General features: G+C 56.3%; 5 protein-coding genes and 1 long non-coding RNA gene across 13 annotated transcripts; 3 read left to right on the forward strand and 3 right to left on the reverse strand.

Annotated features, from left to right (window-relative positions):
* Nucleotides 1–2,855: 2,855 nt before the first annotated feature.
* Nucleotides 2,856–23,194, reverse strand: ZNF341 (zinc finger protein 341). Of its 3 annotated transcripts, none has more exons than XM_027472953.3 (15): nt 23,082–23,194; nt 19,341–19,451; nt 17,849–18,036; nt 16,865–17,017; nt 15,983–16,216; nt 15,037–15,232; nt 13,765–13,849; nt 12,995–13,185; nt 11,775–11,968; nt 9,547–9,755; nt 8,228–8,324; nt 6,571–6,703; nt 6,018–6,129; nt 5,170–5,240; nt 2,856–3,954 (listed from the first exon to the last, which is right to left on the reverse strand). In XM_027472953.3, exons 1-15 carry the CDS (start codon nt 23,110–23,112, stop codon nt 3,440–3,442), a joined length of 2,520 nt encoding a protein of 839 aa, XP_027328754.3. In that variant the 5' UTR covers nt 23,113–23,194; the 3' UTR covers nt 2,856–3,439. The 3 variants fall into 3 exon arrangements, with proteins under 3 accessions (XP_027328754.3, XP_005019106.5, XP_038022036.2); XM_005019049.6 differs by lacking the exon at nt 23,082–23,194 and adding an exon at nt 19,572–19,625; XM_038166108.2 differs by lacking the exons at nt 17,849–18,036; nt 19,341–19,451; nt 23,082–23,194 and having other exon boundaries at nt 15,983–16,211; nt 16,865–17,001.
* On the forward strand, nt 23,189–30,237 carry PXMP4 (peroxisomal membrane protein 4). Its single transcript, XM_027472954.3, has 4 exons — nt 23,189–23,377; nt 23,561–23,623; nt 23,984–24,182; nt 25,166–30,237. The coding sequence occupies exons 1-4, from the start codon at nt 23,238–23,240 to the stop codon at nt 25,427–25,429; spliced, it is 666 nt and encodes a 221-aa protein (XP_027328755.1). The 5' UTR covers nt 23,189–23,237; the 3' UTR covers nt 25,430–30,237.
* Nucleotides 30,238–32,552: 2,315 nt separating this feature from the next.
* E2F1 (E2F transcription factor 1) lies at nt 32,553–36,536 on the forward strand. Its single transcript, XM_038166109.2, has 7 exons — nt 32,553–32,881; nt 33,149–33,239; nt 33,704–33,923; nt 34,052–34,204; nt 34,342–34,456; nt 34,572–34,776; nt 35,212–36,536. The coding sequence occupies exons 1-7, from the start codon at nt 32,690–32,692 to the stop codon at nt 35,460–35,462; spliced, it is 1,227 nt and encodes a 408-aa protein (XP_038022037.1). The 5' UTR covers nt 32,553–32,689; the 3' UTR covers nt 35,463–36,536.
* A 2,818-nt stretch (nt 36,537–39,354) lies between these two features.
* Nucleotides 39,355–62,885, forward strand: NECAB3 (N-terminal EF-hand calcium binding protein 3). Its single transcript, XM_027472913.3, has 13 exons — nt 39,355–39,575; nt 42,407–42,431; nt 43,420–43,528; nt 51,085–51,110; nt 51,455–51,552; nt 57,539–57,675; nt 57,784–57,905; nt 58,129–58,208; nt 58,335–58,388; nt 58,943–59,055; nt 59,973–60,050; nt 60,429–60,520; nt 61,180–62,885. The coding sequence occupies exons 1-13, from the start codon at nt 39,486–39,488 to the stop codon at nt 61,206–61,208; spliced, it is 1,053 nt and encodes a 350-aa protein (XP_027328714.2). The 5' UTR covers nt 39,355–39,485; the 3' UTR covers nt 61,209–62,885.
* On the reverse strand, nt 62,659–121,026 carry CBFA2T2 (CBFA2/RUNX1 partner transcriptional co-repressor 2). 6 transcript variants are annotated; one of them, XM_072026271.1, is made up of 11 exons: nt 120,783–121,026; nt 80,341–80,484; nt 76,845–77,086; nt 74,550–74,639; nt 73,873–74,054; nt 72,999–73,252; nt 72,207–72,292; nt 70,877–71,072; nt 68,198–68,266; nt 67,620–67,807; nt 62,659–65,204 (listed from the first exon to the last, which is right to left on the reverse strand). In XM_072026271.1, exons 1-11 carry the CDS (start codon nt 120,808–120,810, stop codon nt 64,920–64,922), a joined length of 1,764 nt encoding a protein of 587 aa, XP_071882372.1. In that variant the 5' UTR covers nt 120,811–121,026; the 3' UTR covers nt 62,659–64,919. The 6 variants fall into 6 exon arrangements, with proteins under 6 accessions (XP_071882372.1, XP_027328713.2, XP_038022056.2 ...); XM_027472912.3 differs by having other exon boundaries at nt 67,620–67,810; nt 120,783–121,023; XM_038166128.2 differs by lacking the exon at nt 120,783–121,026 and adding an exon at nt 115,777–115,952 and having other exon boundaries at nt 67,620–67,810.
* LOC139999188 (uncharacterized) lies at nt 84,297–93,268 on the reverse strand. Its single transcript, XR_011804378.1, has 2 exons — nt 92,833–93,268; nt 84,297–85,695 (listed from the first exon to the last, which is right to left on the reverse strand). It is a non-coding gene; the product is annotated as an uncharacterized lncRNA (long non-coding RNA).
* Nucleotides 121,027–123,905: the final 2,879 nt, after the last annotated feature.

Consider the following 123,905-nt stretch of genomic DNA (forward strand, 5'->3'; position numbering starts at 1 on the left):
TGAACAAGCCCAGCTCCCTCAGCCGCTCCTCGTAGGACTTGTTCTCCAGGCCCCTCACCAGCTTCGTCACCCTTCTCTGGACTCGTTCGAGCACCTCGATGTCCTTCTTAAAGTGAGGGGCCTAAAACTGAACACAGCACTCACCAGAGCCGAGTAGAGGGGGACAATCACTTCCCCAGCCCTGCTGGCCACACAGCCCCTGCCTCATTCTGGCTTGTTATGTTTGTAACGGCAGACACAGAACAAAGACAGGCGCACACAAAAAAAAAATACACAAGAAAAGTCCACCAAGGCTCAAAGAAAATGTGCCCAGGGTAGGAGAGCCCTCAGCAGGACACCTCAGGAGCTGGAACACCAGCAGCGCTCTGCCTGCCCTCGGTGACTCGCAGCCCCCTGCCCCAGCCCGGCAGCAGCCAGGCACCCACCACAGGAACGCGGCTCCTGGGTTCTCCCCATTTGGCCCACGGGAAACAGAACAATTTGTGCGTGTCTTAATTGGCCCTGGGTTTCATCGGAGCTTATTCAGCTGGGCAAAACAGCACGGCATGGGATTTCAGAGCTCTTGGCTTGCTGCGATGAGCCGCCTTCCCCACACAGCACAGCACCGAGCACTGCTCACAGCTCACCACGCCTCAGTGACAGCGCCTGCTTTTTCGTAATTAAATTCTCTTTCCCACAAGGTTTTCCATCATGACAAATTTTAATCTGCAGAAGAGAGGGTTTTGTTCTTCTTTTGAATACCTGCATTTTGTTCCTTTTCAAACAAAGGCACTGAGGCCCCAGGACCACCTACCTGGGGCAGCTGCAGAGCCGCCAGCCCCTGGGAAGCAGGGGGACAGCAGCTGCCACGCTCCCGGGCATCACCCAGCCCTTCCCCGGGGTGGCAGCTTTCATCAGACAGCCACAAGGTTTCCAGGCAGAGCTGCACAACCACCCGGCCCAGCTGCCCTTCAGCTCAGGGCCTTCTGTTGTTACCTCACACTAATCACTCGGAGATTTACTCTAAGATCATTACGGCCAAGGGAAAGCTGCGCTGAGCTAGCAGTGCCCGTGAGCACAGCCCCACCACGCAGGTATCGAGCATCAGTGCAGCATCTTTTGGCCCCAGCATCCCACGGCCACACATGAAGCTGTTTTACAGCTCCGCTCCCAACCCTTATTCCACTCAGTGCAGCCAGCGGACACCAGATTCCAGCACCTTGTTTCAACTGGCTGAGCTGGGGGAAGCAGAGGCCCTAAAGGAAGGGCCATGGAGGCCTCCAGCCCCCGCCTGTGAGCTGAAGGAGAGCCATGCCCACACGTTGGCCTCTCCGAACAGAGCCAGCTGCAGCAAGGGCCCAAAGCCACATAATGACACTGTGCAGTGTGGGCAGCGAGGGGAGGAAAAGTTTGCTAAATATACTCCTCCTAGTTCTTTCTCCTGTTCCCCTCCTGTGAGAACTGTTTTTAAAAGTTATTGTGGGCAAATAAATTCTGCCCTTCAGAGCAGACAAGGTTCCCAGAAGCACAGAGCCATTTCCTCCAAGCATGCTCCCTCAGAGCAGGAGGCTTGGGGTATTGCTGAGTTTTGAGTACGAGCAGGTACCGCGACCTCCCAGCCCCTCCACAACCTCATCATGGTGCCGGACGTGTTTTTGATCAATGTTTCTTTCCACTGAGTCAGCATTTGCCATGTTCTGGCACGTCCTTGTTGCCTCCCATCCTGTTCCTCTGCACCCCTGAAGAGTCCAGCCCCATCCTTTCTTCTCTATGCCCTCCTGCAAACTCCCGGTTTCAGAATTAAGCAAAACACACCGCAAGGACACAGCAGGAGTACCTGGAGGTCCAGCCGTGGGCTGGAGCTCAGGCAGGCAGCAGGGGCAGAGCAGTGGGAGCAGTAATGCTGGGCTGGCTGTGCCAGCAGCCAGGAACAGCCACAGGTTACCCCACGTGGCAGCAGAAGTGAGGTACCCAGGGCTGACTGACCCGGTGCGCTGCCCTGCACCACCCCCAGCTCAATCGGCAGCATCTTCACACCGCCAGCTGATCAGCTCATCACCCCAAATTCTCCACCTGCTCTGCTGACCTGTACAAGACAAATGCAGTGGGGAGAGCAGAACATGAGGACAGCACGTGCCAGGTGGACCCCGAGGCAGCAGGGGTGTTTCTCCAGGTCTGGGTCACGTTCCCTTTTCCAACAGGCAGGACCAGCTCACCAGCACTGAACTAAGGCTGAGTGTGGCATGGGAAGGAAGAGGGAGCCTAGCAGGCAAAACCACACTCGACTGCTCTCCTGCCTACTTTGGGCTCCACACCCGCCCACACAGCTCCTTTCCCAACACCACACAGCTTTCAGTTCCCTCCCATTAGGTGCCGTGGGTTTGGTGTTCCCACCTCGCTTTTGGGACTCCTACTTAGGCAATCAGATCAGAGAAGCCGTGTGGACAGCAAGAGCTGTTCCAGTCGCACAGGACTTTCCTGCTCCCTGACCACTGCCACCCCGCTGCCAGCGTCCCACTGAAATGATTAACCAGCCCATAAAACTGAGCTAAGGGAATGTAGGGCTGGGAATCAGCTAATGGAGGAGTGCAGCAGATGCTACAAATCTGGCTCGTGGGCACATCACAGGTTTCCTGTGTGACCCTGGACAGGTCGCCTCGCCCAGGCCTTCGTTTCTCCCACTGTACAGAAGTGTCAGGAAGGGAGGTGCCACATTTAACTGTTCCAAGGACTGGCTCGCTGATATCTAAGGCACTTGGAGATCCTTGGGTATGGAGAAAACCATGAGACCACCACTGTGGAAGCAACACCAAGCACACGTGTGCCCAGAGCCAGCAGCACAGAGCTGCTCCCACCCATCGACTCGACACAGCGTGCCAGCTCCATGGTGTTTATAACACGTAGTACAGACACGGTGATCTTTCTGCTGATAACAGACAGGGAAAAGAAAGATACCAGACAAGTCTGTCAGGGTATTTCTAAACAGTGTTCCCGAAGGATCTCAGGATGAACTTGCTTCCACTAGGAAGGATCATTTGTTTGCTCTTGGAAAGGCCACCCAAATACTGGGCAATATAGCTTTCAGGCCAGAAAAACCACAGATGGGACAGGCTGTGATTTGCAAAGCCACCTGATTTCAGCAGCTCTGTTGGTTGCACGTTTGTTTGCTCTTTCTTCTCACCCTGATTCAGGGATCTTAGTCTTTCCTGCCCTAGGCTGACCAGTGATGCAGAGGGACAAGAAGAGACAGAGCCATTCCCTTCAGTGCCTTGTGCCATCAGTAGCTTCCAAGCAGTCCTTTGCCCAAGGACGGGAAGAACAAGTGGAGATGAAAGCCCTTCTCTCCCATATCCATCTACCTCCCCACAAGAGCCTTGGTCTTTTTCACTGAGCCAAATTTCTGCACCACATCTGACGACCCCAGCAGCAGCCCTGAGCCACACGGTGGCTCTTTACACAGTCACTCCGTCGTCTGGATGTACACGGGGACAGCCAGCATGGTGCAGGGGCCGTCCGAGGCAGCCTGCAGCTCTGCCAAGGACAAATTGGACGTGATGCTGCTGGGCTGCCCAGGAACAACGAGGTCTGAGTCAGCAGCTCCTGACCCACCCACCACAATGGACAGGACTGCGTCCGACTCCTGAAAGGGTTCTTTGTTCGGGCTGTCGTCCTGGGGGCTTTCCCCAGCGGCACCGTCCTTCAGCTCCGCCAGAGCCAGCTGGTTGGGCATGGACAGGCCCACCTTGCGCCCCCGTGCCACCCGTTTCTTCTGGGGCTTCCTGAGCTGCAGGTCTTTGTCCTTGGGTGAGCCCAGGCGGCACTTGTGGTCCTTCATGTACTTGTGGCGCGTGAAGCCCTTGCTGCAGGTGGGGCAGCGGTATTTGTAGTTGCCGGTGTGCGAGCGCTGGTGCTCCATCATGTGGGCTCGTCGGCTGAAGGACTTGTTACAGTACTGGCACTTGTGGATCTTCATCCCTGCACACAGCACAGGAGGAGAGAGAGCTCAGTTAGAGACCCTGCTTCACAGCACAGACCTTCAGGAAAACCTGCACCAGAGGGAGAGCACGACAGCTTCGCCTCCTCTTCCAAGCAGATGTTCCCCGATAAAAGCTTGACACAGCCACCTCCTTCTCTCGAGAAGCCCCATTCTTTTCAGTTTAATAATTAAAACAACCAAAACCCCCCCAGTTTAAGGAGATGTTGTGTCACGCAAATCTGCAGCCCCTAAAGGATGCGCTGCTACACCTTGAATGGCCGTGGTTAGAAATAGCTACAAAATTCATTCCTGCCTCAAAGGAGAGGTTTAAAATATCACTACAAAAACAAAACCAAAATAAAAATAATAATAAAAAAAAAACACAGTCAGGTGACTGTGATGAAAATGCAGAACAGCTGCATCCTGACCTTTTTTCCCCGGGTGTATTTGGTGAGGAAAAAAAAAAAAACAACAACACTTTTTGTTCCCTCCCAAATGTAGTCTGAAACACATCATCCACTGCACTGCCAGCGCAGTCCCATCTGATCACACCTTGTAGGGCTTTGGATGTGCCAGGTACAAGAAAAGAAGTTCAGTTTTACTCTAACAGACAAAAATCAAAAAGTTCCCTAGGGCACAGGAATGATTTGTCTTTACTAGAAGTGGAAGCATTTTTTTGGACCACAGAAAGAAGGCAGTCAAATCCCAAGGCATCTCTTTTTGAATGTGAGATATTATCAGTGAGGAGTGGGCAGGGCACTCTGGATATTCATTTGATAGCAAACACACTTCAAGCCTCCCCAGCAGGCCCTGCTTACAGACTTGCATTGCTTTAGGAAACAGCCTAGAGCTTAGACACGGTTGTAAAATGCAAGCTCATTTAAACAGGCCTGCAGCAACAGAGATTAAAAAAAAAAAGTCTAAAGCTGATAAGATATTTTAAGAAGTTGGGTTTATATCTGGGGAACACTACCATATGCAGGGGAAAATTCTTCCATACAAAACTGCACAGTAGTTAGCCAAGCAAAGGGACACTGCAGGGAAAGCACCCAGCACATCTGGCACTTCTGGGGATATACAGCTGAAGTGCTTCCACAATTTTCCTTCTCGTTTCTCTGGCTTGCTCCTGTACCACACTCCCACACAGCCACAGGGGATCACAGCCACTTCGCTCCCAACCGCCAGTAGCATAGGCAGGGGCCAGCTGCACTCACCTGAATGGGACAGTATGTGAGCCTTCAGCTTGTCTGGCCTGTTGAACTCTTTATTGCAGCCCATGTGGCTTCTGTAAGAACAAAAAATGTTGGTTAGGAGCATGAATCAGCTGAGGATTGATGTATAAACAGAGCCCGGACCAGAGAGAGATCCACAGCCCTTCTCTATAGCAGCACCCAGATAGTGCCCTGCGTGCAGTCACAGTCAGTGTCCCAGTGTTTCTGCCCTTCTGGGGGGGAAGGAGAGATAATCAGGCTGCTACAGGGACACGGGGCTTCTGCTAGGCTACGCATCGCCTTTGCCTCGCCACAAATTCTCCTAAAAGCAGCAGGTTCAGGGTCCCAGTTGGAGGCAGAAAAATGCTGGAAGGAGGTGGTTGGAAGCAGTGAGAAGTCAGTCTTGGCTGCCTCAGAAGGCCCATGAACGTGCCGCAGATTTGGGGATGGACCTCCTACACCTAGATTTCTTCAGCTTGTACATCAGCTCCTCTGCTTCTAAGTGCAGTTGGGGAGATGCTGTCAGTCAGGCAATCCTGTGCTTGGTACCCAAATAACTCTCTCCTCCCCAGAGCTCTGCAGGTGCAATCCCCCAAGCCTCCCACATACATAGCCATTATTTTACAGGTCTTGAGGAATTGAGATGAATTGATGTGGTCCCACAGAAAGTCAGTGGCAACTGAGGCTGCTGGGTTCCCAGTGCAACAGCGTGCAGCACTCCTGCCTCCCCAAGAAGCAGAAGATGGGAAGATGCTACATGTACCCTAGGATACCTACAAGGGATGTTTTTTCCTTTCCAAACCCCACAACGAGCCATTAAGACATGCTGCCATGCTGGAGACGCTACGTACGAGAAGGGACATTTATATTTCTTGAAAGGCTCGTGGATCAGCATATGCCTCTTGAGTTTGTCTTTCCGATTGAAAGCTGCATCACACACCGAGCACTTAAAGGGCTTTTCACCTGAATTAAAGAGAGAGAGAGAAAGAGAGAGATGAGTCGGGGAAGGTGCAGTCACTCAGGGCTCTTTTAGTCACGTGCAGGATTCACGCTGGCAGCAGTGCCACTCTGCTTCTCTGGAAGCTGTCCCAAGTTTCCCTACCCCACCCTATGGGTAACCAGATGGATACTGTCCCCACTGCGGGCTGCTCCTGATCTCCAGGGCAGCTTCCCTAGCTTTTGCAACCCTGGACATCGGGGAAGCCAGTTCTGTGTCCTGCTTCCAGCTGCTGGGTACAAGACTGAATCAAAGCCATACACCTCCTAAAAGCCACGTTACTGGAGACGACTGAGACAGTCAGCTCTGTTACTCTGGTTATCAGGACAACAGCCAGAGCACCACGGAGCTCAGCGAGGACCACGACACGGAGACACCCAGCACTGCAGCACCGGCAGAGCCCGTACCCGAGTGGATGTGGGCGTGCAGCTTGAGGTAGTGCTCGCGGCGAAAGAACTTCTTGCAGATCTGGCACTTGAACTTGCTGCCCGCACCGTGCGTGGGGATGTGGCGGCGCAGGTACCTCTCGCAGGGAAACACCTGTCAGCACACAGAAACGAGGCTAAGAGCCAGCAGCACAGAAGGGACATCGCTGAGTTGAACGGGCAGAAGAGTTTTAGCCTGTACAAAAAGCACAAGCAGCTCACAGTGACCGCTCTCTTGGAAAGGAAGCGCTGAGGAAACCTTTAGTTTTGTATAAGGAAAATACAGACAGAGCTTTAAAAACAAACAACAAAACCATTTATCCTTAGGAAACACATGAGCTGAAACATTGCTACTAAATTTTCGAACACCACAGTGCTGAGGACCAGCTCCCCAGATGGATGCTAAGGCCAGCAGGGACCCGCTGCACCCGGACCCCCAGCAGTTCCTACCTCCACAGGGATGATTTCAGTCTGTGCTTCCTCACTATCCATTACCAAAAGCTCCCACTCGTGGTCTTTACAAAACCAGTACGAATGGTTCCTTTGGCTGACGGGGCTACTGGAAATACCCAAGCTAAGTGAATTCCTGATGAGGATGCTGTGAGCACGTATCTAGGGGGAGCACAGGATTTCTGGTACCCAGGACTTTCATCTCCAGAAAAGAGCACTATTATTAAGAACACAAACAGAAGTGAAAAATACTGCTGCAGACAGTGGGCTTCCAAACCCCCCTGCTGCATGCTGAAAGTCCCATCCTGGTGCAGAAGGGCATCTCCCTCCTGGTGGGGGGAAGTGAAGAGATGACAGGTAAAGACGGGTTCCTAATGGCAGGAGCGTGTTTCTCCTCCCTGAGTTACCTCAGTGCAGAGAGGACAGCCCTTTGAGACTGCTCCTGCCCCTATCACAGGGTTTTCATTTCCGTTGCTAAGAACAGAGGAGCAAGGGTCCAAATTTTAGTCTGGATTTCAAAAAGGAATTCATTGGAATTCAAACCCCACAAAATTCTGTCCCTCAAACCCTTTTCAGGGCAATGCTGAAGAGAGTATTTCCAGCCCAAACCCATCCATGCGCTGCTCCAGTCCCAGTCACATCACTCAAAAAGGTTTCCCTTTGCCAAGGACACAGAACATTCATCCAAAAGACAGGAACAAGGGGAAACCCAGAGACTTCTGTTGCAACAGGAGATGAGGTCAGAAACACAGGTGTCCAAGCTCCCCCAGAACCTAAGGATTTCTGCTCACAACCCTTCCAGGCACAGGTAGCCAGCCATGGGGGGTCAAAGGCACTGCCACCAGCCTAAGACTTCCCAAAACCAGCCTCACCACTGCTGCATCTGCTTTTAAGAAACAAGAGAGTGCAGTTCTGCGCTGTCATGGGAATAAGGAAGCTCTCCTTCCAAATTCTCTTTGTTTGGTCAGCAAATTGGACCTGGGAGAAAAGCCAGCACTACAAGCATGAACGTACTCTGCGTGAGGCCAGGGATGGCTGCAGTCACCTCTGCCTCTCTGCAAAGCACCTCATGAGCCCACCAGGCCACAGCGAGGTGGGAAGGGAGAGGAGAGTAAGTAGAGGGGTCTTGTGCCCCGCACAGCCCCGGCTACATGCCCAGGACCAGCTCAGGCAGCGGCTCCCCACCCACCTTCTGGCAGTGAGGGCAGGGGAAGTTGTGCGTTGCTGTCTGCAGATGATGCTCCAGGGCTTCTGGCGTGGAGTACTTATTTACACACTTCACACACCTGAACGTGGAGAGAAAGGACAGAGCCTGTGAACACGGCTACCGGCAGCAAACCCCCCCACGGCAGGCAGACCCACACAGCTCCTTCACCCACTGCCTTCCAGGCTGACTTCTGGCAGGGTCAGCTTGGCACAGGTGATACCACCACTGCCCAACTGCCCCAACACCTCAGCAACCCGCGTGGCCAGATCACACACACACACACAGCATCCTGCACCGGGGGAGAAACTGGAACACTGGGCAGACAAGCCTTGACATTTCCAGTGCTCATCCATGCAAACTCCCGTGGGAGCACCCACAGAGGAACATACACGTTCCGTGGGGACAGCTTCCACGGCTTCTCCTCGGCTCTCTCCACCTAACTCACCTGTTTTCACAAACCCTGGTGGTATTTCTGAGACCTCTGCCAGAGCTGGCTGGTAATAGGCAATGTGTATGTGCATCACCGACGAGGAACACGCACACAGGCACCCTTCTCACCACGTATCTGCAGTGAAGCCTCTTTTGCTTAGAGCAGACTAAAACCTCCTCGAACAGAAGGAAGGCTCTGACCCCACAGATCCCTGGTAGCAAGCTGTAGGATGAAGCTCCACAGCACAAGGCTGACTAGAAATTATGGTCTAAGAAGTAGCAGGCATTAACTTACTAGGCTCTGAGGTGACTTGCAGTATCCTCTGGGCTTCCTTCTCTTCCTGATGTCCCTACAGGCATTTCAACAGCTCCAGAGAGCTGTTCACAGAACTCCCTCACCCCTTCCCCCTACACTAGTAGAAGGGCTTTTTTCCAGGTAAGATAGAGCCCTTCACAGCATAAGAACAGGAGAAGTAACTCATTTCACCTGGGCACAGCTTCTACAGCCCACAATCCCTTTGCAGTTTAGAGAATCAGCCTGGGCAGGGGCTTCCCGGGGTCACTGTCCCGTTGGGGCAGACTCAGCTGTGCTCCCCTCCCTCCTGACTGGGTGCTAAGAGGGCTTTCAGTGGTGGGCTCTTCCCACATAGCTGCACCCAGCCCGTTCCTGTTGTTCTGAAAGGCCCTCTGCATTCACCACACGTGGCTCCCACAGCCCGGTGGGACCCCAGCTACTGCCTGCGTGCCCCAGAGAACCGTGGCTGCTGAGCAGGCAGCCCCCTCGTCCCCCTGGCGTCCCCACCACTCTCAGGCAGCCATGCTCTGCACACACTCACTCCTACAAGCCTTGTGAGCACCGATTGCTACTGTACTTGTACACGGCCACGTCCTTCTTGGGGCTGTGCTGGGGCAGCAGGTTGTGGGAGTACTGGTGGATGCCCAGCTCATACAGGGAGAGGAAGTCCTTGCTGCAGAGGTGGCAGCGGTAACTCAGCTCCTCCTGGTGGCTCTTGATGTGGTCGAGGAAAGACTCCAGCTTCTGGAAGGTCTGAGCGCAGCTCTTCACCACACACTTGTACACCTGGGTGAAGAAGGGAGAGCAGGGGCAGTGGCACAGCGTGGGAACAAACAGGGCAAATCCTCTGCCAGCAGACAGAGCAGCCTTCCTAGCTTGGAAATCATTGCAACTGGGCACTTTACAGAACACAACTGCTGCCCCTTAGTGCCCTGTGCTGGGGAGCAGCTGAGCTGATTTTATGGACAAAACAGCACCAGGGCTCCCAGAGCACCCCGCCACGCTCACACACTGGCTACAGGGCTCGGTCAGGGCAGAGCGATGAAACCCAGCTCTCAACTGCAGCAGGAGCACAATGTGACAGTAAAAAAAAAAAAATCCTCTTCCCATGAGCAAGAACGGTGCAGAAGAGCTCAGCACCAAAATGTGGTTGACAGCTTTAGGTGAAGGCAGCAGCAGAACCTGCTGGGAGCTGAACAGAAACCAGACCTGCACTCCTGCAGCACAGCACCCATCGGGCTGACACACAAGGACCTGGCAAGATCTTGGAAAAGATCCTCCTGGGAGCAATGTCAAGGCACATGCACACAAGGAGATGATCTGAGACAGCCAGCACGGCTTCACCAAGGGCAAATCGTGCCTGACCAACTGGTGGCTTTCTACAGTGGAGTGACTGCATCAGCTGACAGAGGGAAACCAACCAATGTCATCTACCTGGCCTGAGCACAGAGTGGGAGAAGAACTCACTGAGAGCAGCCCTGCAGAGGAGGACTTGGGGGTTCTGGTGGACAAAAAGCTCAACATGAGCCAGCAGTGCGTGCCTGCAGCCCAGAAGGGCAACTGCACCCTGGGCTGCATCAGCAGAGGGGTGGGCAGCAGGGGAGGAGGGGATCGTGCCCCTCTGCTCTGCCCTCCTGAGGCCCCACCTGGAGCCCTGCGTCCAGCTCTGGGCCCCCAGCACCAGGAGGATGTGGGGCTGCTGGAGCGGGGCCAGAGGAGGCCACGAAGATGCCCAGAGGGCTGGAGCACCTCTCCTGGGCAGGAAGGCTGAGAGAGCTGGGGCTGGTCAGCCTGGAGAGGAGAAGGCTCCGGGGGGACCTCAGTGCAGCTTGTCAGTACTTGAAGGAGGCTTCTAAAAAGATGGGGAGCAACTCTTTGACAGGAGGAGGGGGAATGGTTTTAAACTAAAAGGGGAGATTTAGGTCAGAGGTTAGGAGGAAATCCTTCCCTCAGAGGGTGGTGAGGCCCTGGCACAGGCTGCCCAGAGAGGCTGTGGGTGCCCCATCCCTGGGGGTGATCCAAGCCGGGTTGGACGAGGCCCTGGGCAACCTGGTGCAGTGGGTGGTGTCCCTGCCCATGGCAGGGGATTAGAACCAGGGGATTTTTAAGGTCCCTTCCAACCCAAACCATTCTATGATTCACCTGGCTCAGGGAAGGACCCCACGAGGCACAGCCAGCCCCACACACCCAGCCTCCTTCCCTGACACTCACAGCCATTCAGAGGACACCCAGGTTGCACAGAGCCCAAAGCAGGGCTCGCTCCCTTCCCATTTCTACCTCTGGGGTGGGACCAGGCCCAGGAGCAGATGTAGCTCCAGGAAGCGAACCCCTCCGGCCCTTGCCTCTTTCCACATCGTGAGAGCTGGGCCAAACCTACCCAACTGCCACACGATACTTGTTCTGCCTGCACAGACTGCCTGGGCACTTCCCTGAGAAAACAAGCAAGAAAGCAAGGCAGGAGAAAGGGGTGTCGGTGTGAGCGCCTGGAAACACCGGAGTGGTGAGACCACAACACTCCAGCAGTGACCAGCCTACAGCCTGAGAGCTGCTACCTACGCTGCAAACTTTGGCCTCTGTCTCTTTTCTTTTCCCTCTAGCCACCCAAACCTGCTTGACTGTTTTTTCCCCAGTGGCTCAGCAGGGCGGGGGAGCTTTTCAAAGCCACCCAGAGCTCACAGCTGAAACCCAGACCTGCAGGGAGCTGAGCTGCACAGCAAGCACTTACTGAGCAAGCAGCACGCTCAGGACAGAGCCTGAGATCCTGTCTTAATCCCACCAGCACCACAAGGTACTCCTGGTTCCTACCTGCTCGTTCTTGTGTTGCGTCATGTGTGATTTGAGCTGGAAATAGGTGTTGAATTTGCTGGGGCAGAACTGGCACTGGTAAGAGCTGTCGATCAAGACAACCTGCTTGGCTTCCAGTTTGCCTGCCTCGCTCTCCTCCATGGGGCTCATGTCTTGGGGCGGTTGTGCGGGGTTCCTCGAGGGCTGAGTCAAACCTGGAGAAAAGGGAGAGAGAAAGTCACAGGCTGCCACATGACAGCGCTGAAAGCTGTTCTGCAAGCTCTGCACTGCTGAGACACCCAGGCCTGGCTCTGGATCCATGGATCCAGGCTCCTCTTTCCTTTCTTTAGATCAAATCTCACTCTCTAACGACCGAGTTCTTTAGATCTAGAAAAAAAGAACCTTTAGATTCTTTAGTTTAGGCAGATCTTTAGATCAGAATCTCACTAACGGCCTAGTTCTAAGCTTGCCTACAGATGACCAAGGGCTCTGACCACTCCGTCTTCTTCTCCTTGACCAATTCTCTTCACCACAGCACTTCCAGGGACGTAATTGTTGTTCCCTGTCAGCAGGACGGACCCCATCCAGGGAACCAGTGCCAGGCTCACTCCCACCTCCAGTGGTCACCTCCAGCCAGCAGCAGCCCCGATGGCTGCAGAGAGCAGCTCCCAGGGACCTTACCCAAGGTGTGACATTGCCACAGTGCTGTTCCCTCCCCTCCTGCCTAGGGCTGGGGCTACCAGCAGAAAGGGCATGCAGACACCATCAAGCAGCTTTTCTCTGCTTCTAGAATGTTCGGTTGGCTGTTGGGGACAGACACAGCCCAGGCCTGATGTGCACATCCCCAGAGCACCAGGTGTGCTAAATCACCGGCTTCTCCAGCCACTGAACCAGGGCAGCCCAGGGTGGCTCCTGCAATACCAGTGCTGCAGCTGCCAGGGAGTGAAAAGGGGAAGGAAGGTTCTCCCTGCTCCTGGCATGTCCTGACACACAGTTTGGAGCCCCTCTCTTCACCAGCAACTGAACTGACAGCAGCTGGAGGCACCCAAGGACGCAGCTGCCAGCTAGAGTGGAGCAAATGTGACTTGGGCAGCATTTCCCTGGTGAGTGCTGTTAAATCCCACAGCAGGACTACAAACAGCCCACACGGCTCCTTCCCTGTATAGGACCAAGCGACACAGGGATGCGTGGAGACCTCACGTCACTGCTCTGCCCCTAACTCACGTTCCCAGGCAGCAAACCTGTGTTCTCCTCATCCTCCGTCTGGTTGGGGTTCAGGGCCATGACCTGCACCGTGATGGAGTTGCGGGAGATGGTGCAGCCCAGCCCCGGAGGCCAGACTTTGTGGGTTTGCATGTGTTTCTTCACGTTGGACTTCTGGGCAAAGGCTCGGCCACACACGATGCACTGGAAGGGCTTCTCCCCTGTGTGACTGAAGGCAGAAGGCACCATATCAGCAGCTGGCAGAGAGAGGAGGCAGCCCCCGGGCAGGGACCGTGGTGGGGCAGGCAGCCTGTCCTGAGCTCAGCAGTCTCCACTGGAGAAAATGCTGAAGAGTTCAACTGCCTCCTGCCAGAGCTCTGGCCCTTGTAAGAGCTCCCCATGTAGACGCTGGGCTTGGTTTATGGTTTGCTAATAGCAGCCCTCCTGCAAGCAGGAAGCAGCTTGCGATGGAGAAGGAAAGGGCAGAGAGAAGCAGTGGAGATGACACTGCTCCAGCAGTCAGGTAACAACAGCTGTGGCTTTCAAGGTCTCATCAGTGAGGAAAGCAGGCTCCAGTCTCAGCCCATAATCAGCAAGATCATGTCTACAATGCAGCCTTCAGCCCAGCTCCTGAACTGTGAGGGAGAGCCTGGAGGTAGGGGGATGAAGGATGACCTCCCAGTGCAGCATGGACTCTGGGAGACACGACAAATGCAAGGTCTGCTGGGCTGTGCAGAGTCCCTCAGCGTTCCTGTGCCCGGGATCCACCCCAGGCACTCTGCTGTGCCCGGCCTAGCATCACCCTTACCTTCTGATGTGCTGCTGCAGGTCAAAGTTTTTGGTAAAGGCCTTGTCGCAGTAAGTGCATTTCAGCTTGGGGGACTTTGGTTTCCCTGAAAGAGCAAGAGTGTGCAGAGGAATGAGACGGTGTGGCATAACCTTGCCTCCCCCTGCACTGCAGGGCCCTCACCCCAAGACATGACTGTGCAGGACCAATAATAAAGGGCTCATGGAAGGATAAGATCTGCCTGGCCAGACCAGGGAGAGGTTACGGGACAAGCGTGTCTTTAACGTAGCCTGAGCTAACTCTATAAGCACTGAGGAGAACAGAAGTGGGGGACAGGGAATCCCTTCTGGGCATTAACCACTCCAGGGACCCTTCGAGCTACGCTACAGAGTAAAGGCACGTTGGGTGTTAGGAAAAGACACAAGATCAGTGAGAGGAAGGGCCCCGGTTCTGTCTCTCTCCTATGAACTCACCAAGGTCAGCCATCAGCCAGAGCACATGCATATTTCTCCCCTCCAGAAGATCAGTCAGCCACATCTTCTGTCTACTACGATGGGGTATAAACCAATGGAAAACAGCAGAGCCGTGGGCTGCTCTAGGAAACTCTGCACTGAGAGCTGCAGCCTGCACGGTCGTTCACAGCTCTGCAAACAACGTTAAAGCCTGGTGTTGGTGTAACTCTACGGGCACAGCCTTCCTGGAGCAGCCTTCCTTCACCTCGTGCTTGGGACCTCCCTCGTCACTGGGCTACACTCACGGCCACCGCACCAGGAAAGGGCAGGCTCTGACCAGTAACGGGCAGCGGAGGATCTGGGGCTCCTCTGTGCTGGGACTGGGCATGCCCCTGTCCTTCCTCACCTGGGAGCGTGTTGTGTTCACAGTGATACACCCGAAGGGAGGGGATCTACTGAGCTCTTTGTAAGATGCCCTTCAGGATCGGTCTCATCGAGCCCACACACCCTGTGGCTGGGCATTATTGCTTTGGAGAACAAGGACCAAGCTTTAACACCCTATTTTGCAGAATCTCCCCGTTTTCAAGCGTGATCCAATCGGCGCGGAGCCCCGCAGGTTTAGCACAAGCACAGGGACAGCCCCTTCACGTGCGCTCAGAGGTGACGAAGAAGCACATCCACATTTTCACCTGCTCCTGCCAGCCTGGGGCAGGGCTTGGTGTCCTCCCAGGGAGCTGCAGGCACAGCCGGTGCCACCCCACTGCACCCAGAGAGCCCGTGGCACAGGACAGGCGCGGCATCCTGCAGCCTGGCACAGGGCAGCTGCCATGAGGACTCTTACCTTCCTGCAGCCCACTCTCGTTTTTGGATCGCCTACTTTTGACAGCGGAGGTGGAATCAAAACCAACCACACTGCCTCCTCCTGAGCCGCTCAGAGGCGCGGGAGCACCGGTGCTTTTGGACTTGAACCCCTGCTTCCCAGGGCTGTACACAGGGGGAGAGGGGTACACGGGGCTCTCCACACACTGGCTTGGTACCTGCAAGAGTTCAGTTCTCAGAGAAAAGAGGCTTGCTACGCAGCACAGCACTGTGACTAGCACAGCTCCTGCCACCCGCCATCTCCAGCAGCAGCTGCCCCACCAAGCTGGGAGTCTGGCTGAGTTTTCTCCCCCCACCAAACAACCACATTTCTGGTTCAGCAATCCAACGGTGTCTCTCTAAAACAACGCGCACAGTGCAAAACTCTTGCTGAACACCACAAAGTAGCCGGGAGTGATTACAGCAAGAACAGAACAGCAAAGAAACTCTGAAGGAGTCCTCCGGTACCCAGCTATGCCTAGTGCCTGCAAGAGTTTCTCATCCCTTCAGAGCAGGGGACCAGGACCACCACCGCTGAGCCTGGGGGCTCACAGCACCCTGAGGGGGCCTGCAGAGGGGAAGGAGGAGCACAAGAAAACACCAGGTGGCAAAGCAGAGCTGCTTGCATCAGTGCTGCTCCTAGAAACGGACGTTTGGAGTAAAAAAGTCCAGGGTGATTTGGGTTCGGGGCGTTTCTGTTTCCCACCCCGATAAATGCAGTGCCAGCTATCCAACACCCCCGCCCGTTTCTGAGCACTCATCTCGCTGACACCTTTCTGATCGGCACCTCTTCCCAGAGGAAATAAGCACGGGCAGATAACCGGCCATACCCTCCCCACCTCTAACTGAGTGTTTCGAGCCCAGGCGACCCCTGAGCAGCGCTGCAGCCTGACTGACCCAGGAGGACGGAGCCCCGGGCTCAGCCTTACCTCCATGGGCGGGTAGGGCTGCATGCCCAGCGCCTGGATCTCCACCGAGCTGTTTGCTGCCAGAGGAGCAGGAGCACTGTACACTTCGACCACGCCGCCGGCGCTGGGCTGACCCGGAGCCCCCAGGCTTGGCGGGGGAGGCGGCGGGGGCTGAGGAGGAGGCGGCGGAGGGGGAGGTGGTGGCGGAGGGGGCTGCGAGAGGTACCCAGCCCCAGCGTGCATACTCAGGCTGCTCTGAAACCAGAACAGGGAAAGACAGACAGACAGGACATTGAAAACACAGCCCAAGGGTAGCAGCAGGAAGCTGGAGGGGCTGTTCCCGCACACGCGCTCCCAGCCCTGACACAAAAGGGCACCTCCAGGAGCAGTGGGGGTGTCTCGACACAACACAGCGCGGTCCAGCCATCAGGTTGGATCAGACCACGCTGCTTTGGCCTGTCAGCAGGCACTGCCTCCTCCAGAACTCAAGCATCCAAGCCCCACTGCTTCTTTTTTTGCTTCGTTTCTAAAGCTTTTAATCCTCATGATTACAAAAGACCTTTTCAGAGCAAGGGGAGTGTGGCCAGCCTGGGCAGCCCTGCGGAGAGCCCAGCACAACCATCCCAGGAGGGAGATGCGTGAGGCAAACTGACAAGGACCCTGAAAGCCAACCACAGTCAGTGCAACAGAAAGCCAGGGACACAAAGACTTGTGCATCCAGCAACAGGGATGCCAGCAGAGAGCAGGCCCTGCAGTTACCCTGTCACCAACCCCATGCTCCTACCCGGGGCTGGCTGTCCCACTGCAGGAAGGTGCCCGGGACCCCACCTGGAAGCAGATCACCAGGCTCTGATCACCCAGCTGGGTTTTCCTGCTGCCCAACCACAGCCCCGAGCCCCTCACCTGCACCGGGGGCTGCACGGCGGGCATGGGCTGGTCCAAGGACGTGAACGCGGACATGGCCGACATCAGCACCTCGTCGCTAACCAGGATGTTCCCCTGCACCAGGGTCTGAATCAAAGGCGATGGGGGAACGGTGATGTACGTAGAAATTTGCTGGAAGAAAAAGAAACAGAACGATGCACTGCTGGCCAGCAACGGGACAGAATAATAAACGCAGAAAAATGATGGCACTACTTTCTGCTGTGCCTCTGAGTCTCTGCTATCCGCTGACCAGAGGCTGTGAAAAGCCACAGTAATGATCTATGGGTCCCTAATAGCTCCTAGCTGTAACAATAAGGCAGCTCCAGGAATGTTCTTCATTCAGAAAAGGAGGTATAAAAGATGACAGTGGCTTGAGAAGGTGCCCACTGGCTACAGCTAAAATCTGTGGTTATTAAAGAAGATCTGCGGGACAAACCGGTCACAGACAAGCTCAGGCTTTCACTGGACACCTCCCCCCAGCGAGGAAAGGTGGAGAACAGAGGGAGGCTGCTCCAGCTCCAGATGGCGAAGTTGTTTGCAGGAGACTGAGAGAGGGATGCAGGGAGGAGGCTGCACAGACGCTGCCCTCCTCTTCTGCCCATGAGCCAGTGAGACCTTCTCCCCCCTGAGCACTGCGCAGCGAGCACCCAAGCATGCTGCAGACCTGCCAGGTGGTGACGCTGGGGCTCCTGAGCAGAACCAAAGCCTGGCTGTAACACAGACACGCTGGGAAACCCTTCCCGGCCAGAAAAAAGGGCTATCAGCCAGAAAAAGGGCTATCAGACGCTGGGTGCTGAAGGCCACCTCACTGCAGAGGACCAGGCAGATTTAACCATGAGGTGCCAACAGCACCGCGACTGACAGAGGTCAATCGTGAGGCGTTGTTGGATCTAAAAGCCTCACATAGGGTACCCCGACTCCCAAAATCCGGGTGGCAGAGCCTGCTGGCCTGCAGCACGGTACCTGTCGGCTGGCGCTCGGAGCCTGCTGCACCGCTGTGATGGGGGGGCTGTACACGCTGCTGCTGGCCAGAGAGACTGTTGAGAGGGAAGGGGCGCTTCCCTGGCACTGCTCTCTCTTGTGGGTCATGAAGGCAGGCAAGGAATTGAACTGCTTCTTGCACTTCCCACACAGGAAGACATCTTCGTCATCTGCAAGTAAGAGAAACAGCTCCCTGCTGCCGGCCGCGCTCAGCATGCCCCAGAGCTGCACCCGACAACCACAGCAAGTAAAGGCGAGGCAGACGCCTGCTGTGTCTTGGCACCTCGCGGACATCATCGTCAGGAGACATCAGGTGCAACCATCGTTCTTCCCCGATGCCAAGCTCTCCCCACAGCCAGCTGATGTGGACGAGCCGGCCTTGGCTGCGCTCCCACACACAAACCCTGCTGTCACCCTCTGACAAGCTGAATCCCATCACCTGTCCTCTCATCCCAAAGACGTGATCAAGGAACCCAGCCTTGCTCCCCCAGCAACTTCTGCTGTTAAAATAGCTTCTCCCGAAGCATTTGCATTAGCCTGGCTGAGGCAGATTTTATTGCTCAGGTTGCACAAAGGATGAGAAATGCAGCAAGGCACACAGGGGAGGGCGGCTTCTGTCTGGGACCCACCCCCAACAAGACCTCTGGTCTTTGGTGCCTCTACTTGGTGTTAGAGGCAGGAGGAGACCACAGCCCAGTTATCATTAGCCTAGATGAAACTTGTAGCACGAGCAAATCACATAAGCTCACACCACTTTTCACTTGAGCCAGTCAGACTCAAACCTCTTGGAAAAAATAATATTCTGTGGCTCACAAGGTGGACCTCCTGTTTGGGGACACGGCCGTAACTTCTGCAGGAGCACAGCGCAGACTGGGCACTGCAAGAGGCTCTTTCTCCCATGGGATCCCTCAGGAACTCACTATCTAATCTGATCTGATCAGCAGTCACACAAGGGGAAAAAGGGGAAAAAGGGGAAAAAGGGGAAAAAGAAAAAACACACTCACGGGGAAAGGCGCAACGTATGAATCTACTGAACTGGCTGGTGCCAAACTGCCAGCCTGCAGCACACGGGGAGCCCAGGGATAAAGCACCCCCCGTCCTAGTCGAGCACTGGGAGTTTGTGAGTGGATGTGTGACTGCACTGATACATCCCCAGGGGATAAGGAATGGCTCATTAAATAAAAAAAATACGAACACGCAGTCATGGCAGAGAGTGGCTGCTCCCTTCTTCCGTGCCTTTAACGGAACCATGTAGCCCAGCCTAACGCCTGACCTGCCCCAAAGCATTTCTGCTTGCCCAGGTGCTTGCTCTGCTCCTTCCTCCTGCTCTGCCAGGCCCCACTGAGGGGTCACAACGCTTCCAGCAGCGCCCTACACAAGCAGGGTGCCTGGTCTGATAGTCACAGAGCACACCATGGGAGGAGACCCCCAGCCCACCACCCCTCGCCCGTCTCTCCCCCACTTCGGGACTCACCCATGGGCGGGATGGCGGTGGAGGAGCTGACGCTCTGAGCAGACGGGTCTGTTACTGCTCCCTGACCATCCAGCAAGGACTGCACGGCCAGCACCGTCTGGTTATCCATTCCTGGAAGGAGACAAAGCACGGGGGGTGAATCAGGCGTGGTGTGAACGCAGAGCACCTGGGGACCGGGAGCTTGCTCATGACGAGTCGTGCAGGGAGGTGTTCCCACAGAGCCCCTCTCACCTTCTCACCACCCTGCTCCATGGGCAGTCACGCTACAGCAACGCTCCCACCTGTCCTTTGGTACAAGGAAAGGGAAGGGAAGAAGGGCAAGAAAGCTGAGAGAGAGCTTCATTTCAGGCACGGGTTGCAGTGAGGAAGGATGCTTGCAGACAGCAGGTATGAAAAGAGCTCAGAGGCGGATATTTGGGATGTCACGGGCCATGCAGCCCATGTAGGGGCTCTCTGGGAACACGGTGGGACACAGCAGAAGCAAGCCACCAAGCTCGCTAACGATGAAATGCCTGGGGTGCAGCCACCTGGATTCAGCCCGCACCTGAGCTCCTGTGCGGTGCAGGAGAAACACCTCCCTGTGCTCAGGGTCAGCGCTCCTGGATCCCATCAGACACAGGGCTATGAGCTACAGGAGGATTCAGAGACAGCATTAAAAAGAACAGATCAAGCACGGGCTCCTTGGAGAGATGCTCTGAGCAGACCTGGCTCAGCCACTTACAGGCAGGCAGGACCACAGCTCCCGCTGCCCCCAGCGCGGAGCCTCCGCGGGTGCCTCTCCCTCAGAGCTGCCGGTGGCTCTGTCACTTCCAGCTCCCCCGGGACTCCCTGAGCGCACGCACACCCAGGCAGATTTGTTGTCAGGATGAGCTCACTTGCTTTGGCACCAATATTTGTCACCACAGCTAACATGTTGTAAAACACTCTAGATGAACACCGGAGTGGGGCCGGCTCGCCTCGGGACACAGCCGGCCAGCAGCACGTGGCCGGCGCATCACAGCCCGTGCACCCCTTCTCTCTTTAGAAATCACAGGGGAAGAATCAGAGAACAATCTGATCATGAAAAAAATAGCTAAAAGGGGTGATTTTTAATGCACCACTCCTCTCTACCAATTCCCTTACCACAAGAAACCCGTGAATACAATAAATGGCACGCCAAGGCCACACGTGGAGATTAAGGGGCAAAGCGGGAGGGGAGAGTTCATTGATTGCTTTTTACTTTTCATCAAGATCTTTGCAGATCTGGAGAAAAAAAAAAAGAAACCTGTAAAGCTCTGAGTAACTCTGACCTCAGGATTACACGCTGCAGTGAACAGCAAGTGTGTCCGTGTGCTCATTTTCAAACCGTGCCGGTGAGCGTGGTACCCAACGAGAGGTCCCCTGGCCAACAGCACCAGGAAGGGAAATAAAACACCCAACGGAGTCCCAAATAATGGCACGGCGCAGCAGAAGCATCAGCCTCATTTCACCATTACGGTTTCCTCTTGCTATTTTAGCATTGCTCCTGGACAGCAAGGATGTCACCTCCCCAGTGGGAAGCACATGCAGGACCCGCAGCATTTTAAGGACACTCTAAAAACTCGTTTCTCCTGCACCTCAGGCACGAAGCGATTAACAGCGGGACTCCACGAGTGCCTTCTCCATCCATCATCTTTCACCAAGGAGAGGTCACAAACACCTCCTTGGCAGGACAGCACCATTATGCCGGGGAGCAGAGGCACGAGCAGATGATGCCGCCTTACACCCTCCTGTAAAATTACCCCCACACCGACGGGAGCCCTTGGACATCGCTGACGGAGGCACAGCGCAGCTGCAGGGCCCGTTCTGCACCCCTTGCTGGCACGGAGAGCCATGTCCCTCCCGCAGGCCAGCTCCGCCAGCACCACGCCGCTGGATCCTGGCAGGCTGGCGTTAAAACCCACCTCCTGCTCTGCACAGCATCTCCTGGGCAACTGCAAAGGCGGCACTGCGGGCTGTGCTTGGCACATCCAAACCAGAGGGAAGCGGAGCGCGTCTGCGGGGGAAGCAAGCTAACGGGACACAGCACAAAAACGGGGATCAAACGCTCAGTGTCAGTGCATAAAGATAAGAGTGGAAATGGTGAACTACTCTCATCTGGCTTGCACCAAGACCACCACGCTCACTATGCCCAGCACTTCGCGCCTGGGTTTCTTTCTGGCTCTTCAGAGCGAAAAATCCGCGTGATGGCCTCGGTCCGGCTTGCAGGAAGGGGATTAAGGAGAAACCCAAACCTACAGACAGGCAGCGCTGGGGCAGCACCGCATGCGACCAGGACAACCCGAACAATTGCTCCTCGTCCGTCTCTCTTTTGCACAGACACGCAGGGAGTCCCCCCCGTTTCTCGAGTTAAACGCAGGCTGACACCCGTAACACGGGGCAGAAACCCTACATCCCAGGTTCAGGAACCAAGCAGGCTCCGGGCCGGACCGATGCCATCCCCGGGCTCCGTGAGGCAGCTGCGGAGCAGATCTGCACCGAGCACAGCCAGCAGCCGCCTGCGGGATGTCCTTTGGAGCCGTGAGACCTTTAAAAATCCACTTCTGCCTTCCCAGCAGCAGCAAGCCTTCCCTACAACCTGCCCAAAACACGAGGATCTGAGGGCTGCCAGGCTAAAAACCCAAGGCTGTGGGTTTGACGGGATCCAGGAGGACTGACACGAGCGCACAGATGCCGAGTCACCGACCTGGAGTCTGACAGCGCACAACAGACACCGAGAGCTCCAGTCACTGTGGGCTTGGAAAACAAAACAAAAACCACTCCACTGAGATGTTTTGCCCTCCTGAATTTGGCGATGAAACCCGGCCAGCAGAGAGGGACCGGGGCACACGCGGTGCTGTCACACACCCCAGGAGACCCAACGGGGCGAAGCATTGCTCCTTGCTCGTCTCCCCGCTGCTGCGATCGCAGGTGCTGCTCCTAAAGCGGGGCGGTGGTGCTGCTGCAAGGCCTGCCAGCCAGCGGGGTCCCCTCACGTATGGGAAAATCCACTCCGGGGATCCACGCTTTGGGACAGAGCTCGCCTCTAAACGGGCTGACCCCAGGCACAACCCCACACAGCCAGGCGCTGGCCGTGCCACGGAGCCCCCACACGCCCCACAGGGCCACGCACAAACACCCAGGGGTGAGAAGCAGCCCAGGGGCAGGCGGGGGGCACGGCTCAAGCCCTGCTGTGGGGTACAGGGGACACCCCAAAGCTGGGTCGGTGGCCGTGCCCGAGCGTTGCCTGGCACAGGGACAGGGAGCGAGGGGCACCCCGGGGGCTGGGAATGGGGTGACGGGGTGACGGGGTGACGGGGTGACGGGGTGCCCCCATGTGTGGGGGGCTGTGAGGTGATGGGGAGCCCCTAAAGGCAAGGTCACGGGGATGGGAAACGTCCCACGGGTGGGTGCAGCAGTGTGCAGGGATGGGGGTGACAGGGTGACAGGGGTGCCACAGCACCACCCCAGGGGGGCGATGGGGCCCTAAGGCTGAGGGACACGGGGACAGGGACCCCCAGGGACCCCCAGGGATCCCAGGCAGAGCCGGGTGGGGGCAGCAGGAGCGTGGAGGGGGGGACCCGGTGCAGCGGGGGGGACACGGGGCCGGCAGGAGGAGGGGGTCCCCGGGCGGGGAGGGCAGCGGGGAGCCGCGGGGGGGGTGGATGCGGGTTTGGGGCGGGCAGAACCGAGCCGGGGCTGGGCTGGGGGCGGCGGTGGGGGCGCAGCGGGGCCGCCCGTTACCTTCCAGCGCCTCGAAGATCGCCTGCGCCATCTTGGAGCCGGGGCGGGCACGGAGCGAGGGGAGGGGAGCGGGGAGGGGGCGGCCCCCACCCGCCCGCCCGCCGCCAGGGGGCGGCCCCGTCCCGCAGCCTGAGGGGCCGGGGAGCGGCGGGCGCCATGGCGGGCGGGGGGGCAGCGCCGGGCCCCGCGCCCCGCGTCCCGCTGCGGGCCCTGCTCCGCGCCCTCAACGCCCTCCTCAGGCAGCGCCGCCACCGCGCCGCGCTCGCCGCCATCAAGGGCTTCCGAAATGGAGCCGTGTGAGTGGGACGGGGACATGGGGACGCGATGGGGACGCGATGGGGACGGGGGGGGGGCGGCCGGTGGGGGCACCGCGCTCCCTGGGGGGGCGTCTGCTGGGTGCCGGGGGGGCTGGTCCGGCTCCTGGGGTGCTCCCCTGGCGGTGTCCCCCCAAACCTCACCGTATCTCTTCGTTTTCACAGCTACGGGGCAAAAATCCGCGCCCCCCACGCCCTGGTGATGACTTTCCTGTTCAGGAGCGGCAGGTACCGGCCCGCATCACTCCGGCCCTGTTCCCCTAAGGCCCGGGTTTAAGAGCAGGAGGATCCGTGAGCCCACTGCTGTAATAACCAGCAGGATAACGTGTATGGAGATACACAAGTGTATGCAGTGTGCAGGGCAGCCACTTGTCTGGGGGTTGGGCCTTGGCAGAATTCGGCAAAAGCACAGTGTGAGCAGAGCGTTGATGGACCCCCGATGGGTGCCCCACACCCCGGGGTGCCCCCCTCACAGAGCAGGAGGTGTCCGTGGGGTACCAGAGCTGAGGGTGGAGGTGGGTAAGGTCCGGGCTGGTTTTTGGTGGTGCTGCCTGTTCGCTCTCCTAATTGTCTGTTTCTTTTGTCCAGTTTAAGAGAGAAACTGAAGTCGATCGCTCAGGCTACGTACACCCATTCCCGGAACTTGGCGTATTTTGTGTTCACCTACAAGGGGCTGATGGCGTTGCAGTCCTGGCTACAGGGGAAAAAAATCCCATTTCATTCTTTCTTGGCAGCCTGCATTGGGGGTTGGTTAGTGTTTGGTGAGAACAATCCTGTCAACAGCCAGGTAAATGTCTTTGGTGGACGTTGGGTTGACAAAAAGACCAGCGGGTGGGTGGTTGTGTGCCGGGAACTGGCCGGAGTAGCGCGGCATCGTGCTGGTGGTTCTTGCTGTGCAGCAGGACCCGTTCACAGTATTGCTCTTTGCACAAGTTCTCTTTTTGACTGCTCCGCGCTCAAGCAGTAGGAGAGGTGGCTGTGTGCCTCCGGGACAGAGAGTGCAGTTTGAGAGCTAACAGCTCTGCTTGGCCTCCAGAGTTGCATCTAGGACAGCAGGTTCGCAGCCCAAAGCCACCTGGTTCCCCCACACGTTCTCTGAGCTGTGGTAACCGCCTGCCTCTGAGCTCCTGGCCTGCCTGCTTGTAGAGTTAAACCCACGAGCTTGAGCTTTGTCATTTGTAGAGAACGATTGATTACAGAGCTACGCTTAACTGAACTGCTTAAACTGACAAAAGGTGCTCAGGGGGAGTCTGATCCAGAGCTGGTTGTTACTGACTTCAGTTTGGGTCGGAAAAACACAGACACAGATTAATCAGAAGTGTTCTACTTGTGCAATCCCCTGCAAGACAGCACCTTCGGTCTGGTTTTAGGATGTGTCCACGCTACTGAGCCTGTCTGTATCTGCTTGGCAGGGTGACAGGGCTGCTCTGTGGCTATTGGCAGCAGCATCTGGGGTAGTGTTAACTTAGCAAAGATGAAGGTTGTGCAACTGAGCTGCAACTGTGCAAAGATCTGTTGCATCAGGTGTGATTTACTGCTTACTAAATGAGAGCACCTGCAGGGAAGCAAGGCTTTGAGGTCATAAGGAAGACACAAACATCTCCAATTTAAGATTTTTTGATATGTGAACCTACAGTCCGTTTGCCGTTAACGTTGGGTAAACTGTTCCTGCCCCTCTTGCACAGCTTATCCCTTCTAAATCACTTCCTCTGACCAGGTTTACTGGCTAGGTTCTCTTCCTGATGTTCTCTGGGTTTTATTTTTATGCAGATCGTTATGTACCTGCTGTCTCGTATCCTGTTTGGCTTGTCTCGGCTGGCGGTGGAGAAGGGCTATGTCCCGCAGCCCAAGCAGGATCCCTTTCCACTCGTTGCTGCTCTGGTGTGGGGAACAGTTCTCTGGCTCTTTGAGTACCACCGACAGACGCTGCAGCCCTCCCTGCAGGCCTCCATGACCTATCTGTATGACGACAGTAACGTATGGCATGACATTTCGGACTTCCTCATTTACAACAAAAAGCCTGCAAGCGAGTAGTTGGTTCCTTGGAAAACACCTGTGAACATGACGGTACCTAAGGGAAAAGGTTGTTCTGTCGCTCTCGACTGGTTATTATTATTTTTTTTTTAATTAACTTCTGTCAAGGAGAGTTGCCTCTTGTGTCCTGACCAAAATGTTCTGATCAGTCTTCTACTAGCTCTGTTTAGAGCGAGTTAATACCCCGCAGAAACTTGTTGCAATGCCTCAGGGAGAGTAAAATGCCTTGGGAACCTTCAGTTAAAATCAGTCTTCTTTTAAAGATGCCTTATTTTTCCTGTGAATGTTTTTTTTTTTGATTGGTTGGGTTTTTGTTTCCTTTTAAGAAAGGAAATATGCTCGTAAAATGGCAGCTTGACAGTAATTGGGGAATAGGTCTAATCATGGAAAAAATGCTCTAGGAGTTGTCTGGGTGCTCACGAGATGGAAGCATTTTTCTGCGCTGCTGTGCTCCCTGTCGTGGGAAGATGGGAGTGGGAGCCCTGCTCGGTTCTGGAAGCTGAGACATAATTTCTTGATTTCTAAAATATTGCAAGGAAGGTTGTGTGCTCCCTAAGAGAGTTCCTCTGCAATCTTTCTTCTCTCAGGGAGGCAATAAGATGTTTGAGAATAAAACTTCTGAGATTCTCTCTCATGAGTCTGGTAAATCAGGCTTGGAAGGAATATTTTTTTTCTCAGTTTCTTTCATCCACTTGGGCTGCATCTGTCTTTCTACCCAGTGCACTAACTTAATACCCTGTAATTATTTAAAACTTATTTGTAAAGCTTTTTGAAAGCTGCTTAAATTAAATACCAGAAACAGTTACGCAATTTAAACTCCTTTGAAAACCGGCTGAGGCACATTGCGTGCCCTCGGCTGTCACGCTGGGTACTTTATACGTAGCAGTGAGATGCACTTTCGCTTTGGTGGAAGCCCATGGGTCCAGAGTCCACCCCCTGCACCAGTGGGACGACCTCACTGTCATCAAGCTTGAATGTACGTGTAGCTGCTGCAGTCCTGTCACTGGGCCAGGCTGAGGTCACGCAGGAGTATTCAGGTGGCTCTTCCTTTGAATGCACTGCTGAGCCCCACAAACAGCACGTGCCAGGCCTTCACTGAGGGTTGACTGGCCAGCTGAGAAATGCTCCATTTCATCAAAACAAAAACTTTTCAAGTTGATGAAATCAAACTGTTAACAGCATTAAGCACTGCTAGGTCTGTGTGACACTAATCCATTCGTTCACTTAATGACGGTGTGTAAAACCAGTACGTCAGGAATTATTTCAGTGTGATATCACAAGAGTTAATAAGCTCCCTGTGCTGTTCCCTTTTGTCTCAGTCAATATTATTTGTTTCTTGCTCTTTTACCTTCTCTTGTCTAAAAGAAGTTAGCCGTCTGTGTACACATCCACTTTTCCACCCTGACCTTGTTGTTTCATAATCCCACTGATGGTGCTCTTCATCATTTTTTGCAGTCTCCTCTTTACAATCCAAGCTCTAGCAATTTGTTGTATTTAATGCTGTGACTGGAATAGGAAGTCCAAGTTCAGGTACCTTCTGTGTAGGAAAAAGTTCTTGATATCTTAAAGATGTTTTTCCTTCATCTCGTAAACTTTTTTATTACTACTGTGCATCTTCTGAGTGCTGCTTTGCTTTTTATTTTTCCACGCTCTCTATCACCAAGATGGAGAGTTGAATGTTCCCCTCCCCACAGCCTGTCTGTTGCTGTGAGGTTCAGGATCGAATCACATCCAGAGAGGCTCAGCTTGAGTAGAAATCAAGTCTTCTTTTCAGTCTTGACCTACGTCTGACACTGAGGGGAGCTACGTGTGCTGTGAAGTCTCAGTGCAGAGATGGAAGCATCCTTGTGCTCATCCCATGCAGATCTGTGACTACTCTTCTTTGTGCCCAGAAAACAAGGTATTACCTTACCATCACCTGTGGTCCCTTTACCTGCTGTCATGGTCCGTCTGGAATGTTGGGGTTGGAACACGGAACAGAATTTTGTCAATTTTTCTGGGCCTGGAGAAGTTAGGAACTGTTTTTGCACTTCCTTCTAGTTCAATATTTTCTTTTGTCTTGGTGATCTCAAAGATTCAAGTAGAGGGAGAAAAAAACATGAAGCTGTAGCTGAGTTGTGATTTCTGTGTAAGTATCATGTCTGTGTTTGCTCCGCTGGTGGGTGCCTGAGGCAGGGTGTCCTGACAGGGGCGTGCTGCACCTGACCTTTGTGGCAGAAACCTCAATGTGGTTCTGAACGAGCGTGTTAATATTGAGCTAATGTTGCTGAACAACCTTTGGTGGGATTTGAGAAAACCCTTCCAGAATCTCAGAGCAATGGCTTGAGAATTTCTTCCTAAAACTGTTAGACTGACAAACCCCAGGCCACATGCAGTTACTGCAGCACACGCTGCGGCCTGGCTCACACGTGAGCTGTGTCTATTTGAAGTTTTTAACGTTTTGAACAAATTGCCAATGTTCTTTCAGGAGAAGGGCTTACAGTTCTCTTCCACGTGAGCTGATGTGCTTCTGCTAGTCGTTGTGAAGTCAGAGGGAAATGTCCTTTTTGTGCTGCCACACGCAGTACCTCTGTCCTCTCTAGGTGGCAGAATCAAGCCAACAGCAGGGCTCCAGCAGCAACTTGGCAACTGGCCGCCGGTCGTCCTTGGTTCAAACTGCCCTTTTTCTCTCGGGAATCTACCGCCAACCTCACTTTCAAAGTAAATCGTGCCTGAGACTCCAACCATCTGTACTGGTGACCCAGGAACCAGCTGCTGTCCCTGGAAGCGAAGTGCAGCTCGTCCCAGGAGCAGGTTCTGTGCAGCCGCCGTTCGCTGCGCTTTGGGGGACGGTTTGTGCTCCTGCTGTGTGCGGGCAGGGCGCTAAGCTGCAAGTCACTGCTTTCCCCGGGGAGGTAATTGGGACGGTTCCTTAACGGCATTAGTGCACGTTGCCTCTTCTGCCACCAGATAGCTGGGGCCGGACCCCTTATGCTGCCGATGTGCCGGAACAATGCGGGCGTGTAGTAAGGAAGCGAACTAGAAGTAATTTGTCTGAGTCAGACTTTTGGATACATAAGTGACACTCCCTGCCCTCCCCCAGCGCATTGTGTAAGGAATTGAGTCCCCTGTTTGTGTTCCTTTTTATTAGCATTAAAACCAAAAGGAATAAAGAGACAGTTGGGAAGCCACCTGCGAATCGGCCGAATGCTGAAGGAATCACAAAGGAGAGCCGTTTTTTCTCCCCGACCCTGATCAGTTTTGAATTTTAAGATGAACATGCTTTTGTTTGTCTACGTCGACCTTATTTCCTCTTCTTATTTCTTCTCAGCCACCTGACTCTGAGATGCTGAGCGCCTCGAAAGAGGAGCAGGGCATCTCCATGTTTAGCTCGGTTTGTCAAAAATCGGGATTTCTGGATAAAACTGGTGTGTTCGTTTTAAATTGATGCTCCTCCTTCAGATTTTAAGCCTCTTTTACAGAGGGAACTTTAAAGGTTAATGAATTGAACTGATCAAAAGTTTTCACCAAGCCTTGACTCTGTATCCTGAGCTATTAATCATTTATTTTATGAGTGAACAAAGCGAGCTGAGGGTTATTTACAGCCGCCGCATGCTGCCCTGGCATACCTGCTGTGCTTCACTTCTCTTTGGAAAATTGCTCTTACATTAGTGTGCTTTTTCAGGATTGCTGAAGGAAACATGTCCGGGACAATTACATTATTTAACAAGGGTGAAAGCTGAATGGGTGCGTGATATTTGGTTTAGCTGAGGTACTGCATCTGATCTGTGCAGTTCAGGAGAGGGTCATTCTGAAAGAAAAACTGCAGAAGATATTTGGTGTCGGTGCTGCAAGACTTCCTTGCCCTGGTGGAGAAGTTTAAGCTCTGCTTTAAACCGAGCTGGGTGTGGGGTGGCAATGATGGGATGGCCTCAGGCTCCTGAAGCAGACCAAAAGCAGGTGTTCAGAACATCCCCCCTGCACCCTGAGCTCTGCAGCCAGCTGGGAGCCTTCGTGGATGGCTGGTGCTAGTGAAGGAACAAGTAACCACTGCGGGTATCCTCTCGAAGGAGAAACTGGTATGACTCAAGCTCATTTTCACTGCCTCAGCACAAACACGACCTTTGGAAAATACCCTGAGCCGCGCACTGTTTCCTATTTGTCAGGTTGTGTTTGTCTGCCTGGATCCTGCTAACCTGAGCAGGCTGTGCTCGCCTTTCTGGTGCTGGTTTTGAAATCCACCTGATAAGGAGTAGAAAAAACGAGGCGTAATGCTGCCCAGTGCCATGTCTGGCTGCCACTGTTAGTGTTGTAGGGGTGCTAATCTTGAATTCTCAACCTGTGTGTTCACACCAGATTGTTGGAGGAGGTAACTTTTTTTCCTTTACTTAGAATTTGCTTCTCTCTCATTTCTTTATGAAACTAGTGATGAGGAGGGGAGAAACAAATTAAATGCTCTGTAATGCAAATATTGTTACCTCTGGTTTTGGCCTCGCTGTATTTTACATTGATAATTGCCATGTAGTCCAGGTCCTGATTGTCGGATGGCGTAGGATAACACTAAGTCCATAACCTCAGGTAACTTGTGATGATGCCAATCAGAATGCTTGTGGCAACTCCCCAGTGGGTTTAAGCAGTGTGGAGGAAGGGGCAGTGGGGCTGGAGTAGCTCTGTCTGCTGTGAATCAGCTTCCTGTGCAGCCGGTGCAGCAGTCAGCCTGCTGTAAGATTTCTGCTCACCTCCTTTGCAGATTATTTCTGTATAGTTGGGTTTTGAAGATCATGTTGTGCTTTCTATAATAATAATAATAAACTAATTTTTTGACTTTTTTTTACTGTCATCATTTAAAGTATATTTAAAGTAATGCTTAATTACTGCGTGCTACTAGTCCTGCCTGCAGAGAAGAAATGCACAGAGGGTTTTTTGAATGAGCCGTGCCCTCATGTTACCTGCTCCCAAAAGCCAGCGCTGGATTTACCAAGCCACCAGCCTGACCTGCTGCAGCCCCTGGGAAGGATCCCATCCCCAGAGACAAACTGGGGTGGCTGTCGTCTTCCTGAAGCACGAACTTCCCCCTGTACTGGCTGCTTGGACCTCTCAGGTGTTGCTGTATCTTCAGACCAAGTGAGTCAAACTGAGGCTGGGCTGCACGATTCGTGACGTGTGCCGACTGGACGTGCTCGGTGTGAGCAGGAATGAACAGGACCGGCTCTTGCATTGCAGCATGAAGTCAGCCTGGCTCCTTTGGGCTCCCTGGGGTGGTTTTAGGGCAGGCTGCTCCCTGGTACCTTGCAGCCCGTCGCTGACGTGGGCAGGTGGCTTCAGAAAGCGTGCAGCTTCCAAAGAACACAGGGCTGAGTCTGCCTCTCCCATTAGCTAGGAAAAATAAGGACTTACATAAATGATCTGGGTGCCTCTTTAGAGCTGAGAGCTACAGAGGAGGTGTGCCATGGAGGTAAAAGGAAACACGGAGAACCTCTTCTTGGTGCCACCAGCTGAGCAGCTCCTCTCCTCGGTGTCTCTGTGCCACCAGCTGAGCCAACTCACCCAGAGCAGCAGCAGGATGCCCGCTGGAGGAAGTCGTGCGGGTGCGGTTGTGCCGGTGTGCGAGCTGAGCACAGCTCACAGCTCACAGCTGCAGAGAGCGGGGCCGGGCTGCAGCTGGCAGGGACAATAAACGCTTTGGGGGTTCTGCGTGCTAAGGCTGGATGAGCTCGGGGTGCTCCAGCCCGAATCGGGAATGAAGCAGCATCCTCTGCATCTTGCCAGCTGCACGCATGAAGGAGGTGTGCCTGGCAGGCAGGCTGCAGGCCCGCACAGCCCCTCTGGCCTCTCCAAACACAAAGCACTGTTTGGGTCCAGCCTGTTCCTGCAGGTTGCATCCTTCCAGCCCTCCTTGCTGCGTGCTCCCACAGCCGGGAGCTGCTTGCACACACCCTTACAGCCCCCGCCCCAATGAGTGCTTTGGAGGCAGCCAAAAATCATGACAGCAATGGGATAAATCCCGCTGGTGTCCAGAGCATGAGGAACCCTCCTGACCCTGTCGGTGATGGAGTGGGCTGCAAGAGCAGCAGCCCCTGCAGCTGTGCCGGGGGGATTCATCTGCATGCAGGGGAAGCCCCCGTCCCCCTCTCCCCGCAGCACTTGCTGCAGTGAGGGTTTGCCTCCCGGTTTGCCTCCCGTTTGTCCTCGCATCTGCCCTTTTCCAGCGCCACCTCGCAGATTTGGCACCGCGGCCCCGTGGCACAGCCAAGCCGTGCAGGGGGGGGTGGGCACGGTGCAGGGCTCAGCCTGCTCCTTCTGAATAAACCGCCCTGTGAATTGGGGGGGGGGGGATAAAAATAACTAAATAAACGCTCGGGCTGCCAGCCCCCCCAGCTGCCCCCGGCCTTTGTGTGTGTGTGTGAGGGAGCAGCTGGTGCGGCAGCTGCCTCCTGCCAAACCCTGCCTGGCCCGGCCGGGGCTCCCTAGGGACGGGCAGCTCCTGGGGTGGGCTTTGTGCGTGTCCCCCCCCCGGCAGCTCGCAGGCAGCTGCTCCGACTGCTGCTGGCGGGACACGGCAAGGGCCCAGCAGCCCAGCGGGGAGCCCTGCCCGAGCCCTGCCCCTGCAGGGGGGCGGCAGCGGCTCCGTGCGGGGCTGGGGGCTCCCGGCCCGGCCCCACCGCTCCTCGCCCCAAGCCCCCCGGGCCCCCGGGGGCGTTTTGGGGTCGGATTCCCTCGTTTTGGGTTCTCTGAGCTCTGCCCTCCCACGCGGGGCTGTTATCAGGGCCCTGCAGCCGGGGGTGCCGGCGGGGGGCGCGGCCCTGCCCCTCCCTGCCCGGCTGCCGGGCCCCGCGGCGGGGCCGTGCCCGTGGCCGTGCCCCCGGGGCCGCTCCGGGCGCGCCGTGCCCGCGGCCGCCGCCGCTTCCCCTTTAAGGCGCGGGCGCGCTCCGCGTCCCGGAGCCGCCCCGCGATTGGCCCCCGCCTCGGCTCGGCGCCTCGGATTGGCCGCCTGTCAGCGCGTCCGCCGCCGCCCCGCTCGACCAATGAGCGGCCGGCACCACCCCTCTCCCCGACGGCTCCGACCAATGGGGCGCCTCCGTCCGAAGGGCGCAGCCAATGGGCGGGCGCGCCCAGCCTGGCGCCGCTTTCGCGGCAAAAAGGATTTGGCGCGCAAAGGCGCGCGGGGCCGGAGCGCGGGGACTGCCCGGCGGTGGCGCGGCGCGGAGCGGCCCCGCGCCCGGCATGGGGCGCGCCCCGGCCCCCGCCCCGGCCCCGGCCCCGCCGCCCGGCCCCTGAGCCATGGCGGCGGCGGGCGGCTCGGCGGGGCTGGCGGCGCTGCTGGGCAGCTCCTCCCCGCACCTCCTCATCGTCTCCTCCGCCGAGGAGCCCGCGGGCGGCTGCCGCCCCGACGCCGACCTCCTGCTCTTCGCCACGCCGCAGCCCGCCCGGCCCGGAGCCGCGCCCCGCCGCCCGGCACTGGGGCGCCCGCCGGTAACCCCCGGGACGGGGCGGGTGCGGGGTGCGGGGAGCCGGGGGGGGGTTGGGGCGGGTGCAGGGGGGCGGCGAGGGGCCGGGCCGGGCCGTGCCACGCGGTGCCCCGCGGGCCGAGCCAGGCCCTGCCCGGCCCCGGCGCTCCGGAAGCCGCGGGCGGGGGCCGCCTCCTGCCGGGGGGGGGGAGGCAGCGCCGAGAGCCCCGGGGGGAGGCCCGGGGGGGGGGCCGGGTGCCGGCCGCCCCGCTCAGGAGCCCCTGTCCCGCAGGTGAAGCGCAAGCTGAATCTGGAGAGCGACCACCAGTACATAGCCGAGAGCCTGCCCGCCGCCCGCGGCAAGCCCAGGAACCCCGGCAAAGGTACCGGCACCGGGCTCAGACCTCACCGCGCCGCGTCCCGGGGTCAGGCTGGGCCGGCTGTGACCGCGCTGTCCCCAAACTGCGCCGCTGTGCGCTGGGCTGGGGACAGGGACCCCCTGCAGGGGCCGCCCTGCCCAGCTGCGGGGCTCTGTCCCTGCCCCTGGGGCTGTCCTTGTCACCGCAGCCTCCTGCACGCACCCCTGCCACCCTGCAGTGTCCCCGTGTGAGCCACCAAGCCCAGGCCTTGGTGCCACAGCACAGCTCACGCTCGCAGTCGAGTGCAGCTGGCAGAGCCCTGCCCCAGGGTCCCACAGCAGCCTTCCTGGGGAGGACCCTCCTGCCCCCAAAAAATAGACCTTGGGGTCATGCGGAGCGAGGTGGCACCAGGATGGTCTGGGGACCTCCCGGCTCCAGGGCTGGGTTCCTGCAGTGGCTGAATGCTGCTTGTCCTCGCCCGCTGGCAGGGGCGAAGTCTCCCGGGGAGAAGTCCCGCTACGAAACCTCGCTGAACCTCACCACCAAGCGCTTCCTGGAGCTGCTGAGCAAGTCGCCCGACGGCGTGGTGGACCTCAACTGGGCGGCCGAGGTGCTGAAGGTGCAGAAGAGGCGAATCTACGACATCACCAACGTCCTGGAGGGCATCCAGCTCATCACCAAGAAGTCCAAGAACAACATCCAGTGGCTGTACGTCCCCGGGGACGGGGTGGGGGACGCTCGGAGCAGTGGCGGTGATGACCGTGGAGATGGTCGTGGGGGGGTGCTGGCTGCATGGGACAGCCAGGGGGGAGGTGACAGCCCCGTGTGTCCTGCAGGGGCAGCCAGGCCGCCGCGGGGGCCTCCAGCCAGCACCGGCTGCTGGAGAAGGAGCTGCGGGAGCTGCAGGCGGCCGAGCGGCAGCTGGACGACCTCATCCAGACGTGCACGGTGCAGCTGCGGCTGCTCACCGAGGACCCCGCCAACCAGCAATATCCTTCCGTGCGGGGCCGGGCCGGGTCTGGCGGGGTTGGAGGGCTGGGGGCGGTCGAGCCCCGGCGCCTGTGGTTGCCCATGTGGGGCTCGGTGCGTGAAGGCGTCCCCGTGTCTGCTCCTTGACCCGCCACACCGCAGCCTACGTCACCTGCCAGGACCTCCGGAGCATCGTGGACCCCTCCGAGCAAATGGTGATGGTTATCAAAGCCCCCCCGGAGACCCAGCTCCAGGTCTCGGACCCGACGGAGGTGAGTGGCGGCCCTCCCCGGTCCCTCCCCGGCTCTGCAGAGCCCTAGGTAACCCTCCTGGGCTCCCTGGGTGTTCCCCCCGCACCGTGTCTCACCCGTCCTGCCTTTTCCCCAGGCTTTCCAGGTCTCCGTGAAAAGCACTCAGGGCCCCATTGACGTGTTCCTCTGCCCCGAGGACAGCTCGGGGGTCTGCAGCCCCGTCAAGAGCCCCTTCAAAGCGCCTTCAGAGGAGTTGTCCCCCGGCTCGTCGCAGCCCAGAGCCTCCCCTCTCCTGCATCCCGCCCAGGACATCAACATGCCGCTGCTGCCCGGCGAGCAAGGTGGGCGGCGGGGCTGGGGGCAGTGCCTGGGCTCTGCGGCACAGGGACAGCGTCCTCAGCATGGCTCAAGCCCCATGAGCCTTGGGGGTGAGGGTGCGGGGCTGCAGGCGATGCTCGGGCTTTGTTTTTGCTGCCTGTTACGGGTGGCTTGGCCTCCGTGCTCGTGTTTCCCTGGCTGCCCACCGGCAGCGATGGTCTGCGCCGTGCTGAGCTCGGCAGAGGCAGCCTTGGAGGTGTGTGCCAAGGAGAGGTCGCTGGGCCTCTCCATCCCGGCACCCCATGAGCAGTTCGGGCCACGCTGTCCTGATGACCTGGATGTTTCCAAGCTCTTCAGGTCATGCCATGCGTGCTTTATTGGTGGTGGTGCAGAGCATTGCCCAGAGGTGCCGTTCCATGGTGTGTCATGGGACTGAGAGTCGCTTTGTGTCCCCACAGAGGCCCTGCTGCCGGGCGCCAGCGTGCTGCCCAGCAAGTGTCCCGCCGAGGAGGTGAGCCTCTCGCCGCTGGCCTCCATGGACGCCCTCCTGGAGCAGAGCAAGGACGATTTCTCGGGCTTCTTGGCGGACGAGTTCATTGCCCTGTCACCGCCGCAGCCGCAGGATTACCACTTCGGCCTGGAGGAGGGCGAGGGCATCAGCGAGCTCTTCGACTGTGACTTTGGGGACTTCACGCCCTTGGACTTCTGAAGCAGGCGGGTGCCCGCGTCCAGGCGCAGCCGCCGAGGGCGAAGCCCCCTGAAACCAAGGGGCCGTGGGGCAGAGCAGGGGACGGCCGCCCCGTGCCCGGCTTTGCCTCTGCGTGGTTTCTGGTGCCTTTCCTGGGGGTGTCCCTCGGCGGTGCAGCGGCCACAGGCCCTCTCGCCACCCCCCTGCAATATTTCCTTCCCCTCCAGCATCTCGCTGCGGTGTGACCGAGCCCAGCGCCGCTCAGGGCAGCTCTGGTCCTTGGGGGGGGGGGATGCTGGGGTGCGGGGGGGCTCCCCTCTCGGTGCCCCCTCGCCACGGGGGTGCCCGTGGCAGAGCTTTAAGCAGTCCTGTGTATAGATTGGATTAATTTATTTTGGTTCCCTGGGGACAGCGTTTCGTTTCCTGGGAGGGGCGGGGGGGGGAGGCGCGCGGCAGTGTGGGGGTGCCGGGAGGTTTCCTTATGCTGGAAAGGGGCTGGCGGAGGTGTGGGGGTGCCGGGTCGCTGTGAGCCCCCCCTGTGCGGGGAGGGCACCGTGCCCGGCTGAGCGTGGGGTATTTATTTATTATTTATGCCATGTGGGAGCTCTCCCAGGACGTGGTGGGCAGGGGGAGCAAGAGTGGGGCATGAAGTGGGGGGGGAACAGTGCTGGTGGAGGGCCCCAGCGGGGGTCTGCTGGCACACCCCAGCTTTGCTTTTGCCCCCAAACGGGGCGCTGGCAAAGCCCCTGCCGTGCCAGGTGGCCATGGGAAGGGCGATGGGACAGGAATGGGGCCGTGTGTGTGTCCCCCAGGGATGGGGGGGTCCCGGGGGTGCATGGGGCCGGGGAGCATCCCCACCCCCTGGTGCCGGTGAGGACCAAACATTGTCTCCAGGTTTTCTCTTCTAAATTCCCGTGCAGCCATCCAGGCCGAGCCCCTTCTGGGGTTTGGTTCCTCCTCCCTGGCCCAAGGGTTTGGGGGGGTGGCAGGGAGGAAGGGGGGGCCCTGGGCCGGGCTGGAGCCGCACTTTCACTTACTGCCTTTTAACAAGCTTGTGTTCCTCTGAGCTTCGTGTTTAATAAAGATTTCTACTGACTCTGGTCTCTACTTTGGGGCTGGGCTCAGCTGCCTGGGGATGGATGGGGGCCTGAAGTGTTGCCTACACCCAGAGCTAAGGGCTGGGGGGTTGTTTGTTTGTTTATTTTAACTTGAAATGCAAAGGTGGGGCTCTCAGAGTCTGCAGGAAGCACTTCGGTGGGTGAAGGACAGGAAGGGGGTGTCCCTGCAGGGCTGGGGACACCGCAGATCCCAGGGAGATGGGGACATCGAGGGACGTGGGGGAGGACGGCGTGGCGGGTCTGGGGGTGGCTGGGCCGTGCCGCTTCCTTCCCGTCTTTGTGCGCTCGCTCCTCGTTCTTTCTGCCTGGCTTCCTGCGTGTTACTTATTTAAATACCCTGATAAATATTTCACTCCGGCCTGCGTTGTTGCATAAGCCCTCTGCTCCTACCCGGGCATACAAGGCCGTGTGGTGCCGGGCTGCCCCGTGCTGCTGGGGCAGGTGCAGTACTCACACGGCTCCTCGTGCTGAGCTGGGATGGGTTTGGGTTTGGGGGTGAGGGCTCCCTGCCCTCGGGGCTGTGCTGGTCCCTTCCTTCTCCTCTGCAGGGTGCCCAGACCTGGTGGGGCTGCAGAGCCTGGAGCAGCCGTGATGCAGGGAGGCGGTTCCAGAGGGGTTCATGGCACGGGAGCATCCTCGTTCACCTCCTTTCCTGCCTCCTGCCATGGGACAAACCACCCCGGCCTTTGGGTCTGGGCTGGGCCGAGGCAGTGGGAAGGTGGCAGGTTGTGCTGATAGGGATTTCCTTCTTGGTGAGTGCTCGGCGTTGTTTCCTGACAAACAAAGCCCAGCTGGGAGAGCCTGGCTGCCAAGCCTGGCCTGGGTGGATACGTGGCGCGTGTCGAGCAGTCGTTTATCCCTTCCCATTTTTCATGTCCCTATTTTTATTTGTGGAAAGCTGTACCCACTTTCGTGATGTCTGCAGCATGGAGCAGCACAGCTTTTCCCCTTCCTCTGAGTAAAGGTGAACCTCCCTGCACCGCCACCAGCAGTGCTCACCGCCCTGCTTGCGGGATGCGATTCCTCGGGATCAGCAGTCCCTACAAAAGCAGGGCCAGCACCGTGAGCCCCGGCAGGGCCAGGGCACATCCCCACTGTGCCATGCAGCCCATCTGTGGAGCAATGCACGGGCTGCCCCACGCCGGGCAGAGCTCTACAGGAATAGCTGCTGTGTCCCAGGGATGAGTCACGGTGCAGCTGAAGGGCTTCCCTGCTTCTATTTCGGATCCCTGCAGAAAGAGCTGATCGCCCGTGTAGGAGTTCTCGCTTCTGACAAGCACGCGTGGGGATGGGGCGAGCGTGGCTGTGCCACCTGGAGTGGGGAGTTGGGCACGAAGGGAAGGAGCCTGACACCAGCCCTGTTTGGGGCCCGACTCCAGCCCCGTTTGGGACCTGCCATCCCCCTGCAGGTGGGACAGCCACCTTGCTTTGCATTCCGTACTCCACCTCCCCAAAAGCACTGGCATTTCTTTGGAAAATAAGCAAAGCAGGGAGCTGAAACGCAGCCTCGTTTATTCACCAGACACCAGCAAGCGGGTGCTGCGTTGGTTGATACCCGGCTGTGTGCCTGTGCCCCGCTCTGCCTGGGCAGCGCCACCGCTGCAGGGCCAGCAGCGAGGCCGTGCCCTCCTTCCCTCCTGGAGGCGTTTGGGTATCAGCCATGGCTTGTTTTGGGAAGGAGACGTGTTGGGAAGGAGAAGCCGTGAGACGAAACCTCCCCATGAGGCATCCTCACGCTGGCCACCTGCTCTGCTCGCAGCCGTTTCCCCCTGGGAAGGGGGCAGCCGGCCAGCCCCGCGTGCTGTGGCTCCGTCATGTCGGGCTGGGAAGCGTCTCGGCTCTGGAAGCTGGGTTACGAGAAGCTCAGCAAAATGGGTGAGGCTGCAGAGCGCCCTGTGAGGAGAGGAGCTGTGCTGATGCAGCCTGCCGGGCCCTCACTCTGCGCCCAAAGCCCCGGGTTGTAAATAAACCCCTGGGATGTGGGGTGGGAGAGGAGTGGGGAGAAGGGAGGCTGCAGGGGCCACCTGGGCCAGCTGTGGACACCAAGGGGCCTTTGGCACCACTGGGGGGCAACTGGAGCCAGCTGGGAGCTCACTGGGCTGACTGGAAGCACACTGGGGATGCAGTGGGGATGCATTGGCACCACTCTGAGGTGACTGGGATCACACTGGGGTGACTGGGATCACACTGGGGATGACTGGGGCTGTGCTGGGCTGACTGGGATCACACTGGGGATGCAGTGGGGACACGTTGGCACCACACTGGGGCTGACTGGGATCACACTGAGGTGACTGGGATCAAACTGGGCTGAATGGGGCTGTGCTGGGCTGACTGGGACCACACTGAGGACGCATTGGCACCACACTGAGGTGACTGGGATCATGCTGGGGCTGACGGGATCACACCGGGATTACACTGGGACTGACTGGGGCTGTGCTGGGCTGACTGGGACTGCACTGGGGACACACTGGGGACGCATTGGCATCGCACTGAGGCTGACTGGGATCATGCTGGGGCTGACTGGGATCACACTGGGGTCACACTGTGCTGACTGGGATCAGGCTGGGCTGACTGAGGCTGTGCTGGGCTGACTGGTACCGCACTGGGGATGCACTGGGGACGCACTGGCACCACACTGGGGCTGACTGGGATCACACTGGGGCCGCCTGGAGCCGCCCCCTCAGCAGGGCCGCCACAGCGGCGACCACCGCGGCCCCCCTTGCCCCGCCCCGCCCTTCCCCTCTCCACCAATGAGGAGCGGGCCGGGAGGTGCCAATCACCCGGCTGGGCCAACCGGAGCGCCGCGGGGGCGGGCCCGGGGCTGAGGCAAAGTTGCCGGGCGGCTGCGGAGCCGCTCAGGGGCAGCGCGGGGTCCGCCGGCCCCTCACGGCCGCACCTCACGGCCCCCTCAGCGCCCCTCACGGCCATGGCGTGCGCCCAGCTGCTGGCCATGTGCCTGCTGCCGGCCAAGGCCGGTGCCGTGCCGCACCGGGAGCCGCTGCCCATCTTCCACGACGTGAGTAGCCGGCGCCGGGGAGCGGGCCCCGTGCGGCCGAGGGGGGTGAGGGGGGTGTGGGGGAGCGGGACGGAGCCGGGCCGGGCCGGGCCTCAGCCCCGCAGCTTGCCGGAGGGCGTTTAACGCCTTATAACGCCTTTTAACGCCTTTTAACGTCTCCCCGGGCGGCTCTCTGCGGCTGGCTGGCTCCCAGCCGTGCTCCGTCCCGAGCATCGCCTCCGCTACCGGCACCTCCGAGAGCCCCGAGGCGCGGAGCTGCCGCTCTGCCCCCCCCCAGAGCCGTGGGGATGGGGCCGGGGGGCTGCGGCTCGCTGGGGGCACCCAGCGGGGCCTGGGGAGCTGCAGGAGGGGCTGGAAGCAGCTCCAGGGGGTTCCCCGCTGATGCTCGTGGCGGGGAGAGCTCCCGGGGGCTTCTGCTGTGATGAAGGCTGAGAGGGAGAGGTGAGAGAGGGGGCCAGGGGAGAGAAAAGCAGCCTGTGCCTGCCTGGATGTGCCAGGTTGTGCTCTAACGAGCCAGGTCAGCTCTCCTGGTCAGCGCTCCGGCATTCGCCACTGCTGGAAGCTGCTCACAGCCCGGGGAGGTGAGGAGGAGGAGGAGGAGGAGGAGGAGTGGGGGGGGCTTTATCTGATGCTTCGCTGTGGGTGCTGTGCGAGCCGCAGCGCTGCCGTTGCAGTTCTGTCTCTGCAGACATCCCAAGCCTCTGGGATGTTTGGCTCCCAGGCTGGACCCCGGGGCTCCTTCGCTTTCCTCTCTGCATACCAGAGACTGAGCAGAGCCGCCTGGGCAGCCAGCCGTGAGCACAGTGCTTTCACCCTGCTGTCCCCTCCCTGCAGCCAGCCTGGCCCTGGCTGAGTGTCCGGGAGCTGGGGTTGCTTCCAGTCCTGTGTGCAGGGGTAAGCCTGTGACATCCTTCCTTCCCAGGGCTGGGGGGCTTGGGAAGTGTTGGTTCAGGGCTTCCTCCATCGCTCTCAGCCTGCGTGCCGTCGCAGGCACTGAGTGGGGTGCAGCTGCTTGGGCACAGGGACAAAGGGACAGAGACATCTCTCTTTCAGGCTCGCAGCAGCATTCCTGTGTTTTTGGAGCTGCCAGCTGCCCTGAATGCGAGTGAGGATTGAGGCAGGGCTCCCCAGCAGCCCACGCAGACCTGTTCCCACTCTCAGGCTGAGTCCCCCTCACTGTCCCCAGCATCACCCGGCCTCAGGGGAAATGGGGCAGGCGCTGCCCCCTCTCGCAGGGCTCTGGTGGCTCTGCTTCCCAGCTGAGCTGAGCTCAGGTAGGAAGTGCAGACCCGAGAGCCCTGGTGGCAGCAGATGCACCAGCAGACCCTTTAGCCTGGAGAAACCTTTGCTTTAAAACCCAGAGAAATCCCTAATGTGTGGGAGCTGCAGGTTTCTGTACTTAGCTCTAGCAAGGAAGCTCTGGAGCGCGACGTGGGAGCCCTGATGGGCGTCCACAGAGCTCCCTGCTCTACTTTCATGCCGGAAGGCAGCCTGGCCCTGCTGGAGGCTGGCACCCTGCAGGTACGTTACCTAACGCTGGGCAGCTCAGGGCAGCGCCTCCAGAGGAGTCTGCTTTGCTCAGAAGAGCATCCTCCGAGGCATCCCTGCCTGTTTTTGGCCATGGGGATGGACCGGAGAGTTCCCTGCTGGGACCAGCATCAGAAAATCCTCTGCCCAGTTGCAAGGGAGCAGCATCTTTGGGAACAGGATTCTGCTTTCAGCTGTCTTTGCCTCTGCGCAGTTATCACGAGCACCTCAGTGGCTGACTGCGGGCTGAGCCCTCAAACAGTGCAGCAAAAGCATCAGCGGGGAGCAGGGGGTGCAGGGGCAGCTCAGCAGGGACGGGGCCTCCTGCAGCCAGGAGCAGAGCTGGTCTGGGGCGCTTTGATCAGCGCTTTCTACTTTGCAGCTGCTTGGAAAAGAACCTAGCACCGTCTGCCTTCCCTCTTTCCTGCCTTTTTTTCATTCCTGATCTTTCTTCAGACCTGGAAGGGATGGCTGAAAAGAAAGTTGTTACACAACTTGCTGTTGTCAGCTCTGCTAGGATGTGCTAGCCAAAGCCTGTGCTGCGCTGTCTGCGAGATGTTCCCAGGCTGCAGAAACCGTGCAGTTCCTCCCCAGCCAGCCAAACCTGCAGAGAGCTGCTGGTGAGCAGGGAGGGAGGAAGGGACGAGGAGCCCCAGCTTTCTGCTGGGCCATGGGCAGGAGAGTCGGGTTGAGACACGGCACTGGAGCCGCTCTCAAACTGTGCTCTGGGTCCGAATTCGTTACAGATGAGTGAATGAATGAATGAATTGCACTGGAGGGGGTTCACGTGTCCAGGTGTCCCAGGCAGAAGGACTGGGTGGTTACACCGCTCAGGGCAAGAGCTGCCCGTCAGTGCTGAGGGTTGAAGTGTCGGCAGTGATGCTCGAAGTGTTTCCATTGTGGGCGTTTTTTTGCTCAATGTCCTTTCATTGAAAGGATCTGAACAATTCAACACCTCCCATCACAAGTCTGTAGCAAAGCCGCAGCGATGCCCTTTCTCCTCTGTCCCCCTCTGTTCTCTAAAAGATGCTCTGAGCAAGTGCTGGGCCCGCTCAGGCAGCAGCGGGTGTGCTGGGAGCTGTGTGCGGCGGAGGAGAGGGATGGTTTTCATCATTTACAAAGGGAAATCTCCCCCAGACCGGCGTGTGCAGCGCTGTCCTTCCCAGCTCCGGTAACGCGGGCTCCTGCGGGGCCCGGAGGTCTCCCCGCGGTGGCTGGGGAGAGCTGGCAGCTGGCTCGCTCGCTGTTGAGCCGTGCCGCTCTTCCTGCCGCCTCTCAACCCCGTCGTGTTTTTTCCCTTTCAGATTTTCCGGCGAGCCGACAAGAACGGTGAGTGCTTTGTTCTGCCGCCGCCTCCCCCTCGCAGCCTGGCTCCGGGCGAAGCAGCAGCCCTTCCCCGCCGAGAGGCTCGCTGCAAGAGCAAAGGATGAGGGCAGGCAGCTCTCTGCCTGGAAGAAAAACGCCTTTCTGCTCTGCCTGCTGGAGGAAACACCGGCCGGGGGCTGGGAGGGGGCTCCCCAGCCTCACCACCCATGTGTCACGGGGGGCAGAGCCTCCCGGTGCTGGGTGCTGCTCGGTGGGGCCAGCAGCGGGAGGGAGGGCAGAGCAGGCTGTGCAGCACGGCTGGCTGGGCTCCGGCAGGCTTTTTCTCCACCCCTTGCAGGACTGTTTTGGTCTCTGCCCCCTGTTTGGGTGACCTGCTGGAGTCCCTGGTGTCTGAGAGTTGGGCTCTGTTATATTTGACACCTGGAAACCGGCAAGTCCAACATCACAAGGCATTTCTCTGAGCCTTCCTCCCACCAGGCTCTTCTGGGAGATTGCAGATTCCAGGAGCCACTTTTATTGCAGAGCAGAATGCAGCTCAGGAGCTGAAGTTCTCCACACATGGGAAAGGGGAAGCTCATGAGTCAACCGAGAGATTTTCTTTCCCTTAAAGATCTGACACCGTCCTCACTGTTCTGTGTATAATAGCTCTGTGCTGGGGAGAGCTAAAGGGAAAGCCTGCCTGGAATGTCACTGAAGTACAGAGTGTCTGGATGTGTTTCTGAAAATGCTACAAAGGGGTCATTTGGAAGGGTTGGAGTGGCTGAAATGCCTGCCTGGCAGAACCCGCACTGCTTGCCAGGCTTCCTAGGTGTTTGGTGGGGATGCTCTGGCTGGTGGGACATGCTTTCAATGAGATCTCTGCTCTAATTATTATGCACAACACGCCCAACCATCCCACGCTGCTGGTAAAGAGGCTGCTGGGAGGATCGCTGGGGCTTGTACGCGTCTTTCTGCAGATATATAATTATTCTTCCCTTTTGTTTAAATGCAGATGATGGGAAACTGTCATTTGAGGAGTTCAAGAACTATTTCGCTGATGGGATCCTGAGCTCGGAGGAGCTGTGGGAGTTGTTCAGTGGCATTGACAGGCGTCATTCAGAGTAAGTACCACGGTGGTGCAGAGGAGAGGAGATGAAGGAGGATATAAAACTGCCTGACTGTAGATGGAGGACGTTCGGAGGCGGGTGCAATAAATAGTCAGGGTGAGATAAACCTACCTCTTGTAACACGCAGATGTTAAAACCCATTAAACACCGGGTACAAGTATTGCTGGTGAGAGAAGCCAGACATTTTGAGAACAGGCGTTATCAGATTTACTGTAGTGCTATAAAAGCAAGCATCCATTTAAAATCACATTATGTTGGTTTGAAAAACGTATTCCAGAAATACACAGCCCTACGGAGCAGGTTGTGTATCTGCAGGAGGAGCATGTGGTGGTGTGAGGACGATGAACAGACAGCTATCTCGGCGGTTGCTGACACAGGGAACTCGTTTTCACTTATGTAAGAACTTCTTTCCACCAGAAATGGGCCTTATGAGTGTCGGTGTAACTGTGAATTTAGGCCAGCTTCTTTAAAAACAGAAATGAATTGCACTTAGCTCTTGGTTGCTGTAGATTGGGGCTACCCAGAGAAATCTGTTGGGCTTTCTAGAGAAATCTTCTGGGCTTGGCTGGCTTTGTCCCAGTCGTTCAGAGATCAGTGTGGCCTCGCTGGGGATCCTCTGCCCTGCCTGCTGCTGAAACTAAGGGTGTTTTGGCCCTGGCAGGAGCCGGCCTTTGATTGTCTGTCTCGTTGGGCTCGTTGGATGCAGGCAGCAGGAGGTGCCCTGCCAACACCTCCTCGTCCTCCTGGAGGTCCCAGGGGTTTAGCAGAGAGCTGTCACCTCTGTGTGAATGCTCCTTCTATCGAGCTTCACTTTGGGGTGACTCTGGTGACCACAGGAAGCAGACTGCACGGAGCAGGGGCTTTACCTGGATGCCAAACATCTCCTGGTTCCCTGCTGTGTTCCAGTCGGGTTCCTCCACCTGTCCTGAGCAACAAAACAGGGCTGTCAGAAGGCACACGAGTGGCACCACGGAGCCTTGCTAATGCTGCCACAGCCCGCGGCAGCTCTGCCCAACCTCAGCCCCTCTGCTTGGGGTTGGGCAGGGCGCTGAGGCACCCTCCCAGCTGGCTGGGGTGTGTGGCAGCAGGTGCCAGACCAGCTCCGAGCTGCCCCGTGTGCTCTGTGCCCCCGTGTCCCCAGCAGCACGCCCTCTCCAAGCGCCGTGCGTGGCCCTGGCTGCGGCGGTGCTCCCTGCATGACGGCGCGGTAGCTATGACAACGTGGCAGCATTGAGCTGGTGACATCTATTAGCAGGGCATGACCACTGTGGTTTTGATCCCTTTTTGCTGTGAAGAACAGAAGGGACCTCGCAGACAGAGCTGGTTTCCAAATTTGTGTGTTCTGGGGCTTCAAGGCCGCGTAGGAGGCCCCCAGCCCCGAGAGGATGCCCTCGTTTCTGCAGGAGCAGGCTGGAAGGCCCGGCCGTGAGGCTGTTTCAGGGATGCTCCCTGTTTCTGTCCCAGGCTGGTACGTGACCCACACGCAGGGAATGGTGTGAGCAGCTGCGAGAGGGATGGATTTGGGGTTGTGGCTGCAGGGAGCTGTGCACGATCGCTCCAGCCTGACCCCCAGCTGGTGAAGGAGGAGGGGGGGACGTGTCCTGGAGCAGGAGCCTGGCTCTCTCACTGCCTGCTGAGAGGCATCTCGTCCCCTGCAGACGCGTTTCTCAGAGAGCTGTCATCCTGACTGGGAGCTGTGTGCCTGCCAGGCTCAGGGACTTCAAGACAGGTTTGTCCCCAGGGAGATCCTGCCCAGAGGCTGCCATGTCTCCCCTGGGCCACCTCCTCTGGTGTCACACACAGCACAGCCTGCCAGGAGTCGGCGTCAGCTTTTGCTCCAGGCTGGGTTTGGCCTTGCGCTGATCCGTGGCATTCGCTGTCACACGCGTGGCACAGAAACTGCCTGGGGCAGGCAAGCAGCCTTGGCTCCGGGCAGCCTCGGGATGCATCGGGTGGTTCATCATTTTGCTGAGCTTGCCAAAGACTTCAGGGCTGTAAGGGGTTGTGCTCTGTGTTTGTATAAAGAGGGGACCAAAAAGTGTACACAAGGCTGTGTGCAGAGCCACTGCACAGCATGGGTGGCAGAAATCAGGCAGCGTTCGGTGTGCTGGACCAAAGAGCTTCCCATGGCTCTGTGTCTGGAGCTGGGCTTTGTCATTTGTGTTTGGGGTGCTCAGGGGGACCTTCCCCTTAGGGCAAACTTGTGGCTCCTAAAGGCTGTGCTTGTACCCCGGCCATCCCCTCAGCAGAACCCTCCTCCAGGGCTGCCTGCTTGCTCCGTGCTTGCAGGGACCCTTGAGGTGCTGTAAAACCCCCGGCGTGGTGGTTGTCTGCACCACTGCTTGTGGAGGAGCTGTGAGGACGGGGAAGGACGCAAGGAGAGCCAAGCTGTGCTGGGCCAGGGCTCTGCCAGTATCTTTCTGCCACCAATGTGCACAGAGGGTGCTTAACAAGACCATGTAGGAAGCACCTTCACCCTCACAGCTTCTAGTGGCCACTGGTTTGGAACCTTCTTGACAAGACCACCAGCTCCCGTAGTTCTCTGCTCCACAAATCTGTCTAATTTTGTTCTGAAATCATTTAGGCTTTCGGCTTCAACCATATAGGCTGCAAGTGAGTTCCACAGTGGAGCTGTGTAGCATAAACTGGTTTTCCTTCGGTGTGTTTTAATGCTGGTGTCTGCCAACCGTGTGGGATACTCTGCAGGTCGTTACGAGAGGCACTGTGAGGTGTTCAGTGAAGCCTTCTCCCTGCAGATGCTGTGATTGCTTTGGGCTTTATGGAAGGAAAAAATGTTCCATGACTGAGCAGAGCACATTCAAACAGTCTGCTTGTGTCTGAAATCAAAGGCTCAAGGAGCAGTGGTGGGAAGAGACCTTCAGAAGGCTCCAGGTCAACCTGCTGCTGGTGTGCTGCTTAAACGTGAGTTCAGCACAGGCATGGGCAGCTCTGCAAACATGCCCAGTGTTCTCCTTTTATGCCCCGGAGCTTTTCTGGTGATGGGAAAGCTTCAGCACTAAGCCAGCGGCTGGGTCTGGCCGTGAGGGTGCTGTGTTCATCAGGTCTGGGTTGAAAAGATTGTTTTCTTGTCAGTGCCAGCCTGACCGAGGGAGACACAGCAACAGAGATTTTTACACCCAGACGTTATCCGTGCCTGAGTAATGGAGTGCTGCCCAGACACATCCCGACTCTCTTTCATCACTGCGAGACTGCATCTGCTCCTCTGGCTCACAGAGCTGACATCTGTGAAGATTAATATTTTAGAGGTCTCATACATTATTCGTTCTCCATCCAGAGAGGCCGTAGCACCACACTTTCCTCCCCTCTCCTCTGTCCTTCCTGTCAGGTCGTGCTCCACCTCCTGTTTGTTCTGGCGCTGGGGCAGGGTGCTGGCAGCCCGTGCGTTTAGCCACCTCCGTAAGATTTGGTTCTATTTTGAGCTGGTGGAATAAAACCTGAGCTGTAGCCCAGCATATCTTTGGTGGTCTGGGTGGTGGGAATAGTAAAGCTTGTCAGAATGTTCCCTGTAACGTCTTTGAATCCAAAATGTTTAAACGATTTTGTTTAAAATTTTATATTTCCCCATGAGACTTCTTTTTCCTGCAGTTCTCAAAATTATTCCATTTTGGCTTTAAAATATCTCCTTATTTTAATTCTTTGACATTTAAAAGATGATGTTCCACGTTGAAACCAAATGCAACTTCTCATTGTGATTGGGTCCAACCGCCAGGTTCGCTGTTTGGTTTTGCTTGTCAGAAAGCACAGTGCTCAATCTGGCGCTGGAGCAGAACAGAAAGCTGCGTCTCCCGGGGAGAAGGCATTTTCATCCACCACAACTTCTGGGAGAGGAAAGAAATGTTTTGGGAAGGGGTGAAAAAACTCCGCTGCCGCAGAAGGGCCTTGGGAGAACCAACACGCGGCCCGCAGCCTCCCTGGGCCTCTCTGCAGCAGCCCCCAGCCCAGGCTCCGCGTCCTCTCCCAGGCACCTCAGCACAGGGGCTGGGGGCAGCGTCGCAGAAACCCCGCTCTGAAGGTGTCAGCACCGAGCTGCGAGGTGTGCAGCTGGGCACTCGCTGCTCTTGGTGTCAGCTGCTGCAGTCTGCCCCAGGAGGTGTCATGTAGTCCCCGTGGAGCTTTCTGTGCTGCATCTCCTGGGAACGGTTAGAAAAATGAGGGTCAGAAAATCCTCCTTTGGGTGAGAGGGAGCGGTCAGAGGGGAGTGACAGGAGGCTGGGTACGGGCTGCTGGGAGCCTGAGGCTCTGAGCTTGAGCCGCGAGTGAAAGATTTTGGGTTTCAGTAGAAGGACTGACCTTCTACTTTAAAAACAAACAATCTCAGAGGAAATAACCTCAGTCCTTTGGTGCTGTGGAAGAATGGTTGTGTAAACTGTCCTCCTGTCTTTGGTCACATCCTCGGTGTCACAGCATCAGCCAGTCTTTCAGCTCTGGAGAGCAACTGCACCGCCTGAGAGTGCGGTGTGAGGGTTTGGGAGCCAGACCTGTGATCACAGCGGAGGTTTCCAACCTGAGCATTAAATGATAAAAAATAAATAAAAAAATCCCATCTGCGTTGCCGAAGCTGATTGATGTTTTCTTGCATAAATTCCAGGCGCATTCTGACAAAATCCTAACAACATAATGATGACAAGATCCTCCATCATCAGTTCAAGCTTAATTACAGTTAATCAGAGGTTTGAGCACAGTCAAAATAGAGCGATGTGGAAATGCGGAGCGTCTCAGGATAAGCGCTTTGGAGACAGAGGGTGCCTCTGCGGTGACAGGAGGGCAGAGGGAGGGGCAGAGGGAAGCCTCTTGCACCCTTGCAGTCCTGCGAAGGGCTCAGGATTTGGCTCGCAGGATCTCTGCATTAGCTCCTCCTGCTTTCTGGTGTGAGAGAGCTGCTGGTGGCATTACAACGATGCTGTTGGTACTGATGCTTTCGTGCTGTGCTCTGTTCGGACCGAGCCACATTGTGCCCCGGGAGCTGATGTTTCAGCACTGACCTGGGAAGATCCGGGTGTGATTCTGCACTTGTGTGGGCAGGGGCAGGGGGGGCAGGACCCGGGAAGGGGCTGGGCTGGGCAGGGAGCGGGTCTCCTGCTGCAGGAGGCTGGGTTTGCCACGGGATCTTGGTGATGGGCTCAACATTTACTCCTTCAGTGTTCTAGTGATTAATTAGCTACTGTTCGCTTTACGTACCGAAAAGAGAAGCTACAAAGAGCTACCAGCAGTCTCTGGCCTCTCCTTCCAAGCCACAGCGTGGGTGCTGCCAGCAGCTCTCTGACACACGGGCACCTGGATGCCCAGGTTGGGGTCTGGGCAGTGCTCTCAGCTGGCGGCCCCTTCTCATTCCTGCTGGAACTTTTCCCAGCTCCAGGTTCTTACTGGGGACAGACGCAGATGCTGGGGTAATGTATGTGCTAGGTATGCGCCTGCGTTTTGCTAACATGGGTCCACAGCTCTGCTTTGGCAGGCTGTGCCTATTTCTTGGACGGGGACCAGTGGCTGCAGTTACTCCTCTGGGGCACGGGTGCTGCGGTGCGTGCCGAGCCTCTTGTGCCACTGCAGCAGCAGGGCACTTCAGTGGCTCTGCAGGCTCCAGGCAGCTTTCAGGATTATGTGGAACAAATTAAGAAGGAGCAGGACGTTTTTGCAATGTAAATTTATGCTTCAAACCCCAGTCCTCCTTGCGGAGCTGTGGTTGGATGCACGGAGCTGCTTAGAGATGGGATCAGCAAAGTTTGACAGAGTGGAATTGGCAGATGAAGGGGCGTTGGTTTTGTTGATTATCTGTGTAGTTTCTCAAGGGAAATGCTATTTTTTATTCTCATCAAACACTGTCTGCAGTGCCAGGACAGTGCACCAGATCCCCGCCTTAGTCAGCTCCTACAGTAGGTGTTTGAAGCGGAGGAGCCAAATCCCACCCCAAATCCCACCCCAAAACTGTCTCCCATGCCTAAGCAGGGGGCTGTGGGGACCCCTCACACCGACAGGGGTTGGGTTTGCTTCTCAGGTGCAGCTGCTTTAACACATCTAGCTGCTGTTCTGTGCCACCCAGTACTTCCCCTCCCAGCACCCCAAATTTGGGTTCTCCAGCAAGTTGTAGGTGGGGAGCATCCTCCCAGGTCAGTGCCCTCCCCCGGGACACCCGCTCACCGCCAGTCCCAGCATTTCACTGCCCACCCTGGCCTCTGGTGGCTGTGCGAGCTCCGGGGTGCCCCAGCGGACGGCTCTGCTTGCAGTAGAAGCGGTGCCGAGGTGTTGTGTGCCCTGTAAGGAGTGGGCAAACCTAAAATTTGAGCTGTCAGATCAGAAATGAGAGGCTTCGTGGGTGGCCTTGCCCAGCAGGGTTTGCACGTTTTGCTAATTTGAAGCACTGCGTGGTGTTGAACCGTGCAGTGGAAGCTCAGCAGGAAGGCAGACCCAGGACCATCCCTGGCAGCGCTCACACGAGCAGCGGGGCCGCGTCCTCGTGCTTGGAGCCCAGCGAGCTGCAGGCATCTCCAGGTCCTCTGCACATGATGGAGCTTCAGCGTTTAAAAATCTCCTTCGTGCTGCCTTCTACTTTCCCAATGAGAAATACAAATGGCTGCAGACACTGAGGGGATTCTGAGACCAGAATTTCTGGAGGGGAGGCTGATGTGAGTGAGTGCCACCCTGGGGCATTTTCCCTGGAGGCCGTGCAGGTGATGTGAGGCATCAGCAAACCTCTGCTTCTGCCCGCAGTCCCCTCGTGACAGCCGGTAGGTGTTTCTTGGTGCTTCCTCCACCCTCTCCACCCCAGCTGTGCCTTTGTTAGCACGAGGAAGGAGCTCAGCCCTCTGCCTGCAGTGCTTGCTAGGCCTCGCAGAGCTGCAGGCACGGGGTGATGAGGCTGGGCTGGGGGGGCTGTTCTGCCACGACCCTGTTGGCACTAACGGGACAGCCTCCCTGCCTACCTGGACCTGCTGGCTTTTCTGCAGGATTCCTGCCTTACCTGGCATCAGGGAGGCTCGGGGATCTGACCAGCTTTTCAGCATGTGTGTTTTGTTCTTTTCTTTATCGTGTTTGCTGTCTGCAGGTCCTGTGGAGCTCCAAGCCTTGCAGGATGCCAGCCTCGGTTCTGGCTGCCTCAGAGGGGCAGGAGGGTGAAGCCCCTCTGGCTTTTGGAACCCAGAACAGAGTCTGTCAGAGGAACAACCCCTCTCCTGGACTATTTGCAGCTGTGAAACTTCCCCTGCCCCCAGAGGGCTGAAGGCAGCTCCAGGGCCCCTTGGCAGCAGCTGCAGCTGGGGCAGAGAGGCCAGGAGGGGGACTGCTGCCGTGCGGAGAGGATGGGGCTGAGACAGGAGGGGGGTGTCCTCACTGAACACGTTGTGACCTGTGGGGAAAGAGGTGCTGCAGCAGCAGCTCTTGGGTCTTGTCAGGTCCAGGACCCGGAGCTCTTTATTTTAAAAACAGAGCTTTTAAAAATGCTCTGAGGGGCTCCAGGCAAGCCTCCACGACCCTGCTCACCACAGCTTTCTCCCAGCCCAGCCCCACCATCTAACAGTTTTGTTTTTTTCTTGCAGCAACGTGGACACAGAGAAGCTGTGTGGTAAGTCGGCCGACCTTCCTGCTCAGGGTGGGCTTTGTGTCCTGCGGGTCCGCAGCGGGGTTTGTGCCCACCTGGGCAGGGCAGGGCAGGGCAGGGCTGGGTGGTTCAGGGGCTCTGACCCTGTGTGTGAATCCCTCCGGGAGGGTGTCCTAGGGCATCTGTGCTTTCCTCCAGGGAGGAGAGGTTTTGTCATGGGAGTAGAGGGCTCTTCTGCTGCCAGGCAGGAGGTGTGACCCCTGGGAGAGGGACGGGAGTGCCCCGAGCAGTGCTGGGGGCAGCTGGCACAGGGGAGGCTGGGAAGGAGCTGCTCTGGGAGCTCACTGTGGTCTTCTCTCCCACTTCAGATTATTTCTCAGCGTATCTTGGAGAGTACAGGAACGTGCTTTCTGCTCTGGAAACGCTCAACTCTGCTGTCCTGGCAGCCATGGACAAAACCAAGCTGGTAAGGATGGGGCAGGAGGGCAATGGGGCATCTGGGGGGTACCAGAGCTGTGGTGAGCTCAGCCCTCATTTAGTGTTATCCTTGGGCTGCAGGGGCCACAACCGTGGTGCCTCCCGGGTGCAGCGGGTTGCCTGCAGCAGGGAGATGTGAGGTGGGTGGGCTACACGAGGGTCGGTCCTGCTGCAGGCAGCTGGAGCTCCTCGCAGCCCTTGCTCCTGCCCACGGGGACAGGAGTTGCTGTAGGGACAGGGAAAGTGCCAAACGGTCAGAAGGAAAGGAACGGTGAAATTCAGACTGCTGGCTCCGTGCTGTGCCCATCCCTGCTGCGAATGCCTTCCCCCCTCCTGCAGCTCGTGCCGACGGGAGGCAGATCTGAGGCTGCTAATTAGGCCGAGCAGCGTCCTGCCTCGCGAGCCTTCCTGCACACTGCAGGGCAGGGGCTGTGGCGCCCAGCACTGCAGCTGACGTACAGCTGTGGGAAGGGCTGCAACCCCCGTGGGTACAAGGATCTTGCTCGCATCTGGAGCCTGTGAAATGGCTCAGCTTTGTGTCTGGGTCTTGCTCTGTTTCGTGGCCGTGGGAAGGGCTGGCCCCTTTCTTTCCCTTCCATCTGACTGATGCTCAGTGTGAGGCGGACGAACGGCACGTGGCTGCAGGAGCAGGGACACGAGCAGGACCTTGCGCTGATCGGCATGGCCCTGGAGCAGCAGGGCTCTTGTGGCTGAAGCATGAGGTGCCCGAGCAGCTCTTCTCTGCTTGGCAGAGGTAGGAGAAGGATCAGCGGGGTCTGAGCAACGCTCCGCATGCCTCTTTCTCAGCAGGCAGGTGAGGGTATGGAGGCTGCAGCCCCAGCCCTGCATCACCTGCACCTCCTTTGTGCTGCGCTGGGCCAAAAGGCCGTTCGTGAGGCTGTGGCAGGCAGCAGGTGAGGCTCTGTGCTGTGCTAGTGCTGCTGCGGGCGGCAGAGCCAGCGTGGCCCTGCCCGTCAGGGCGGCTGCAGCTCTCTGCTGGCTCTGACTTTGGTAAGAATCGCCTCAGTTCCAGGCAGGGCGAGTGAAGCACCCACAGCTCGAGCTGTCCTGAACCTCACAGGAGGAAGTTTGGACTGAAATTTTCCATGTACCTGCTGGGAGCTGTGTGCTTCTGGGGGAGTTAGGGCAAGGCTGAGTTGGCCATGGCAAGGAAGGTGAATAGGGAAGATGGGCAGCTGCCCGCTGAGCGGAGGGACGAGGAGGGCCGGTCCTGCTGCTGGCTCTGCCCAGCAGCCTCAGTGGTGTTTGCATCTCTGTGAAGTCACCGGGGATGCTGCCCCCTGAACCTCCCTCTGGCCGTATCCAGCCTCAGCAGCGTCTCCCTGTACAAGTTTATTAAGTGCAAGTCCAGAGGGAGAATGATTCATCTGGAGGGGGCCGTGCTTTATTTGAGTTCTTTTCTACCTTATTTATATATTTATTTATTTTAGTAACGAATTCATTGTATATTCATGCGTTTCTCCAAAGTACAGCACAATTACTGTCTGCTGCGCAGTGCTGGCTTGATGTATTCATTCACTTAATGCTTCCTGGTGTAAACATCCCAGAGAGCTCCGTTATAATTACACATCGCTCTGCAGCCGTGTTCAGCACGTACCTTGAACTAATCATTTTCTTAAATTAACTTCTCATTTTTATCTCCTGGCCCTTTCCTTGGGCTTGAGGAAAGACAAAACAACCTGTGCTGGGCTTGTTGTTTAAGTTACAAGACCTTGGATGCAGCTGCTAGGAAATGGGGCTGGGCAGGGACTTCTGGCAAGGGGAAAGCCGGTTTCCCCTACTGAAGCAGATTTCTGTGGGGTTGTTTTCCCACCTGTGGAGGCTCTGGCCAAAGCTAGGAAGAGGAGGACAGGGCGGGCAGGCAGTTGCAGCACGGCTCTCACCCGTGGCTCAGCCCCAAGCTCCTGGGTGCCCCGGGGCAGGTGCTGACCCTCCCAGGGTGCTCCTGCACTTCCCTGCTCAGCCGGTCTCCGCACCAGGGAGGAGGCAGGAGAAGGGCAACGCTATGGCTCTGTAGCCATGGCTTGTGCTGGAGCTGTGGGAAATCTGTCGCTGCTGGAGGCTGGCAGAGATAAAATGCTGCTTTCTTACCTGCTGTGACCTGGATGCATACCCATGTTTGTATTTCCAGGTGGGGATTGGTTTTGGGCTATTCTGGGATTATAGGGTTGGATGGGAAGATTTTAGACAAAGCTCACACCGCTCAGAGCCAGAGCAGAGGGCAGAGGTTTCCCATCTTACGTGCCTGCCTGCCAGTTCTGTTAATTCAGACATCCCTAATGGCCCTGGGGCTGAGGACCAAGAGCTGCGGTTTGGCAGAGGAAACCTCACCCTGGGGGTTGTGCTGGAGGTACAGCAGCACCAGGAGCTGAGCAGGCTGGACGGGATCTGCCCACTGGCACGGCCCTCTCCATAAAGCTCTGCTTACTGGGTCTCACCAGTTAAACCATGGCACCTCCTGCTTAGAGCACGATCTGCCTCCAGCTCCTTCCTTCTGCTGCTGGAGGGCTGCTCTCCCCTGCACCCCCAGGCACTTACTGCGCAGCTGTAGAAGGTCTCGTGTACGTACGAGCCCACTTTACAAGATGAAAACCAAACAGAGCATGAGATGCTTTGTTAGCAGAAGGAAAGCACGCCTCATGGGAGCTGTGCTTGGCACGCTCAGACGGCGCTAGGACAGTGCTGCAGCAGGTGAGGCAGGGAAACGTGGAAACCAGAGCTCGGGGGGAGTATGCTGAGGCCGTGCTGGGAGCCGTGGTTTGGAGCAGTGCCACTGGAAGGACTTCCAGTGTCCGCGATTCCCACCTTGCTGCAGGCCAGGAGACCTGGTGTGGCTCAGAGAGGGCTCGGTGCCCTCTGCCAGGCTGCTCGGTCCTGTGCCCGTAGCACACCTTGTTGCCCCAGCAGCCTGCAAAGCATGGGGAGTGGAAGCCAGGTTGATCCTCACCGCCTCCGAGGCTGCGGTTCCTGCAGGAAACGGTGTTTGTGCAGGCAGCAAACCTGCACGTCGCTTCTTGTGGGTCCACGGTTGGCAGAACGAAAGCAAATTGTCAGTGGGTTGTGCCCATTCTTCAGTGCTGGAAATGTGGCAAAGGAAGATGCCTCTTCAAGAAGAGGTGCTTTTTTTTTTCATTTTTTACCAAATTCCATAATTTCCTTATGCATTTTTAAAATACAACTGCTGCTAGCTATGCTAAATATGCTAAATGCAGCTTTTTCTGTGGCTACACTTTGCGGTTACAGTGTCATAGTTTCAGAGTAAGGAGCAGACTATGGAAATACCTCGGGAAGCAGTCTGATATTTCTCTCAGGAACCCAAGTGCTAGAATCTTCTCGTTCCCCAGCTTGCCATCGCTGCACGCTAAGCTATAAATACCTCTCCAAGTCAGATGCTCTTACGTCTCCATTGGCAGGAATTGTGTGTTCACCTATTCCGTTCTGTGAACATCATCATAGGAAACTAATAAAACCCCGCAAAGCACAATTGCAGCAGCTCTTGGCAGCTTGGGGATTTTCAGTTGGGTCAACAGAGCAGAAATACCTCTCTGCAACCAGAAGAACTCCTCTTGTGTCCGCTGAGTTATTTACAGCTTTCCAGGAGTCTTTGCCGTCAGCAAGAAACGCGGTGTGCTCGCTGAGACACAACCTTATTGAGACTCTGTTTCTGCAGTACCTGACGGGTTTTGCTCTGCCCCCAAGGTGCAGGTGAAGCAGAGAGGAGTGTATTTGCAGTCACTTCATTCCCTCCCCCAGCGTGCAATCACCCAGGTTGGTGCAGAGGAGGGAAACAGCATTTGAAGGGCACTGAGATGCCTCCTGTGACCCGAGCGCAGGGCGCACGGTGCTTGGTGCTGAGCGCAGGCGGCGTGGAGGTGCTGGGTGAAGGTGGGCTGCCCGGCCACAGAGGGGTCTCGCAGGGCAGACGTGCCCCATGCTGGGGACTGCTGCTTCCTGCTGCGTTCCTGAGAGCTCTGCGGGGCTCCTGAGAAGTTATTTCCAGCCTTCTCTCTGCTGGTGGGCTGAGCAAGGCGCGGGAGGGAGCTGCCTTGTTGGTGCAATGCCCGTCTGAAACAGCACATCCCCGTGGGACCCGGCTTTGCCTGTGCAAAGTGGTCGGAGGTGCCTGGGAGGAGCTCTGGGCAGGGATCAGCGTGGGCTGGAGCCTCCAGAAACATCAGGCAGGAGCCTGAGCTCCTCTGTGTGCAGCTGAGGGTGAGCTTGTGGGGGCAGCCCAGACCTCTCAGCATGAGGCACCCAGCATGGGACCTCCCAGGGGGTGCTGCCACCTCCCCAGTGCCGTTCCAGGCAGGGGGAATCGCTTCCCCCGAGCCAGGCCAGGCAGCAGGGGTTTCTCTTTTGCAGAGCTGCAGGAGGAACAGGTCTCCTTCGGGCTGCTGCGTGCGCTTTGGGAGCAGACAGCCCAGGCTGTGCCAGCCCCCGCCTGCGGGGAGATGCTGGGGTAGGGGCAGAGGCACTGCGGTAGTCTGCAAAGGGCTCTCCCTGCAGAGAGAGGGGCAGTGGCAGCAAATTCAGCCCAATTCCATCCTGGAAACAAAACGGACAGTGCCATTAAAAAATAAAAGGTGGATGGAAACCGACACACAGCACAGGCTGCGCTGAGAGCTGCTCGCTCACCTGGGTGGGGAGCAGTGGGCTGTCGGCGCTCTGCAGACGAGCATCCTCGCCACTTCCAAGGCCAGGAGCTGGCGTTCCTGTAGCCCTGCAAGGACGCGTCCCCAAACGGAGCTGTTTCCAGCAGCTGTTTGCAGCTTCAGGTGGGATGGCTGCTGCGTTCGGATGCGCCTGTGCGTTGGGGTAATTATGGCAACGGCTTCGTTTCTCCCACGCAGGCGTTGAGCCTGTCCCCCGGGGCAGGGGCTGCCGGCTCCGTGCCACCTCCGTCCCCCAGAGACGCCGCCTTTGAGCCCTAGCCCGAGGAGTGGGGCGGCCCCAGGTGGGGCCTGGGCCTTGCACCGCGTTTTTGGCACCGGTGTTGAGAGTTTCAGTCCAAGTGCTTTTACGCAGAACTTCTGGAATTTGGGATCCTCGGTTCTTCTGCCTGTTGGAGAGAAAACAGGATAGGAATTGGAAGTATTTGACCTTAATAAAGCAGTCACATCACTGGAGACTGTCTTACAGAGGGGAGAGGGAGCTCGCAGTGCCTGGCGCAGGGGTGACAGCCTGGCTCTTGCGGTGGTGGGGGTGGCTCAGGTCCGGTGTGCCTGGTGGTGTCCTCGAGGAAAGGGGTGGTCCCCTCCTGATGGATGTTCCTGCAGAGCAGCCAGCTCTCCTGCATCAGGTGGAGACTCTCTCCGTGGCCTCCCACCACCCAGCCGTGTCTCTGGGAATGCTCACAGCACTGCCTGTGGCTTCTCTGTCCCTCAAGTCTTAAACACCAGGCATGGGGGCTGGCCTCAGGGTGCTGGCTGCACTTCCCAGCTGCTCCCCTTGGCCTCCTCCTTACCTTGCCTAGCCGTGTGCTGAGCTGAGGCACCTCGCTAAAGGCACAGCAAGGAGCAGGGAGCTCTCTCGTGACAGTGCAGTGAGATCTGCCCGCTGCCCAGAGCGCCCAGCACACCTTTGTGCCAAAACCCAGCAGTGAGCTCAGGTTTCTGCTTTTCATCAGCTCATGCCCTGCACCCGGTGCCGAGCTGCTGCGGTGTCAAGGTGAGGAGCCCCCTCCTGGGGCAGAGTTGCTGTCATACAGCACCGTGTAACCTCAGCTCATCCCTCCTGCCCCCTCGGGGCTCCTGCTGCGCTGGCTGCTGTGTGCAGGCAGGGAATTCGTCCCGCTGCACCTCCTCGTTCTGCTGCAAAGCCCCTGCCCTGCCCCGAGCCTGCCCGCTGGCACCAGCAGCTGGGGCCTTGTGTCTGTAAGGGCACAGCCCCGTGCAGGTGTGTGAGGGAGCCGAGACGCAGGAGGCACCTGACCTTTCCTCCCCCCTTCCCCGCAGAGGTACGAGACCTCCTCCAAGACGGAGCAGTTCCTGACCCGCTTCCTGCTGCGGGAGACCATGCACCAGCTGCAGTCCCTGCAGGGCTCGCTCGAGTGCGCCGTGGACACCATGGAGGAGCAGGCGGGGAGGGAGAGGTAACGGGGCCCTGGGGGGACAGCGGGGAGCAGGATCTGCCCTTTGCAGCCTCAGCTGGCCCCGCTGAGGACTGGCTCCGGCTGCCCTGTTGTGTTTCATTCCTTTAGGAAGGACGTAAAGAAGTTGGAGAGCTCCGTGGGCCTGAGGTCAGGGAGGCGGTGTGGGCGCAGAGGGCAGAAGAACGTCTGCCTGTCCCCGACAGACCCCTACTCCGGGATGCTGACCACAGGTAGCACCGCCCGGCCAGCCTGGGGCTGTGTGCTTGGGACCTTGTCTGCTGTGGGGTTGGGTCCGGTGTTCCCAGGAACAACAGCCCTGGCCATGGCAGGATTTCACGTGTCTCCTGGGCAGTGGGGAGAGTTTCAGGAGAAAATAAGTTTCTTGGTTTTGGAGTTCAGAAGCTTTTGTAGTTTTCTGAGCTCACAGCGAGCCTTCTGCCTTCCCCTGCGCAGGCATTTGCGTCGAAGCTGACAGCCAGTGGATGGCCCAGATCAGCAGGCTCCAGCAACTCATCGAGAAACTGGAGTGCAAGGTGCGTGGCAGCAGGGGGGGGCTGGGGCCGGGCCCACCTCCCAGCGAGCTGTGCTGGGCTGGGGCTGCCTCTCGTTTCGCTTTGTTACAAACTCCCTGCAGTTAACGATGGTTTTGTGAAACGCAGAGCCCACGTCTGGAGCCCCTGAAGGAGGACGCAGCGAGCAAAGGAAGGGATGAGGTCAGTCGTGGTCCCAGCTCCCTGCCCAGTGACTGGGGAGCACACGGGTTGCCCCTTGCACACCTCCGTGCTCCGGGACGGGTCACCTGCATTTGCTGCCTCTGCTCTGGGTGGGCTCCTTGCCCAAGGCTCACGTGGCTTCTTCGGGGCTTGTGGGTGCTCACAAGCAGTCTGAGGAAGGCAGCCCCCTGCTCGGGAGGGCCCAGACCTCCCGGCTTCTCTCCAAGCCCCTGCAGGCCGTGCACAGCCCCAGCAGAAAGCCCCCAGGGCCCAGGTTCCCCTGTGGGCTGGCAGCGGACACAGGGACATGCAGCAGTCCCTGAGCAGGGCCCTGTCACCAGGTGGAGCACAAACCCCTGGGCTGTGCGGGCTCAGGCTGCTGTAACGGGGACGTGCCCAGCTCGGAAGAGGACGGTTTGTGGTCTTGGCTCTGTCCTGGTGGGGCCAGCCCCGTACTCGTCACCTCCCCGTGCTGCAGCAGGGTGGGAGGAGGGCAGGCAAGGGGATGGCTCTGCCTGCGGTGCCCCCCCCAGCCTGACCGCCTGTCCCCGCAGCACATCCTGGTGGCCAAGAGGCAGATCTCGGTGGCCAAGAGCGGCGTGGAGGAGTTCCGCCAGGCCTTCAGGTCCTACACCGAGGTCACCGCGGGGCAGAGCAGCTGCCTGCAGTAAGTGGGGCAGGGGGCAGGGCTTGCCCAGAAATGGGGTCCCCGTCAGTCATAAGGGCAGACCCGGGGAGAGGGGCCCTGGCTTGGCTTCTGCCCTGTGCCAGCCCTGGGCAGTGAGCAGGGCATGGCCCCTCGTCCCCCACGCTGGGCACAGTGGCACGAGGGTGGGCTGGGCAAGGGTTGGGGGGATTACACCGACAGGAACGGAGGTGGTGTGTGCGTGTGTCAGAGGGTGCAGCACTGCTCCAGCACTGGAGGACTTGAGAGGAAGGGGGAGAAGCCAGGGGAGAGCTCTTGTCACGGCACTGCCTTATTTAAAACGTGTGCAAGGCTGGTGGAGAGCATCTGGGACCACCTAGAGCTGCCCCCCCGTGCGAGACCAAGGCTCAGCACCACTGCGGAGCTGGGGCAGGGCTGAGGATGGAGCCCCAGGTTGGGTGCCGTGGCGCAGCGCTGCCAGGCACCCCTGGAGATCGCGCAGCTGCGCGTGGAGAGGCTCTCTCCTCCTCCCACGGGAGGCTTCAAGGCACTTGCGGAGGGAGATGTTCGTCCTGTTCCCATTTCAAGTGTCATCTTTCAGCTCTTCAGCTCCAACCGTACAAAACTGCGTTTTCAGGCCAAACAAAAGGAAGGTCCTTGTTTTGACGTGTGGCAGAGAGGATGATATTTTTTCTCTGGAGCTGACAAGCTTGCCTGGCGTGAGAGCTGCCCGTGTGGCAGCCGGGCTCCCCAGGTGGGCAGAGCTGGGCTGAGCTACGGGAGCTGGTTTGGGTGCGGGGTCCCCTGGAGCAGCCAGCGGCTGCGGCTATGCCCAGAGGTCGCTGCTGCCCCTGGGGGTCCTGGTGTGGGGCTGGCGGGTGGATCTGCACCCCTCGCCCTGAGGTGGCCCCAGCTCAGGGTCGCTCCTGTCCCCGCAGCGTGTCTGCCTGCAAGCTGACGGACGAGGCCTGCTTCATCCTCTACGAGTTCTGGCAGGACGTGACTTCGTGGAGGAGGTTGGAGGCTTTCCTTCTGCATGGTGGTGGTGGCGGGTCTGGGTGCTCGTAGACACGCTGGGGGGTGGCTGAAAGGGCTCCCTTGGGACTCCACGGTGGCCCCGCTCGCCCCCTTCTTGCACAGCCTGTGCTGCTGCTGGCACTGCCCTGCCTGGCACAGAGCCCCAGGGGCAATTGCAGTGGAGATGGGGATGGAAGACCAGGCGGGGGGGGGAGCGGGGCAGAACGGGACATCCTGCTCTGGGCAGCACCATCCCCCTGTGCCGGGGCACAAAAATGCACCTACAACAGAGGGGCACGAGCGAGCCCTGCCCCTGGGGCTGCAGCAGGACGGCCTCCTCACCCCGTGCTGCCCTGACCCTGCCCGCTGCCTTACAGCCACTTGCAGTCCAGCTACAGCAAGAGCTTTCAGCGTGCCATCATCAGCCTGCTGGAGTCCCCGGAGCTGCTGACCACCATGCTCTTCCCAGGTGAGCGGGGCGTGAGGTGCCGGCCGTGCTGCGCTGCTGCTCTGAGGGCAAGCAGGCGCCTCGTCTCACTCTGGGGCAGAAAATTGGCTTGGGGGGTCACTGAAATCGTGTTTTCTAGCATGTTCTCTGGCCTGGATAGCCAAGCAGCTGGGAGCATGTCCCAGATGGCAGCTGTGCTCGAGCCAGGGCTCAGGCTGCTATCAGTGGGACTCAGCACGCTTCACGCCTCAGTTTTCTTCCCCAGATCCCTGAAACCTCTCTGCAAAGCACTGCCCCTCCCGCGCCTCTCACAGTGGCTGTGTCCCAGCTTCATTTTGAAGGCTGAGTGGTGCAGAGGCAGGGGGGAGAGCCGGTCAGGGAGGATGCGTGTTCCCTGGGGCAGCAGCAGGAACCTGACCAAGAAGTAAGGAACGGGGGGAGTGTAGAGAGAGACAGGACCACATCGAGCTCCAGCTGAGGGTCTCTTGGGTTTCCTGGCACCACCTGTGGCCGTGGGTTCTGGTGCTCCAGAGCCTGCTGCCTACAGGGGAGCATCAGCTCCTGCTGAGCAGGGGCAGGGGCAGAGCCCTGCCCTCCATCACCCCCAGCATCCACCGCCCCCCCGTGTGATGCCCTCCTGCCTGCCACCGCCCCCTCAGCCCTCCGCTGTCTCTCCCCAGCATCCTGGTGGATCATGAACAACAACTGACCCCGGCGACCAGCAGCTCCCAGGACGCAGCTGGCAGGCAGAAGGATGCAGAGCCCCCTGCACAGCCACCGCCGTCGCTAGCGTTTGTCACCTCCGCCTCCCTGCCCTGCGGCTCCTGCCTCGTGCTCGCCTCCCGCAGCCCGGGGGCTGCCTGCCCCTCAGCTCTGGCAGTTCGACCCTTCTGCTCGTTTCACGTGATTTATTTATTCCTCTTCCTCCTGGTGCCCAGGACAGCGTGCAGGGAGGGGCTGGGGGACGTGGCACGGCAAGGGTGGCTCTGGCCCGCTGTCACAGCCCCGTCCCTCACCCCTCAGAGCCACCCTTGGGGGAGCAGTGGTTTTGTCCGGGGAGCTGGGCTGGCTTGTGCTGTGAAGAGTGTTTTATAGGAGAAAAAAAAAAAAGATTCAGCAAAGGCAAGCGGAGTGTGTTTCTGGACAGGACTGCCAGCTGCAGCCTGCACAGCCAGTGCTGGGGATTGGGGTAGCCTGGGTGCACCTCCCCTCCTCCTGCCCCCCCTTTGTCTTGCAGCTGAGGGACCCAAACCCAGACCGGCACCCAGAGGCTGGGGCTGTTCAGCTGAACGCCCAGCGGGGCAGCTCGGGGCGTGCAAGGAGCCAGGAGAGCCCCTGGGGCTGGAGCAGCACAAAGACTGCCCCATCCCATCCTCGCCTTGCAGAGCCAGGAGCTGCTGTGCTGGTGTGGAGCTGGTGGCACCGAGGGCAAAGGGGGCTGGGCAGGACGGGGGCTCCCTGCAGGGGTCGGGGTCATGAGGAGCATTCAGAGGCTGGGAGCTGCCCGCCAGCACCCTGCCACACCACCACGGGGGGTCACTGAAGCCAGGGTGGGCCCTGGGGGGTGGCAGCAAGCAGGGGCTCCCTGCGTGGGAGGGGGCAGTGGGGTTGGGAGAGAGTTGGCCCCAGCCGCCAGCTCCTGGTTAACTTGGCTCCTGCAGGGCCTGGGGCCGCGTGCAGCCACCCCCAGCTTTGGGCAGCCCCGGTTCCTGGCCTGGGAAGTTCCACCCAAGCTCCAGGGCCCCCCAGCTGCCAGGACACCCCCAGCCATGGGCAGTGCTGTGCCTTGTCCCTGAGTCCTGCATTTATTTCAGGAGGGTGAGGGCACTGCTGGGATGCTTCCTGCTGCTTCTCTGAGCCCCCTGCACCCTGAGAAGCCAGGCTTTGGGGTCCCCCCACTGCCCCCCAGGTGCTGGCGAGCCTGCAGCAAGGGGTTGGCACTGCAAGCTCCCCCCCAGCACGCTGCAGGCTCCTCTGTGCCCCAAATCAACAACGTGCTTAAAAAAAAGAACACGCTTCAATGCGAAGGGAAAGAGACCCAAAGTTCCCCGGTACCTGACTGACGTCCAGCTCTGCCTGCGCCCCCGCAGAACCCCCGGCAGCTGCCCGGGCCCTGCCACAAAGCATCGGTCCTTCAAGGAAAGAGGCCCGAGGAGCTGTACGATGAATATAGTCTTTTTATTGACTACTTTTGAGTAGAACAAACTAAATACATCTGTAACAGTTTGGGTTCCTTTATACAGTACATTAAATAAGTTATGCACAGGAATGAAGTAACAAATTCCTATTACAGAATTAAATGTCAAAAAAAAAAATAGAAAACTCACCCCACCAAGTCTTCTTCCCAGGTCTGAATTTCACATTTATCGTTACAATTTATTTTTTTTTTAAAAAGCAATCGTTCTAATCATGACCGTTAGTACTTCATTCATTTACACTGGGGTTAATTTTAATACACAGCCAAAGTTGCATGAGAATTATGGAAGACAATCTATTTACAAGCCATTTTCAGCACGGCACCGCGCTCATTCCTTTCTCAGCCGCTCTGGCAGTGCTTGGCCCCCCCCCGGCCCCTCGTGTGCGCTCAGGGCCGCAGGGACCTGCCGGGACGCCGCAGCCCCGTGTTGGTACCTGAGGCAGCTCCAAGTTCTCATGCGTTGTGCTGCGGACACGGGACAGTCCCAGCTGCCACTTGAGAGCTTTCGTGGAAACCAGGAGACTTCGTGGCTTTTTTTTCAAACTGAAACCTCGCCGATGCGGGACTCACCCGCTCTATCCCCCGACAGCAGCTTCCAGAACAACGTTCCCCGAGGGATGAAGCTGGTTCGCTGGGTAACTCGATTATCCCTGGGCACACCCCTGCCAGCCAGCAGGCAGCCACACCACGGCACACTCGGTGACTATTCATTACATCTCTATTATTCACCTCCAATTGAAAAAGTGATCAAAAATAATTTGGGAATTACTTGCCTCATTGGGCTCCAACCCAGCAATCATACAAAAGCAGTCACGGAAACACAGCTTTGCTGAATAGATGGTTTCCTGGATCCCATTTGCGCACAGCATGTGGGATCAGTGTGCGTCCCCGAGGGCACGCTCCGGTGCCTCCCATCCGCCGCCGACAGCCTCTGAGGGGAGAGCTCCGAGGCTGCGCCGGAGCCGAGCCCTGCAGTAGCTGTTGGCGGGTCAGAGCTCCGCAGGCTGCCCCCGAGCCCTCCCCACGTGCTGACGCAGGGGCTCTGCTCCCTCCTGGGGCGGGCGCTGGGTCCCCGCAGCTTTGGGTTGGGCTCAGGGTGCCGACAAGGTGGGGGAAGCTGCACGGGGCCCCCGGGAGGGCCGCGCATCCCCACGCACCTCCAGCGGGGCCAGGGATCCCCGGGGTGGGTGAGAGCCGGCACAGGGTGCCGAGCCCTGCATCAGTGTGGCCAACGCGCGGGGAGAGAACGGGCTATAAATAATCCACTGCAATCACGCTGGGATCTTTGTGGTTGAAAACACCACCGGTAACTCTCCAACCAACAACTTCCATGCAAAGAAGAAATGCTTTCTGCACAGCAAAATAATGGTAGCCAGGTGGAAAGCGCAATAACTGCCCACAAGGAATCCAGATTTGGTCTGCACATTTGCACTCAGCAAAGGTCCAACCCCGAGTATCACGCAACTGCCTGTCCAGTTACAGCGAGGGATTAAAAACAGGCCCTCCAGCAGTGACCAGCTGTACTTCCCTGGTACTGACATTTGGTTTAGAGCTGTCCTCAGCAGACGTGTCCTCTCCTCAGCCTCCGCAGCCTGGAGCCGCCACCCGCCGCAGGCAGGAGCAGAGCAGCTCAGTTCTCCCCAAGCAGCTACGTATTTGTCATTGCACTAGAGAATGAGATGCTCTTGCTGGAAAATCGGCTCTGGTCTGTTCAAAGCAACAAAGAGCCAGCACGGCTAACTGAGAAACCTTTGTCTGGGAGCAAGATTAAAAAAGAAAAGATGCGTATTATGGAAAAAAGGTAGCTGAATGAGGGGGCAGTTCAGACACCTCAGGAGAAGAGCCTGAGCGCGTTTGACCCTTGAGAACAGGGCTGCTTGGCTGGGCACCGCTCGCTCCACATTTCCTGCCGGCGCTCCGTGGGGGCCGGGTTCCCCTGAGCGAGTGCCCAGACCCCCCGGGTCCCACACGATGCTCTGGTGCGGCCCTTCGGAGAGAGCAGCACGGAGGCACCTTGAGCGAGGCCGTCCCAAGTCCTTTATGAGCCCTAAAAAAGGCCGAATGAGATGGCAAAGCCCAAGTGCCGGTGCTCCGGAGGAGGCGGCGTGGATTTGTCAATTGTGCCAAGTGACAGAAGTTTCTGCGGTGTGGTTTTTTTTTTCCAACTTAAAAAACAAATAAATCGGGAAAACTAATCAAATGGACTGACCCCAAACTTCCCTTTTAGAGTCCGTTCGTTTCTATTGCTGTCACAGACGCTGGAGTGGAGGATCGAGACGTGGCTGCCGAAGTCTTCTCGAGGGCCGGGCTGGACACGCCGTCGATGGCCTTGGTGGCTGTGGAGCGCCCCGCGGGCAGAGCCAGCGGCTTGCTCTGGCTGTGCAGGCTTTGGCCGCAGATCCGGTGGTGCCTCTCCCAGTCCTTGTGCTGGCAGAAGGAGCCGCAGTACCGGGCGATGTTGCAGCCACTGCAGGTCTCGCTGGCCTTGCGGCCGCAGTTCCAACAGCTCTGAAAGGACCCAAGACACCACACTTCAGAACGCGTTTCGTTGCCAGAGCTGTAGGACAGTGCTGACTCGACAGCTCTGGAGGGGACGTTCATCCCCCTCTGGCCCAGATTTAGTAATGTTAAGATGAGCAATCCATTTATTCCTGCTATTTCACAGCTCTTTGCCAAGGGTACTAACCCCTACTCCTCTGCCCTACAAAAGCCTGCCAGACTGCGCTGCACACATCCTCTCCCCTAGATCCACCCAAACGCACACAGGAAACAGCAGGCAAGGACTGAAAAACACACCACAGATGCTGCTATTTGGTCTTTTTATTTCCTGTTTTAAGCAGCTCTATTTTGGTACCGCTCCCAGCCAAGCGCTCTCCGCGGGGATTACAGCGCTGCACAGGCACCATTTGCTCTGCACCCTGCCTAGCTGCACAAGAGGTCAGAGCCGGCTAATTTGGAAAAGAAAAAGCCCATTTGAAAGCCTCCCAGCCAGGTGGAAGCGCTGCCAGCGCGCAGCCTTCAGTCTGGACGAGGAGCAGAGCCCCTCTGGCCGGCGGGCGAGGCGTCAGCTGGTGGGCTCACCGCCCGCGCGGCGCGAGCACGGGGGCAGGGGGCCAGCGCCGGGAGCTGCGGCCGCAGCTGCTCCGGAGAGGGGAGCGGGAGGATTTGCTTCCCTGCAGCTGGACCCCTGCATTAGCAAACGCCTACTGGGAGGGCAGCTTCAGCTGTGAAAGAGCAGCCCCTGCCAGAGCCCCGGGCCTCTCTCCGCGGGGCACATTTCATGGCCACTGCTGCCACGAAGGCGAGCGGAAGGCTGCCGGGCCCCACGCGCCCACCAGCGCGGAGTCTGTGCCCACGGCGACTTTGGGGCTGCCGAAGAGCCCAAGCGAGCTGGTCGGGAGCGAGCAGCTGCTGGGAGAAGCAGGACTCGCAACCAAGAGAGGCCCCACAGGAGCCTACAGTAACTGGGAGAGCTGGGCCAGCGCTGTGCGGCTGTTTGCACTTGGAGCAGCAGCTTCAGACATATTCCCAAGGTTCCCCGGCATGCCAGAACACGCCAGCCTGTGAGCAGGGCCCTTAGGGAAACAGGCCAGGGGTGTGGGGTTCACGGGGTGCTCACTCGACTCCCAAGGTCCTGCACTGCTCCCACCCCCTGTGCAGCAGCACCGCGAGGGGGACGCACAGACAGGAGGACGCTCCCCTGGTATTCCCCTACAGAAAGCTCATTGCTTATCTCATTCCTTCCCCAGCAGTTCCACCCACTCCCCTCATGTGTTTACTGACTGCCGCATCTGTCCTGCAGTGATTTCAGGGGAAGTCTCACAGCATGCCCACTGCTGCAATAACACCTGATGCTTACATGGCTCCTGCTGCATGGGGTGCCCAGAGCGTCCCAGGCCCCGCAGGAGAAGGGATCCAGACTCACTGCCCACGTGGCCTGAAGCGACACGAAGCCCTCACTCCCATCAGATTTTTGGTCAGCAGAAACAAAGCCCAAAGCATTTGTGCAGAGAAATGAAAGCAGTAAGGCAGCCACAAGTGGCCATGACATCGCAGCGCAGGAATTAACCGAGCAATTTGTGCTCAGTGCAGCTGAGATCTCCAAAACTTAATGAAATGTGTTTCCAGTTAAAGGACAGCGAGAGTGATAATTAATGACTGAGGGGTGGAAAGGAATTCCCTGAGACACCCACTCAGCAGGTGTCGCTGGCTATGACAAACCAGGAGCCCTCCCTTCTTTCCTGAGATGCAAAAACCTTGTTAGGTGTCACCAGCCCTCTGCAGGGCAGGGACAGCCGTCCCACACACAGGTTTCTCTCTGATCTCATGGGATCAGAGGAGCAAGAGCACTGCAGGGCCTGTTTCTGGAGAGCAGCTAACTCATGCTGCCTGGGCACGTGTTTTGTGAGCTCACAAACTGACAAGGTCCAAGGCAGCACGTACCCACCGCGCTGGTCAGCACCAAGGCAGGGTGTGATTACAGACCATCAAGAAATGAGTAATTCTGACCTCTCGTGGGACCCAGTTTCTACCCTGCACTGTTTTAAAGCCGTACCCACCAGCACCCTTTTCTCTTTGCTCTCCAAATGCACAGAAATCCCTGGTGGCTGCCCCGTGTCCAGCTGACGGTGCCCAGCTGGGCCCTCACACAACCACACTGCACCCGAGGGCTCTTCCAGAGGGGAATCAGTTTAGGCTGATTCCTCTGCCAATAAAATACAACCTCAAGTTTTCTTTTTTTTTTTTTTTTACAGTATCAATGCATCCTTTTAGTTACTGACCAGAGAGAGGCTTCTAAAAGGGAAAAGGGATGGGGGACCTGCAGGCTCCAGGCCACCCCTGGGCAGGACCCAGGGCCTTGGTGAGTCCCTGAAACTCCCCGCTGGGGACGTCCCCGCAGCTGGGCCAGCCCTGGCACCGTACCTCCGTAGACTCCTCCTGTTCGTTGATCACAAGGAAAGCGTCCTCAGTAGCCTGGCGCTTGGCGTCCGCAATGGTCTGCTCCATGCGCGCCCTCTCGGAGGCGATCATCTCGAAGGCCTTCTGCTCGGCCTCCGCCACAGCCTTCTGCACCTCCGACATGGCCTGGCGCTTCACCTCGTTCACGGCTTCTTCTGGAAGGGAACAGCAGCCTCAGCAGCCTGCCCGAGCCTCGGGGCGATGCCAGCCTGGGCAGGACGGGGGCACGGAGCTGCGGTGCCACGGCCCCTCTTGACTTGGGACACCCGTGGGTGGGGGACACGGGGCTCGGTTGGTGCCGCTGCCGCGGCTGCTCCCACCAGCAGCAGAGCCAGGCTCAGCCCCGCAGGCTCCCCGCTGACACCGTAGGCAGGAGCACCCTCGGCAAAGCCGGGGCCGGGGGTGCGGGCAGCCAGATGTGCACATCCCGGGGCTTTCCTGCAGCTGGGCTTCTCCAGTCGCTGCGGAGCAACGTGCAGCATCTGTGTTTACCTCAAGGGATCTGGCAGCGGCCCCTGCCAAGGTTCCTAACAAACACTTACCAGCTTTTTTCCATATCTCCTCGGTGACGTAGCCCGTTCCCGACCTGCTGCTGAACTCCCGCAACGAATCTGTTGGGACAGGGGACAGGGGAGAGGTTGGCAGAGCCTCATCCCAGCCCACTGCCGGCCGCGGGGTGGCTGGGGAATGCCCGGCTCTGTCTGGGGACCTGGCACAGACAGCGGCCAGGCAGGGTCGGGTTAACAGGCTAAAACTTGAAACAAAGGATTCCTACAGTTAGGGCCATTCATCAAACACTTAGATGATAAATTACAACATTTAATTAGCGCCCTGCATAATTTATGATGCAGTACAACCCATTTCCATCTCCCGGTACTTTATAACAAGAAGCAATACTTATAAACCCGTGCCATCAAACATCTGCACTGCCCACTGGCTTGGAACATCAATCTATAGGAGCAGCAGTTTACATTAAAGGCAGCACTTTCCATTCCCAGGGGCAATTCAAAGACTCGGGTGGATGGACAAAGCGTCCTGCGAGCTCTCTGGCACTGAGAGGTGTATACATTCCCCAGCACCCAGGGAGCCAACCTGACAGATGGGGACGCTCACACGAGGATCTAAACACAGAAACCTTGCACTGTCTTCTATCCACATCCCTTTATTTAACACTTCAGAGGAACTTTCTGAAGGGTCAGATGGCACTGGCAGAACGAAAGCTGATTCATGTCAAGGGCTGTGAGGTTATTTAAGCCCGTGGCAGTCTGCAGTGTGTCCGGGGAAGCTTCCTGACATTTAGCTGCACCTTCTCGCAACAGCGACAGAGTTTGGGAATTGGCTCTGGGTTCCCAGGAAGGGAGAAAACATCAACAAGGCTCCCGATAAAACCAGAAATGGTGCCACCTTCAGCAGCACAGGGCTGTAAGTATACGGGCTGTGCTGCACCCAGGTGCTGGAGGGCCAGGGGCTGGCCCTGCTCCTTCAGTCCCTACCCTCAGCAATCAGATGGAGCCCAGCGTGCTTGGGCTCATCTCCCTGACCTCAAGCTCTGCACGCTTCTCCCGTCCTCTGCGCTCTTCACAGTTCTAAAATTGTTCTAAAAGAAGCCGTCAAGCTATTGCAGAATTTATTTATTTTTAACCAAAAATTAAGTTACCTCCGTTCGGTGAAACTTTAAAAGCCATTCACAATTTCAAATCTGAAATTCAGATCTGCATGATATTCCCGAAGCAGGGCAAGGGCTGATTTAGAAGCAGGATTTTTTTTTTTTTAATTTATTCTTCCTTCCATTTATGCACTTGCTCCCACACTGAAGTTTCCACATACACAATCCTCCCTGTTGCTTCTGTTTAGAAGTGCTATGACTGAAATCAAACTGAGCTAAAACCCTAAGGGTAAATTAAGATTTAAAGCTGCAAACAGCAAATGCTCATTAACATATTCTATTTTAGTTGCTTTTGCTCGTGTACTTGTTATTGTTTTCCTATGAAATACTCATTCTCACTGCCTGAGAACTACCAAAACTTGTTCAATTGCAGCTAAATCTAAGCTGGACCCAAATTTGGGTGCTCTTTTGACATGCAGGAAGATTCGCTCGCTCTCTTTATGTAACTTACCCAACTTGTTTGTGTTACACCAAATTGACGTTTTGAGTTTGACATTTATTATTACTGTGAGAAAACATGTATTTTCATTATTGAATGAATGAGTTTTTTTTCCAGCACTTGCAGCAAATGCTTTTGGATGGAGATTAGAATTCCCAACCAAATGCATAAAATCAGCACGTCGAGCTTGGATTTTGTGAAGGGTAAAAAGCTCTTGCCTATTGGAGGGGAAAAAATATTCACAGAATCACAGAATTTCTAGGTTGGAAGAGACCTCAGTTGCAATGAAGTTAATTGACTCATGATAGGAAAAAAAAAAAAAGCATTTATAACTTGAACTAGAGGTAGTAGTAGCTCTTACACCAGCCTTCAGCATTTTCAGAATTAGCAGGTCCTGCCCTTTAAAATCCTTTATGCAAGACAGGCTGGAAGCAAAAGAGGAAGGAAACCAACAACTTTTCCTGCCCAGCTGGGTTCTCAGCCTTGGAGGATCCTGGTGTCGAGCTGCACCTGCTGACCAAACCCAGCCGAGGAAGACGCTCTCCTGGCACCAGCAGAAGCTGCTGCCAAAAGATGCCTTCACACTTCAGCAAGCGCTGGCTCCAGGAGCTCACCCAGGAGCTGCCACACGGTCAATGACTCGTCTCTCTTCAAAGCTTTGAGAACAGTTACGCACTGATCAAGATTTATTTATTTTTTAATTCTTCAAGGTCAAAAATACTTTGGGTTCCAATGAAAATTGTGTTCTTGACTGGGGAGAGTAATGGCAGCTTTTCATCTACAAGGTAATGCTCAAAATTGCCATGATGATAGATGAATTATCACAGAAAGTGATTTACCAGCGTGAGTTTTTCCCTATAATTTTGTTAAGGGAAGTCAAGCTGATCTTTTCAGTATGTTCTATTTAACAACTCATTATCAGTCTAAAGAGTTTTAGAGCCAGCATTTGGTCACCATGCTGGAAAGAAGAAATCATTAGCTTTTTTTTTTTCTTTTTTGGTAAATTAAAAAGTTCACAATTAAAATGGAATCTTTGGAAATTAAAATTTCGCACACATTTTTTTTTTTTTTCTGCACAGCAGGTATTAAGAAACGCTAGCCAGAGGCGGGACTTACCGCTGCTGATGGAGTCGGAGCTGCTGGGGCTGTGCTGCCTGGAGACCAGCTCGCCGCCCGCCTTGCGCGTCTCGGCCGTCTCGCTGCAGCGCCTCTTCCAGTAGTTGAGCTCCTCCCGGTCCGCCTCCTGGCAGCGCCGCAGCACCGCCATGGAGCGCCTCGTCTTCTCCACCATCTCCATGATGCAGTTCAGCGCCTGCGGGGAAGGACCAGCTTTCAGTTTTATTGCCTGCCGACGAGGGCTGCTCCGGGATTTCTCGCTGGAGGTACCCGGGGGGTTGTGCTGGGGAGGTGGAAGGTCCATGCAGAGGATTGGGGTCTGAGCGCAGCGCTGCAGAGGGAGCAGGGCCCGAGCAGGCAGCTGAGGCGGGTCCCGTACCCACACACGGAGTGCAGGTGAGCCTGGACACAGCACAAGCTGGGAGGGAGGTGGTGACACCCGCACCATTGGGCTTTGGTCACCATCAGGTGTGGCTGAACACCTTTAGGGCCCTGCTCCTGAAGGTGGAGGTGAGAACAAACTGTTCTCTAAGGGCATAGTGTGTCCATGCAACGAACTCTTGGCTGGGGGACAGGTTTTTGTGACTTTTATGACACCTCTGTCTCTGACCTAGAGGAATTGGGCTTGGTACCAGCTCTCTACAGCCACATCCCAACTCACCACATTTAGCTATGGGGCTTGACACCCACACAAAACATCAGCTTTTGGGTATAAGCAAGCACAGGGACCCTCTGCATTTATGATCAAAGCTGAATTTCAATCCCCTCTCTGTAGGGAAAATGCTCCAGTGAAGAGCTTGGACCAGCAGCCTTGCTCAGTGCAGAACAACAGGCTCTGCACAGGGTCTGCCAGAAGTACCAACTCTTGTCCATGGCCAGCTGTGACCCACAAAAGGCTGGCAACCCAGGAAAAAAAGCTTTTAAAAAATAATGATGGGGTTGGTTATTCCGCAAATTCCATATACTTGCTGCACATAACACATCTGCATGCTTGTTGGAACAGTGCTGGCCTGGGCAGCTGCAGAAAAGACCTTTATAGGGACAAGGTTGGGCTTGGTTGCTCTGACAGCCGTGCTCTAAAGGAGAAACTCCCCCGCTCAAGCTCTGAGTCCAGGCTGGGTTTGGCTTCCACTGCCCACGGGCAGAAGAAAATACCAGGACACTGCTACTGCTCCTATCTGCCCTCCCCACCATCGACCTTCCTGTGGTGGCTTGTTCATCTACTCGGAAAGCCTGGACATGGTGCCAACAAGAAGAAAATCACAGATTGGGGCAGGTGAGTGCTGGGTTGTGTCCCACAGAGCTTCCCACAGCTCCCAGTGCTCCTTACATGATCCAGATGCTTCCACTCATCAGCCCACTCTCTCTCTGTTAAGCGGTGGTCCACCAGCTCGTCCTGGTACCCTCCATTCAAACCTGCAACAAACCACAGCCACAACAGCGGTTAGATGGACCAAGTGCTTTCAGAGCTGGGGAGGTAACGTGGCCCTGAAGCAACAAACAGAGCTGTGATTTCAAACACTTCTCAAAGACAAGGCTAATTGCGTACTGCTGCTTGTACCCCTGCTTGTGTCACCATCTCAGAAGTGCCACAGTCCCCTCACTGGTCTGGACCTGACTCGCTTGGGAGGGCAGTTGCCTTTTTATAAAGCTGCAGGAGCTCAGAGCTCGTGATTCAGGCTGCCCTGTTGGAAACAGAGCTCACCTACACACCCGCACCAGGGCTGGGGACAGAGGAGGGGGTCAAGCTCGGTTCTCTCCAGGCCTCACACAGCTCCTGGCTGAGTCACCTCTGAAAAGTTCCGTTCTGTTCCCATGGCCATCATCTTTGCCTGCTGGGTTGGCTACGCTCAACACAAACACCAGGTCCTTCCTCCTCATCCTCGGTGGATCCATCCTTTATACAGACAGAGGGAAATACCCGCTCTGCCTCTCAACCTTCATGTTTCAAACCTTTCAATGCTAGAGGTTTTCTCTGAATTCCCTACTCTGATCTGGCGTGCCTGGAATTACCCAGCTTTAGGTGTGAGTGGCTGAACAGGGGCTAACTAGGGACAGACTCCTCAGCTCCACTGCTGGACCTCACAGCTCCTACAACCTGAAGCCCGTCAGACCCTCTCACCGAGGCTGCTGTGCCTGTCCCGAATCTCCCTGTGCTCCAGCATCTTGCTGGGGTCTCTGTAGAGGTGGGAGGTGGCGATGTCTTCCAAGGTGTAGTGCTGGAGGGGCGGCGGGGTGGGGTGGAACTGCCCGCCGGGGTTCATCAGGGGGATGCTGAGGGCCGGGCTGTGCCGTGGCGCGGGGCTGATGGTGCACACCCGCTTGGCCGGGGGCTCCGTCGGCAGCGTCTCTCTCTCGAAGCTGTTGTCTTCTCTTCTGCAAGCACACCGACAGACAGGATTCGTTAGCGCCACATCAACGTGCTCAGAAAGGGAGAGATGCAGAATTGGGGCAACGATGGTTTTACTGGGGGGTAAAAGCAGGGAGCTAAACCAAACACGCTCAACTTGGGAACAAATCCACGAAATGACCTCGTTAAAAAAAAAGTTCAGAATGCCTGAGTGTTGTGATTCATCTTTCCAAGCATGACCAAATTAAGATTTCACAGTTTTTATAAGTTTGATGTGTGCTCCACATAATTACATAACAACTTTTTCTTGGAATAAAAGTAGTGAAAATGAGCCGTATCCCTCCTAGCACTGACAGTGCCGCCGCTCTCCGCCTTTCCAGCCCAGGTATTTCAGTGACCATCTACTGAACTAGTCCCTCTGGGACAGAATCTGCCTGAAAGCCCTCAGAAAGGATCCCCAGCTGAGCTCTCAGTGCAGGAGTACTGTGAGGAGAAGCTACAGCCATGGACAGCCAGCACTTCTCATTCACATAGCTGTTAAGATCTTACAGTTTGGCCCTGGACGCCGCTACAAATTTTGTTTCACCTTTGCTGCTGTCAAAACTCACATCTTCAGGAACTTGGCAGTGGTACAGGCTCTTCTTACCTGTCCGGGCTGTGCCTCTTCCCGTTGCCGTTCACCTCGATCAGCAGCTCGGAGGAGTCAGCTGGGGAGGCGGTGGTGGTGTTCAGCAGGATGTGCTCGTGCTGCGCCAGGTACTGGGACGGCGTCTGCTTGGCAGCCCGGGCGCAGTGCAGCAGCTCGCGCTGGAGCAGAGGGAGGTTGGCCTGGAAAACAGGCAGGGCTCTGCTTCACGTGGGCTGCACGGGCATTTGCTCCGTGCACAAAACCCCCGCGAGCAATAAAAGGTGAAGCCTGGGCCCCCGTTCAGTGCCTTCCCTCCTGGGCTGCCTGCGCCGTGCAGATCTACCTGTGTGATCTCACAGCACCGAGCTGCTCCAGGCACACCCCCTGTGCCAACACCCCAAATATTCTAGATCTGAGCACTTTCAAATCAGATTATTGGATGAGAAGGTGCAGCACAGAGCTTGGTTTGTCTCACTTATCCCTGACACGCACGCAGACATACGTGGCACTCATTACAACGTTAGCTCTCCGTGAGCCAGTCGCACATGGCGATCGCTATGGTCTGCACAGTCTGTCTTGGACTTCAACAAAATTGTTCTGGTGCTTGAAATGAGAGCTTTGCTACTAGTGACACGCTGCCAAGTAGCACAGACCAACACACAAATTGTTAGCAAGCCCCATCAGCTCACTGTCACCTTCAGAAAGGGGATCACAAATGGCCTGAGGGGGAAGTTCGTCGCCTCTTGCAGCTTGCAGTGAAATTCCTCAATTGTCACCGTTGAGTTCTGAGAAAAGAAATTAAGAAATGAAATGACAATTTGCTCTTATTTTTAGACACTTGGGAAACAGCTCAAAATGAACAGAACTGGAAGGGAGACTGCATCTGCCGTGACAGGACTGACAACGTTTGTATCGGATCCCGCCTAGCACAGCCAAAAAGACTCAGGTCAACGGAGCAGAAAGCAGGGAGATCTACCACACCAGGCAAGGCGTGAACGTGGCACGCAGCCAGGTGCTCCCAGCTCTGGGGTGGGAGGCAGGGACCTACTCTGGAGGCAGCGGGACCCAGCTGCCACCTCCTGCATCCTGCCCAGGTGGCCTGGGGCAAGCCAGGGGAGCCAGGCGGTGGCTCCAGCTGCTCTGAGCTGCTCTCCTTCCCCCTTCCTTCCTTCCCCCCTTTCAGCTCAGCTCATCTCACCTATCTGCCACCCACAAAGTGACCGCCAGCCTGCTGGTCACCCCAGCAGCACGGGCTCCCCCAAGGCTGTTTAGGCTGTGCGCTCCCTGGACAAGCAGCATTGGATACGCTGCACCTACAGAGCTCGTCCCTGCAGCAGTAATTGCTGTCAGGGGTGAGAAGGATGAGCAGGGAACCTGAACAGCTTTTAATTTCCTTTCCAAAGTGGTAAGCGAAGCTACTACCTTACACCCACGGAGATATACAGGCCTGCCTGCTTTCCGAGGCAGCATTTTGCATCCAGTGCTCAAGTTCTGTAAAAACCCGAGGCTGCATCCAGCCTCGCATTTGTTCTGCCCATGCCAATCTGGGAAGCAGAAATACTCTGTGCCTGCAGTCCAGCCCCATTTGCTGTGCACTGAGCCTCAAGAGCAAGCCTGCCAAAAAGCAGAAACCAGCTCAGGAGCTGTGCTGGGTGATGGTGCAGCTGGGCAGGTGGCATGGTGCTGTGCTCCAGGGCCTTGGCTAGGCTCGCACAGAGACTGCACAGCCACTGCTAGCAGTGAATTTGTGAATCTGCAAGTCTTAGATACAATCCTGCAGCCAGACCCATTCTTTTCTTTTCTGAAGGATGCTTTCAGCTCTCCAAAGACGCAAAGGGGCAGGAGGCTATACACATACTGCTTGTGCATGCTCTATAGCCTCAGCTATTGCAAATCCAAGGGCAAAAGCCGCACAGAGCTGTTATTTACCAAGCCCCTTTCTGCCTTTGCACCCTCAGACTGTCCTAAACACGAGTATGACCGAATGACAGTTTGCACAGCCACCAATTTCTTTGTTAGTGCAGGCGAAGCAGCAGAGTATCAGAAGAGGCCTCCAGCTGCAATAGCACGTTCCCCATCTCCTACAGACCTCGGCAATGGTTCACACTGCAGTGCTGGTGGGGCTGGGCTAAGCTGTGCGGGACAGCCCATAATGAGGAAAAAAGCCCATTAAATACACTGGGCTCAGCACCACGTATCAGAACTGAAATGCTCGAAGCATCAGGAGGCTCTCCACACACTCCAGACTTAGAACTGGACTTTTGGAAAGGAGCAGACACAGACACTACCCCCACATGGCATTTCCGGAAGCCCCAAAATTCAGCATCCTCCTTCCCCTCAGAAAGATGTGCTTTCAACGCCCCCACAACGTGCTGCGGAGCTGCAGGAAATAGGATGGGGCCCTGGGCATGACAGGCCCACCAGTTACCCACAGCGGGTGCACAAGCATTGGTCTGCAGTCAGAGGTGCTCTCAGACAGAGCAGCTTTCAACTTCCAACTACCAATTTTCCAGAAGTCGTAAATCCCTCCTACTCTGGGCTTATAGGGTGCAAGGAATTAAATGTTTCCCTAGCAGAAAACTGCAGTCTCCTCTGACCTGTGTGGAAGTTTCACCCCCAACAGCTAACCAGGAAGCACAGCACAGCCACAGCTTCCAGCAAGGATGGCAAAAAGCCCCAGACATGCGGCTTTTGTAATCAAGTTCAGTCCAAAATCTTTTAGGTTTCCTTAGGTTCAGCTGCAGCCGGGCTCATGTCAAAGCAACACAACCGGCCAAGTAGCTTTTGAAACCCACTGAAGACAAGAATTAAAAGTCAGCGAGTTTACCAGAAAGCATAAACACTGCGGAGCCGTGCTTGTAAAGACACACGGGGTTGTGCAACGCCGGCACGTGGCGGCTGCCAGGATCCCACTGCTACGATGCTTTTGCCACAGCAAAGCCCCCCCGGCCACCGTGTGGCTCCGCGGGGCTGTGCTTGGCCGTGCTTACCACCAAGGCCAGGACGAGGGTCCGGACCTTCTCCCCGATCTCCGGAGAAATGTCGTTGCCGAACTGCTGGAGGGTGGTGAGGAAGCGCTTCAGCTTGCTGAGCTGCCGGGCGCCGCAGGTGGCGGGGAGCTGCTGGTTCGTCAGGGAGGAGGAGGAGGAGGAGGCAGGGCCGTTGCCGAACCGCTGGGGAGGGGACGGTGCCCCATTGAGCGTCGGGGGGGAATGGTTTATCCCGTTGGGCACTGCAAGGCAGAGACAAAAGCGTTATCGGCGTGAGGTGGGCACGTCCCCAAGGGCTGCTGTTTAAGAGGACGGGGATGGTCACCAGCAACACCCCAACCGATCCAACCATCCCTCCCGGCCACGTCGTTTACGGGCAGCCCGCAGTGCTCGCTGCAGCCCGGGACCTGCCGACGGGCACCGGAGCTCAGGTGCTGCGGGGGGCTGGCGGCACGTCCTGAGGGGCTCCTCCTGCCCGTGCGCCCAGCCGCGTGCCTCCCCGGCGCCTCGCAGGGTGTTTCACAAACACGCTTGTTTTCCCAACCTGGTCCCATCTGCGCCTTCGCCTCCTCTAAGCAGAAAGCATGTTGAAACAGCCTTCGGTTGGGGAAGTTTGGGAAGTCCGCGAGGGATTAGAATAAATTGTTGACATCCCCACGCTGCCGTTGTGCAATCTGAAGTCGTGTCTGGGAAACGGTGGAGAGCAGCTGTGCGCTTGGGGCCCAACTCCACACAAACCCAGAATTTTAGAGGTGAAAAGTACACCATCTAAATAGAGTTTTAGCTGACGCACTGGGTTATCCTTAAAAGCCCAGACCCAAAAACTTTGTGAAGGCGAGCGCTGAAGGACACCAGAGCCAATGCTCTGCCCTCGCACCCTGGCATGCCCGGGCGGGGGAAGGCGTGTGCTGCTCCTGAAGTTTCACAGCACGTGAGAGATGCAAAAACTCCCACCGCAGCCTCACAAAGATTGCTTCTTGGCTCCTCCGAAGAACACCGCCGGTTAGGGGTTTTCAGAGAAAAATACGGGACGTACCCGAGCAGTTAAACCGCCCTGGGGCACGCCGAGGGTGTGCAGGCTCCACGCACCTGGACCTGCCGTGGTGAGCCCGGGGAAGATGAACCACAGTCAGTTAAGATCCAAGGGAAAGATAAGGCTGAAGAGACCTTCAAAGCTGGCTCGTGCTAACCAAGGGGTGAAAGGCTTTTTGGGGGCATAACGAAGACATGTCCCTTTGCACGCACAGGGACGATGAAGTGAAGGTAAGTTCTCGTTTCAGATTGTGAGGACAGAGGTGTAAAGGCAAAATGAGCTCACGCCTTTTGCTACGGATCAATGCCACTTGGGAACTTCTTGCCCACACCGGCAGCCCCGAGCCAGTAAAGGAGCAGAGATGTCCCGCAGAGACACCGCACACACCCACGGGATTAGCAGTAAGGGGTGTACCAGCAAGCACTGAGCTGGTTTGAACGGACAAATACTCATAATGAGCATTTAATTCATGATACAAACGTTATAAACGTGGGGCAAAGCCACCCAGGAGGAGCTCCTCTCAAGCAGAGGCGGGCTCAGCTCTGTGCCCTCTGAAGCCTGCGGCTGAGGCGCTTTGCCCCATTCTCTATTTCTCTTCCTCTTTTCTTTCACAGGAAGGAGGAGGAGAGCACGGGCGGCTCTGCATGAGGCGGGGGGAGCAGGGGCTGCAGGGGCTGCCCAGGGCAGGGGGCAGCAGTTGATGAATTTGGGCGCTGCTGTGGCAGCCCAGCGAGCCGGGGCTGTCTTTGGATGGACGCAGCTCCAGTAACTGCTCTCAGCATTTTTAGGCTCACCCTGTCTGACCCTCTTGCAAACTGGATTACCGCAGAGCAGCTGGCAGTTATCTGATCCTGCCTATCTCCAGGATCTGCTCAGCCACAGACCACGGAGCCTTACCAGGTCCTGGGCTCCAGATGAGAAAGCAGAGCTGAAGCAAGCGAGAGCAGGCTGGGGAGACAGAACACAGACCCTGGTGGAATTACAGGTGTGAGGAGGAACGGAAAAGTCATCGCCTAGGGCGACACCATTAAATCCTGCTTTAGGTACTGAACAGCCTAAGACTTTCCTTGTTTTTCCAAGCCTTCTGTTACTGATTCGCTGCCTGCATGAAGGCAAAGCCTTCCTCTACCGTGCTCCTCCTCGCTTACCCACGCTGTGGGCTTTTGCAGGGCAGGGTTCACACAGCCTGGCTCTGACCAAGACCCTCAGGCACAGCTGAGAAGTTAAAAAGCAGGAGTAAACTTCATTACAGGTTGCAGCTCTCATCTCTCCTGAAAAGAGGCAATTAAGTCATCTGGAATCAGCAGATTCAGGCTACTTGGACCTTAGCAGTGTGTCAAACAACCTTATTGGAAAAATTAATTTCTGTCACTTTGCTAATGGTCTTTTTCTGCCTTCGCAAAAGGAGAGCCATTAAAAAACCCTCAGTGTATAAAGATGGGGACAACGTGTCTGGCGGGATAACCCAGTGATTAGCGTTATTGCCAGCATCACTCAATACATTAGTGAGCGTCCTGAAAGAGAGGCTGAATTGTAAATCTGCGAAATCCCCTGCCAACATGAAACTGTGAGATATCCCAGACACCACCGTGGATAGCAAAGCAACACAGAACCAGCTAGGGAGACTGTCAGCACGGGGAACAAAAGGCAGGCAGAGCCTGAAAAATGTGTATGTGCCACTTGTCGGGGTAAGATAATTTCAAGCCCAAATGTTAAGTAAAATGGCTTTGCTCTGGAATAATGCTTCTGAAAGATGATGGCTTAAATGTTGTATAAGGGGGAAAAAAGAGCTTGTGTTCTTTCTAGGGTGTGAGAAAAGGCTGTTTGGGGAAGCCACCTCCAAGCAACAAGCTAGGTGAAGGAAGCTGCTGGCATGAGGCTGCTCTGCGGCTGGGCAGGGCAAGGATGAGCTGCAGCTTAACAGGAAAGATTATGAAGCAAACAGGGAGAAAAAGAGAATTGGGACGGACAGCAAGGAATTTCTGAGGCTGGGAAATTAAAAGACGAAAACTTTCTAATCTCAGCTGCAGAAATGCTGTCTGCAAAGCAAGATACAGCAGAGTGGGAATTAACTCCTCCAAAGATACAGAGAAAAGCCCAGCTCTTGGCTCCTTTGAAGCCAACCTGATAAAAGACTTCAATTTCTTAAGGAGTTTACTGCCGAAATCAGGGCTGCACCTGCAAGGAGAGTGACTTGAAGCGACTGCAGCAGCACTGGGGCCAAGGGAGGAGCTGGCAGGTGCTGGGGGAACATTACAGACCCCATCACACGTCCTGTGTAAGCAGCGAAGCAGCAGGATGCCCCCAGCCCTTGCTCCATTACCACCACCGGCACTGCCAACGCTCGCCATGCTGGCTAGCGGCCCTGGCAAGCAGCTGAAACCCCACCAGTGACTTCTACAAGCCAAGTTCCCTCCTTGCTGGATTTAATCTCATGGACAAGCAGAGTTACTGGCGTCTTACGTGCAGCTGGGGTGAAGGACACGGGTCGGGGGCCGCCGGGGTTGACGGGGGGCAGCGGCGGCATGTTGGGAGGAGAGGATCTGGATTGAATCTTCACTTCCACGGGCGATCCGGGCATCACTGGCACCCTCTTCTCACCAGCAACTGTACAAAGAGAATGTGGTAATGTTATTGACAGTCACAGACGAGGATTTCCCTGCCGAGCTCGCGAAGCAGAGTTGTGGTGGTGAAGATGGGAGGAGGGACGGTCACACAAGCCTGCCCGGCTGCTCTGCACGGAGAAAGGGGCAGGGCACGGACCTGTGCAGGTGGCCACACAGCTGGGGTGCAGTGGGCACCCCAAGACCCTGAGACACAGGCTTGGGATGCTGACGTTCACCATCAAAGCCTCTCAACCATACTTTCTCACCCCTCGAGCCCAAAAACGCTTCCACAAACATTTTCCTGTTTGCTTTGCTTCCCCTCGTCCTTTAAATCCCCTCGGTACTCCCAGGTACGCCCATGATGGCTCACGGGTTGGTTGCACGTTTGGTTTTTAAAAGCAAACTCACAAATTGAGCGTTTCTGCCCCTTCTCTCCCTCGTGAACGCCGAGCGCAGCCTCCCCGCGCGGCACAGACGCGGCCGCACACGCACGCATGAGCGAGCCCGCGCGGCGACGCAGTTCCTGGCCCACAAGGAAGCGCACGGGTGCTTGGAGGCAGCGCCAGCCCCAGCTGAAACCACAGCCCCTGCCCTTCGCCTCCCGCCTGCTGCCGAAGGCCGGGTGCCCAACTGCCCCGTGTCTGCTGCGCCTGGCCCCGAGGTGACTTCTCCAAAACCTCTGCCAGGTCCGAGCCGCAAGTAGGGCAGCATCCACACCAGCAAGCTACCGAAATTGTCAAAGTGTCTTGAAAACAACTCAACACAAGGCATCTGCAGCCGCTCTCCTGTGTGGGGTCTCTCTCTCTCTAACGCAGCTCAGCTGGACGCGGTGGCTGCGCTCCTCGCTCCAGCATCAGGCTCCAAACTCATCCTCGGAAGGAAACAAGACAGAAATAGGAAATAGGTGCTAATGCAAGCCTTGTTTTGTTTTGTTTTTAAATCCAGACAGGAAAATGCTTCTGACACTATAAAATAAGCCTGAGCATCTCCGAAGAGCAGCCAAAACCTCCCCAGGAGGCACCGGGCACTGCAACCACAGTTGAGCAGCGCGGGGCCACCCGACGCGAGCCATCCCTTCGGCAACGCGCTGACCACTTTCTGCTCCTCCGAGCGACGCCTGTCTCGTTTGATTAGCTCACTAATGAGTTGTGACTGCGTTCCAGCATGCCCTTCACAAAAACGTTGACAGGTTTCCAGCATGTCCATCTGTGCCCTGGTTTGGGGGCGGTGTGGGGAGGGATGGGGCTGCCAGTTGTCTTTCCCTTTCCCTTCTTCCCCTTGTGTGCACGCTTCGGGCCACCTGCTTTTTGGGTGATGGAGCCAAGGGCCCAGAGGAGCAGCTCGATGTGGTGCACCCATCAGCACCCGGCACTGGCGAGCAGCGGGGCCGGCAGGAGTCCAGTGGGAGAGCTCCCCTTCGATCCAGCCAAGAAGAGATGAAACCGCGAGGTTTGGATGCTCGCAGAGGGTGAAATGGAGCAATTTTCTTCGACTGCTGTTGGTAAGGAGAGACATCTGGACCTGCAAAATGGGTTTGTGCTCCCAGGAAAGCGAACGCTGCTGCTCAGCACGCTGCCAGAGGAGCTCGCAGCGCGTCGCAGGGATGGAGGCAGGCAGCAGAGCGACACGTGCGTGCCCCCTCCCTGCCAGGCAGGGCTCCTCTGCCTGGGTCTCCTCCACCACATGCAGCTCGGCTGGTGAGCTCCCCACCACACGATGCCCCTGCTGAATGGGTGCTGGTCGTTCCTAGCATCTGTCTGGGGCTCCTGCCCCTTGCACAGCCCGCATCGCCTGCTGAAAGAGAGTGCTTCCAAATCCACCTTTGGAAAAACCAACACAGGGCTCCTGTAATTAAGGGCAGGTGATGCCTCTTCAAACTGCTGATAGAGAGACCACGTGCCGTAATCAACTGCTGGTGGCATGGAAATGCACCCGTGCCACACAACGCCGCTGTTCTTACAAATACCTCCCAGCTGTAAGAAAACCAGCTCTCAAATTTGGGCAGCTTCTATTAAATGCTGCGTTCCCATAAAGAGGAGCACTGAGCAGGTAGAGAACACCAGCACCAAACCTGCTCCTCCGACGCTCCCGACAATGAAGCTGCCACCTCTGGGAGCGCAGCCACAGCGCTGGCCAGGAATCCTCTCGGCGAGGCACCAGCACCTGCCTTGCCCCCACGTGCCCTGCATGAGCTGGCTGCTTTATTTCCCCTATGGCACATCCCCGCTAAAGCCAGCGAGGTAACAAATTCAGTTTGTTATTCCTTGTGTTTCTTTTTCTGGTTGCAGGGCTGTCTGGGGGAAGCAGGGGCAGCGCTGGCTGGATGCTGAGGCCCCGTGTTTTCTGCCACTTCAGCACAGCCGGAGTGACTGGGGTGGTGGGGCTGGAATCGCGGTGAAACCTGTGCTCGTGGTGCTGCCACGGTAGCAGGTTTGTGTCTTCGCTTCAGCCTGCCTTCCAGAAACAGCATTTGCTGGGCTTTGCTACTGTGAACAAAGCGGAGAGATACGAGAATCACGGGAAACTACAATCAATTTTAACACAGTAATGTAAGACCGATACTAACACCATACTGCCAACTGTTCCGGGGCGTTTGGTCCCGCTCACACGTGGTTTGGCACTGGTGTGCCCGGCCACACTCGTGCACAAACACAGCATTTGTACAGCTAACACCACACTGCCGCAGGAAGACCGCCAGTGTTCGTGCGCACAGGTAACACTCCAGCGGGCAGCTTTATGGCAAGGGCAGGAGGAAACAACGCCCTTCTTTCCTCCCACCCTAAGCAAAGGGAGCAGGAGAGCCAAAGAGTCAGAGCCTGGCCTGAGTTCGCTTGCTCCATCGGGGAAGAGAGCCCAATCCTTCAGAACTCCTTCCTCCTAATGCAGTCCTAGGGCATGTTAAATACAGCGCTGGAGCACCCGCAAAGAAAGCAGAGCTGATTAAGTTAATTTGCAGCACGGGTGGGGGAAGTCAGATGGAGTTTATTCCCCCGAAATAAACCCTGTCACGAGGGGTTTACTGCATGAGGCTCCGAACCCAAGCCCCGGGAGAAGCCAACAGCTCCTCTTCTGGGCGCGCTGACAGACAGGCGAGAAGCAACCAGGGCTGTGAAATTTAAAAGCTTCCTGCTAATGACCTGGGGCATCTATAAACGCAGATAAAAACCATCTTTCTAAAACTCCCGATTTTTAGTCCAAACACATCCATTTAACGAGAGTCACGTGTACGAAGCAGACCGTGAGCGAGGGCTGGAGTCAGCCTCCCGCTGACCCGGGGCTACAGATGAGCCAGCGGGTCTGTCCCTGGAGGCACGGGGACATTTCAGCGTTTCCCTTCCCCATTTCAGCGTTTGGATATATTTACTCGCTCACCAATGGCAACACCCAGATGCACAGAGGATGCTGAGAAGCTCCTCAAAACACCTGCGGGTCCCACCAGCAGGTCAGCCACCTGAAATCGTGCTTCAGTGCCACCGGGGCTCTTTGGGTCACACCACCAAGAAGATGTGTCCATGACCAAATACTCCGAGTCTCAGGACGTCTGCCTACACTGGAAATGTTGATGGGTTCCCCATCAAAAAGGCTTCCTTCCAACCCCAACCGAGACCTCGGTCCTGCATGCACAGCTACCCCGGGCTCCTCAAAGCCACTGCCCCTGCCGAAGGGGACTGGGCTGGAAGGGTTGCTCTCATGGCATCTCCTTTTGAAACATTTACAAATGTTGTGTCGTTATTTTTCCAACAGAGCCTGCAGGACACAGATTGGATGTGTTTATGGCACGACGCTTGTGCCATCAAGCTGCCAACCAGCAAGACTTCGCAGCGCCACGCGCTAACTTGGCGCCCAGAAACAGCAAATGGCAACGTGGGGAGGGGACAAAGCGCCGCGGCCACGCGGGGCGGGTGCTGGATTTCCACTTGGGGAGATGATTCACTTGGAGCAAAGCGAAACCCGAGCACGGAGATGCTGTTTTAGTCTTGGCTTGGTGCGAGAATTTCATATTCTCAAAAAGCTGATGAAGTCTGAAGAGCAGATTTCACAGCAATCGGAGTTCCAGATTTCAGATGCTGCAAAGCTTCTGGCTGGATCGGGGACAGCTGTAGGCATATTGCAGTTTATGCTGCGTGCCCTACATACTGCGTCCCAGTTACGGACCCAGGTGTACCAGAGACCACGAGGTCCCCTGCGTGGAGAGGAGGAAGAGCCAAGCTGCACCCGTCAGGGGAAAATCCGGGGCTCCGAGTGGTGCTCGGGGAGAAGCCCCACTCCTTGCTCACCAAGGCTTGAGCTGTACAACGCAGGGACATGGAGCAGGCAGCCTGAACACCCAGACAGATTTCATTGGGTTTATTTTCTTTAAAGAAGTCTTCTGGCTGTCGTGTTTAGTATAAAGAGAGTGTTGCTATGATAGGTAACCTCAGAAGAATGGCTAGCATTTGCTCCCATTGTAAACTGTATAAAGAAGCCGCTTTATTAATCTCCTCGTGCTTGTGGGTTTGAGAAAAGGAAAAAGGCACGAGTAAAAATAGTCGCACGTTAGGGACCATCTCAAATACTCTGGAACTGGAATTAATTCTTAAGTGCCTTTAGCAATTAGAGAGCAAACTAAGTAAAGAAAAGAAAGAAAAATGCTGCGTTACCTTCCCAGCAAAGCAGGACCAGGAGGAGCCCGAGGAGGCAGGCGGACAGCCCGGCGCTCTGCTCTCGGCTCTGCAGAGCGATGCAAAAGCAGAACCCTTGATCTGGTGGCAGCAGCTGAGCCCCGAGCTTGCAGAGAGCAAAGGGCACAGGAAGAGAGACAGCCACCGATACGATGCAGAGAAGGGAGAGCTTTATACAAATTTACATAATAACGTTTATAGGGGCACAGCCACCACCATACAGCTACCCCGTGTGAGCACAGGCTGCGTGTGCTGGCTCCTACCCCTGCTGCCAGCTCAGGAGGGTAAAGCCTTTCCTCCTTAAAGTGATTTAAGCCAGTGGCTGAGAGTTTGGGGGCACACCCAGCACAGACACGGGTATCTCCAGGTGTTTTTGATGCAGGTGTAGGATCCCCTTGGCTCTCTGTCGCCAGCTCAGCAGGCAGGAGGAACCTGCCTGCGCTGGCACCGATGCTGCGGCTCCTCCTGCCAAAAGCTGCACGGAGCCTGAACTGTTTCTCACAAAGCCGTTTGGTGGGTGCAGGCACTCTAGCTTAGCGTGCTCCAGCTTTCTGTAGAAGTCAAAACATGAAACGCGTTGGAAGAAATAAGGAAGAAGCGCAGTGAGTAGGACACGGTGCCACCCAGCCAGCTTTTCGCTTCTGCAGCTTGCAGGATGGAGAGAGCAGTCGCAAAAGGAGACTTTGAGAGGTTTAACTGGAGCAAATGTTTTCACCTTTCGTACAGAATAGGCAGAATGTGCCCCAAACCTGAAGAGCCACCCTGAAGAGCCACTCCTCGCCTCAAAGTGAAGACCCCCAGCTTCAGACCTGCCTCCCTGGCTGCTGTCCCGGAGCAGAGCCCAAGATCAGGTCTGGCAGGACAGAGCCGTGGGGCACGCGGGCGCTCACTTGGAGCCGGCCACGCAGGCACCTTCTGGAGCCCACCGAAAGGCAGAGACCTGCGAGGGCAGCTCAGCCCGTCCTAAAATATTCATCAGAGCAGGTGAGACGAGCCACGCTCTAGATGCGTCTCCATTTCCACTGGCCCTAGCACCTCAGATGACCGCTTGGACTAGAGGCATAAATTACAAAATGCCGACAGGTCAGCCAGACGAGCCCTTCTAGAAACAGCCCTTTGAAGCAGAGGCTCATTTCCCCCCCATTTAAATGGGTAAAAGTCACAGGTTTAGGATAAAGCAACACAAAGCTTGTCTAAATGGTAACAGAGACCATTTGCAAGAGGGAAGCCGAGGACCCCGGTGCCCTCTCCGGTGGCTGGCAGGACCCTGATGTTCATGGGGAGTTCCTTTAACGAACTTAATACATTGTCTGGGAGAAAAGGCCAGGGAAATGGCCCCAAAACCTCCCTTCCAGCCCAACCGTGTCTGTGATTACAAGGGCCCGCTGCAGTAGGCTTGCTTTGCAGGGTTCCCTGTTGATAATCTGAATGCAAACGAGAGGCAGCATCAGTGTAACCTGACCCGATAATGTAAATAGGGTGAAATGAAATATGGTTCGCCACCTCCCCAGCTTTGGCGAATGTTTATTTTGAATAACATGCTTATCTGCTCCAACTGCTCACCATCTGTTTTCAGTCTCCACCAAGCTAATATTTTTCACATTTAGGAACTGAGAAATGGGAAGAATTACATTTAAATTTTATTAACATCTTCCCTCTGCTCTAAGGTTGCCTTTCCCTCCCCTTGACAGCTCTAAGCCATCTGCAGAGCACCTTTGCGGCTCTCCAAGGCTTGCAGATAACCTCTCATCTGCATGCAAAGCAACAGTGCCGCTACTCAGCCTTCCAGCAGACGCTGCTTACGGCTGCTCCATCGCAATCTCTCCATCACCTGCTTCCAGGCAGCTCCCCAAAGCTCAAAATGAAATCACGGCGCCTAGGAAAGACCCAATATTTTATCTTTTTGCAGCATCGCTGCATCAGAAAGAGCTGCAAGGGAAAGGCAGAAGATAAGCATCGGAAACGAGGCAGCTGATGCAGCAGCCCGAGGAAGACGAGGAGGAGTGGGCTAAGTCCTCACTGGGGGGGAAGAGGGAGAGCGAAGAGGTCTGGAGTTAGGAGGTTACATTGCTACACGACTACTGACATCCATTTGCATTTGGGGTGGCTTCCAGAGGTCTCCTTGAGTCAATAAATGAGAACTTACAGCCAGACCTGGGGGACAGGAGCATGAAACGGGTCGGTGGCAACGGTGGTCAGCCGAGTCCGCTCGCTCCTGTCCGCCTGCCCCCGCGCCGAGTTGTATAAGACGATACTACAGCATCTGTGGCAGCGGGAAACTTATGGTGCTGCAGGGATACTTCCTCCACTCAACGCCATCAGCCTATTTTTACACTGTTTTGCTTGGGTTTATAGCACATCTAGGCTCCTGATCTGCGAGATGCTGTGGGAGTGGAGAGGACTCGGCACCTCGCAGGAGAGCCTCGCATCGCTCAGGAGGGAGCTGCTGAGTCTGGGACAGGCATTTTATAAATCAAAAATAAACGCGTGTAGCTCCATTGCCATCTATTTCTCTCCCACACACAGCTGTTTCACTTTAAATCTCAATTCAATACCAAGCTTGGATAGGAGAACTTGAAAGAGCAAAGTATTTTATCGTTCGCAACCAGTCCAGAAAGCAGTTAATAAGGGAAATAAGATTAATAATTTATTCCTGAAGGCAGACTGCAGATCGTTATCTGTCTTGCCCTTCAGTGATTTTTATAAAAACCTATTAATGTTCCTGACTCTACAGACTCATCAGTAGCCCAGGTTGGACTTTGCAGCAATTCTCCTCTGCTCTGCTCCCAGCCAGACGAGATGGATCCATACCGGAGCCAGTGGTGCAAACCAAGGGCTGCAGAAATCCACCCCACGAGCTATTATCGCATCTAAAATCCCCCACAGGCTTGGTCAGGGGCCCCCAAATTCTCATAGCCTTGCTTGTGCAAGGAAATAAACCAGCGTGGTACCCCCACACCAAGGAACAAGTGGACGTGTTGCTCAGGGACATGATTTAGCAGCAGACTTCAGAGGTTGATGGTTAGCTTTGTGATCTTAAGGGTCTTCTCCAAGCTAAACGAGTCTATGATCCTATGAGTAGGTACTAAGACAGTGAAATCTGGCCGCACAGCCACCTACGCCTGGCTCAGCAGCCTCCCGGGAGCTGGGGCTGCTTACCAAGAAGCCGTCTCCATCCCTGCCCTCCCTGCACGGCTCACACCCAGCAAACACATTTGGGGACTCGGATATCAGGAGCTGGCTCCGAGCTTCGGCTCCCTGGCACCAAAACCAAGGCAGCAGCCAGGATTTCGCCTTCAAGGTGGAAAGGAAAGCGCTGTGGGGATCAGGAGAGCGCTCCCCAAAGCCACCTCCGGCACAGCTCAGCCCACCAGGCCAGGTTATAACCAGGGCCTCATGGGGGCCAACTGCCTTTGACCAATGCCCAAGCAACTAATGAAACTAATTAAACTAACCGGCCAGGCAATTTTGACAACAAGGGACGAATTAGTCCCCAAAAGTCCCTGCCTGCTCTCCCAGCACCCTGGCTGCGTTTGGGCGCGGAGCTCTCCAGACGGGAACATCTGCCTCTCGTTTGCCACGGGGAAGAAAACATGAGGAAGATTAACAGCTCCCGAGCCCGGCGGAGCCCAGACACAACAAGTACAAAAGGGAGACGACTTAGAAAGAGTCTCGGAGCAACGGCTTGGTGTCAGGTTTTGTGTTTTTGAAATGCCCATTTTGTGGGACTGATTCACACACAGAAAGGTCGAGTCTGGAACAAAGAGACCGAGGTTCACTTACAGCCAACGCTGCACATAGCGAAAGCAAGAATTGAGTTAACTGCACTTTACAGGGGTGACATGAGCACTTCTACCATCTCTGCCAATCTTTTGGCACGAGGGCATTAAAGAAGTTGGCTTTAAGGGCTTGTCCCCAAAGGCCTGCTCTTTCCAGCCTCTGTTTTGTGTACAAGGCGGCCTCTGTGCCTCAAGGCCAAAGCCCCCAGCACAACACTGGGGTCTTGCAGCCTTCCTCCCCCTCCTCCACGTCTTGGTTACAGAGGTACCCATTTAAAACAACCCCAAAACTCTTACTCCTAATTAGCGGCCTGGTTTTTGGTATCTATTCAATGCCCACCAGTTTTAGCAGGCTTTCAGCACAAGCCCTCTCTGGAGAAGCCAGCCTGCTGCACAGGGTACTGACAGCACAAAATCAATTTCATCCTCCAGTCTGTTAAGGTAGGACTTGAGTTTCACAAAGCAAAACCTTCGGGATGGGTGAGGCTGCCTTCAAAACTTTGGCAAGTACTGCTTTTAGAACAAAACTGGGCTAAGATCTGCTGAAGGTAAATGAAACTCATTTGTTATGAGAATTCCCCTAGGTTCTATCGAACACCTTTGCACTATAATCTGCAGCGTGGAAATGTTTTTTCTTCCTGCTTACATTAAACACTACAGACCAGATAAAGATACAACTTCCATGCCTGTAAATGGGTGACCCGAAAAGGAGAACAGTCACTAAAGCAAGCTCAAACTTTTGTAAACGTTTTCTACCTTTGCAAAGGCTTTGAGACTGCATTTAGGATATGATTTTATCTAGCACTCATAAACCCTTTTAAAACTTGGACCGCTTGCCATTTAACAAGCGGCTCCACCCTTCTCCTGCTTCCCAGATGGAATACATATGCGCTGAGCTCCATTTTGTTACCTTCCCCTTCAACGCAGCAGTATCGGAGAAGTGACAGTACAGCCCAGGGAGCAGCATTTAATTGGCATCCTCTTATTACTAATTAGCTCTGAGGGGCTCTCCACAGCTCCTAATGGTCAATAGAAACGGATCCGCTGATTTATATGGGCTCGCTGCAGAAAATTACGAGATGCTGGTGCAGACTTGGAGGAGCAGCCCCGGCAGGAGAAGCAGCCCACGGAGCAGCCCGTGTGGGGCCGGTGGCACGGAGGCTGTCTCCAGCTGCAGGACGGACTCACCCTGGCACGGGCACGACGAGCAGGGCATGCACAACGTCAGCAGCGCCCAGGGAAGGGAACCTTCGGGCAGCATTTCTGCAGCAGCAGGGCTGTGATTTTGCAGCACTGTTCCTAGGAGGCTGAACAAAATCCCGGCCACGGCTACGACGCTGCAGCAGCGCTTGCCGCCGATGCAGCCCTTTCTTTGTGCAGGGCTGCTGCAAAACGTTCGGGTGAGCACTGAGAGTGATGTTCCCAACCCAAGCACCTTGCCTGGTATGCACAAGCTGTAGCAGGGAGCATCGGACAGCTCATCTATCTTGCAGACAGATCCTGCAGCCTCCACACTGTGAGTTTGGTTCATTGCTGGAATCAGGAAAAAAGCCACAATGGTCTGCTCTGAGCTACCAGGCTGCTGACCCTACTTTTTCACTGCCCATTTATTCCCCAGATCTTAATTTGAGTAGGAAAAATAAAGTTGTGGAAGAGAAAGTGATTTTCTAGCCAATTCTGTAAGAAATTTAGCAGATGTTGAGTAAGATGCTGTTTCTAGGTCACTGCAGTGAGCCCTTTTGCTTAAGGGCTTCCCACCAGCGGTTCCTCTCTCCTCACTACGTGATGAATCCTTGCCTGCCCAGGATCAGTCATCCAGGGAGCTCCCTTTGGGAAAAACCTCACATCAAGCAGGGTCCATTTCATTTGCTGGTGCATTGTTAACCTCCGCGCTTGCAGACATGCTGTTTCAAATGAAAGAGATCGAGGTCAAACCACTTGCCTCTGCATCACGACACGTGGCCACCGTGCTCCGTCCCAGCTGATGTTTGCAGAGCCGCTGGGTTCCTGGCAAGCCTGTGCCTGCTTTGCAGGGGCTGATGCTGAGAAGCAGGCAGCCCATGCACCGGCACGAGGCTGTTCTGTTTCTACAGAAGCTCCCACCCATCCTTAAGAAGATCTTTCTGACCAACGTGTCCAGCATAGCAAACCCTCATGTCGCAGCCCCGATGCTCCTGGCTGCAGACTGCCGCCTAAATCCCCCTCCGACTTCCAGCACACCACGAGGGAAGTCGCTCATAACCAGGAGGGCTTTAGGGAGCAAAACTGCAGGTTTTCAGCTGCATTTCCAAGCACAGCTGAACCAGGAGGGACAGCTAAAATACCTCACGGATGGGCAACGTGGGCACGGGCTGGGCAGCCCCAGGGGCAGCACGCTGCAGGGCCTGGGCTGGGAGAAAGCTGCTGAGGGCAGGGTTTCTTTAAAATAAGAGGATGGATCGAAAGCCACAACCAACTCTTCTTAAAGTCATTGAGTATTTGAAGATTTCAGAAGTTTTTAGCCTAATGACCAAAAGATCCACAGGAGGACGGTTTAAGTCAGAAGCTTCAAAACAATGATTCGGGGTTGCATTCCTCTTCCCTTTCTCCTTCTCCCAAGCTCTGCTGCTGAATGATTTGGTTCCCATCATTATAAATCAACCTAAAAAACCACCACTGACTGAAAAAATAGCTAGCACTGAGCAAACCTGAATTTCTTGCGGCATCACAGATGCCACGGAGCATGCAGGGACCTGAAGCTAACGAGAATGACTCCAGCAGGTCTGGTGTCTAAGGGGTGAGGGTGTCTGATGAGTAGGAAATACTCAGACTGAACAATATAGGAACTAAGATAAAAAAAGGTCCACTCCTATGAGGCAGACCCAGAAATACCAGCACCCCAAGCAGCACACCAATAACACCAAGTAAAAAAGCACAAGCACTTCTTTAAGAAGTGAGAAGATCTCAAGGCAGAAGACCACCATCTGTACCAATCCGCTAGACCACAGAGAGGCAAAGGTAACACCAAGGCCGCCTGAAGCTATTACCAAAAGCCTCAATTAAACTAGAAAAAGCCAACCTGTTTGTGAAGCACAGAGCAGGGCAGGTGCGAGTCCTGAACCTCATCGTGGTCAGGTGAAAACAAAGGTCTTCTGTGCCAGAAGAAGAAAAAACATCCAAACTCTGCCCAGAATGAAGCAGCCACATAAAGACAAAGGAAAAACGGCTGGAGGAGCCCCCTTGGGTCCCTGGAGGATGACTCCGATGGGCTGCTCGGTCCCATCGCAGGGCCTCACAGGGCTGAGGAGCAGGAGCTCAGGCGCTGCCAACCAGCCCCAGGGCTGACACTCCATTAAATGGGACCTAAAACCAGGTCTCCATGAAAACAGAGGCCTGCAGCATGTTGGAGGGGGGCAGAAGTCATTTCCACCCCGTCATTAACAATTTCATGCAGGTGCCCAAGCCCCAGGGGAGGGCCGCAGGCAGGACCTGGCCAGCCAGGCCTCTGCCCCTTTCCCTGAGGTGCCTCATCCCCTCGGGTGCTGAGCACGGTACCTGCAGCCCCACAAACACTCCTGATCAACGACAGGCACGGGATCCAAGCCAAGAGGATATTTGTGAGAAAAACTCCTCACATCCCCACCCAAATCGCTCTTCCCTTCGCCCTGCACCCAGCCATAACCTTGCCTCACTGGGCCCTGGCAGCAAGGCACGGGGGGCGGATTTTAAAGGCATCCAAGAGAGTTGGTGTGGGTGGGCACCTACAGGCCTGTAAGGCCTTTTGGAGCCACAGCCCCACACAAGCAGACGGACACAGACACAATTGGTGCAGGCAGAGGTGTCCCACGGACAGCCCTGGGAGCTCCAGAGCTCCTCAGGGGATGGAGTGAAGGGTGGGCTCGGCCCAGCTCCCAGGGGATAGGGACGTACACGGGGCGGCTGCTGATGCACTCGTTTCCAAATCATCATCCTACACACAGCACAGAAAGGGCTTCAAGCTCCTGGCTCTGCCACAAACGGGTCAGCAGCGAGCTGCTCACTGTCAGCTGGTGACAGAGGTTAACCAAGAAGCGTGACCACCGCAACTGCAGACGAGGAAAGAGACGGCACCCCACACACCAACAAGTGGAAAAAAAAAAAGAAAAACATAAAAAACAAGTTTGTTTTAAATGGCTATCCTCCCCCCAGTCACAGCAAGGCCTGTGCCACGGTGCCTATAAATTCCCTCTAATGATGCAGCAGCCAGGCAGGGCCCCATCTGTGCCTGGGCACAGGTGAGACTTTTCACCATCGTGTAAGTGCAGGCTGCCTTTCAATTACACTCACCAGCCCATTAGGCAAATGACATTTGCATATGAGAGGAGAACTAGAAAGTCACAAAACAGGCCCTGAAGTAGAATATGTTTTATACCTACATGCAGGCACTGCTGCTCAGCCCAGGGCTGCGCCTGATGCTCTTTGGGTTTCTGCCGGGGCCATGGTGTACTTCTGAGGACAGGCATCTGCACCCCCATCTCCCTAAAAATACAGCCGTTTCTGTAGGGCTCTGCACTGTTTTTGGGTCCTGTCCTGCAGCGGGCTGGAGAACAGATGAAAATATCACAGGCTCAAAAGCATTTAAATAGATTGCACCTGGGTTTCAGTCCCGCTCTCGGGCAGGGCCGAGCACTGCGCAGCACTGAGCTCCACGACTATTTCCAGCCCCCCAAGGATGCACAACCAGCACACGCTGCCCGGCGGTATGGGATTACACCGGTGTCCGATGTCACCGAGGGCATTTGCGTGGAATAAACAGTCCTGCTCAGGTGATCCCGAAGAATTAATCTGCCTACAAGTACTTTTTTTTTTCTCCTGGTGAGTTTATGCAAAACAGACACAACCCAGCTCATCTCCCAGAATCCAGATGGCACTTGCAAACCTTGTCTGTGTATCAAATGTTGTTTTTTAGATCAAGTGTCCCTGGTTGACAACACAGAACTTCATGATGCTATCTTTAGAGAGGCTCTTCTGCACAGAAGCACCCTTTGAGCATACGTTACAGGGAATATGCTAATGCAGCAGCGTGTTTGCAGCGGACGGAAACGTGGCTGCCCCCGGGAGCCCACACAGCCCAGCGCACGCCGAGCCTGGCTGAAGATGAAGGGGAACCCAGCCCTGCCGCCAGCACCGAGCCCCTGCGAAAGAGATCTACCAACAAGTTAAGATTGTAGAGCAAGGTTCACTTCCAACGCTGCAGAGACGCAGGATGAGCCAACGGCAAAGGCCACACGCACGGAAGAATTATGCTTCCCCCAAACCCTACTAAATGACTTAAAGTAGCTGAATACAGACAGCAAATCCAAGCTTTTGTTCCTTCATTTCTCCTGGAGGGTTGGAGATGCCTCCCCCACTTTGCCATTCACCTAAATACAAGGGCCCAGTAACAAGCCGGTGATTTACTTCCCCAAAGTCTTAATTTCCTCCTCCAGATTTCATGCAAAGATAAAAGCAGCTCAAGCAAAGCACTGTTTTTAAGCACTCCGTTAATAAAGAACAGAACTCCAAAACTTTCTGTTTCACATACTCCTGAGATGGTAACGTTTGCCTTGATACAAAAGTAGTAGTAGTTGTTAACAAAACACCCCCAAGCCCTAACCTTGAGGTGTTTTCTATGCTCCTCAGCTCCAAGATCGAGAAAGCAATCAGGCGAAAACGCCTGAAAAACCAGCCCTGACCTGTGCATGCTGCCACCGGGCAGCACAACAGCATTGCAAACGCTGGGAGAAGACAAAGAGGCTGCAGACACACAGAAGGTTACGGCACAGCTCATCTCCCAGACCAGAAGGTGACACCAGCGGCGGCTGAAATAACCCATCTCACCCGCTGCTGAAAAGAACATTTCAGAACAGCGACATCAGGTAAAGCAGCTTCTTCTGAAAAAGAAAGTGATCCAGGAGGTAGCTCCTTCCATATTGCAGGCATTCACAGTAAACACCATATGGCCTGTTAATTTAATTAGGGAGAAGAAACCCCCTAAGTTTGAGATTTGACTTTGAAGGGTTTAAAACAAGTCTGAGGAAAATTGCTCAGGATACTGCGTGTGGTTGCTTTTCTGGCTCCATCCATCCCGCTGACCCCATCACCTGGCGACTCACCTTAAGGGTTTTTTTTTGTTGTCGTTTTTGTTTTCTTTTTTACAAGCCCGCTGCCAGATGTGCACAACCTGCCCCACGCTGGGCAGCTTGGCCGGGGGGGGCTGTGTCACGGAGGAGGCACATGCAGCAGGTGATCCGACTGCTTGAGTAAAACCCCTCTCCTCAGGTGCCAACCCGAGTTTTATCCTGAGTCCTTCTCACGAACCACAGCGGTGGAGTCCCCCATCAAGGCAGGGTGCTCCTCGGGGTGGAGGGCAGCCGGACAAACACCAGGGAGCCTACGAGAGACGCACAGCCTCCGGACAAGCCTAGTCCTTGCCTGTAGGAAACTTTGCACTCCTACTTGTGAGGTCAACCAGCCAAGTCCCGGCTGTTCCCAAAGACATGGACATGAATAACCACTTGCCTCAGCCTCTTCCAGCCTAGCAAGAGGGATGCTTTGCCCACAGATGCTGCGTTATCTGAACAAAAAGGCTTCTCTGTTTTTAACACACCTTCCAGTGAGCAGCTGGGGGAAAATGGGAATTCCCTTCTCAGACTTGGGAAGAAAGCAAGGCCAGAGACCGACCATCCCCAGCATCCTACTACAGTTCCTCCACTGGAAGGGCCATGTTCTAAAGACTGAGCATAACCTGGAAAAAAAAATGAGAAGGAAAGTAAAAATAGTCCATAACAATATTCCTTAGTTTTGCTTCAATCTGGACAGTTACCAGTTCTTAACAGGTTGCTCTAAGGACAGAAGAGAACATCTGTGGTCTTCTCTGGGCAGATTCAGATACATTTATGGGTGTCAGCAGTGCAGGGGCACGAGCTGCCCAGGGCATCACCAGCAAGGAACGGCGCAGACCCTCAGGGAGGTGGCTGCTGGGGCACTCCAAGAAGGCAAAGGCAAGGGTTGTATGCGTTAATCCCACCGATCCTCTACAAAACAGCCTCTCGGGCTGCGATGGCTGAGGCTCACGGGGTGTGGAAAGGATTTCTTCTCCAGCCAGCCCACTGAGCTCCTGGCAGCGCATCCAACAGCTCGGCCGGGTGCTCTGGAGAAGATCAGCCCCCAGCGAGCTGCTCAGCCAGGAGCCATCAGCTGCAATGCTGCAGCTTCAACAAACTCCTCCTGGGAGACCCAAAACTCCTCCGTAGGAGCACACAATCCATCCATCCTCCTTCTGGACTGTCCTTTCAGCTAGGAACCATCAGGCTGCCCCCATTGCTGCTCTGGAGCGAGAAACCCAGCAGAGATTGGGGGTTTGGGTCCCGTGCAGCCTGTACTGGGGGAAAACAATCCCGCTCCCAGAATTTGGCAGCCTCGATTTGCGTGTGGTTTCCCTTCAGCTCCTCTCAACGTTTGACGACACGAACAAATTAACAACCAACCTGTTTGTTTTCTTCCTTCTCTATCCAGACCCACGTTGGGATCTGCTTGTTTGTTTTATAGGTGTGGCATAAAAGCATGCCAGGCAGACGGGTTTCCCATTTTCTGATTACAAAAAAAAGCAAGCAAAACCCAACACCAAACATCGCAAACCAACAGACTTTTTCCTGCTAGCCAGGGACCTCCTCTCAGGACACTGCAAAGATTTAATTTACTGCCACTTGCCCTCTGGCTATTTTACATTTATGGGGTGGGGGTGAAGAAAGGAAGGAGGCAGGGAGAGGGTGTAATTAGCTTTCCTTGTAAAATGTTCATCGCAGTTGTAACAGTGCCTGGGATGCAGAGCCTATCGGGGGCTTAATAGATTTCAGGGCATTGTTCTTCGGGAGTGCTGAAGTGTGTGTGGGGTGGGGGGAATAAAAAAAAAAAAAAAAAAGGGGAAAAAAAAATCAATAAGTGGATCCTACTTCTTGCCACAACCCCATATGGAAGTAATCAAGCACGAGGGTGGCAGCTGGGGCCAATAACAGTCACCTGCAGTTGAGGGACATGGGGGTTTCGGATGGGTTTTTAATGCTAATTTCCTCGGGAAACAATGAGGGAGCGAGCGGGGCGCAGCAGACGAGGGCGGCTGAATAGGGACCAGCAGGAACAATGGCTGCACCTGGTGCTGGGCACAGCGGCACAGAGCCGGCACGCGGCAGCAGCGCACGGCACATCTGTTCCCCCACAATAAACCCGCTCCCCCGACGCCCCGCCAGCAGCCCAAGCCAGGCGAGGGCTGTCAGCGCGCCCGGCTCGCCGCAGAGCAACAGGTTGGAGTCGTGGCGAGGCTGCAGCGGGCTCCGCACATCCTCATCCTCATCTTCATCCTCCCCACCTCGGCTGCGGTGGCTCCGTGGGGGCGTGTTATTGATGCCTTGGGGAACTGGGTGTTGTTTTTTTTTTTTGTGTCCTGTTTCTGTTCGGGAAACGGGCTCGTGGACCTCCCCCCGGACTGGGGGAAGCCCAGCAGCAGGTCTGCAGCAGTGCTGGTTCTTTAGAGCGGTCTCGGGGCCGTCCCCCTTCACCCCCACACCTCCCGTCCTGCCTCTGATGGGGAGGACGGGAGCCCCACGGCTGGGAGCCAGCCCAGGGGATTCAATGCACGTTATGCTAAAGCCTTAAGCTTGGCTTATAGAAATGCCACTGTACCGCCCCTATAAAGGCCGTGATAGTTACACTTTAAAATGCTTTGAAACCTCTGAAATTGCCATTGTCCTTTTGCACGTAAGCGGCTGACACGGAGCGGTGGGAAGATCGAGGTCCTGCCTCGCTGAGCCGGGAACCAAACCCGAGCCTCTCCGCTCAGCTGAAGGCTCGCTGCTCACCAGTTCCTCCCAGTTCCTGCTCTCCACAGCCGCTTGGTTTTCCAGCTCCCACCAGGAGCAGTTCCCTGAACACCCCGTCAATTAAGACAAAAGCTTTAACGGGCTCCCAGAAAGCTGCGGGGATGCTGTCCCCAGGGACTGCTCCGGAATTTCTCTCAAAACCCGCTTCATACCTAGCCCCCAAGCAGCCCAACATGGAGATGTTCACTGGATGCTGGGATAAAGCAAAGCTGTCAATCTGACCCAGAACAAGCCAGCTCTTTTATGATGGGGAAAAACCCACCCAGCAGCAGACTACGACCACCTCCAGTTGAAGACACCACCAGCCTTCCCTTACATCCATTTCGTATGCCCAAGTCCTCAGCTGACTTCATTCAGCTGTCCAGCTCTGCTATAAACATTGTGCATGCACGTCAAGCAAATCTTGGGTTTTGTCCAAACCCTAAAAAAAAAAATAAATAATCAGAGCTGGAAAAAGCAAGAGCCACCTGGCTCGCCCATCCCAAGGCAGCAGCGCAGAGGAGCGCTGCCCCCTGCGAAACGGCGCCCACGGGGCAGCGAGGAGCTGCCTCGAGAGCTCGGTCTGGCTTCTGGGGTCAAACCATGTCCTTTCGCTCTTGTACGAGCCAAAATCCCCGAGGAGCGACGTGCAGCAGTGCCCTGTGCTCTCTGAAATGGAGGTGAGGCGATTTGGGACCGGCACCAAAACCCACCAGCAAGGCTGCAGCAAGACAGGAAAACCTCTCCTGGGGGCACGGCTTCGGTAAGGTTAAGAGGAACAAAACAGGAAAAACCCCAAGAGCCTGACCACAGGTTCCCTTCGGTTTTGGCGGGTTGCACACCCAGCAGATGCAGCCTGCAGGGTCACGGAGGCCGGCAGGGTGACACTGCTGTCACCCCGCAGAGCAGGGCCCAGCAGCACCGCTTTGGCCTTTTCATGTTAAATAGGGTTTCTGCTCTTTTTCCTAGGGGCACTCCTCAGGTTAACCATTTGTTCTCCTCACCTTTAGCGATTTTTATCCCTCCTCAGAGCCTTCCCACCCCTGCCCGCAGGCACTGTCTGCCCAGACTGCCCCGGTTTCGCCTCCTCCCCTTGTTCCAAGTCGGGGCTCCCTGGGGCTGGCAGCGGCTGCTGCCTGCTGGAAGCACCGGGTGCACCGGGACCGAGGCACCTATGGGGGGCCCTCAGCCATCCCGACCGAGCCAGGGCAGTTCCCCACATCAGACAAGACTTCTCCTTCTCCGGATCAAAACTGAAAATTGTGTCATCCAGCAGGCAGCTCTGAAAACAGCTTCGCTCGGATGCGCTGCCCCATCCCCACACAGCCACCACCAGCAGCCACCCAGCTCCACGCCACCCCCTCCCCACCCACACCCCACCTCCTTCCCTTTAGTTTTCCTCTACAGGACCCGCAAAGGGAAAAAAAAGTTTCCCCCAGGCAAGAAACCAGCCAATTAGTTGTCGGACGGCCAAATTACGCCGTGCCAATGCCGGCAAAACTTCCGTCTGCTTCGAGCCCCCGGGAGCAGCTGCTCCTGCACCAAGCCGGGCAGCCTGCAAGCTCGCTGCAGTGGGGCTCCTGCTGGAGCACAGAGCTCGGCTTTCAGACCCTGTCACAGCCCGCAGAGCCTCGCCGGAGGTTTGCTGGTTTTCTTTCCTCCTTTGTGCTGCTGCGCTGTGAGCCGCTCAGCCCGCAGAGCTGCCGCCTGCCCGCTCCCCGGGGACACGGGGACACTTAGCGAGCGTTTAACGTGTCTGGAAGCTGACTCGTAACGTATTCAGAAATAAATCAGCAAAAAACAACGGCCACCGAGCCATACCTCCGCCCTCCACGAACTCCAAGAGCAGGAAACCCTGGAAGTGGGAAGGCAGCGCTCCCTGGGGAAGCCCTGCCACTTGGCACAGCGAGAACCAGCCTGGACAAAGCACCAGCAAGCGCACAAAAGAGGAACCATCCCGCACGGAGCACCTAGCACACCGCCTCTCTTCCTCTCCGCTTCCACAGCGAGCGACCCCCCCCCCTCGGCACGTTTTGGCTCCCCAAACTTTGCTTTGGGCACCCCTCCCATGGCAAAGCGCGCCGCAGGGGCAGGAACAGCCGGGTTGATTTCCCGGGGATATTTCGTGGAGCAGCCACCCAGCCCCCGTGCCATGGAGGGATGCTCACATCCCGCAGCTCCGGAGGGCTGGAGGAGCGTCTGCTGCTGCCCGACCTTCCCAAAAAGAATGGGGGGAGAGACAGGGGGAAGGGCAGGTTTAAAATACGCCTGTGGGGTCGGGAGATTTCGGCGGAATAAGGCAGGATGCGAGATGCAGCAGTCTGCAGCCCGGCAGTGAAAACGTCAGGGCAGGGAGGTCTGCTCCTGTACCACCGGCTTGATCCGGGAGATTTACATGCTGGGAGCATCACTTGCTGCTGGAGGAGCGCAGAGACAAAAAGGAGCCTTCTGACACAATGCAGAGCCACGCTGAAAATACGGGGGAAACTGAGGAAACCTGGGGGCCGAGGGAAGAAATCCGTCTCTGCAGGTTTCCCCCCGGCTCCAGCATTAGCATGCACCAACGGGAGGCAGACCAGGCATAGTGGAAAAACCACATTTTGCTACAACACGCACAAACCTCCCCGGCTCTCCATTTCGCCAGAAAGCACCGAATCCTAGCCTCGTGCTCGGGGGGGGGGGGATTAAAAACGATTAAAAAAAATAAAATAAAAATTAAAACAACCATTCCACAGCCCCGCAGCGCGAGCCCTCACGCAGCTCTCCCCCCCGTGGGCTGGGTGTTTTGCCAGCTGTGCAGCCCGTGCAAGTTTTCCCCCGCTCCCCCCTCGCCCCTACCTGCGGTGGGGTCGGGGTGCCTCAGACCCCACGGCACAGCACGGCGAGGCAGCCCGGCCACCCCCCCGTCGTGTTTAAAAATAGATTGCTTACCCTAAGCGGCGAGGTTAGCGCGATCCAGCTGCTGGTGAACACACCTCGTTTCTTCGCAGTATAAATAAAAAGGGCTCTTCCTCCCTCCGCCGCTCTTAATCCGGGAGCGCAGGCTGAGCCCAGCCTTCCTTCTCCTTTCATTAGCTGGACATGTGTCAGGTCCCTCACATCTGCGCTTTCTCACCGCCTGGAGCCGCCTGTCCGGTTCCAGGGAAACACAGATGGATCCCAGATGGGGAGGTCCTGCCAAGCAGACCGGCTCCCACCTTGCCAAACGCCCCGCTCCAGGCGCGCGCCCGCGGCCGCCTGCCCGCTCCTGCCTGCGCCGCGCTGCCCGGGCTCCAGGCCAGCTGATGTCACCCAGCGCGCACCTCCCAGCGCCTGCAGCCCACCAGGATGCTGCTGACGGCCGGCGACAGCCGGGGCTCTGCCAGCAGGCTGCCCCTTCCAGTGGAGATCGCCCTGCATCGGGCCGGGAGGAGCCTTTGGTTTTCTTTTTTTTTTTTTTTTCCTGTAAGCCAGAGCGGGGTGCGCTGTCGGGCGAAGCAGCGAATTGATTTCCTGAAGGTTTCCCCGCGCACGTAGGATCGCTCATGTGAAGTCCCCCGCCAGCCCCAGCCGCGCAGTTTGCGGCGCTGGAAAGCCGGCATGTGTTAGCAATTAGGAGCAACAACAAGATAACAAGATACTGATGTTGCAAGGGTACCAAATGAGGACTGGAAAATTCAAAGGAAGCGCAATTAAATGTGTAACGTATTACTCAGATCGAAGAGGAAGTGTTAAAGGAAAATGTAAATCCTAAATGTTTTATACATGGAGTAAAGCCCACGAGGGATTTCACAGCACTAACAGAGCAGGCTCGTAAAAGAAACCCTCTGGACACCGCTGCAGCCCGTGCCCCCCCCACACCCCGCTGTAACGCCCAGGCTCCGCAGCTCTGCCACCTACAGCACCCTCCTTGGTGGGCAGCCCCCAGGGAACCCCCCTGCACACACACTCACACACACACACACTGCATCCCCCCCCCCCGAGGCCATGCAGGCAGCTGGGAGGGGAAATGCTGTTTGCCTTTTGCTTGCAGCAAATCTGCTCCGCAGCCCGGGCAGGGAGCGCTCGGGCACGTTGCAAGATGTGAGGAGGGATTCACCGCGGAGCCGGGCAGGTCCTGGGCTCCCTGTAAGCCTCCTGACACCTTCGCAGGCGATTGCAGCTCTCCCTCCAGCTATTTGAAAACCAGACAGCGAGGTACCTTGCCAGGACAGCAACAAACTACAAGCTCCCCGCTGCCAAAGCGGAGGGACGCCGGTTTCTCAAAAGCCCAGAGACCTGCAGCTGGCTGGCGTGAGCGTGGCAGGGCATTTCCTGGCTCAGGAGCCCCAAACGCTCCTGGTTAGGGCATTCCCAGCACTTGGGAGCTCACCAAGCCACATCCACGGCAGCCTCCCCGTCCCCTGTGCCCCCCCCCCAGCAGCTGCAGGCACCTCCCCGCAGGGCACGGCACCGAAATTTGCAGCCCAGAAAGTTCAGCTCGCCGGGGCTCCCGACACTTGCGATGAGGGTTGCGCAAAAATCCTCCAGCTCTCAACATTTCATCAGCCGAGATGGAAAAACCATCCCTAAATTACCCAGACAATGAAGCGAGACAAAAAGAAAACACAAACCAACAACAAGGAGCAGCTCCCCTTGCACCAGAATGAGCGCCGCTGCTTTCCTACGGCCCCGGGTGTGCCGAGGCGATGCCCGGCGCCTCGCGCTGTGCGGTCCCCTCACAGCTCGGCCCCAACGCAGCAGAGACCAGGGGATGGGATGGGAAACTTCAGGCCACCCCAAGTATTTTTACGGGCTGCCCAGAGGAGCTGCGGGTGCCCCATCCCTGGGGGTGCTCAGGGCCAGGCTGGTGGGGCCTTGGCCAACCTGGTGCAGCGCGTGGTGCCCTGCCCATGGCAGGGGGTTGGAGCCGGGTGGGCTTTGGGGTCCCTTCCAACCCAAACCATTCTATGATTTTGTGATTTTTAAGTACAGCTACGATCTGACTCTATAAACCTTGGTGAAAGGCCAACGTGCCCTTCCACACCAGCTTGTATCGGCTCTCAAATCATCGTTACTGGAGCTGGGGCACAGCCGGGTGCCACACACAAGCCTTGCTCCTGGAAATCCATCCTGGAGAAAGCCTCCCGAACACGACCAGGGGAATTCATGAGGCAGGGGCACACAAGGCACCAAGCAGCACCCCCGAGTCAGCCTAACCTGCCCCACGAGCACCCAAAAACCAGAGCCCGGAGCCCCGCGACCCACGGACAATGCAGTGGAAAGACGGAGGGCAGCAGCTCGGGAAATTGCTTTCCCCGACGCCGCGTTAATCAGCTTCTGCTTTCTTCTCGTGGGAACGCTCCATGGAAAGAACGATGCAAACGGAGTTTGAACACTGCGAGCTATTGATACCTGCTGCTAAGTGTGGTTTTTGAGGAAAGTGAGGAAATCTGAAATATTTTCCCAGTTTCCAGTGGAATTTTTATGCCTATCACGGCCCATTTCCACAGCGAGCACCAGGGACCCGAGCTGCTTGTGATGTCTCCTCGGTCCCACCCGGCTCTCGGGGCACGCCGTGGCTGTGCTTTCTGCCTGCTGTGCTCTTACCTTGGAAATCAGCTTCACAGGCCCTCGTGGCAGGCCTGGAAAGCCTTTGCCATTTTAAGCTGACCGCTTTCCACCGCGCAGAAAATAAATCCAAACGCACCAAGGCAGCCAAAGCCATTTATCAAGCTAAATGGAAACTGTAAATTCATGCTAACTGCAATCCGATGGAAACCAGTCGGGATCCTCCTCCTCCTCCAGGCTCAGGTTTGGCAGGCGGCTCACACGGTTTTTTGCCTTCCTTACGCCGTCCTCGCAGGCGGCTGGAGCCGGGCCGGGCGCGCTCCCTTCGAAGGATGCTGGAGGAGCATCCCCCTGGCGGCCCCGAGCGGAGATCAGAGCTCCCCATCCCCAGCCAATTTCTCACGTTTACCAAACATCCTCTTTTCAATACCTCGGTTCTTTAAATTAGCACATGGCAGATTATGTTAACAAGCTTAATTTGTCAAGTAAATCTAATCATATTGCCTGCTTCAGCGGGGAACAGGAGCAGCGTTCAGCGTTTGTGCCATGTCAATATCGCCTGGAGAGGGGAAAAAACATGCACCAAAAGCTGGCCTTAACTGAATTAGCAGAATTTATACCCAAAACTACGATCAAACACCAAGGAAAAAACAGCAGGGCAAAGGTTCGACAAATTAGGCAAAACCTAATCAAGTCACCAAAACTTTACTTACGGCCTCTGATTTATGGCTGGGGGGGGGAAGGAAGATAAGAGACCTGAGCACCGGCTGCCCTCCTCCTGCACTGGTAAAGAAGAAACACCCAGGAGGTGATGTCATTAAAAAAAAAGAGGGGGGGGGGAATGGAAACAACCAATTCCCCCATCTAACACCCTCACTGATTAGAAATCCAAGTCTCTGTAATTGTCACGGGCATTTAAACCAAACACAGAAATGCGGAAAAAATGAGTAATGCTGCTTGGAGAGAGGAGAGCCCAGCCTGCAGAGGATTAGGCCTCGCTCGGCAGCCCTGCAGCCCGCCAATATTTTCCAAAGGGCAAGGTCAAAAGGTGCAAAATCAACAGCGGCGCCGCGGAGGTTCGCGAGGTGCCCCTTGGACGCCGAGCTTCAGGCTCAGCCAAGGCGGCCACCGCCCTGCTCTTCCCCAAAACCCCCCCAGCTGCCCGAGGCTGGCACTTTCAGCGACCACCCCTTTGGGGAGGGGGCTTCAGTGCCTGCCCCAGCCCCGGGCTCCCAGGGGAAGATCCTGAAGGCTGGAGCCATGGTGGGGGTGTTCCCCAAGCAGGGCTCGGGGATGCGCCGCGTGCCTCTGCTCCTGGCACAGACAGGGCAGCTCACGGCCACAAACACGAGGTTTAGAGCCCCAAACCCCTGCCCTGCAGCTCTCCAAGCTCCCCATCCCTCCTGCCACCATTCGCTTCCCTCCTCCAGGCTGAGACTTCTCCCCCAGGAGCTGCTTTTCTTTCCTTATCTCGGGCTGCTTTACCAGGAGCCTTTTTCACCCTTTATCATCGTTTCCCTTCCCTCCAGCCCCTGGGGACGGCTGCATCTGGGAATGCTTCCCAAGCTTGACTCCAGCATGCCACTGATGGATCTGGTGGCACACACACCGGGTGTCCCTGCCCCTGTCCCATCCCCTCAAACCAGGCGGCAGCTCCGCGTCCCACAGCCCGGCCACCTCCTGCCATCGACAGGCACCGAAGGAGCTTTATTTCCTTGGGGATTACTTGCCGCCAACCCGGTAACCTTGATTAAAAAAAAGCCAAATTTCTCAGCCACGCTGCAGCCTCCCTGTAAGGTTCCCGGTGGAGTCCGTCCCCGTTGCTGCCACAGCTTTGTTGGTTTTGCAGGTTTAGTGCTGAGCGGGGCTCCCTCCCTCCCCACCCCGCTGAACAGCCAAAAAACCACGTTTTCAACGGTGACTTCCCTTCTGGTTTCTTATTTTTAATTTTTCACCATTTTTCTTCCCCGAGCCTGTCTTTGCCGGCTCCTCTTCTGCTCTCAGCTGGCTTGCCGGGCCGCTAGGCCCGTAACACACAGCGAGGTTTGGGGGCGAAGAAACAAACAGCCGACAAAAAAAAAAAAAAAAAAAAAGAAAAACACAACAAAACCAGCGCAGCCCTTTGTGCCTGGCCGGCATTCCAAGCTCCCCGCTCCTGGCTCCACCAAGTCTGATTTAGTAGCACTGCTGGGAGCTATTAGTTTACGAAAGCCCCAGCACGCCCACCCAGGCGCAGCCGGCTGCGGGAGGCTCCCCTTACACCGCTGCCATGTGCCTCTCTCCCCCCCTGCCCGGAGCAGGCGGAAAGGTTGCGGTTTCGCTGCGGGCAGGAAGCCAGCGAGAAGCCAGACCGGCGGCGAGCGCGGAGGTCAGGCGGAGAAGGGCTGGATCGCATCCACGCCCCGCTGCTGCCACAGGAGAAAATATTAATTAACGGCGAGCTCGTTGAGGGAGCGCAGCCTCCACCCGGCTCTGCCTTCTCTGCTTTTACCCTGCCCGATGCTCCTTGCCCCCATTCCTTCTCTTGTGCGTTTTGGTGGCCTGCAACCGTTCCTCCTTCCTTCCTAGCTCCTTGTCCTCCTTCCACTATCCCCCTTTCTCACCTGATTTCTGCTCCACGTCTCCATTCTGCTTCCACCACCTTCTCACTTGCCTCCACCCCTTGCTGCGGTGGCACGGAGAGCTCCAGCACCCCAACGATGCCGCCTGCCTTTGCCACTCGCAGCAGCCCAGTAAGGCAGCACCCCAAAAAATCAGAGGCACGGGGAGTGAGGACGTCCTCCCTGCGCTGCTGCTTGCCCCCCAGCAACCTTTGCAGATGCACAAGATGCAGGAGAGCCAAGCGTGGAAGGTGACAACAACTCCACCGGCTTACGCTTCCCACCAGCTCTCCTCTTGGAGGTAGGAATAAAAGCAAGGTTAAGGGACATGGGCGGTAACGTGCAGAGGCTCTTAACAGCTGCCAAAATTTGGCTGGCTCGTTATCCAAAAACGCCTGCTTGGGACGCAGGAGAGTTAACTCCCTGACACCGAGGATGAGCTCTCTGGAGGAGAAACGAAGGAAGAAAACAAGCGATGAAGCATCGCTCCACAGCCATTAGGGTTGTGAGAGTCTCCAACTGGCTTCTGTTAGGACTGCATCCATATTTGGGTGCCCACAGACGAGGAAAAATAAATAGTAAGTTTAAGAAAGACTCATTCCCAGAGCTGGAGAACAACCAGCAGGTTCCCTTCACTTGGCTCCGCCGCCTTTGGGGCGTTTGGACACAGACCGAGGAGGGCCAAGCGCAGGGAACGAGGACCTAAGATTTTATTACCCCCATCTTCTGTCAGCAGCGCAGCCTATTTGCAGATTTACAGTTCATGTCAACAGGAAGTTCATGTTTACAAGTTTCCAGGAAAAAAAGCCAGCATTCCTGTCCTATGCAATCGCTTGGTGAGAATTCTGCCTCCCATGGGAGTTCACAGATCGGTATGCTGAACAGAAACAAGTTTTAGCCATCTAAAACATCCAGACAAAAAGATAAAGCTAGGAAAAAAAACGAAGGCCAGAAAGAAAACAATAATTCAGCAATTTAGCGGAAAATACACAGCGAGACGCTACAACCATGTCTGGAAAAATACTTTTTAGCATCTGGGATTCACGCTTAATAAAAACAGAAGAATTTTAAGAGGCTGAAAAGCTGCATTCAGGCGCTAGCTGAGTTTTTCTCCTCTGGCCCCAAATCCCCTGTAACCTCCATGATGTGGGTGCCCTGGGGCCCGTGCTATGGATGGTTCCCCGGCCTCGCCGCCCTCCTGAGGCCTTTGTGAAAGCGAGGGGCAGGCAGGATTTTGGCACATCAGCACTGCGGTGCCCACCAGTCCTTACACACAGTGCCGTGCCGCAGCTGGCATTCAGGATATAACGTGCAGAAGCTAAAAGCCAGCCCAGCTAAGGAGAAGGCCCCGACCTGCCAGAGACATCAGCTCCCCCGTGAAGACCCCCCCAGACCCGCACCCAAACCCTGCTGCAGCCGCCCCTGGTGGGTTCAGGGTGACCCAGCTCAGCCAGAGGCGCATCCCTGCCTGCTGCCACGCACCTGAGCACTTCCACAATGAGGTTGCACGACAAAATGCCCAGCTAGATGAGCTGGATGGCAAGGAGAAAACGAGGAGAAAGCCACCTGAAGCTCTCAGGGCTTCCTTTCCACCCAAAGCGCTCCGCTACCTGCGTGCTGAGCCCTGCCGGCCTCCCTCCCCAACCCAGCACGGCACAGAAAAACGCTCAGGTGGCTCAAAGAGAAGCTCCAACAGAGCGAGAGGAGCGTTGGAGCCGAGCACCGCACCAAAGCAGGCAGAGGTCTTCCACCCACCCCACTCACCAGGAAACCGCCAAGAGCCAGAAGCGAGCAGCCTGCGTGCTGCCCTTCATTAACGTGCCCGGGGGGGAAGAGGAAGAGGCCAAAAATTACCTTCGATCCACAGCTCAGACGCACCAAACTCGAAACTTCAGCAGCTGTCAAAACCTTGATTTTCTACACCACAAGTCATTTAAAAAAAATACAGACGGCTCAGGGAAAGCAACGCGAAAGGAACCTCTTAATGTAAAAACCCAGCACGAAAAGCTTGGGGGAGGAGATGAAAAAGAAACGTTCACCAGCAAAGCTTCTCCAAAGCGGGGCTGGAGCTGATGGTGCGCCCAGTTACAAGGCAGCATTCTTGAAATAGTTGATTTGATTTGGCCGTGCTACTAACGAGAGGAAGAAGGGAAAAAAAAAAAAGTCTCAAGCGTACATTTACTTCCTCTTCGTTTCACTAATCCCACCCGGAGCCGAGGTGAAGCTGTGTTTATTGCCGGCAATTTTGCTGCGGGGTCGGCTCTGGCTCTGCCCAGGTGAGGCGGCACGCTGCACGTCTCCTGCTTAACTTTTCCCAGCTGTGTTTTGCTGGCTCTCCCGAGCCTCCCCACCTGCTTCTGCAGACGGAGCAGCTGCAGCTGGAGGCGAGCACCTGGCCCCGTGCGGCCCCACGCGGGCAGCAGGAGCGGCTCGCTGCTCCAGCAGCTCCTGCCCTCCTCGGGGCCACGCACGGCTCCCGCGGCCATCCGAGCACCCCGAAACCCAGTGTGGTGATTTTAAGGCGAGTGAGACTCGTTTGCATGAGGTTAGCTTTTGGCAAAACCGCGCGCCCTACAGAGCCGGCACCGCTGTGGGTCGCAGCCAGGGCAGGTGCATGAAGGCGGCGCGGTCACGGCGGGCTGACTCGGAAGCACGCCACCAGAACAGGGTGCCCCAAACTCACAGCCGGGCCCTGCACCCTCCTCCTGCAAGCCCAAATTCGCCAGTGAGGCCAGAGAGCCCAGGGGGCAACTGCATTACCTCTGGTCCTGGGCTCCCCAGCACAAGAAAGCCAGGGATCTTCTGGGATGAGTCCAGCGGAGGGCAAACAAACTCTGGGAAGAGTCCAGGGGAGGGCCACAAAGATGATACGGGGCCTGGAGCAGCTCCCCTGTGAGGAGAGGCTGAGACCTGGGGCTGGTCAGCCTGGAGAAGACTGAGGGGGGATCTCAATGTGTATAAATACCTGAGGGGTGGGAGACAGAGGGATTTGGCCAACCTCTTCTCAGTGGTCTGTGGGCACAGGACAAGGGGCGATGGCCACAAAACAGAGCCCAGGCAGCTCCGCACCAACATGCCAAAGAACTTCTTCATGGGGAGGAGCCAGAGCGCTGGGACAGGCTGCCCAGGGAGACTGTGGGGTCTCCTCCTCTGGAGATATTCACGGCCCAGCTGGGCACCTCCCTGGGCAGCCTGATCTAGGGAACTGCTTTGGTGGGGGGCTGGTGATCTCTGGAGGTCCCTTCCAATCCCTACAGCTCTGTGATTGGTCCTTCTGCAAACTAAAAGGTTTTTAAACAAACTGCTCGTCTGGGAGGATGGAAACGCTCCGGCTTCACACCCTCAGGATCACATCAGCGGCAGAGGCCATGGAACGAGAGGAGCAGCCCAGGAGATGGGACCTGCGCGTGGTGAGAGGCATGGGAGGTCTCTTTGCAGCCGAGCCGACCTGAGCCGGTGCTGGTCACAGCTCCCTGTGGGTCCCAGCCCCAAAAGCCCAGGTCGCTGTGCCCGCTGGATGCTCGGCCTCCCCCTCACCTCGCCTGTTTCACGGCCCGGTCCTGCAGTCCCAAATTTACGACGACAAGGGAGCGCTGCCGTTTCCTTGACCCATGCAGAAGGGACGACCCCAGCGGCATAATCCCGCCTTAATGAGGGAACAATAGGAGCTTTGATAAAGCACACAAACTTCATAAAAAACCCACAAAACATTCCTTTGTCTCCGGGCCTGGACAGCAGGCCTCCAAAATGAAATTCGTGTGTGCCTGCCTTAAGCCGCGTAACGCAACGCGGGGCAGGAAGGGCAGCCTGGGAGGGCACCGTGACACCCGCAGCGGTGCTGAGGGCAGGTTTCCCCGGCCTTCTGCCACCTGCCTGCCACCCCTCCAACAAATCCCGACTCAGAGGAGCCCGAGGACACCGCAATCTCACCCGGCTCAGCAGAGACACGGCGAAACCCACAGCTGGCTGCCAGGACTTTGTCACCGCCAGCGTGGGCTGTGGCGCAGCCCGGGACCTCTGCTCTGGTGTTCCGCTATTACTCAGCCTCTTCAAGCCCCTGCGAAACCGAGACCCGGGGCCAGGTTTTGCATTAAACGCTCGTGTGTGTGTTTGAAAACGGTTCCTCGGTGCAGCCTAGGTGCAGCGATCACCGTGTGCTCACCGCACAAAGCTCCTCTGACACTTGCTTGCTGCCCCAGCGAGACCTCGTCCCAGCAGCTCAGAAGTGACATTTCAACACTTTCTCTGACCCTCGAGTGTAAACACGCAGCCGCTGAGGAAAAGCAGCGATGCTCCGAGCTGACACAGCCAGGCGCGCTGGGGGAGGATTCCTGCGCTGTATCAGTGACTGGAATTACCAGAGCTTTGCCAACAGCTTAATGAGATGGAAACTCACGGTCCCGCTGCCAGAACATGTTTGCTGGGGTATAAACTATTTGGATGCCCTGAATATTTTGCCTCAGTGTTATAAAACAGGTGCAGAGAGGTGCATCTCCGTTCAGGGAGCAGCCGCTCGGAGCGGCACGGCCATTTGGACGCTACCAGCGGCGACAGATTGAAATTCCTGGCGTGCTACACGGACGGAGGCCGGCCTGTCCCTCGCACCATCCTCACCCTGGCTGTTCGGGCTGAGGCACAGGATCACCCCACACCAGAGAAACGTGGTCAGCAGGCAGCTGGCTCCTGCGTGTCCTCACCCAGCTGAGCCCGCCTGGCCTTTCCTGCAGGGCGCCCAGCATCACCCCAGCCGCCGTGGAGCTGAGGGGGCAGCTGGCTGCAAACCCTCCCGCGAACAGGGCAGAGCTCGGGGGGCTCGGCTTTTGCGGAGCTGCTGCCCGCTCAGGGACATGGAACAATGATGAAGGTTGGAGAAAAGCTCCGAGATCATCACCTGGTCCTGCCCAAAACGCTCGCTGCAGCCTGTGCGGTGTCACCGGTGCTGGCAGAGGATGGAGGAAAGCGCCGGGTGCGGTAAGTAACATCCAGGAGCAGTGACTCAGCCTGCAGGCTGTATTTTTTAAGCATATTTGACCATAAAAATAGAATGCGTTTCATTCCCTTAACTTTATATCTAACTTAGCTCTCTTAATTAGAGGTACGGGGCTCAAGGGAAGCTGCTGTAATTACTGAACGGAAAATAAAACCTGATGGGACGGTGGCTGCAGTGACTGAGGACTTCACAGTTAAATAAAGCCGGGAGGACCCCATCCAGAGGACCTGTGTTGTGTCATGACCCTCAGGTACCCATTCCACACATGCTGTGGCGTCGGGATAGCGCCCTCGGCATCTTTCCAGCGTCTGTCAAGCTGTACCATGACTGTCAGCCGTTGTCAGTGCCTCCGCTTCCCATTTTGGCAAGGCAGAACCTGAAAGTCCAAAGCAAAGAGCAAAGCTCCCAACGTCATGGCCACAGCACTGTACAAAGCCTTGTAAAATAAATCATTTAAAAATGTTTGAATGTCTCTTGGGTTCGCAGGGCAGCTGGCATGGAAAGCCACGGGATTAAACTGACAGATTTGTTTCCACCGTTGGACCCTCTCTTGCTTTCAGCCCGACTAAGCTGCAGAAAACACAACTGCACTCAAAGTTCCCAAAGAGCAGGGAAAAAACAAACAGCATTTCAGGCCGTTAACACGTCCAGGAAAGACTTTTGCAGGCTGGTGTTGGAACAGCACATCCCAAATGAGTAAGATCAGAAAGACACAGAAGAAGGCTTGAAAAAATTGTCCTGTCAAGTGATGGGAACCATGAAATAAATGCTCTGCTGTAAGGAAAACCTGCACACATCCAGAAGGAGGAAAAATAGCATTAAAATGTAAAGCAAAGGACTGTATTCCAGCCCCATGAGCTTCCCAAAAGAGGGCAATCTGCTGTAGTCTAAGATTCTTCCTAAGAAGCTTCCATCCAGTTCATCTCCAGGCGCCAGGCACACCTACATCCCGAGGGCTGGCCACGCTTTCACAGAAAAAAATCCACCCCTTGGGGAAAGGAAAAGGCACTGATCAGTCTATTCTGAAAGCTGGTGGCTCGTGGACCAAGAACTGCAACCTACGGGGTCAGACCTTGTGCAGCTGAGGAGTAAATGCACAGCAGTACACGGGTGCAGGCGATTCAGCAGCAGCTCCTGTTTGCACGATGCTGATTTTGGTCTCGGTTACCTCGTGGTCAGATCTACCACCTCTACGAAAAGCTGCTGCGGGCGTCTCCACATCCCTGCCCCTCCTTTCTGCGTGCACATTTATAGGGGAGGGCTGGTTTGGCTGAAGAAGTGGAGATCAGAGGACAGGAAGGCAGCTGTGGAACCGTGCGTTTCCCACCTCTGCGTGCTGCTGAACGTACCTGGAGGTGATGCCCTGTTATCAGCCGCTCCGTGTGCCATGAAGAAATGCCTCCCTCGGGCACACAGCCTCCTCTCCCCTTTGGCACAACGAGGCATGGATGGACGGTGACAGAGCGCAGGAGAAGGATCTGCTCCTGCCTCTCTGCTTCTCCATTACTTCTGCTTTCTCTCTGCGGTGGTCCCAGGGATGCTTTTCCAGATCTGCTCAACTTCAAGGTTGCCACTCAGTTGACATTTTCTTTATTTGTTTGGAAAACATTCTCATTGCTACCTTTCCTTTTTGTCTCTAAGCAGAGCTCCTGGCAAAAATTTATCAGATGGCTCCGTGATAAGGATATCAAGTATAATGACTTCCAGCTACGACCTGGGGAAGGAGAAGGGAGTAAGGAATGCACAGAAGGCTGAAAACCTGGACACCTCAGCTTGTTCACACATCCAGCCATGGCAGAAGCTCTGAAATATCCCGAAGATGTCTAGGCTCAGAGAGGAGGCGGCTGTTGAAGCTGACACAAGTGATCTCAAGTTGGGTTTGAGGGTTCTTCAGTGCTCCCTGATTTGGGAAGGTCTAGGAGAGACAACCTTCCTGAGGGTGGCTGAGCTGCTCAGCCCCACGCCACGCACGGCTTGTGCCGTTACTCACACGGGCAGATGATCCATTAGCAGCTGCAGTGTGAATGAGGGAGCAAACAGCAGAAGGAAAGCGAAGAGCTAGGAAGATTTTCTGGCTGGAACTTGCTGCTGTGAGGCTCCCCATAAACACGGGCTGTGTGCTGAAAACGCCACGTTCGCATCGCAAAAGCGAAATGGGCATAAGGCTGCCGTCCAACGCGGGTTTCATTGGCAGAGGAGACAGATCGGCTCTTTGAGAAAAATCCCAGTTGTTGCTCTCTGTTTTGCCTTGCAGTGCTGTACAGTGTTCCTCCTCGCCTCCTGCCAAACGTGGTGCGAGTACTATGTGCTGTAAAGTAATTACAGCCGCTCAGCCCAGAGGTGGCTGCGTTTCAAGCTAAGCAGAAGATGAGAAAGCGAGGGGCGGCTCCTCGAGAAATGTTGAACCTGCCTTCAGACCTCTGGATGAAAAAGACGTTCTTCCAAACAGACGGTTGCTGTTTGCTTCATACCTGTCCCATTTGTCTCCACAAAGCCTCGGTGCTGCCCAGCGCTGCTGGCACCTCGGGGCCAGCCCAGCAAACCCAGGGCAGCCCAGCCCAAACACAACAGCCGGGGGCAGAGAGGCCATCGTGGGCAGGGCTTGGTCCCAAAGAGCCTGGGCTCGATCCCAGCTTCTTTTGCTGAACCGACCTGGCTCCGGTTCCTCAGAAAATCTGGCCACACCAGCATTGCACCCCCCAAAATACGCTGCCTGACTTTTGTAGTAGGGCTGGGAGTTTGCAGTCTTCTGATTATCAGCAGAACAGCCACAATTACCCAAATAAAACTATTACTATATTGGGCCTTGGATCATAAATAGAACTTAATGGATTTTATTACATCCCAGGAAGCACGAGTTACAGAAGGAGAAGTATTGCTAAGCGTGCATTGCTGCTACCTATCAATTGCTCCTAAACACTCAGCACTTAAGAAATATCCAGAGAAACACACTGCTTCCACAGCACAACTATTTCAAATTCCCCTTTCAGCTCTTCCCTTTTAGCCGACGTGCACGGTACACTTTAGCAGCTGAAAATTAAAGGGTCACAATATTGAGCCTTCAGGTATCAAGTTCACAATGGAAATAGCAGCTGACACGGAAAGGGCACCGCTGAGCACGGCAGTCCTAATTCTGTTGCCTCGGAGCTGGAGGCAGCTCCCTCACATCAAGTTTGTTATTTAACTCAGCAAGGAATGAAAGAAAACGTTCCCGCCGCCGATTTATTCCTCTCGCAAATCAGGCTCCAAACCCCGAGCCCCGCCAGGAGCAGGAGGATTTAACCCAGGCTGCAGCACCCCCTCCGATCCCAATAACTCCCATTCGGGGGACGAGGGGACAACCTGCATAAGTCCTGCTGTGCTTCGAGCTCTCCAGCTGGCGCCCAGCTTGCAGAGGCCGTCACGGGAGCCAGAGGCAGCTCTGGGTCCGAGCGCAGCAGCTCAGGGCCAGGCACGGCCCCCAGCCCAGGCCACCTCCTGCAGCAGGGGAGGAACAAAGAGCGCAGGGAGGCAGCCAGATCCACAATTCCCGCTCGCCCCCTCCTCGCCTGGTAGAGGAAAAGCAATCTCCCCACCCCGGGGACTCCCCACCTGGCCCCGCTCAGAGGTGACAGCCCGGGCCTGCTGTTATCTCCAGCGCAGATGCATTCACTCTCTGGAGAGCCTCCCACATCTTATCTAGCGGTGGTTTCCAAACGCCTATCGCACGGTCCGGCTAAAACCGCTCTAAGCTCTTTGATGCAACTGTTTCTGAGAGCATTTTGGATGGGGGAAAGGGAAGGAGGAAGGAGAAGCCTGCGTCACGGGGGGCCGGGGCTCAGTCCCCCCTCGCCATCCCCAATTGTCATGGAAAGCAGCCTCCTGCCCGTCTGCCTGCTCCCTGCCTTGTAAACAGGACCTGGCACATGAATGGACGTACAGTTTACAAAGATCCCTCGCTTAAAGCAAATTTGCCTCTCAACACATGGCCAAACTCTCACACAATAAATTAACTATTTGGCAGCCACCGAGCTAGCGCTGGAGCCAAACCAATTAGGGTTTAATGTGATCCCAATTTCCTATTTCTGAGACTGGGGTCGGGGGGGGGGAGGCAAGAGGGAAGAGGAGGGAGCGAGAGCTAAGTAAATCCCCCCTTGGTTTATAAATCCTTGCCAATCATCCCAGATAAACCTGTCACCCACAGCTCCGAAGCTGCATCTGCACTCGCACGCTCAAAGGGCCGCGCTGGGAACAGGCGCGCGGGGCTCGGGGAGCCTGCCTCCCACCATGTGTTTTCCATACTTGGGAAATTCAATCATTTAAAAAATATTTACCAAGCTTTGTCTTTAATTAGAAAAACATGACGACGGATAAGGAGAGTTATTGTTCCTAAGCTCGAAATGTCAGAGATCCTAATGATGTCACAAGATAAACCCAACTGCCGACCCACGGATGTGCTGCCAGGGAGGCAAACGCCGCCGAGAGTTTTTCATCTCCCCTCAAAGCTCAGAGCTTCGCTGTCACAGCTCAGCAGCGGCTTCTCGGCCCCCCCAGACCTAGCCAGGGAGGAGGAGGGAAGGCTCCTGACTGCAGATCTGCTCCGCTGGGTGTTTTGATGCAAAAGAGCGTGCCCCGAGGGGGAGGAAGATGGAAACCATTTGACTTCTTTCTGTTTCAACATCCTGACTGCAGAGCCTCCCCTGCTCGTGCAATTACCTGCCCTCACCTCAAACAAACAAACCATCCTCATCTGCACCTGGAAGCACCACGCAGCGAGCGTTCACGTCCTTTTAAAAAGTTAAATTAATTTTCTAAATTAATTTTCTGCCTAACCCAGAGCCACTGAAAGATTTGTCCCCAGGAGCACAGCCACGAACCGCTGCCTCCCCCCCGTACTCACGGAACTGCAACGAAAGGGCCTGGAGGAGAGGACGGGCTGCGGGCACCCACGCTGGCCCAGCAGGCAGGCACGGAGGAGCAGCCGCCGTCTTCCTCCCTTCCCCTGAAGGCAAGGAGAGGTTGAGCATTTTCCCTGTCCACGCTGCCGCCTGCGAGCCCGCTGCAGGAGCCGGCCCCACGCCTCCAGCTCAGCTCGTTCAGGCACCTCCGGCCAGATGCAGAGAGACTCCGCAGGCAGGATACACAAGAACTTAAAAGTATAAAGCAAATATTTGTTGGCTAACACACACACAGAAGATAGCTGGGCTGTAATGAGTTATTAGGCGAAGCATTTGTGTGCTCACCACTCCTGATAAGGCGTCTGAAGAGTTTCTGCTGGCCGGCAGGCGTCAGGGAAGGTCCCTGGCTCGGCTCCCCAGCGCTGCCCAGCTGCTGCCTGCCACCAGCCCAGTCCCACCAGTGCCCCCAGTGCTCGACCCAACCGGTCCTCCCCGCTCCCTGGCAGAGCAGAGCAGCTCGCCCCACGCACACCAAGCACCCTTCAGGATTTGATACCTCCCCATTTCGCTTCTTTGCCTTCTCGAGTCCTGGGGTGACTCAGGGTCCTCTGGCTGTAATTTTGGTTTTTCTTATCTCTGTACAGATTTTCTCACAGCTCTTTCTCAGCAGTCTGGGTCGAGGTTACGCAGCTGTGCCATGTCAGAGCCCTGCTCTGCCACGTCACGGCCAATCCCTCACGCTCTGCAACTCTGGATTTGGGGGAAATTTAAGATACTCCAAGTCGTGTATGCCAGGAACAGCAAGGTAAACACAAACAGCAGCCCGGAGGGAGTGTCCCAGGTGAGGTATTTGGAGGAACGTGCTGCTACAGCGACTATTAGGAAGTGGCAGACCAAATCCCAAAAGCCCACAAGGATTCACAAAAGCAGATGTGTTTAGTTCAATGCGTTTAGCTCAAGGAGAAGCTGGTATTGATGCTAGCAAGCCAGCGTGCCCGGTAAATCCGCTTCGCAAGGCAGCAGTGTTTCTGCAAGCATTCACTAAGTGCAGTCAGCCGATCCTTCTGTGACATCTTCAGAAAAAAAATGGCTGCTGCTACTCTTTTTTAATTTTTTATTTCAAGAAGCTTCAGCGTCATCTGTGGATGCAAAGTCAAGACAACAGCATGCCATTTATCTTCTGAAAATATCCCTGCAGCTCAAGGTTGAGAGCTATTACTAAACACTGCCTTAAATTCCACCATAAATCCACCCTGGAGAAAATCCCTGCCTGCATATTCTGATCCTTTAAATTCGACAGAGGCTGAGAAGCTTGACTTTGAAGAAAACACATGTGCAGTCTTTGACCTCAAAGCCCAATCACCAGATAAGCTATTACCTGTAGAAGCTAATGCTTCCCTCTCTAGAAGAGAGTGAAAGGGAGTGAGAAAGTTTTAGCTGAGCTCTGAGGTCAGGGCCCCAGCCCAGGCTGCCCCCAGCACCCCCCAGCCTGGCCTCGGGCACCCCCAGCTCCTGGGGCAGCCTGGGCAGGGCCTCGCCGCCCTGGGAATGAAGAATTTCCTCCTTCCACCCCACCTGAGCCTGCCCTCTGCCAGTTTAACGCCATCCCCAGCCTGTCCCTACCCCCTGCAGGCTCCCTCCCCTCTCTCCTGCAGCCCCTCAGGCCCGGGCAGGCGCTGGGAGCTCTCCTGGGGCTCCCCAGCCCTCAGGGCAGCCGTCTGGGTGCAAGCACTGCCTCCAGGATGTTTTATGTCAGAGGGGGATATCTGGTGGCTACACCTCGAGGCAGCCGTGAAGCCTTGGCAGCTCAGGCCGATGGCAGCGGTGCTCAGCGTGTCACTGCTGCCCTGCTTCTGAGAGTCCCAGACCCGAGCTCTGCCTGAAGCACACGCTCTTTCCTGTCCTCGGAGAAGCTGCAAGTCAGAGAAAAACTCTTTAAAAAGTCAGTTTGCTTCACTCTCCCTCACACTGGTGGAAGGGAGGAGTAACATCTTAAGCCAGTTAGATTACAGCACAGGAAAATCAATACCAAGCCCCTCCAAGACCTATCGTAATTTCTACACATTGGAAGTACCGGTGTAAGAAAGGGATGGTCACGAGAGCCAGCATGCGCCTTAAACTCCTCTGGAACAGCCCAAGGTTTTAGAGCAGTCCCACATTTCTCCTTTCTTTCTGGATCATTCGTTTCAGAGCAAGCACTGAAGCATTTGGCCATACTTCCCTCAAAGAAATCAGGAAAGCTCCCAATATCGCCAAGTACTCACAACCCAGTGGAAACCCCTGGGCAGATAACAAAGGCAATGAACAAAATTTGTGCTTAAACAAATTACGGGTCTCTCCTGATCACTCACTTCCTAGAGACCGAAGATAAAACCCAGCAGTGCTCTGGGGCAGATGCGAGGCCCAGCGACAAGAACCAGTGACGTCTTGTCCTAGCAGTCAGCCTGGTCAATACCTGGCAGGAAAAGGACATCGCTCCCTGCTTTCTATCTATAAAGCTGCTGACGGCTGTAACACATATTTACGTGCTTACCCTCATAAAACAGCAGCATGGCTCATCAGTGTTAGCATTAGCACTTCACTGATGGAAGCCGAGCCACAGGCATATGAAAGCTGCATAAAAAATGCTGCTGTAGCTGCAGCTGAGTCATCTGCAGAGCCCCCTCGCTACGTGCCAGGTGTTTGTGCCCCTCTCTTGCCCCTGGTCACGGCCTTGCCATCCCTGCCGGCTTCTGGCCCCATGCAATCGCTTCCTGAGCCGGTTCTGCCAAAGGGATCCAGGTTAACAGCCCTGCCGGCAGGCACGGTTTGTATTGCCAAACTGAACAGCTATATGAAGACTTACATTTCGTCTGCAATCCAGAAAAACATTCAGACAACTTGCCCAAGGTTGCAGAAAGCACGGCAGCCGAGGCAGGAACTGGTTTTGCATATCCCCCCTGAAGCTCTGGCTTCAGGCGCAAGATCATCATTTCCTTTTGCTTCAATTATTCCTCAGTGGGATTTTAAAGGGCTGCCTTTTCTCCCAGCGCTCAGTCTAACAGAAACAGGGAACCTAACCAGTCTCTGCACCCTGAGCAGACACCCTGAGTGGGATTTGTTTCATCTAACTCCTTGCTGCCAAAGTCTGAGCCCGTTATCCCAGGCTCCCCTTGCAGGCTGTGAAAAAAAGCAGGCACCTCCAGAGCATAATTCATCTCACCCCAAGAGCGGTGTCCAAGGACGGAGAGATGAATCACCCTCCTAAGTGCCTGCTTCTCCCGTAAAGGGAGCTCAGAGAAAGGAGACCAGGTACGCACGGCTGACTTTTGGGTACTGCAGCTAACGCAGGTGGTCTCGCCCAAGTTCCTTCTGTGGGGTCCCTTTTCCAAGACGAAGAGAAGAGCCCTCCCTCGCAGCGAGGTTAGGAGTGGCTCGATCAGGTGCCAGGTTTCTGCAAACCCACGTTGCTGCTCACACAGCTTGCTCATCGCGACGCCTGCCTCCCGCAGCAGCCGTCTTCACCGCCGGCTGTTTCCAGTCTGTGTGCTTTGATAGACCAATATTTGTAACTGCCTCGGGGGCAAAACAACCTCGCTCAGAACATCCCCACGCACCCCGCACCGAGCGGCGTGCTAAAGTATTCACCCACCCCCTGCGACTGCCGTCCCTGGGTAATTCCTTCTTCCTAGCAGGAATGTAGCTTGCAGGGTGGTTTCCACATTAAAGCTGGCAGCTATCTTCGTGCTGCTTCCCTTCGAGCAGTCACACTTCATTTTAAAGTTCCCTCATTTCCTCTCAGCGTCCCGATAAGCCCTGGGTGCTTTTCAGAACTACAACTCACAAACGAGTCGCGAGGAGGCCACGGTCCAGCCTGCAAAAGGCCCACGCAGCCCATGAGCCATCGTCCTTCCTCCCTCGGCCCGGGAGGGTGCTGACCCCATTCCCAGCACACACATTTCCCTACAGATAACTGCTGCACACAGATAACGACCAGGAGGCCAGTACCTGATGGGCACGTGCAAACCATTTATCCTGCTCCTTGCCTGCACTCTTGCCAGCCTCACGGCTTTCAGAGAGACCGCAACCCTTCCAGAAATAAACGCCCTGTTTTGAGAAACTAATGAAAGCAGAGCTCCCGTTACCCACGGTCGTACTCCCAAACAACAGGGCACACTCAGGGGGTCCCCGACAACCCCACACGCCCACACGTGTCCGCTCCTGCTCGGCCGAGCACACCACGGCCTGCCTGCAAAGACAAGAGGACAACACGGCAGCGGCGTGCCTGCAGCACCCCAAATCAAGGAAAGGCATCTGAAAACTCGCCCTGGGTGCAAAATTTGCCCAGGCCCCATCGCCTCTCAGTGCTGGCAGCGGGCCGTGGCAGCTCACAGCTCACCGACCACTGCCGTGACCCGGGACCACTGCCGCTGCCCCAGGGCCAGGCTGTGGGGCCTGACCCATCCTGCCAGGAGGCAGGGAGCCCCCAGCCCACCCCACTCAGCGCCGCCAGCCCCACGGGGCTCACGGCAGAATGGGGCAGAGCCAGTCCTGAGCTGTGCCTGGTGGAGAGAAACCGCATGGTAGTGCAACGTGTGCTAACACACATGGGTAACAGCCGTGTACATCCATGTGCATCCACATACATCCCTATATATCCATATACATCCACATACATCCACATACATGCATATACATCCATAAATATCCATATACATCCACATACGTGCATATATGTCCATATATATCCACATACATCCATATACATGCACATACATCCACATACGTCCACATACATGCATATATGTCCATATATACCCATACACACCCATATACACCCACATACACCCACATATTCCCACACACACCCACATGCACACACACCAAGCCTGTGTGCAGCCAGAGCAGAGCCCCCGGGGCACCCAGCCCGGCCCATCCCGGCCGATCCCGCCCCATCCCCGCGCGGTACCGGCGCTGCCCCCCCCCGCATCCCCCCGGATCCCCTCCCCGGTGCCGCCGCGCCCCTTACCCTGGCAGCCCCCCGGGATCCCCACCATGGCCCGGCCGGGCCCGGCCCCTCGCCGCCTCCTCCCGCTGCCTCCGCGGCCCTGCCCGGCCCTTCCCCGCCCGCCTCTCGCCGTGACGCGCCCGGGGGCGCGGCCTGCCCCGGCCCGGCCGCCGGGGAAGGGCCCCGCTGCTGGCGGTGGCGGGGCCGGGCCGGGGGCGCTGCCGCGGGGGCTCCCCGTGGGGCCGCGGGGAAGGCGCGGAGCGGAGCGCGGCCAGAGCCGGGAGCCGCTGTGAGGGGAAGGGGAGAGCCCGCCCACAGCCTGCCTCCGGGGGGCGGCACGGCGGGGCCCCGGTGTGTCCCCTCCCGGTGTGTGCCCCTGGTGTGCCCCCCCATGTGTGCCCACGGTGTGTGCCCCCTCACCGTGAGGTTCGGTGTCACGTCGCTGGTGAGGGAGTTTTGTGTGCCAGCAACTCTGCCACGGGCCCGGCCCATCTCCCAGCGCCTCTGTCTGCAAACTCCCCACAGAGTCCATGCACAGAAAAGCTCCTTTAGGCAAACTCACGAGATGAAGCCAAGTCAAAGACCTGAAAATGGGGCGTTTAAACTCTGGTAGAGTCCAGAGCTTGGGTGCCATGTCCCTCTGGTAGGTACCTCCAAGCCCAGAAATGCCACAATTTTGGATCACAAAAGCTTCGCTAAGTGTCTATGAGTTCTGCTGGGGTTTGTCGAGGCCGCACGTGCAGCGCCAGCCCTGTGCTGACGGCTGGCCGGCATCTGAAAACCAAGCACGAGGCTGCTCCTGTCCTGAAGGAATTTGCCCTGAGAGGCTCTCCAGGAGCACTGCAGGTGGGACAGCTGGGTCAGGGACTTCCCAACAGACCTAAAAGAAAGTAGCTGCGTGTCTGCAGATTGGGTTATAGCTGGGGTTTCTGTTCCCATCAATAAAATACACATGTGGCCCTGGAAGAAGGGTGAGGACCCGGTCTCCTGTCCTGGGTTGATGTCACGCTACCAGTTGGCAAGTCGTGCTGGTACCAGTGTGCCTGTGGCTCTTTGCTTCCTGCAGTCCGGTGGCCCAGCCCTTGCAGGGCTCCTAGCCAGCAGAGGGGACCTCTTGGGATGGAGAAGGACACGCAGACTGCCCGCCCTAAGCACCACCGAGTCTCTGCCTTTACAAACAAGGCCACGAGGGCTGTGAGCCCTGCACAGCTCAGGAAGAAAAGGCAGGAGCCCCTGCCTCCAGCCGTGGGCCAGGGCTGCTGTTTCCCAGTAGGATCACACTCCCAGCAAACGGGGTGTGAATCCCCCCAGTTCTGCGCTGGTTGCTCCTGGTCAGGCACCCACTGAAGGCTCAGCTGTGGGTGAGCGGCTGTGCTCCGGCTGAGAGCAGCTTGGCTGGAGTTTGCTGGCATCTCTCAGGTCCAGAAGTCCCGTGATGGAGCAGATCCAAACTTGCTCTAACATGACAGGAGCAGCCGTCTGGTTGCATCGGCCTCGATTTAACTTTGTGGCTTTGCCCCCTCCCCTGGAGAGACACCAGCACTTCACTGGCCCAGCCCGTCCATCAGAACCTACATCCCCCCGTGGCTCTTATCTCTGGCCACACTGGCTGCGGCTTGAATCTGGCCCCTGTTTATCACCGCTTTCATTTTGGTGTTATCTCCAGCCTTCCTGTGGCCAAATTTACCCCAGCGAGGCAGAAAGTGCTGTTGTGTGGGGTGCTGATAGGGGGTTTGTTTTAACTTGGCTGGTCTCTGAAGCCAAGGAAACCCCTAGGAGAGCAGCAGGGCTCCGTCCTTGGGGCAGCCTCCCAAAGGCTTCACCAAGGTGATGGGAGCAGCTCCCAAACCATCTGGCTGTCCTCCCCACCCACATCCCGGTGTCTCCCCAAGGCTCCCAGGAGAGCTTGCCTGCTCTGGAGCCCTCCACATGCCCCAGGACAGGAGAGGAGGTGGGAACAGCCGTGGTGACAGCGTGGGGCTGTCCCTGCCCTGCTCCGTGTCCCAACCATCCCAGACACAGGACATGCCCTGCCTTGAGGTGTCACTGCTGGGGACGTGGAGGTGAGGAGGGCTGTGGCAGTGATGCAGAGCATCCCATCGCCCTGGGGGAAGCTTTGAGGGAGAAGCTAATGTATGATGTGTGTTCATCTTTCTGGTAAGCAGCCCTGGTGTTGCCAAAGGCAAAGCCATGGGTACAAACCAGCTCCGCTGCAGGCTTTGTATTGTTCTGGTATTTCTAGATGAAATAGCCACTGAGGAAAACCTCAGTGACGAAAGGACTGTGCCGCATATCCTCATAATGCCAGCATGGACTCAGGGCATGGTACATACAGGGGCCAGTCTTGCAGCTCTCGAGGCCAATGGACGATGTAGGAGCTCAGGACAGCAGCTCTGGGGACAATTCCTTACCTACATGTGGCTGCCTCGCAGAAATGAGCTCCTGTGCTATACATGTCACCCTGCCGCTCCTCCACCACGCATCTTCCACAGTGATGGGGAGCTGGAAGCAGGGCAGGGGCTCTCTGTGCTCCCAGAGATGTGGTGCCAGGTCTGGGCATGAGAAGGGACAGCAGGGGGACGACCCGCCCTGGGACACGTGCTGCCATCACGAGGCATGGGGAACACCACTTCCCTGGCTCCCCTTGTGACTACAGATTTATGGGATGTGTCCGCCCGAGCTACTCCTGTTCCCCCAGCTGATGGTTCTGTGCATCCTTGAAATGGGCTTGTGCATTAGAAAGATGCTCTATGGGCACATGGACTGTATTTGGGGCACTTTACATTGTGTCACTTGAAAGTGATGTGTCTGGGACAAGAGACAATTGCTCAGCCCGGTGGTGTTTGTGGGTACACATCCCAGAGAGGAAGATCCGTGTGTACAACACACAGGTATGTAGCACGTCTGACTGAGCATCCACAGTTTTGCAAAGAGCATTTTTAGGACTACAGGTACACAGTCACGATATATGTGATACATCTATGGTCAGTAAAACACAACAACCTTAAATATTCAGACCACAAAATCACGCACTACACAAGTCAGGAAATTCTCCCATCCCCTTCAACCGTGTGACCGCATTTAGCTGTGTGCCAGGCAAACGATCAAGCCACAGACGGTGATTTCCCATGGAGTGTGGCTCTT

Source organism: Anas platyrhynchos, chromosome 21 (assembly GCF_047663525.1).
Source record: "Anas platyrhynchos isolate ZD024472 breed Pekin duck chromosome 21, IASCAAS_PekinDuck_T2T, whole genome shotgun sequence".
NCBI classification, from domain to species: Eukaryota; Metazoa; Chordata; class Aves; order Anseriformes; family Anatidae; genus Anas; species Anas platyrhynchos.

Bases quoted from the DNA above. Each gene is read 5' to 3' on its own strand.
- ZNF341 (XM_027472953.3), bottom strand. From the start codon at position 23,112: ATGGCGCAGGCGATCTTCGAGGCGCTGGAAG. The intron at 15,233-15,982 runs GTAAGGCTGAGC...GAACTCTTGCAG, and splicing joins AGCCCTACCCGCCCATGGAG to GTACCAAGCCAGTGTGTGGA. The intron at 11,969-12,994 runs GTTTGCTGCCTG...CCTTTTCTCCAG, and splicing joins GGAGGATGAGGAGAACACAG to GTTTGACTCAGCCCTCGAGG.
- PXMP4 (XM_027472954.3), top strand. From the start codon at position 23,238: ATGGCGGGCGGGGGGGCAGCGCCGGGCCCCGCGCCCCGCGTCCCGCTG. The intron at 23,624-23,983 runs GTACCGGCCCGC...TCTTTTGTCCAG, and splicing joins TTCCTGTTCAGGAGCGGCAG to TTTAAGAGAGAAACTGAAGT. The intron at 24,183-25,165 runs GTAAATGTCTTT...ATTTTTATGCAG, and splicing joins ACAATCCTGTCAACAGCCAG to ATCGTTATGTACCTGCTGTC.
- E2F1 (XM_038166109.2), top strand. From the start codon at position 32,690: ATGGCGGCGGCGGGCGGCTCGGCGGGGCTGGCGGCGCTGCTGGGCAGC. The intron at 34,457-34,571 runs GTGAGTGGCGGC...CCTTTTCCCCAG, and splicing joins AGGTCTCGGACCCGACGGAG to GCTTTCCAGGTCTCCGTGAA. The intron at 34,777-35,211 runs GTGGGCGGCGGG...GTGTCCCCACAG, and splicing joins GCTGCTGCCCGGCGAGCAAG to AGGCCCTGCTGCCGGGCGCC.
- NECAB3 (XM_027472913.3), top strand. From the start codon at position 39,486: ATGGCGTGCGCCCAGCTGCTGGCCATGTGCCTGCTGCCGGCCAAGGCC. The intron at 51,553-57,538 runs GTAAGGATGGGG...CCTTCCCCGCAG, and splicing joins CCATGGACAAAACCAAGCTG to AGGTACGAGACCTCCTCCAA. The intron at 59,056-59,972 runs GTAAGTGGGGCA...CTGTCCCCGCAG, and splicing joins GGGCAGAGCAGCTGCCTGCA to CGTGTCTGCCTGCAAGCTGA.
- CBFA2T2 (XM_038166128.2), bottom strand. From the start codon at position 115,903: ATGCTCAACCTCTCCTTGCCTTCAGGGGAAGGGAGGAAGACGGCGGCT. The intron at 80,485-115,776 runs GTGAGTACGGGG...CTCTTTGTACAG, and splicing joins GGCCCTTTCGTTGCAGTTCC to TTGCTGGTGAGAAGAGGGTG. The intron at 74,055-74,549 runs GTGACAGTGAGC...CCTGTTTTCCAG, and splicing joins TTGTGATCCCCTTTCTGAAG to GCCAACCTCCCTCTGCTCCA.